Raw genomic sequence first — 140,248 nt, 5'->3', positions numbered from 1 at the left:
CTATCTCTGTTTGCTGAGCCTCTTGCTTCATTCCCAGCTCCCCAGCAAATCTCTAAAGCTCAGAAAACATTGGAGCACAGCACGTTTCACAGCTGAGGAACCAAGATAAACCAGAGACACAGAGGCTTGTTGTTTAAACCCCAGAACAAACAGAGGCAAATTAATGGGTCTATCTATATCCATCCCTTTCACTCTTCTGTTTGTCTTTTCCTTTATTGTTTTCTCTTCTCTTTCCCTTTTCCTTTGTTCTCTTCTTTCTTTGTTTCGTATTATGATAAACATGATTCATGGCACAAGGGCATTCAGCCTTTGAAGCTTTGATTTACATCAGGGGAATGGCTAAAGGCAAGACACCTCAGCTCAGGGGATTTAGCAACTTGTGTTTGACCTGTTTTTCCCAGGGAAAAGAAGGAGAGCTGTGCCAAGATGGGTTAGTTAAATCCCAAAGGGAAGGGCCAGTGAAGAGTAAAGATGCTGGGCTTGTTCCAATCTTACATCTCACAGGTTATTAATATATTATTAACTTAATAACTACCCTCAAGTGAGAAAGTCTGTAGCATTCCTGACTATCTCTGCTTTGGAACAATTGTTCAAAGGTATGGAGGTATCTGTAGAAAGAGAAACGCATCCAGTAAGAAGTTCAAAGCACCCAAGCAGTTTGGGTGTTTGACTGTGAATAGGAATGGTCCCTGAGCTCTTTGGATGCTTTTGGGGTCTTCCTGCCTGAGTGCCTGCATCATCAGGGACCCACAGCCCCCAGTAATTCTGGCATTTATTTCAGTTTTGGCATTGAATGCAGGAGCCTGTTGTGCTGCCTGAGTGCTTGTACCACATATCTGCCTGCTTTGAGCACTACATTATTGCTCCCAAGTTTAAAAAACAGGATGTACATTCCCCCAGGCACCTTTGGGAGGGTAAACAGAGTTCCTGGATGTTATTAACAGTACCCTGGCACTTAAAACTTCCCTCTTAGCAGAGAATGGTCCAGACGTGATCAGCAGATCATGCCATGTCATCATAACGGGTCCCCAGGCAGGTAATAATTAGTATTGACTCTATCATTCACAGAAGGCTGATTCATCTATTTATTACATTATTATTATTAAGAAACCCATTGTTTTTATAGATGGTTATGATACAGTTGGACTTGATTGGTCCTTTAATTAAAACCCATCACCACTGGTCAATTAAGAAACCACCCTTTGGTAAACAAATCTCCATGACACATTCCACATGTTCACAACAACAGGTGCAGCAAGTGGAGATAAGAATTGCTTATCATTCTTTTCTCTGATTTTCTTAAGACTTTTCCCAGAAAGGCCTGGGAAATCGTGTGTTTCTCTCTGTGGCCAGAGAGCTGCTACCACAATGCCATTATTAATAAATCACAGGTGTGAGAAAAAGAAAACAGGAGCAAAGGAGAGGAGTTGGTGTGAAGGAGCATATTGGGTATTTGGCTGATTCCTGACCTCAACTCTGCTTCCCCTGGACAGCTGGGTGCTCCCCAGGGATTTCTGGGGGACTCCCCAGGCCAAAACCTGGCTGAGCTCTGACACAGATTTGATTTCCCTTATGAAATGCATTTTTTTTCAGAATGGAATTAATGGACTAAGGGTTCATTGTATTAGTTTTGAGGCCTTGTGCTCTAGGATAAGCTTTAGGACTTTGTGAGCTGAATGTCACATGTCATTATTGAATTAGAACCTCTCCAATCCAAGCAGAGCAGCTTTGAATGTGCACTGAATGTCTGAGGTGAGCTCTGGGAATACCAGGATGTCACAGGGGGATGGTTTGTCCAGGATGGCTCCACTGGATGAGGATATGTTCTTCAATGGGAAACACAAACTGTGCACACTACACAGCATTCATCACGTGAAGACATAGAAGTAGAATGCTGAGGATGAAATGTAAATTTTAAGGAATTTAGGGATTTTAGAGGAGCTAGGATTTTAGTTAGAGACAAGCCTTACTAGAGTTAATTCAAATAAATGAGTAGTCCTTGATGAAGTTAAGAGTTAGGAGTTAACTAATAATTGATTGCTTGTCAGCATAATGTTTAGTTAGCTGGGTTTATAATGAAGAATATACAAACTGACAAATTGCTTTTAGGAACACAAGACAATTGTGGCCTCCTCTGTTCTGAAACCAATTGAAGACAAGGAATGGGAGTTCTACCAAGAGTTAATTTATCATATTGGCATTGAAAAGGTAGAAAGGTCAGAACAAGGAAGATTTCATTGACTTCCTCATTTTGGGACCCCTCCCCATGAAAGGAACCCCCGACCCATTTCAAGGAACAAACTTAATGCTTAATAGTTTTTGAAATAATTAGCATACAAAGCGAGGAATGGGATGTACCATGAATGTGTGTTTGTATTTTGGGTATTCAATACTTGCATGGATAAAAAGATTCTGTAATCACCTGGAAGTTGCAGTGTGGATTTGGGAGATCCCACACACAATCAACACACACTTTCTAACTTTAAACTGTTAGAGAGTTTGTCCCTCACAGTTGGATATTGGTGCTAGATCAATATCCATATTTTTGAATAAATCAAGGACTGTTTGCAGAACACTCTCAGTGTGAAATTGCTTTGACTAATTCCTGTGTCTCCCCTCAAGCATTTCCTAGACTGGCATGTCTCTGTGCATGCCACTAACTGGCTGATAAAGAGGCACAGATACATCTCTGCCCTGCAGCAGATTATTGGTAGGGTTATTTAATTTTAAGGTTTGGAAGGAGGTGGGAGTCTTCTCTTTGAAATACTGGTGAGAGATTTAAGAAAGACTGTGCAGGAGTGAAAGGAGTACCCAGCATTACGTTGCACAGGCAGGAAACATGAAAGGAAAAGTTGTGTTAGCCCTTCTGGGCTGGACTGTGATGAGCCTTTAATTGCAGGACTGCACAGAACTTCTTGCATCATGTAATACAACAAACAGCATGTCTTCAAATTCCAGCAGTATTCTCATTAGTTACTGCCTTCCTATTTATTTAAAATAGCTGTCTGTGAAGTTTGTTTAAAAGTACATCCAGTAGAAAATGACAGCAAATGTGCTGAAAACAATTGTGCAGATCCCAAAGGTCTAAAATTAGGAAACCCCTTTCCTATGGGAGCAGCATGGAGAGGATTCAGGAGAGGCAGGTTTGCTGCCAGCCCTTCAGCTGTTTCCCTTTCCCTCTCCTCTGCCTTTCTCCTTGCTGTTTAAGGTAAACACACACGGGTTGCTGGAGGCATCCTTGGCCCTCTGAAGTGATTTGATCCCCATTTGGAAGTGCATTGTAGGGGTTTGGCATGGCAATGTCTTTCCTGCTTCCTTGCTGCGTCTTTGTCAGGGGTATAATTTGAGACTAATTAGCTCTCAACTCTCAGGCCTCACATCAGCACCTGGTAGACTCTATTTGCTGAAGCCTTTATGAAATGGGAACATTTTACTCTTTCATCTTATTGTACAAATAATTAGAATAACTTAGCCAAAGTCCCCTGGGATGCAGTTTGTGTTAAAAACACTTCCCTGCAGTGACTGGCAGCCAGTATAGAAGAGTGGAGGAGCTGAGACCTCTTGACTGGACACTTCCAGCCTTTCATCTGTATCCCTGTGGACTCCAATCCTTCCTAATCCAATCCCTCTAATTCTTTCCTGTGTTTCAGAACTGTGTCTCTCCCAGAGATCAGCTGAAAAGAGGATTGACATATAGGCCTGGAAGAGGTGAAATGGATGTCATATTGAGTATATGAATGCAGTAGATCCTCTAATGATTCTTCCAGCTTGCTGGTCTGGTTCATGGTGCATGGGGAACTGGTCTGGGGGACATGTCAGACCTTTCTCTGTGTGCTCCTGGGTCAGCCCAACTGCTCTGCACAACAGAGAAGCTCACACACACGTGCCCAGGGCACTCTCTTGAGCCTTGATGTCTTTAAAATCACTGGAGTCCAACAATAAAGGTAACACCACCTCAGCAAAGTGATTCTGCATATTGCAAGGTTGAATTCCATTTATATCCAGAGAGATCACCACCTTTGAGAGAGCTTCTTTTTTTGTCACAAACAGACATGAAATGTTTCACATCTATGGGATTTCAACCAGTAGCATAATTCCCTCACACATATTCTGTTGCTGTGTTGGGTGTTAATTTCCCTGCCTCTAATGTATATGCATATTAAGGTTGAGTTACAGCTGCTGTGGGAACTCTAACTTCAAGTTTTATCATTCAAAATGAGAAAAAGAGTGTATTTTTATACTTTATTTTGCTTATGGATCAGAATGGTAATATTAATATAATGGGAGAAGAAGCATAACATGAAATACTGCTCTGTTTATTTTCCCTTCTGTAATGTTCCCCTAAAGGGCAAAATCCTCACTATGAAGAAAAATATGTAGCCTATGAAGCAGGCAAAAGAGAAAAAAGAAAGCAACAGATAACTGAGATGTTAAATGAAGCTGTTCAGAGAGAAAATGTTTGTACTTACCAGATCCAGATTGCCACATGCCAGGAACCTTCGTGTAAAACCTGCAATAACTTGAGATACTGACACTGGCAAGTCTAGGACTTCGAGTGAGCAATTCCAGTCACAGTGCTGCTTTTCAGGGGAGTTGTGGTGATACAGAAAACCAAATCAGACACTGAAAAGCACATGGGGGAGACCTAAAATCTGTTTATGGTGTTTATGGTGTCTCTCCCACTGCCTGGGAGAGCTTACAGCTTTGTGAATTTAAAGCAGAAAGGTTCACTCTTCACAGGAACTCAAGAGAATTGGAAAATATTTGTGGGAAACTTGAGCAGAAGACTGCATTTCACTCTCTTTTTCACTGTCTCAGAATGAGGAATCTGGTTTTGGTCTCATACTGGTATTAAGTCAGAAGGAACCTTCTTCAAGTTAATGGTGTTAGGTGGAATAAATCAGGAGTAATGGGGGAGAAGCAGGCTGTGTAGTACACTACACAGGGAAACACTTCCAGCAGTGGCCAACACTGCTTTCTAGCCATGAGTTAATATGATGTAGGATCTAAAGTACAATTTGTGTTTACCCAGTGCATTTCTACCATGGCTACTTCTGATGAAGCCACGAAGTTATCTCTTTTCAATTTATCTCTAATTTAAAAAAATACAAACCCTTTTCCTTCTCACAGCATAGGGCCGCTCTTCATTGGTCACACCACATACTGTGATTTAATTTGTTATTGATTTTTACTGAGGTGGTGCTCATAACAGAAATGAAGCAACCCAAATCACAAATCACTAATGAAAATTGTGACCAGCCTCTTACCAGCCTGCAAAGATGATGATTAAAAATGACTCAAAAGGCAAAATTAATCAGGCCCCTTCAAAAAGTTTTTTGTGAAGGGGCCTGATTGATATACAAAAACAAAAAGCAAAGATTAGTAATATTAAAACTAGATTCTTTCAAAAGCTTCAGATGGTCTTCTGTGTGACAGAAATAGTTTTGTTTCCTGAACACAGAACAGGGATTTATTTCCTCTGCAGTGGTGGCTGAGGAGGAGCCAGTCTAGTGTGTCAGATAAATAATGTGAATTTCTAACATTATTTTGCATTCCAAAGTTCACAAAAATCTTAATGGCCTTCAGAACAATAAATGTAGAGAGCAGGTTATGGATTTAACATTTTAGATCCCAGATGGCTGCTGTGGGAAGGGGTCTGTTGACTGAGCAAGTTGCTGCGGAAGAAGTACAGCAAGATTTCTGCATCTTTTCTTTTAAGGCATGAGTGAGCTTTGGGAAGGACTTTTCTGTTCTTCCCTGTCAAATGTGCTAGTTCTGCATTTCCATTACATCAATTATGTAAACTGCAAATATTTGATTTCAGGGAAATGTGAAAAGAAAGGAAACTACTTCTCCCTGTCTCAGAGTGGACTGGATGTGCATCAGAGTAAAGGAGATGGGCAGAGAGCTGGGAAAGTGTGGGAATGCAGAGCATCCCTCTGGCTGCCCTGGGACCCTGGCAGGGGTCAGGAACCCCCTGGACAGAGCCCCCAGAGACACTGTGTGTGATCTCTGGCCATGGAAAAGAGTTTTCAATCTTACAGGATGAATTACAAGCTCTGAGTGTTTGATATCAGTAATAATTAAGTGTGGCACGGGTGCAAAAGTAAAATTTTAGGATTCTAGATGAGGGGTTCAAAGGGGACAAGCTGGAGGAAATTGGGTGTGCCTTGTCCTTTTTCTCCTTCTTCATGCCCTCCATGTCTCACTGTGGTGTTGGCATTTTTCTGTTGGTTCAGGCTGGGGACACACTGTCCAACGTAGGTGACAGATATTGGCACGTTATTGTAAATGCAGCCCAGGGAGTTTCTGGTATTGAATGTTTGTCACATCCCACTGAGGGCAGAGCCCCACACGCTGCCCTGCAGGACAGAGCTGGGCAGGGCAGCAGAACATGTGAGAGATAAACAGAATAAACAACCTGGAAACCAGCACAGACCAATTATGGCTTCTGCTTTGGCAGCGGGGCTGACAGACAGAGACTTTTACAATCTGGGAATCATCAATACCACAGATTCCAACAGGAAAGCAGCTTTTCTGGCTTGTGGGTGAACTGGCATGAATATGTAGGAGACTGTAATTGGCTCCCACGGAGCAACCAAGCTGCCACAAGACCCAGGTGTCCCAGCTAATTGTTATAGACAATTAATAACTCAGATTCTACTAATTCCATATTGAGCTGGGCAGCTCATTACAGGGCCAGAGAGTGAGATTCTCTGCTAAAGCTGCTGGAAGATGGGGAGCACTGGGGAATCCAGGCTTAGGGGCAGAGAAGGTCCCAGCTGGGCTGGCACTGCTGTTGGCTTGTGAGAACCCCGGGCTTGGTCTGGGGTCTCGTGTGGTGGAAAAGTCTCTCCTCCAACCCGTGCTTCCAAAGAAAGGCTCAGCAGTCTCTGTTGTTTGGTCTCAAGGCAGTTTATTGCAAGTTATCTCAAAGATTTTCTTCTGGGGCTGCTGTGGTTTGCTCACAGCTCAGGCAGAGGCACACACACACCCTGACATCCTCTCTGACTCCCGACTGCTTCTTCTCTCCCCACCCAGGGCTGCTGCTGTCTTTTATATGATATATTATGTATTACATGTTTATAGTTTTCCCCAATACCTACTACCTATGTTACAAGGTGCTTTTCTACTCTAAACCAATCTGTGAGTGCCAACATCACCAAGAACATGGAGGCAAGGAAGAAGAAGGAGGAAGAACAGGATCAGCCCACTTTCCTCCATCTTAGAACTTCTGACCCCCACGTACAAAGTAAAAACCCCCCTGTAGAGGTGCTAAAACCCCCCTGTACAATACTAAAAAAAAAAATCCCCTCTGTTTTGTAACTACTTTTACTATATTATCTAATCTTTTGTGACTGCTTGTTCCACTTTCAAAGCTGGTAACTCATTCCATGGCTCAAACCCAAAATCACAGCTGTTTCCAGCTGTCTGCCAGGGTCTAAAATGCTTCTGACCAAGGCCTGGAACCTCTAAAAATGTCTGAGAGACATTTTGAGTTCCAGCATTGGCTCAAACAGCACAGCAGGACACAGGGACAGTCTGCCAGCCTTTGGCTGAGATCTGGAGTCACATCAGGGAGAGTCTCACCCACTTGCTCCTCCCTGGAAACAGAAGCTGGGTTATGAGTCTGTGGGTTTAGTAAAGCCTAACAAAACCACATCTTTGTCCTGTGACCCAGCTGACAGACAGACTTTTTTTTGTGGTAACATGAATCCCATAAGTCAAAAGCATAATTTGACCCATTGTGTCCCATCCACAAACTGGACAATAGTGGTGGTGAGATGAGACTTCCTGAAGCCCATTTGAGGCTTTCATGATAACCTGCCACTAACCAAAAGTCTCCTCAGAGAGGAAACACTAGTGATTTTAAGGAGGGGATGTGGCAGCTGCCAAGTTCTCTGTGTTGCTGGGCCTTGAATAGATAGGGAGAGACTTTGTGGGAGCTTGTGCTGCCATCAGCCATGCTCTGCATGCTGAGGCAGTGCTGGCATCTGTCTCAAGCCAGCCTGTTTTGTAAATGTTCTGAGAAGAGATGGGCTCTGCTTTTCAGAGCCTAATACAGGTCATTTTGCTGGGTTTAATGCACTTGTCACAGCAGCATTCATCAGAAGTGAACAGCACCTGAGAGAGTACAGCTCCCTGGTACTTGAGCACCCAAAAAATGGATGGTGCTCCAAGCAGAGATTTTGAAGGCAGCACACATCACATTTCATCTAGAAGCAACTGATTTTTTAATGGAGTCCCAACAAGCTCCTCTATCAGCTACCTGTCCCTTCCCCTTCCTGACTTCCTCCAGCATTCAGGTACTTGTGCTTTCAGGGGTTGCAGTTGCACAACTTCAGGACTGTTTCCTGTTATTATTTTAACTTTCTCCTTTTTCTTTATATTAATACTTTTCCTGGTGTTTAACATTAAATATAAGGAAGTTCCTTCTCTGCAACTTTTCTATCCATCTTGCAGAAGTTCTGTAGCAGAGATTATAGGTACCAGTCCTATGCTGTGGAATGGTTTTCTAAAACTTCTGTCAAAAATAGGTTAGAAACAGTTGTAAAATAGTTAATAATGGTTAAGCATGTACTGTTGAAAGGTTTGATTATTATATTGTAAAAGGGGTTAAAAAGGTAGTTATAAGAAATAAAATACTCAACTTACTGTATTACACCTAAGTGAAGTGCATCCCCAAGCAAAACGAGCCAGCCTGGATGGAACTGTAAGATTCAATCAGTACTTTAATCTTCATGCAAATGAAGGATCCCAACAGAAACCAATCCAAAGGAACAAAAAACTGTATAAAAGGGGGCATCCAACTCAGTGAGAGCATGCTGCTCCACCTGGAACATTGGGTGTAGTAAAAAAAAATGCTGTGAACCCTGACTCAGGGAAGCAATGATGATGTCTGGCTCCAGATCAGAAGGCTGAAGGATCTGCTTTATTAAAACTATATTTTATTAGTTTAATATACTATTTAAAGAGATACTATACTATTCTACAAACTTACTTCTTACTTCCCTGACTAATAAACTTATGACTCTGCTGAGAGCCTGAGCTACAGCTGGATCCCTGAACCCAAACAACTTCACCAGAATCCAGCCCAGCCATCACTGCAGGTGAACAATCTCGCACCACATTCCACATGGGGAAAACAAAGGAACAGAGATAAAGATTGTTTTCTCTTCTCTCTGTGCTTCTCCTGAGAGACAGAATTCTGTCTCTGTCCAGAGAATGTGAATGTTACAATGGGGAGCATCCCTGCTCAGAGGGAAGAAGATCCAGCACTGGAGCTGCAGCATCCTCGCTCATCATTGACCAGGAATGCTCCTGCTCAACCCCCAGACCCCCTGTGCCTTGGGCCTTATAAGAAAAACTGAAATCACTTTAGTCCTATTTGATCTGCCATTTGAAAGTGCATTGTAGGGGTTTGGTGTGTGAATGTCTTTCCTGCTTCCTTGCTGTGTCTTTGTCAGGGGTATAATTTGGCACTAATTAGCTCTCAGGCCTCACAAAGGAGCATCAGCACCTGGTGGTGCTGACGAGCACACCTGGGAGTGTGTTCCCATTTATGCCACTTCTGTTGTACTGCTTTTAATTCCCTCACCTGTCTCCTTCACACTTTTTCTCTTCTGAGTATTCTCCTTCCTATACCCACAAATTGCCTTTCTTTCTCACTTTCCCACCTGTTCTTTTAGACAGCCTGATCATGGCAGAAGAGGTTCTGCAATACCAAAGTTCTGTCCCAGTGTCCCAGAGCCTGATGCCTGGGCTTGGATTACAAGATCTGGAAGGGATCTTGAATGCCCTACTTTTAGTCAGGGTCATGTGAGCTACATTGGATTCTTACAGATATCTAAATCATGGCAATTCTAAAATATAAGTGCAGGGAAAAATAGGAAATAATTATAAATAAATGAATGTAGCAGGCTGCTGATGGGCACTTTAATCTCAGGGCCTATTAGAGTAAACAAATCCATGCCACCCACCAGCTCTGGCCATTCTCACTGCTTTGCCATCTGTTTCAGGATGGCTGGATGAACAAAATTTACATAATTTGCACTATGTCCTCATATGAAGCACAGTAGGAAGGCTGCTGGTAGTTTCTCATCTTTCTTTGAGGCTTTGAGGAGACAAAGCTGGACTTGCACTATAGGAAAGAGGCCAGACCACTTCCCATATAACTCTTTTTCTTTGGATTTTCAGATCTTGAAGAAGTTTTCCAGAATTTTGTGAAATGGTCCTCATTCTTTTCCCAGGGAAAATGAATTTCCAAAACATCCCATGGACTGCAACTTCAGCAAAACAATTCTCTGCCAGCACCTGAGGCAGTCAGGGAAGAAAAACAAACAAGTAAAACCCAAGCCACACACTGCTTGAGCTTAATGCAAATAAATCACAGAAGTATTAAGTTCAGCTCTTAATCTCTCTCCATCTTCCTGTCTGTCAGACTGTTTCTTACCTAAGAATATTTTATCAATCTGCCAGTCTAGCTTTATGTACTGTTTAGATTTTCCTGGCTGTGTATTGTCTGTCTGCTTCCCTGCTTATACTTCTCACTTTACCTTTATTCTGATAACACTGTGCTGGTAAATAAGGGCACACCACTAAAATCAACTGCAAAAGATATTTCTCCAGCCTCATCTCTCAGGGGACACTTTTACCCATCCTGGGGCACCTGGGGCTCTTTTACAGATGTTTTTAATTCCCAGCTACAGCCTGCCACTGTAGGATTGGGGGATGCACTTCACTTGGGTGTAATACAGCAAGTTGAGTATCTGTTTGTTATAACTACCCTTTTAACCCCTTTTACAATATAATAAGCAAAGTCTCCACTTCCACACTGGAGGCAGCAGAGCTGGGACTGTCTCCACCCTGCCTGCAGCTTTGCACATGAACACAAAGCCACTGACTGGCATGAAGGGGTCTGGTGAAGCAGTGGAGCCACAGCAGGAAGAGCTGCCTATTGAAAATGCAGGTGAACCCAATGGGGAGAAATGATGATGTCTGACTCGATTCAGAAGGCTGAATTATTCCCTTATTATAATTATGCTAAAATACCTTAATATACTATATAAAAGAAGGATACCAAAACTACATACTACTTTCTCTGACTCTCTCTCCCACAACTCGTGACCCTCTCTGAGAGTCCAGCCCCAGGTGGGTTGGATTGGATTGGATTGGATTGGATTGGATTGGATTGGATTGGATTGGATTGGATTGGATTGGATTGGATTGGGTTGGATTGGCCATCAGGCTCAAACAATCCTCACCAGAATCCAACCAAGCCCTCACCCCAGGGAAACAATTCTCCAAACACATTCCACATGGGAAAACAAGGAGCAGACATAGAAATTCTTTTTATTGTTCCCTCAGAGAGAATCACACCTTTTGATGGCTTCCTCACACACAGGTAAATCAGCCTTTCTCCCACATCAGCAGTTCAAGCAGGCTGATGTTCAGATGAGAAAGGCTGCACAAGGCAAAATACAGAGCCTGGGAATAGATGGAGGGTTTCCATTGTGCTCCATTTGCTCAGGGTGTGAAATATCTTTTATTCCGTTTCACCATCCAAGGCAGAATGCATTTCTGGGCTCAGTGGAAGGAGCTGGAGATTAAAGGAATATTTAGCTGCTTAGCTTCCCAATAGCTGTTTGGAGGTAACTCTGGGTGTGGAGGGACAAAAGACTAATTTGTCAAGTTTGTACCATGTAGGACTCCCTGCCACAGTGTGTTTTAATAGACAGGTAACGAGTCATATGCTCATTGTAGGAACAGGCCAACCCTTCTGAGGTCAAAATGGAACAGGATTGATTTGTAGCAGCTACAAAATTTGCTTTTAATTATGCCATTTGGTTTTTGCCTTATTTTTCCCTTATATTCTCTGTAGTCTCCATGCATTTATTTGTAGTTTAGTAGCCTATTGTATTAGTATCCAGTTTTCCCAATACTTTTCCATGGTCTTTCCCTAGGCAGAAAGACAAAATAAATTCCAGCTCCAAACCCTGAGGTACACAGCCTCTGTGCTTGGTTCTTTCTTGGAACCAAGGCCAAGAACAATTCTTCAAGATGCATTTAATGGACAAAGTACAACTAATGCTGAAGGGGAGACTCCAGAGAAGGGGCTTGACCTGGGGGGAACTGCATCACCACTTGTCCTCCTAATTGGTGCTTTTAATCAATTATGTTAATTTTCTAAAACCTGTAAAAATGTATTTACCCCTGGAGGGGGTGGGCTTTTGTGGACGTCTTTCCATAAAGGCCTTCAAATAAAGATCTGCTCTTGTATTACCTCCTTACTAAAATTATCCTGATTTTCATTTCTAGGTTGGGGAAAAGGCAAAAATAATTTCTCCTCACAGTTAATTTTTTTTTCCCCACAGAAATATCATCAACAAGAAAAATATCTGATATGAATGTGTGGAATTTGAAAGACAACTTCTCTTGCATTCATTATTAGGTTGTAATGTGCTCTTTGTTTGCTATATGCACACTGGAATATTTCCCACAAATTGTTCGGGGCCATCTACACCAGTGGAGGAAGGTGTGATTTTGAGGAATCTTTTTGCATGGAAGCACTTTCTGGCTTAGAACTTCCCTAGGAATTTTGGTTTTTATAGAAATTGTTTACTTTCTGGTAATTTTCTGACTTTGAATCACTTCTGCAAGCTCTCCTGGTTTGGTTCTGCAACAGTTCAAGAGATTGGTACCATTTACAAAGTGGCAGTGGGTATGCACTCACCCTTCAGTGTGTGAATAGTTTACTTTGAGTTCTTGTCCTCCTCCTTATTTTCCTTATTCTGTTCTGCCTTCCTGGAGCAGGCATTTCTCCACCCTGATTTTCAGTAGCACTTTTTTACTGCTGCTACCAATATGCAAAATCTTCTGATTGTCTGCACTGCGTATCTGGTGGAGAAGGAGTCAGAAATGATGCTTTGCTTAAGTACATTTTAATTGCTTCAAAAAGGAATATGTAATCTCTAAATATTTCAGTTTAAATTAATATAATTTTGTTCCACTCAGTGCTTCTTAAAAATTTGTGTTTCCAGCAAAGAGCTGAAATGTTTTGCTGGTAATGTAGAACATTTTCTAAGAAGTTCTTTATGTAAATAAGATTATTTTCATATCTGGAAATAAATGACCAAGTTTTCAAGGCCTTGAGTACACAGAAATTATGTTACATGTAAGGGGAGCTTTTGATGCTTAGAGGTTTAAATATTGATTTTAAAACCTACCTTTTCATTTCTGGATTTGAAGTTTTTGGGTTTTTATTATTGGAATGCCCTGACTTTCTGCCCCGCTGCCAAAGCAGAAGCCATAACTGGTCTGTGCTGGTTTCCAGGTTGTTTATTCTGTTTATCTCTAACATGTTCTGCTGCCCTGCCCAGCTCTGTCCTGCAGGGCAACGTGTGGGGCTCTGCCCTCAGTGGGATGTGACAAACATTAAATACCAGAAACTCCCTGGGCTGCATTTACAAGAACGTGCCAATATCTGTCACCCACGTTGGACAGTGTGTCCCCAGCCTGAACCAACAGAAAAATGCCAACACCACAGTGAAACATGGAGGGCATGAAGAAGGAGAAAAAGGACAAGACACACCCAATTTCCTCCATCTTGTCCCCTTTGGACCCCTCATCTAGAATCCTAAAATTTTACTTTTGCACCCGTGCCACACTTAATTATTACAGATATCAAACACTCAGAGCTTGTAATTCATGCTGTAAGATTGAAAACTCTTTTCCATGGCCAGAGATCACAGGCAGTGTCTCTGGGGGCTCTGTCCAGGGGGTTCCTGACCCTGCCAGGGTGCCAGAGGGAAGCCCTGGATTCCCACAGAGAACCTCACCAGGAGGTACAGAAATGGCCTCGTCTCCTCCTTTCCCCATGTCCTCTGATGACCACAGAGGAAGGGATGTCTTGTTCAAGGGGTCAGTGGCAGAAGCCAGCTGGGCACTGGGGCTTCCCAAGTCCTGCATCCACTGTGCATCACTGGCACAGAAACAGCTCTGAAAATCTCACATTCATTACAACACAATCAAGCTTTGCTGCATGGCTTTGGTTTTTTGGGGTTTTTTTACAACGTCTCTCAAAAACCCAAGACTGATTTGCATTTTAAAAACCACCAGTTACAGCTCACAAAAAAGCTATGCAGTAACTCTGGGAGCTCAGGAGTAAAGATTATCTCTCAGTTTTTCTCTTCCAGGTTTTTTTTTGCCTGAAATCTATTTTTGTCTTAATAGCACAATACTTACTGCTAATGTTTGTGTTGTGAATATTCATTACATCCTGGGGCTTCAAGACCCCAGTGGGAAAGCAAGCACAGGGGGCACCACTGCCCTGGTACTCCTGCACTCCACAGACACAGGGCAGAGGCAGCAGGGTGGGAAGGTTTTTTTGGCTAGGGTTGAGCTGTGGGATATTAATGCAGGCTGGAAGCCTTTGGGGAATGCTGGTGAAACTCCAGTAAATAGCACACTGAAGGCTTTTTCAGCAAATAACATCCATAAAACTATTAGCTTCTCTTAATTGCCAGGAAAAAGCTCCACACACAGCAGGGGTTTAGGACACACTGCCACTCTTTACTTGTATTTCTTTCTCTATGGCAATCTGTAGAAGGACCTTTATCCCAGCGAGCTTCAGGGCTGGGGATACTCTTCCCACCCTCAAAATTACAGTGTTTTACCTGTCAGCAATGGTAATTTCGGTTTCCACATGTGAATTTATGCAAAAAATTCAGCTGCAGCTGCTTGCAAGGCTGGGACATGCTCCCCTTCTCCTGATGAGGCTCCTGAGCTCACTGCTGTTCAGATGGTGCCATCTGGCTCTCATGAAATATATGAGAAATGCTATTCCAATAAAAGAAGGGGCTGGCTGGCTGTGTGCCTTCACCTCTGCTCTTTGGGGAAGGGATTGTTTCTGCATCTGGGAAATGTTTAAGAGAATCTTTGAGTACTAATGTTGCTTGAGTAAGAAATAATAGGCTGGTAGTTAGAATTCAGGGCTGAATCAGTGGTAACTAGAAGATATTTTGCTTGGTCACATCAGGGCTGAAGTTCATAAAAATACACAACACAGAAATATATAGTAACACGGCTTTGTTAGTTTTATGAACATATAGGAAATGTCCCTGTCCTTAATGTTCTGTGTAGCAGGATGTCTGGGTTAGGAAAGACAAGAAGAAAAGGTCTCAGTTCTATAAAAGGAAGACATAGGAAAAAACAGCTGAGGGAAGTTTCTAAAAAGAGCATTTTCCCCACTCATCATTTTTTTCATATGAAAAAATGCTTTATCTGCAGCTCAGCATCCTTCAGGGATTGCCCTGAGGAGCTGATGGGGCTGTTGGATGCACCTGCAGATCCTCCTGGGGCACTTTGCTGGAAGCTGATGAAAATGAACCCCTCTGGCTTAGGGGCCCTTCCTTCCTGGGCTTGTCCATTACTTTATCTCTGCATTGTTAAACTTACTGGTGTGCTCAGTCTTCCTTTGAGACCATTTTCCGTGTACCTACAGTCCCACATGCACGTCACCCTGTCGTGGTTTGGCACTGGTGAAACACCAAGCACCCACAAAAGCCACTCACCCTCTCCTGCCACAGCTGGGCAGAGGAGAGAAAAATTTAACAAAGTGTTTAGGAGTTAAGGACCAGGAGAAAACACATTGATGCTTTAGTAATGAGCACCTGGACAGGAAAGATTGCTGAAGTAATTTTATTCTGCATTGATGAGCAGTCAGAATTTCACAGAGGGGCCATAAATATAAATAAGTGGAGTGGCCAATGGTGCCTGACCTTGGTGTGGAGGGTGGTTGTGCTGAGGCTGTGAGACATGAATAAAGGAGAAGGGTTTTTCATTCAGTTTCCCAACTCCAAAAGACATCCTTTAGCCAGGAATGGCTTTAGGGACAGCAGCAATCTCTTTCCTGCCTGTCTGTGCTTCTGTGGACAAGTGTTTGTGGGCTTGCAGCTGCTACAGTGCTGATGTCCCCTGGTGTCATGTGGGTGTTTCTACCTGTGTGGCTGATGACAGCAGTGTGTGGCACCTGGGCATGTGTTCCATTAATAAGAGCCACAGATAAAGCTAATTCTTTGTAGATGCATTTGCATTGCTAGTGGAGTCTGCAATGAGGCACTGACACCTTTGTGTACAGTTATGTGCAAGAAATGCATGTACAGCTGGATACACTTTTGTTTATGTGTTGCTCACACAGTTTCAACTTGTGTCTGAGTAAAACATACTCATTATTGCTGGTTGAAACAAGCAATGAACTATGTCTTCATCTTAGCAGCACATCCATGTTTGATTGAACACTTCTATGAGGCCTGAGGGAGGAAAGTGATAGCAGTTAGAAGCTGCTGCTCTATGAACACAGAGGGACAGGGAAGGAAATGTTCAACCAGCTATGAAAATTTCTCCTGGGCATTCTATTAGCTCTTTCATCCCCAAATATTTTAAATGCTTTATTTCTTTCCAATGCAGAATGAGATTGAAATCATAGAAGTTGCCATAGTGCAGGATTGTCAGCCCCTTCAATCCGGGTGAGTATTCCATTCTGGGGCTTTTTGAGTGCTGTGCATTGCTGTTCATGTGGTGATGCTTAATGTTGAATGTGGCAGTTGGAGTGGCAGGACGAGAATGAAGAGACTCTGATCAGAAGCTGTTGAGAGTAAACTCTGATTTATTCAAAATACACTGATCTTTTATACAGAGCTCTGTGAGGACCAACTCCACTGGTCCCAAAGTGAAAACAACTCACACCATTGGTGCAAAGTGCTTGACGCACAGTGATAGAACTTCACTATAAACAATGTGAGCAACAAGAGAGATAAAGAATTATTTACATTATTCTCCAGTTCTTTCCCAGCCTTCTGCCTGGCTAGAAACTCTCAGTTTCTTTCTTTGACTGAGTCTGAGACCCACAGGGTTTGTCTTGGCACAGGTGTGCCAGCAGCACTCTGTCATTGTTTGCTGCTGTGTGCCCGTGTCACAATCCGCTAGGACAAGCGGGGTGTCGTGATGCTTCATTTTACCAACCCCAAAAGTGCAAAAGGCAAACAGCAGGGGACCATCAGTTTAATCACAACAAATGCACCTTTATTGAGTGCCAACAGCAAATGCGATAGAGGGGTCAGAAAGGAAATAAAGGTGAAAAAGAGAAAGAAGGAGGGGGCTATAGCTACCAAACAGAGAGGCAAAATCCTCGATGGTCCAGCCACATGGATTTGCCATCATCTGTGGGGGTTCACCAAAGTCTTGGTTAACTTAAGGATCTTTTATAGTTTTTGGAGAGCTATCTCACTTGTGCCAGGTGCTGACAATACATACCCACTTCATAACTACCCCAGGCTGTGGAGTCTATTTGTTTATTCTGTGTATCACTTCACTGGGTGCTTATGCCCAGAGGCAAGCAGGGCCAGCTCACGGGGTGTGTGTCTGTCTGTACCTGGAAGGCTGTCAGTCAGAAGCACTGCTGACGAGGGTCATTTTACTGTCTGAATGCTCAGAAGCAGTGCTGGCTAATAACTCCTGCAGTCTGCTGGGCTCTGCTGGGTGATTGATTGAGCACTGTCCCTCACATCAGCGTCGGCTGCGCTTGCAACACCAGCAAAGTTAGAAAAAGCAATTTTTCCCTTTATTGTACACTTGCAGTTTTCAACAAAATTGCTCACCCCACACTGTCACCTTCTCTACAGACATCTTTATCACTGGCAGAAGTATATAAAGCTGGTGGAATGAATTTTTACTTCAGAAGCCTCATTAAATTTGCATTCCTTGGAGCCCCACAAAGAAGATGATGGTCTGGCTTTGTCTGCTTCACTTCCTGTCCACTTCGGGTGATGCATCAGAGCTTTTGACACAGCCTGCTTGGAGACAGACTCAGGTGATGGGCTTGTTTTTTTGTGCTGCTTTCAATTTCTTATTGACTTAACAAATCTGTCTGAAAATAGATATTTTTCCCTAAGAACCATCAAATTCAAATAAGTGGGAATATAGGGCAAAACAAGCTTAGGGTACATAACCTATGTAATGTAGCCTGATTAAGGGCCATTAATATTGGGTAGTTGTTCAGCAATTTACTAACATAATCCTGCTCTTGCAGGAGTCCACATTACAGTAACAGGTCACTCCAGTAAACAGGCAAAGGATGGGGGGACCATTGTTCTCTCTGCCTCCGAAGCCAGAAGAGCACAAATTAAATAAATGCAAAACCACTGTATCCAGCACAGCAGTTAGAGACTGATCATCAGCACTAAGCAAAGTCCCTGTACTCAGAGATGTCTTTATCACAGATGGGAGTCAATCTCCTGAAAGCCAAGGCAAGGGCAGAGCAAGCTAGATGCCCAGCTGTGCAGAATGCCTTGCTCCATGAGAGGCAAATATGAATGTATGAAAGATTTTCTCTACCACCTTAATTATTAAGTCTTGCTGGCTCACATTTACTGACTTCTATTTAATTCAGAGATTGTTGCTGCATATTTCTGCCACTTAACGCACATAACTATCTCCTGTATAGAGCAGTTATCGAGCAGCGAGGGCACCAGTGAGTACTCATGATGAATTCTTCCCAAAGCCCTGGCTTTAAGGCGGGCGGGACCTGCAGAAAGTTTCTGGTAGTTTCCGTCCCAAGAGGGGCCAGGTCTCGAGGTGGTGGCAGAGCCCACCCGACAGAGGCGGGCTCCCATCCCCAGTCTGCCACCACGCGAGGCATCACCATCCCTCTCCGAGCGCGCCCGTAAACCACGGGCTCCCTCTGCGGGCGGCCAGGGCAGCCCGGAGGGTCGCGCACGCCGGAGGGGACACGGGAGCGCCTCAGCTCCATCCCCTGCGCCCCATCCCCTGCGCCCCATCCCCTGCGCTCCATCCCCTGCGCCCCATCCCCTGCGCCCCATCCCCTGCGCTCCATCCCCTGCGCCCCATCCCCTGCGCCCCATCCCCTGCGCTCCATCCCCTGCGCCCCATCCCCTGCGCCCCATCCCCTGCGCCCCATCCCCTGCGCCCCATCCCCTGCGCTCCATCCCCTGCGCTCCATCCCCTGCGCCCCATCCCCTGCGCCCCATCACCGGCGCCCCATCCCCTGCGCTCCATCCCCTGCGCCCCATCCCCTGCGCCCCATCACCGGCGCCCCATCACCTGCACTCCATCACCGGCGCCCCATCCCCTGCGCCCCATCACCGGCGCCCCATCACCTGCACTCCATCCCCTGCGCCCCATCACCTGCGCCCCATCACCGGCGCCCCATCCCATGCGCCCCATCACCTGCACTCCATCACCTGCGCCCCATCACCTGCGCCCCATCACCGGCGCCCCATCACCGGCCCTCTGCGCTGCGGGGCTCGGCCGACACCGGAGCACGCTCCCGAGCGCCGTGTCCCGGCGGTACCGGGCCCTGCCGTGCGGCCGCCTTCCTCCTTCCCGGGACTGCCTGCCCGGTGCCACCGGGGCGGGGCGGGGGCGGCGCACGGGGCACGGCTCAGATAACGCGGTGTATATATCCGGTTTATATACGCGGTTTGTATACCCGGTGTATATACCCGGTTTATATTCGCGGTGTGTATACCCGGTTTATATACGCGGTGTGTATACCCGGTTTATATACCCGGTGTATATACCCGGTTCATATACGCGGTTTGTATACCCGGTGTATATACCCGGTTCATATACGCGGTTTGTATACCCGGTGTATATACCCGGTTTATATACCCGGTTTATATACGCGGTTTGCAGCGCGGCCACAGCGCCGCCCGCAGCCCGGCGGGGCGGCGGCAGCCCCGGAGCTCCGCACGGCTCGGCTCGGCTCGGCTCCGCTCCGCGGCACGGCACCGGGCGCTGCCCGCCCTTCCCTCCGCCCACGGCGGCCGCGGCGCTCGGCGGAGCGGCACCGAGAGGCGGCGGCGGGGCCGGGCCGGGGCTGCGGGACCGGCACCGCCGCTGCAGCGAGCATCGGGAGAGCGGAGCCGCCGCCGCAGGTGAGCGATGCGTTCCGCGGCCCCGGGGCTCTGGGGCTTTGGCGGTCTGTCAGCCGGCCGTCTGTCGGGATGCTCTCTCCGCCGGCGGCCCTCAGCGTTCGGCTCTGCCCGGGGGTGGCCTGGGGTGTCGGTGCGGCTCCCGGGTCCCGCAATGCTTAGAGACAGCACCGCTTGCAATCGTGCCTTTTTTTTTTCTTATTCTCCCTCCCCCTCCATCCCCTTCCCTTTCCCCTTTTTTCTTCCCCCTGGGAATCCAGCAGCTGAAACCCTCAGTTGTGTTTTTAGCCAACTCTCCCTGGAAGCTCTGGCTAGTTCATGAATATGCATAGGGAGATCGTTTCCCGGGAGGCTGCCTCGATAATGAGCTGATTGAGCAGCGCCTGCAGCAGGGCTGCTCTCCTGGGGGAAAAGTTGGGTGCCAGAACTGAGGAGCTTTGTGTCCCTGGCTTCACAGAGGCTTGGCCGGTCTCTGAGGAGCAGAGTCGGCGGGGTATTGGCCGTGTTCAGGGATGTTAGCAGGTCCAGCCAGGCAAGATCCTCATCTGCTGTGTGCCCAAAAGATATAAAGAGCATCATGTAAGTAGTACTTGTAAGATAACCTTCCTGTTTTATACCAGCTTGTGTAGAAATGGACTTTTCCTGTCTAAAAACACCGCAACACTTAATAAGGACATTTCATTGCTTAGCAACAGTCCCAACTTAGCTTGGTCCTTATGGCTCTTGCCATTCAGGCGGTCTCCAAAGATGTGCCAGTAAAACAGCCACTGTCCTGGAGCAAAGAATCGCTTCTGTTTCTTCCTTGGTGATGTGATGACCGAGCCAAAAGAGCAGGGCTGGTTGCTACTGCCCAAGTATTTACGGGCACTTGAGAGACTGGGAGCTGAGTGTAAGTGAAAAATTCCAGGCCAGGCAGAGCAAGCTGGAAGTGGCCAGTCCCTCGGGCATGTGTGGGACCTTGCAGCTGCCTTGTTGATGCATCCTGTGCCACTTACACCTTTGTTTTGTGCACAGGCATAGCAGCATGCTGGTTAACAGCCTTCACTTATGCAATTATGAGAATAGTATTTTGACACCTGTGCAGTCTGCTAGTGTTTAATACACAAACAAGTAAGTTCTTTTAAAACAAGACTGCTGCATGTCCTCCTCTGCTGCAGCAAGACAGACTAGTTAAGTGAGGTGAGGACTTGTGCTTTGGAAGAGCAATTTAAATGGCAAATAAACACAGACTTTTTGCTCACAAAGCCACATCCTGATACACATAAAATTTGCTACCTTAGAAACTCAGGCTTTTAAGAACACTTTCCCCATGAAAATTTGTGTAAGCTTTTGAAACTAGCTGTCTGCTCTCGTCAGAACAACTTTGCTTGGGGACAATATTTTTTCCTCTTTCTCACCAGTAACCTTGTGAAGTGTTGATAAAGGTAGAATTCACAGCACCAGCTTGCTTTAATTGTTCTTTTAGACTGTGTATCTAGATGGAAACCTAGCAACACAACAACTGTATTGAAGGAAGATGTTTCACTTTTATACCCTGGATGCATCTTTAGAGGTTAGACTCATCAAGCTAGTCCCTTTACCCCTTGGAGCCTTATAGCTTGATTCCCTAAGCCTGGAATAAAACAGAACTGAGCTAGTAAAAAAACCAACAAAGATGGAATGGAAATGCTTAATATGATAAAAGATCCATTCTTCCTTTCTTCCTGCTGCCCCTGTGAATACCTGCAGTATTCCCATGGGGAAGATGCTCCTCTACAGAGAGAGAATGCTTGTCTAATAGGAAAATGATTCAAGGGGAAACTACCCATCAGCGTTTGTGTCCCTTTCACTTAGAGGCACAAGGGGAAGGGGCCAGTGGCCCAGAGCAGTGTGGAGCAGTGTAATATGTGAGAGATGGACTGGCATTTGGGAAGAAGCATCAGCATCATCCAATCTCCAATTGCCCACAATGGTGATGACTCTGATTCAGTTTCTGCAATGCACAGGGCAAATTCATCCTCAGGGGTAGGAAAAAACCCCAAACACAAGCTGAAGTCACTTATACTCTGTCCAGATTTCCCTCACTGGCTATGGTGTAATGTTTTCAGCTATATTGACAAACACCCTTGTTGTGCATGTTGTTCCTTACCATAGAATAGGGCATTTACAGGGAATCAAGATGGTAATATATGACTGGCTCTTTGTAATTTGTGGGCACATAAAAGAGGGATTTCACACAGTTGAAATTGCTGTTAGTTTTTAGATGTTTGTGGGAAATGTGTTTGCTAGTTGCTAAAAATTCTTCCAATATCTAGTGTGTCCTTGGCCGTGCCTCCCAAGATCTTGTATATTTTCAGCATTAATGAATTAAACATCACAAATGCCTTTGTCATGCCAACAGGAGAAGCAGTTAAGTTACAGGAAAACTCTGGCCCCTTCTGTATCTGTCATTTCTGAACTGCAAATGAAGTGTTGTTGACAAGCTGTATTTTGCAGGAGTTTATGGGGTGGCTGTGATGTGTGTGTATGTAATCAAATCACAGGAGAGTGATAGGATGGGTGCATTTCAGTTTGGCACAGGGAGAGGGTATGCACATGGTGCATACATTTTGCATCCAAAAAAGCCACAGCACATCTGTAATCCTCTCGTGGTGCCAATGCTCCAAGATAAGTGCTGCTTATACAAAGACTTGCCTGTTGGTATGAGTACGTAATAAATAAGCTTGAGTGAAACCGGAGCGGGATAGAAGTTCATACCCTGGTGCATATGGAAAATCTGGATAAGCTGTGATTTTTATTTCTGAAGTTTGAACATGTCCTTCTGTGAGTCATGGGGTTTCTGTGGTTTCTGTGCATGCCAACATGCAGGAAATCCTGGCAGAAGCTCTCTTCAGCACAAAATACTTTGCATACAATTGGTTTAATCCTCTAATCTTATCAAGCACTAACATAAATGAGAACTGAACAAATTCGTTCATTCTAAAAAAACCAAACCCCATTATATTTCTCAGTGTAGTGCAAAATATTTCTCCTTTCACTTTCCTCATTGGCTTATTTTTTTAATCCATTGTTTGTTTAGAGGTATCAAACTATAAATTTGGGCTTAGTGGTGAAACTACAGGTAATCGGCTCTCCCGTGGTGCGAGTTTATCTGCGATTTGAGCAGCTGGAGGGGATTTCAGGATCAGAGCAAGCAGTGTGGCCCAAGGGCCCGGGAGCTGCAAGCTTGGCAGAGGAAGGAGTTTCTGCTGAGTGAGAGCTTCTTACCTCTTTGGTGACAGCAGTCCTGTGCCCTTTTTATTGCTTTTGTGCCAGTCAAGAAGAGCAGCAGATGGTCCTTTGCCCCTTGCCACACACCTCGCTGTTGCTGTCGAGGCAGGATGGGAATGAATAGACTTGACTCAGAAGGCTGTGAGAGTAAGACTTTTATTTATTTAAAATACATTGCTCTTTTATACAGAGCTTCGTGAGGACTAACTCCATTGGTTCTGAAGTGAAAACAACCTACTGCATTGGTGTAAAGTGCTTGACACACAGTGATTGAACTTAACTGTAAACCATGTGAACAACAAGAGAGATAAAGAATTTTTTAGATTTTTTTCCAGCCCTTTCCTAGGCTTTTTGCCTGGCTAGAAACTCTCAGTTTCTTTCTTTGACTGAATCTGAGACCCACACCTCGCTGCTTCTCTCTCTTCAGAGAGGTAAGCAATCCTCACGAGGTGGCTGTGAAAACTCTGTGAATGTGTGGCCAGCGGCCTGGGAATGTGTTTTCAGACCTCGTGATGAATTTGAGCAATGAAATATTAGTTTCTAGAACTCAATCTCACCCTATAATGCTGCAGAACAGGCTATCTCTTTAAATGATTGATTTAACACAGATTTACCTGAGTTCATTAATCTTGCTGTACTTTTACCATGGTGAATTTTCTCGCACTCCTGCCTCTCGGGGTCAGCCTGTCAGGACCCCAAGGGTGTAAAAGTCCTTGTTTCCCAGCCCATGCAGCCAAAGAAGTCTAGAATACATAGGGTCGAGTTCTCCAGGTTATTTTTCCTTATCTGTAACATTCTTTCTCTGACCTGCTGAGGTCCATCTAGAAAGGAAGCCATGGCAATCTGCTCTGCCCTCTCGGGCAATGTTTACCTTTTATATCAAAAGTTACATATAGTCTGTTTACAATAATGTGCCTGTGAAAAATGCCAATCACTTGTTTTTTAAAAGTTTAATAATAATAAAATGGTTATAAAACTAATAATACAATTAGAGTAATAAAGTTTAGAGTTAGGACAATTACAAGACAATAAAAAGCAAAGAATTATGGATGACCGGATGCTCTCAGACACTAAGTCACAAAAAGCATAACTTGTGAACAAAGGAATAACCCTTAAAACAATACACTTGTTGCATATTCATACATCCTTCATGGTTATGCATATATTCTATTTAAAACAAGAAACTCTGTCTCTTGTATGTCAACTGTTTCCTTTAATCCCCATGGTATCTTCAAGTCTGAGCAAGGCCTGAAGAAATTAGTTTCTTGTGATAAGAAGCCATAAATTCCTCTCCTTTGGAAGATTTAGGTGTTCCTCGAAGCGAGTATCTCATTCCTAAAAAAACCAAAAAACTTCCCCCACATACATAGTCTCTATTGGAACCTAAAACTGTATTTAACACACGACTTAAGAGAATTAATACAGCATAACTTTCTAACATTACACATATAATATTCATTGTAATATTTGTGAAAAGCCAATCATAAAATATGCATTTTTCACATGCCAATACCTATCATCTGTGTCAGACAGTGTGTCTCTAACCTAAACCAATAGAAAAGTGTCACCACACACTAAGACATGGAGGACATGAGGGAGAAGGCTAGGGCACATCCAAATTCCTCCATCTTGACCCCCTGAACTACATTCTAAAAACCTCAAAATTCTACTTTTCCACCCTATGTTAACTCAAATATCACGCTACTCAAACCCTTATGGCTTGTAATTCCTCATACAAAGCTGTCAGTTTAAAATCAAAGCCACAGGTGTTTCTGACTTCTTGCCAAGGTCTCCGAGCCCCCTGCCAGGGTTGATGTTCTGGACTCCAGCCTGTCCTTACTGATGCTTTGCTAAGGGCTGGGTCCTCCTCTCCTCTTTCAGAGCATCACCTCATTTCCTGAATAGCTCTGCTGCCTTCAGTGAGACTGTTAAAGAGAGGCTGCGGTGCTTGTGACTCAGACTAATGCAAATCAATTTAAAGGACAGATTAAGTGCAGTGTGAGTATGGATTGCAGTGTCTGGCCCGTAATGAATAATTCAGGAGTATGGAGGAGACAGAGAAAGTGCTTAATCCAGCTCTAGTGAAGTCAGCAAAAGACTTTCTATTGACCCCCCATCCAGGATACATTTCAGCAAAGCTTAACTACGTGTGAGTTTGTAAATTGTCCCATAGATAGCAGTGAGCTACAGCACTGTCTGCATTAGCACCCAGCTGAAAGTTATTTATGACTCTCTGGTCTGCTGTGCTGTCATTGACCGTCCTCTGCAGCACCTAAGGGAAGCTCTGTGAGCTCTGAGCACTGCTATTGAGTCATGCTTTTATAGCATTGAAAACCAGAAAAGATTAATAACTGGAGTACTACACCATTAACAGGAGAAAACACAGACACAAAAAGGTTGGAAAAACAAGCTTCACAGGTTTAATTTTGGTTGCTTAGAGGAAGGAATGGTGCTCCCCTTCTGCAAGAAGAAGGCAGTTGTGTGTGACAGGGATCCACTGCAAGTGGATGCTGCCTTTCACAGCTCAGGAGTTCCATGCTCCCAGCACTGTATTTTTCCTTGTTCAGTTCTTTTGTTGTATTTTATTAAGGTTTAATAAACCTTTGAAATGTTAAAAGTGAGTGTTGTTTCTCACAACAGATACCTCACCTTTTTTTTTTTCCTGTTTTTGAGTTCTCTCTGCTTGCTGGGAGAGGAGGTTTAGGAGGACAAGGCTGGGGTGCTTTCCCTGCCATCTGCCTTAAAGGCAGCAGGCTTGCAAGCTGGCACAGATACTTCCTAATCTTTGCCAAGCTCTGTTAATGCAGAACAGCTTCTCCTGAACAGAAGGCAGTTCAAAACTTCATGTTTTCTAAAGAGTGGAGGAAGGGGAGTGGCCAGTGTGTTAAAAGGGGTTGAGAGACACATTGGCAGTCATCTGATTCTTGAACTGATGCTGGCCTCGACTCTCTGCTGCTTTATTGAGGGAGATTTAGGGGTGAGCATCATTTTTTCTGCCTGGATTTGAAGGTGTGAATGCTTGTTGCTTTTGGGGCCTGGTTCTGCAGCTGCATCTCACTTGCAGTCATGTCGGTGAAGTTACTTTGGATTTGTTACTGGGAGTGTTACCTGGGATCTCCCTGCTGAGCTAACCACATGGATCATCTTATTTGGGCTTCAGGGCATCCTGCCTGAGGTGCCACAGACTTTCTTCCTGTCTTACTTTTTCATAGCAGAAATCTCTTTGACTTGAACAAAGAGGAGTGTTCTGGGAGATCTCTAGTTTTACTCTGAGCTCACTGGGCTGATGTTGGGCTAGCAAGTCACAGGGTCTCTGTGTCACTGTTAAATGGAGTTGTAAGTACCACTGCTGCTCCTCATTTGGCAATAAAGTTGAATGAAGTCAGCTGGGACTTGCTTGGTCTGTATTTGGCTTCTGTAAAAGTCAGCAAAAGTAATAGATTAATTCCATCAGAGATGAAGCTTGACTGTGGAACCTTGCTTAATTCATTTGTGAACTTGCATATAATCCCATCTATTTCCCTAGAGGAATAAGGAATTGAATCTGAGAGGTGTTTGTAAAGGGTTTATGCAGTCTCTGATATATGATGCACAAATACTCTTTGCTCCTACAGGGATGTTGACTTGTTTCTTGGCTCTGTGTTGCACCTAGGAGCTGAGAATGAACTACTTTTGAGCTGTATTAAAGTCTTTGGAGGCAATTTGGGAAAAAAAAACAAAACCCCAAAAAAACCACAAAACAACAGCTAACTCTTCTGCTTTGGATACTGCTGCACATGTAGCACACTTAATTCCCTGAATCCAACAAGTTCTCTCTGTTCCTCCTTTTAACAAGGGAAATGAATTACTGAAGAAGAGGGGGCTGCAGACTCAGGTTTGAACTAGAGCCCAACAGGGCATTTTAAACATGTTTGAGAAATGCCCAAAGCAACCCTGATTATAAATCAAACCCAGCCAAATCCTCTGTCTTCTTATTTCCACTGCCACCACTTGCCCTCCACCTCCCCCCTTGCTCACCATTTGCTCTCCAGCTAAAACTCAGGCACTAGGTTTAATCTCCAAACCAGTTTTTATAGCTGGGTTGAAATGGGGGGGTGGACAGGCCCACAAGTGCATAAAAGTGACTCAGTAACACAATGGGCTCCAGTTCACCCGGGACTCTGGACAATACAGACATCAGCTTGTTTTTAAAGCTCCATTTATTTTGCCTGAAAGCTCAGACTAGTTCTTGGGCCATGCTGAAAGCTGCTCCTTCCAGGGCTTCCTGCCAACAGCTGCAGTTTCCAACCTCTGGGCATGGCAGGCTGGGCTTCTTGAGGACCCACAGAGCACCTCTCAGTGCCTTGGACTTGCATCCAGCCTAGACTGGACACCCTGAGTGTCCATCTCTGGATGGTTCTCAGTGGAGTGTCTCACAGTCTGATGTACGAGTTCCCTACGAGGAACGTTTGAGGGAGTTGGGGTTGTTCAGCCTGGAGAAGAGGAGGCTCAGAGGTGACCTCATTGCTCTCTACAGCTCCTGAAGGAGCTTGTAGACAGGTGGGGTCAGTCTCTTCCACCAGGCAGCAACTGGCAGAATAAGAGGACACAGCCTCAGCTACGTCAGGGAAGGTTCAGGTTGGATATTAAGAAAAAAAATTTCACTGAAAGAATAATAAAATACTGGAATTGTCTTCCTAGGGAGGTGGTGGAATCACCATCTCTGGATATGTTTAAAAAAAGACTGGACTTGGCACTTGGTGCTATGGTCTAGTTGTGGTGTTAGGGCATAGGTTGGACTTGATGATCTTAGAGGTCTTTTCCAACCTCATTATTCTGTGATTCTGTGATTCTGTATATGCTGCAAGCTATTTCTTTCCACATCCAAACTGAATTTTATTTCCAAGGTCATCCTTTTTTTTCTCTCCCCATCCTAACCCCTGTATCTCAGCTCTGCCCCTTCACAGGGCTCAGAGATGGGCAGCTGAGCTGTGGTCTGGGGTGGTCTTTGGTCCATTGCTTGTTTATCTCTGGTTTCAATGTGTTTGTACACAGAGCACAGCAGAAGAGCTGCAGCATCATAGGGAGTTATAAAACACCAGTCTACGACAACTGGAAACAAGATATATCAGCAGGTAAATGTTTTGTCCCCTGTGGCAGTGCTTATGCCAAAGAAGCAAAGCTTCATTCCTGTAAATCTGCTGTCTGGAACCAATTCCTTGATGCACGTTTCCTTACAGCAACTGCAGAGTTCCTAGCATGGGTTTGTGTATAAGTGGCACAGGAAAGCATCTGGCCTTGTTTAGGTTCCAATAACAGAGAGCTCTGCTGTAAGTAGCAGACAAATGAGTTTTTTTATATTTCCTTTCCAGACCTCTTGCAGTCCCTTGTATTTCTGATGTGTTGTGAGGGAGATAATTCCTTCTGGAACTAAATCTTGGCTTCTATGCAGCTAAATTAGTTCCTGCATGTACACCAACCTGCCTACATGCTCATTGATTTGGTTATGTTGCAGATCCTGGTAGTTTGCATTTCCATTTCTTTGGCTGATTCGGGAAGTGCCTTCAGATACTTTCCTCTTGTACTCAGCCAACAGCCTGGTTTCCAGAGGACTGCCAAGTGTGTCCCTTTGAAAATCAATTTACAAATGTCTTTTCAAAAGTAGTCTGTGTTTCCTTGTGAAGGGGAATCCCGGGAGTCTTTTGAACAGGGCATGTTGTGAAAGGATAGAAGTCTCAAACTCCAAAATATGAGAGCAATTCAGAGCAGATGATGTGCTTTGCCTCAGGAAAGCTGGAAAAACTAACAGTAGAGCCACAAATATATCTTTCATTTTTGTGTTTTAAGTGCAGGACTTAGCCCTTAGAGATAGTGCAAGTAGCATCTCAGCCTGTGAGCATCTGTCTGAAGGTGTGGGATGCAGTGAGAAACTGGGAACAAGTGGCTGAAATGCTTTGATCCTTCCAGGTGGCACTCCTTGTCCCTTTGTGTCTTGGTTTGAAAAGACAGGAGTCTGTGAAGGAAGGCAAGAGCCTCCTGTGAAATGGAAAAGGTAAACCCCCTCTCTCTGAATTACCACAATTTCAAAATTGAAAGGCTCCCAGGCAAAGATATGGGAATGGGAATAACAGTTCTTTACTAGGAGAAAAACTAAATAAAAAAAATTAATAATAATGTAATTAGTACAAACAAAACTAGTGATAGAGTCAGAAACCTGACACCCTGAGGAGTCAGGGTGTTGGGAATAGTCCAGTTAAATGGTGGCTGCTCCTTCTGGAGTGGCAGATGAAATGCTGCTGGAGCAGGGATCTGGAGAAGGGTGGAGTTTTCTCTGAAGGTCTGGGGATGGAGGAGTTGGGCCTGATCTTCCTCTGGGGATCCAGCAGGGAAGAAGCTGCTCCTCTGGGAATCCAGCAAAGGGCTGCCCTGGTGTCCCAAAAAATGCTGATTTTATGGAGGTAGGAATGCTTGGCTCCTCCCTCTGGGTGGAGCATCTCACCATGGGCTGATGGAACTTTACCAGCCATGCAGTGAGTCGTTAATGCCTATTAACAGAAGAGATCTCTCCCCGAGGGAGACATTGTTCTTGGGAGAGGTAAGAAAATGCCCAACCTCCAACAGATGGCAAATAGAATCCATGCTTATCTTACAAGCCAGGACACACTGGGTTGCCACTCCCGAGCAGCTCCTGTGGCCATGAATCTCTGCATCTCTGGTAGAAGAAGGGGAATAGGGACAGTGGTGATGTTTGTCTCTTCCTGAACTGCTTCAGATCACAGAGTTCCAGGTGTGTGCTGGGAGGGAGGTGAAGAGAGCAGAGAGAAAGGACATTCCTGCTGTCTCAGCTCAGTTCTGGTGGCCTAAATCTGTATCCTAGAGACGTGGCTTCACTGGCAGCTTCTGGGAGCTGTTGCAAGCAACATTTCCCTCCCTTGCACAGTGACTAAAAGGAACTGGCTCGTGGTGTCTCTTGTTTGTATTAGGAAGCATCCTGGACTTTCTCTGAGGTGAATGTGTCATTAAAACCTGTTGCTTATTCTGAATTTCTGCCCCCTCCTCTGCTAATGGTCTGCAGGACTGTGCTTATTGAGCTGTAGTAATATTTAATGTGAGTTTCTGCATGGCTGGTGCAGCTGGCAGTAAGCTTTAACTCATTGTGCTGGCAGGGGATCTGCTGACCTGCTGCTCAGGCACTGAGGCAGCTTGTCTTGTCTCCACATCTTCCCCTTAAGAAGTTTTCCTTCTGTTCTGAAAAACCTTGTGCTTGCCCAGGTCCTGCTCTGGACCAGTGAGCTGTGTGGCACTAGAGGCTCTTCAGCCTCTGGATGTTGCACATCTTCTTCCAGATTTCTCACTGATGGAAGATGAAATAGCAGTGCAAATTCATGGAATTCCACAAGCTCTGGGTTTTAATGGGAGGAGAGCAGGTAGCTGCATCTGTCTGGGAGGGAGAAGTGTGGGAGGTAAGAAATGCATACCTGCTCAGATCCCACTTTTCAGGCTGCTGAAAGCCAGCCAGCTACAAGCTGCTTCGTGAGTCCCTCCTGATCCAGTAGTAAATTTTCCATGGGTCACTGTAACACATGGTTTGCTGCATTTATTCTCACTCAGTTGTAGTGACTGTCAGGATAAATTCCCCCCAGAATCCACCCTCACAGTCTGAGAAATAGGAGGCTGTTTCTGTGCCACAGATGAGATCAGCTCAGTGCTTGGAGCTGGAATGGTGCACAAGTATTTCAGTGCTCCTGCTGCTCCCTCATTTGGGAGCTGTAGATCCCCCACTCCCATCGTGCTGGTGTGTGGAAAGCCCTGCAGGAAAAGTGAATGCAGCTAAAATACCATGAGAGCTGTGTCCTCACTACAGATTGCAGCCTTACAGCCTCCTTCTTCCAAATCTGGCATTTTCTGATGTCAGTAAATTGTAGCAGTGAAAAATAAGCCCTTTAGCTACATTAGATCAAAATGGGTGGCACCTGGAGTGAGACACCGTGACCTGCCTGACACGACACATGCAAGTGGGACTTTGTGCCTGTTCCTCCTCTTCCTGAAAGGTCAGAGCACAATCAGCAGAGCTGGCTAAGTACACCCTTCAGGTGGAGCAGTTGTAACATCTTCTTTTAACCTCGCTGTACTTTTTAAACTGGAGTGGCAAGAACTGGAGCTGAAATAGTTGCCTGTGCTGTGGCTGGCAAGAAGGTCTGGCAGGACAGGTTGGAATTCCTGCCTTGCCTCTTATATTGCTGCCCACAGAACCACAACCAGCAAAGCCTCTTCTGCACAAGCTGCTGCTTGAGCTGCTGAGAGAAGCAGCTCAGATGGAGGGTGAGGAAGTTTTCCTGCTCCTTCTCAGTGATGAACTAGCAGCTTATGTGAACGATGTGGAAAGGAGCCTTTAGGAGAGGGTGTTTTGATCAGTCCCAGAATTAGTGTGAACATGTTGGGGCTTTGGTTTCTTTTTGTTCTTTTTTACTTATATAGGATTTTTTCCCTTAGGTTGCTAGGAAATATTAACAACTGGGTACTGTGAAAAATGCATATTTCATTATTGGCTTTTCGCAAATATTACAATGAATGTTATATGTGTAATGTTAGAAAGTTATGCTGTATTAATTCTCTTGCGTAGTGTGTTAAATACAGTTTTAGGTTCCAACATGATGTTGAAATAGAGACTATGTAATTGGGGGGAGGTTTTTTTTAGGAATGAGATACTCACTTTGAGGAACACCTAAATCTTCCAAAGGAGAGGAATTTATGGCTTCTAATTTCTTCAGGCCTTGCTCAGACTTGAAGATACCATGGGGATTAAAGGAAACAGTTGACATACAAGAGACAGAGTTTCTTGTTTTAAATAGAATATATGCATAACCATGAAGGATGTATGAATATGCAACAAGTGTATTGGTTTAAGGGTGATTCCTTTGTTCACAAGTTATGCTTTTTGTGACTTAGTGTCTGAGAGCATCCGGTCATCCGTAATTCTTTGCTTTTTATTGTCTTGTAATTGTCCTAACTCTAAACTTTATTACTCTAATTGTATTATTATTTTTATAACCATTTTATTATTATTAAACTTTTAAAATTTTAAAAGCCAAGCGATTGGCATTTTTCACAGTACTTAAAACAAAAAGTGGCCAAGCCTCAGGAGAGGAGGGCATCTGACTGCACTCTCTTATCTGGGGCAGCTGCTAGCTGAGTTGGATTTATTTTACATTTTCCATTCCAAGGGAGGCTCCTGCCTTCCCTAGCAGACACCTGTCTTTCAAACCAAGCCAGCACAGCAGCAGGGTGCAGCTGGAGAGCTGCACATGGATGAGGCTGCAGCCCAAGCCTTGTCTGCATCCCTCCTCCCACTGCAAGGGCTGGGTGTGGGGAGAGGGGCCAGAGTCTGCATGGGAATCTGAGCACACAGTGGTACCAGTCCCTGTGGTTAGCATGAACTGGGGAGGCTGAGCACTGGCTAGAATAAAAAATGACAGGCAGTCACTGCCAGCAGGATCTGGCTTTCCTTTTCAGGGTGACAGTGGTGTGTAAAGCTGGAGTGTATCTGTAAAACAGCACCACACGAGTTTTGGGGTTGGCAGTTTATTCCATTGGCTTGGGAACTGATGATTCCCTTCTGTGGTCTGACGTTCCTTCCTGGAGTGATGCTTGGTGGGATAGAAATGCAAGGCTTTGGTTTGTGGCAGCCATCTATATTTAATGATCTCTCAAGGCTTTGCTCTGAGCACAGGTGCCATGGGGTGGGTGCTGGAGTGTGGGAATCCACTTACCTTTGTCAAGCTTGTTCCTTTGGGCCCTGGCAGGTGGGATCCAGGGTGCTTTTGATATCTGCCAAGGCACCCAAAGGCACCTAGCTGAGCCAGAAGTGATCTCTTTACTTAGCAGCAGCAGCTTGTTGGGGTTCAGCCAAAATCAAAGTAATTTTTGTAGTGTTTAGGCGAGTCATATCTGAAGCATATCAGAGCCTCAGCTTACTTGGTACCTGGTTCAGAAACCTGGAAGTGCCACATACCTGAGTGACAGCAGAGTTTATCACCAGCACAAGCAAGTAACTTAAATAGTAAACATGGCACAGGGCTGTGAGGCATGTTGTGTGAGATTATAACCAAGACACTGCTTCTGACACCTACAATCATTAGTTACAATAACCAGAAGCAAATTATTTTATCAGGAAATTAATTTACTTTGGCAGCAACAAGCATGTTAGCTGAAGTGCTCATGCAGGTATACCTCTGCAGCAATCCCAGGATGTCAGGGCACTAAACATGCATGATTTGATGAGCAAATCTTGGTCACCTTTGTCTTTGAAAAGTGCCAGTTCCAGTACTTTAAAGCATATGTTTTGGGGCAATTTATTGGGTTATTTTTGGTTGTGTATGTGGTGTGAACTTGGCTCTTATTGTGGAGGTCAGATATCCCTCACCAGCATAAAGGTTATGTTGCACAGTGATGGTTATCTTTGATGATACAGCTCAAATGATCCTTGCAGAACACAGCAGAGTTTGTGGTTTGTTGCACACAGCTCCTATTTTTGCCCTCAAAAAGATTTGTTATCTTGTGTGTCAAACTAGGCACCCAAAATAAATGTCTGCTTCTTCTTCCTTCGTCTCCTGAGCTCCAGCATCTGTCAGATGCAGACTACACCACCCCCTCCTTCTCTGAGATGCTGAAGAAGATTCAGCTCAGCCCCGTTTCTTCAGCCCTCAGACTCTGTCGTGACAGGCAGTGTTAAAAAGCTCACGAGGAAATTAATAATTCTGCCTGTGAGCCAGGCATGAGCGGCATGCAGGAAATGAGGCATGAGACCACACGCTGAATGATGAGGAGAGAACAGGGCAGTGAAAAACTGCTGGGTTTGGGGAGCATCATCCATCTCATGCACTGGTGGAAGCTGGAATCCTTGCCTCGGACACCGAGCTTGGAAGCAAAACTACACTGCAGAGCATTTACAAAAGAGGGACAAATTAAGGACAAAGTATTGGGCCTGAATTTGGCATTTCCTGACTGGTGAGTGCTTGACTTTGCAGCTAATCTTTGCACACTGTTTTTGGCATGCAATTATGAGTAGATCTAATCAGTGTATGAGTAATCTAATCAGTGCCTGGAATAGCAGGTGGGTGCATGCAGAAGATCCTCGACACAGTAGGCTGAGAGTGCTGTAAGCAGCCTTTGTCCAGTCTGAAAGCTGGTTGAGAGAGGGTAGAATCATTTAGGTTGGAAAAAATCGTTGAACCTCATCACTTTAGATCATTGATCCTTCTGTTTCCAGCTGCTCTTATCTTAGCCAGGGTGTAAAAGTTCCTGTAAGGTGGAAGAGGGGTGGAACTGTCAGCACTGGAAGGAAACACCTCAGTAAGAGATGAGGGGGCATGTGCCTGTGCTTGATTTCATAAAAGCTTGAGATCAGATAATCCTCTTTCCTATATATAGCTCTGCCTGTTGTCTTGCTTTTTGTGGGCAAATGGAATTATAGACTGTAGAGCTTTTATATATATGTGTATATTTAAAATAATTTTGTTGAACTTTCTTCTCGGCAAACACATATTTATATAATTACACTGTAAGTCCAACAGCTCTGTGCTGCTGGAGCATTCTGATATCATTCTGATCTGCAAAGTGCCTGGGGTTTGGCAGTGTTTTTCTGCATCTTACTAAAGGATTTAAAGCAAGTGGAAAGGGAAATACAAGGCACATAGAAAGAAAATAGATTAAAGCCCTGTTGTTGTGCTGTGCTTGCAGCTGGGAAAGTGAACCTGCTTAACTAATAATGGTGGAGGCAGCTCAGGCAGCAGATCAAACCAGTGCTTCTGAGCAGCATGGGCATCTCTGGGCTCAAATCCCACTGAAACAGATTCTCTCTGTGTTGTGTCCTCAGGCACAGCTTCTGCTCTGTGACTGAATTAAGTCAGTGTTTTGAGTATTATAGGAGATTCAGGGTGAGGTGTCCATGGCCTGGTTGACTTTTCCAGGAGTGTAAGACTTACAAAAGTCAGACCTCCAACTGGACAAAAATCATATCTAATTCTCCCTATTTTTTTGTTTAACAATTCATTTTAGCAGCCTCCACTGGGAAAGGGACTCCATGCACTCGGTGATAGCTGTGTTGATAAGGGAGAACAGGGACCTGAGAGAGCCCTTCTTGGCTGCATTTTAAAATCAGACTTCTGGATTAGTCTCAGTGATTGAAGAGTAGAGCAGGACTGTGGTGCTGTGTCCCTGTGGAGTGCTGCTTTAGTGTGGTACATTAATGATGCCCCTCCAGTTGTTCCACATGGCCAGAGCTGTGTGCAGCTCTGTGTCACAGAGATGTGGCTTTCACCAGGACTTGGATGCTCTTAGGACAATTTGGAAGCACAAAGGCTATTTCTCTCCCTCTTACAGCAACTTCATGTAGCTATCAAAGTGGCCTAAATCTGCCTTTGGTAGAAACTCCAGGAGATTTCAGGAGCACAGAACTGCTAGCTCTGCTGTGAAAGCTCTGCACATGGGAGAAACCAGTGTGAAGTTTGATTATTTTGTCAATGAGAATCTCTTATAATTGTCTTTCCCTCCCTTCTAGTCTTGAGCTTACTTTTATCTTTCTAGCTTGGTGTTGCACAAGGCTTCCTTATTCCTGTAGGAAGGAACAACTGGGTAATTTAAATGGAACTCTAGTGAGGATTTTTTAATGTGAAAGTCAGCATTAATTAGTCAGGTCGGGTGTAATTAGCTTCCTCATCTGTCACTGCTTCTCTCCAACTTGCCAATGACTTTCTTCTAGATGTCCCTGGAAAAGAACTGTCTTGTGGGAGCTGCATGGGTGTTTTCCCTGGTTGAGGTGCAAGTGAATGACAATCCCTGTGGGGCTGTTGGGGCTTGAGCTGGATCTCACTTGCAAGAAGCCTGTTTGCTTTGGAAATAGCAGAGGGAAGCCCAAGAAATCTATATGCCTACCCAAACCAGCTGAATCAGTGCCTCTTCTCCAAAGAAACAGACCCAGGGCTCCAAGGAGTACTCTAATCCTCTGCCTCTTTCAACCTGGAGCAGGCTAAGCTTGTGCAGGAGCGAGGCAGAGCTTTAATGAAGGCTGCAGGATTAAGTTCTCTGTGTATATCCTGGAGCTGAAAAAGTAATTGGGCCATGATTCAGTGCTGAGAGTCTCTGGATAGCATGAGAAGTGATGAAGGGAAAACAGGCCAGCCCCCAAATAAAATTCAAGCAGAAAAAAAAATGCATTTCAATCCCCTTCTGGTTGATTTGAGGGTTTATCTCCCCTACCAATTCAATTTGTCATGTTTTGGGTTGGATAGGCTTTCATCCTGACCCAGGCAGGATCTGAGGAAGGTGGCAAAGCCAGATGAGCCCCAAGGGCAATGCTAAGTGTGCCATGTCTGGCTTTGGAGCTGAATCAGCTCTCCTGAAGGGGTTCAGAGCTGTGGGTGCAGGCATACGTGTCCCCTGTGTGCAGAGGGAGGCTGTCCCTGTGTGCTGGGCACAGTGCAGGTGCCACCCACCCTGCCCTTGCCTCTGCCCCTTGATCTTTCCCTGACTCAGTTCTCATGTGAGTGTATGCAGGGGCTTCTCCAGAAATTTCTGTGCTGGAATTCCAACCAGTGCTACAATTTAGTCTGCAGCTACACTGTTGGTCACCAGACATTATAGGTGCCCATGTGTTACAAATTGGGATTTGCAGTCCAGACCATGACAATTGATGGACAAGGCAGAGGGAGATGCCTTAGAACTGATCCCATCCTTGAGTTGAGCATTTAGCTCTTGGTTAAGAAAGAAGATGGTGTGATCCCTTTCCTGCTGCCTTATTATTATGTTGCTCTCTCTCATTTTCCTTTCTTGTCACATGCAGGCTCTTCTGCCTCAGGATAAGAATCTTTTCCCTCCTTCTCCTCAGTAACTCAATAAAATGGGAAATTATCGTGGCTCTTTACCTCTCTTTCTGAAGAGAGAATGCACATACTTTTTCAGATCTCACAGTAACTCTAATCTGTTGAAGGAGAGCCCAGGCCAGTGGGAGAAAAATCAGGGGTGGAGGGGAGGTGACTGCAGGTACACACCAACCTGCCTAAGTGTGATGAGTGAGGTTTACTCCTGAGTTCCTGCAGCATCAATCTACACTAATGTGAGCTGGGGCTGTAGCTTGGCTGTCCCTTAGAGGCCGAAGGGTGACAGTCCCTGGCAGCTGAGTGATGGACAGGGGTCACAACCAGCCAAGGGGGTGCTGAGGATGCCTGGCAAAGGTGAGCACTGTGGAGTGACATGAGCTGGGGCTGACAAGGTGCTGAGTTTGGGGGGGCTGGTATGCCAGCAGGATTTGGACACATATTTTGTCATCTTGGGATGGGATTATAAAAGCCAGGGACCTCATAAAACAGGAGAGCTGGACTGGACAGAACACACATACAACCAATATGATCAATGCAACGTTCTCCGTTTATTCCAGGGAAGATGGCATTTTTTATACACTTCTATATAATTTACACTTTATAAAGGCACTCTCATTAGCAAGCTAACATTGTTTGTCTTAAGGTGGCCTAAACCTCACACTATAAACCTGTACTACTTCACACCCAGCAGCCCAGTGCTCCCCATCATACCTTAATACAATTTCTAACTGTGCCACAAACTCTGAATTTCTAACTGTGCCACAAACTCTGAATTTCTAACTGTGCCACAAACTCTGAATTTCTAACTGTGCCACAAACTCTTAATTTCTAACTGCGTCACAAACTCTTAATTTCTAACTGTCCCATTGTTTTTCCTCTTGGTTCAAGTCCATGCAGCCCCTAGGCCTTCTGAGAACATAGAGTTAAGAGGTACAGGTCAATTTATCTTCTTGATGATATAAGGCCTGATAAAATAGAAGCACTGGTTAGGAGCAAAGCTCGTAAGTTTTTTCTGGCCTGTGTGTAAATTGTTTTCTACTCCCAGGGTCAGATAACAAATGGAACCTCTTGGTTCATTCATTCAGTGACAGGAGCTACTGGCTTTGGTGCCTGGACCAGAAAAGGGAGTGACACTTGCAGGGTCAGGGCTTTGCTCTGAGAGACCACCACTAGTGGATCCCTGGCTTGGGAGGCCACTATGAGACACCAGGGTAAGTCTGGGAACCTGGGAAGCTCCAGCTAAGGAGAACACCTACCAGGGATTATCCTTTTCTTTCCTGGCAAAGCCTGGGCCGATCAGGAAGGGTTTTCTCCTTCATTTCATAAAAGCAGGAACTGCTTCTTCTTCATGATTGTTCTGTAGGAATGGGGAAAATGCACTCCACTAGCAATATTCTGCAGGAGTGGAAGGAAGGCAGGTTGTTCATCCCTTTCCCTTCCCATCCTGTCAGTGGACATCCCATCAGGAGCTAGAGCACGGTCACAGTGAGTTCCCAGAGGGGTTGATGTGTGCAGGGTGTGGGTGTGTGAGCTTCTGGCTCGGTGTGCACACACATGCACACTCCCTGAGAAAGATGAATACTGCTATAAATAGCTGGGGAAATCTATTGTCAGTTCGAAGGAGAGGAAGATAATGCTCCCCTGCATTTTGTATCTGGTAGCATGAGCCATCCCTGGATGTGAGAGCCAGGTTAGCTAATTTAGTGCTCATGCTGCTGCAGTGTGAGCAGCATGCTGTGAATCCCTGCAGCCTCCTTGCCTGGTGCTCCTGGGGCCATGCAGAGCCTTCCTCTGCCACAGCACTGGGCTCTGGGACTGCCACTTGCACTTCTCCCTCTCTGGTTCCTCTGCCAGGCAGTGTGGGTATGACAAGGCTGTTGTTTCAGTGGCTGTAGCAGATCTGTGGGGTTAGGAAGGAGTGATGCTTTCCTCCTGAGGGAACTGCAGTGTGCCTCTGTTGCTGCGAGTCTGTGGATTCACGGCCGTGCCTGTGACACCACTGCTGGGTCTTGCTGACTGCTCTTCTCTATGTGTGTGCAGGTGCTGGACATGGACACAGAGGATGACCCATTGTTACAGGATGCCTGGCTGGAGGAGGAAGATGAAGAAGTAGCCTTCAGCTCCTGGAAGAGGCGAGAGGGTGCTCTGTTGTGTGGGAAAAGCCCGTGCAGAGTCAGGCCCCTGTGTGTCACACTGCCCATGTCTGGTTTCTGGAACATTGTTGGCTGGGTGTTTACCAACCCGTACTGTGCTGGCTTCATACTTTTCCTGGGCTGTGCCATCCCCGCCGTGCTTGCTGTTGTCATGTTCCTCCACTACCCCGCCCTGGATATCGACATCTCCTACAACGCCTTCGAGATCCGCAACCACGAGTCCTCGCAGCGCTTCGACGCCCTCGCCTTGGCCCTCAAATCCCAGTTTGGGTCGTGGGGGAGGAACCGCCGGGACCTGGCTGACTTCACCTCGGAGGCCCTGCAGAGGCTCATCTTCAAGCAGCTGCAGCAGCTTCACCTCAACGCCTCCCACCTGGGGGTCGGTGCACGGGTGAAGCGCAGCCCCGCGGAGGGCAGGGTGAGCTCCCCGCAGCCCCGGGCCCGCCTGGGTGCAGCAAACCAGACATCCCGAGTCGGGAGGGGAGCCCCACGCTGGGACTACTCCAGCGCTTTCGTCAGTGCTAACACGCAGACTCACGCGCACTGGCGCATTGAGCTCGTTTTTCTGGCTCGGGGGGACTCTGAGAACAACATCTTCACCACCGAGCGCCTGGTCACCATCCACGAGGTTGAGCGCAAGATCATGGACCACCCTCGCTTCAGGGAGTTCTGCTGGAAGCCCCATGAGGTCTTGAAGGACCTGCCCCTGGGTTCTTACTCCTACTGCTCCCCTCCCAGCTCCCTCATGACCTACTTCTTCCCCACTGAGAGAGGAGGGAAGATTTACTATGATGGCATGGGACAAGACCTTGCTGACATCCAAGGTGAGCTGAGGGCCGTGGGCAAGGGCTGGCATGCTCAAGGAATGCCTCTCCTCAGGTTCAGGCAGTCAGGGGGGTGCAGCTAAAAGGAGTGACTGCCTTGTATGGAGAGGAAGATGCTGCTGGGCTGTGCCTTGAGGAATTGTCTTTTCTGCCCCAGGGCCCCTTTTCTAACCCTGCAACTCAGGGTCACACAGACCCCCACAGACAAGTGAGAGGGGGTGTCCTGCATGGCACAGATGTTTTCTGCTGACCCTTGTCCCCTGGAGGGTGGTTCACTAGAGCAATGCCAGGGGCTTGAAAAGACAAATAGGGATGAGCTTCCCTGCACTACAGAGCAGATTAAAGAGGTCCGTGGGCTGCTCTGGCAGCGTGTGAGTCACCAGCTGGAAAGATTGCTATAAGGAGAGGAGGAAAAAGGCCCTGCCTCCTCCTCCCAGCTCTGTACCCTGTACTGTGCACCTCTAGTAGAACAGAGGCTCTGGGTGGTGACAAAGAGGTGACTCATGAGGAATGTGTGGGTGTGATGTGGCTGTGGGAGGTACCCCCCATCTGTCTCCCAAGCCAGGCTGCAGAGGGTACCTGTCCGGGAGCCATGCAGGGAATAAACAAAGGATTAAGTCCATCTGCTCCAATAACAGTTCTGCTACCAAAACAGGAAAGAGTATAGTTTCTGGTCTTTCTGGTACGAACTCTAGGGAACTGGATTTTGGAATAGATAGGCAGCGTCTCTTAGTCAGAACTAGCTGAGTGCCTCCATCTCTGCATCCCTCACACAATCAGGTGGCAGAAGTACCAGGTCACAGCAGAGCCAGGATTCCTCTTCCATGGGCATGGTTTAGTTCTTGTGCTTCCAAGTGTAATGGAGAAAATATTGTTCCAGAGTAAGAGAAGGAAGAGCGTCCAGCAGTGGGAGCATTGCTCAGGATGTTGCTGGCTGGGTGTCCTGGTTTGAAAAGCAAAACCAGTGAGAGGCTCTAAGTCAGAAATACAATTTATTAGGAAAAAGGGAACAAAGAACGAAATACATACAAATAGCACAAAAGAAGAACCACTGACAGAGTTAGAGATATAACCTGACACTTGCTAGCTAGGGCGGTGGTGGCAGATATGGGTCTGTCCAAGCAGTGGTCCTGTAGACTGATGTAGTTTCCCTCTGGAGGTCCAGTGTAGAAAAGGTCTCAGCTGTTCCTCTTGGAAACGGGGATTTAATTGCTGTTTGTACAACCCTGCTTATATTCTTGATGGCATCGTTTGGCTCCTCCCTCTGGGCGGAGCATCTCACAACAGAGTGCTGTGATCTTATCAGCCATGTGGCTAATAGAACAGGTCCTTCTGGAGGGACTTATCTCTGAATCATGAGATAAGGAAAGAAAGGGATTGCAGCTCGAGGTGGTAATGGAATACAGCCCAATATTATAACCTAGGACACTGGGGATGCTGTGGTTCAGGTCAGTCAGGTGGAAGATGTGTCCCTGATGAGGAAATGCATGGGGGCAGCAACACAAGCAGTCACAGAAGAGAAGTGGGATGTGAGTCTTTGCAATCCAGGTTTCCCTGGCCCTCCTTGCTCTCTGGAAGGCAGCAGCAGTCAGCATTGCTCTGATGAAGGCCAGGATGATTCCCAGTTTCCCCATGGCTGACTAGATCCTGTGCCCTTGCCAAGACAATCAAGCAGGACCTAACGAGAGTGGCACTGCTTTCTCCTGCAGGGTCCCTGGAGCTGGCCATGACCCACCCCGAGTTCTACTGGTACGTAGATGAGGGTTTGTCTGCTGAGAACATGAAGAGCTCCCTGCTGCGGAGTGAGATCCTCTTCGGGGCACCCCTGCCCAACTACTACTCGGTGGAGGATCGCTGGGAGGAGCAGCGCCACAAGTTCCAGAACTTCGTCATCACCTACGTGGCCATGCTGGCCAAGCAGTCCACAAGGTGAGGGTGTGTGCAGGGAGTGCATAAGAGCAGGGAAGGGTGACAGAGCTCAGCCCTGGTTCGGGGCTCTGTGTGGTGGAAAAGTCTCTCCTCCCACCCGTGCTTCCAAAGAAAGGCTCAGCAGTCTCTGTTGTTTGGTCTCAAGGCAGTTTATTGCAAGTTATCTCAAAGATTTTCTTCTGGGGCTGCTGTGGTTTGCTCACAGCTCAGGCAGAGGCACACACACACCCTGACATCCTCTCTGACCCTGACTGCTTCTTCTCTCCCCGCCAGGGCTGCTGCTGTCTTTTATATGGTACATTACGTGTTACATGGTTACAGTTTTCCCCAATGCCTATTACCTATATTAAATGGTGTCTTTCTACTCTAAACCAATCTGTGAGTGCCAACATCACCAAGAACATGGAGGTAAGGAAGAAGAAAGAGAGAGGACAGGACTGGCCAAAATCCCTCCATCTTAAAACCTCTGACCCCCATTACAAAACTAAAACCCCCTGTACAGGACTTAAAACTCCCCTGTACAGCACTCAAAAATTCTTCCCTTTACTTTGTAACTACTTCTACTATAATATCTAAAGTTTTGTGACTTCTTGTTCTTCCTGCAAGGTTGGTAAATCATTCCATGGCTCAAACCCAAAATCACAGCTGTTTCCAGCTGCCTGCCAGGGTCTCAAATGCTTCTGACCTGGGCCTGGAACCTCCAAAAATGTCTGAGGGACATTTTGAGTTCTGACAGAAGGGCTCAGGGCTTTCAGGGCAAAAGCTCTGCCTTAAAGTTCACACCAGGGCAGAAGTGCCTGTTCTACTCTGACAGCCACGTTCCATTTGGTTTCACTGGGAAGGCAGCAGGCACAGAAGGCTTGACATGCTAGCTTGGGCTGCTGGTCAGGCTTGAGCAGTGGCCAGGGCATAATGTTCCAGATGAAAAAGCATCTTCACTGAAACTGGGCTCAGCTGTGAATGATGGTGGGGAGTATATAGCAGAAAACTACTCACATTCTCCCCTTTACTGCCACTTCCACATGCCAGAGACACCAACAGAGACAATGAAAAGTGGACAAAGTTTGAATCTTCTGCCTGTCTTTCCACTGAGCTCTTGTCTGGCATAGGATCTTTTTGCTTCTGTCTTTCAAATCCAGTTCCACTAGCTCAAACAGAACTGCCTTCCTGCTCTGAATTTGGCCACTACTGGTCTGATGCAGGGGAATGAGTCTTTACTCAAGGCTGCTCAACCTGTGGATCCAATTCTGCTTTTTGTACAGAGAGGTGGGGAAGGGAGTTTCAGGGCAGGATAAGTTTCAGGAAGTGCAGGCTTTTTTCACTAACAGGTCTGTGTGACTTGTTTGAACAGAGCTTTGCTCAGTGCTTGTGTGAGAGAGAGATGATAAAATAGATCTAAGAGAGCATCCCAGTACTCAGGCAGACAGAAGGCTGTGCTTCCCAGTCCCTGTACCTTCTTAGACTCTAGCTTTCTACTGCCCTGAGTCTTAGTACTCCCCAGAAGGAAGGATGCTGACCTTCAAAAGCGGGTTGGAATGCAGGCAGCCACGGAGAATTCTCAGCAATGGGCTGGGAAAGCAGATTGTGATTCTGACAAGCCAAAAGGGAATTGAGGCCAAGGCTCAGTTCCAAAGCTCAGATCCCTGATAGCCTCCTATGGTGCAGCATTTTTGTAGTTCTGGTTAAATTATGTTGGATTATTTTTTGCTCTGAGCCTGCTTCCAGAGGCAGAACCTGGTAAATCATATAGTTTCTGATTAAGCTCTCCCTCTGCCTGCATCCACAGTGCTAATATAATAAGCAATGATTAGTATTCGAGATGGAATTGGCTTTGAAGGCTCCAGGAACTGTCTATTAGTGCCTAAGACCCACCATGCAGTGAAGGAATTTAAAAAATATTAGACATGCTCTTTATTTTTCTCCTTCCCTGTGTGAATCTCACCTCCAGCAACAGCTTTGTTCAACCTGTTCTCACCACTCTGTTTCCTCAGAGAACTGCCAGGTTATTAGAGCATTGACCTCCTTTGGCTGTGGAGGAGATATTGTGCTTTAAACCACCTGGTTCTGCTCCTTTTGTGCTCAACTATTCCTCTTCTTTCATATCTCCCCACCCTAGCAAAGTCCAGGTGCTGTATGGAGGGACAGATTTGTTTGACTATGAAGTGAGGAGGACTTTCAACAATGACATGTTGCTGGCCTTCATCAGCAGTAGCTGCATAGCTGTCTTGGTCTACATCCTCACCTCCTGCTCAGGTATGCTGGAGTCACAGCTACCCTGTTGTGACACAAATCCAGATGTGCCCTGTTCTAACATAAATCCAGATGTGCCCTGTTCTAACAAACACAAATCCAAATGAGCCCTGTCTCTCTGTGTCAAGGCTAAGGAGACACTCTGATGCCCTGGCACCAGTGGGGCTGTGTGGCACAGCAGCATGCAGAAGGGCAAGCCAGTCTGATTCTCCAGAGCAGAGATTTATGGGCAGGGTGAGGGAAAGACTCACAGGAGGTCAGGAATAAGATGCAAATGCCCATCTTGGTAACACTGGCATAAATTTGATGTAATTTTTTTTCATGAGCCTCATGGGAATGAGTCTGCAAGCAGTATTCCTGCAGCCCTGAACTGTTCTCTGTCACCAACACACTCATGGGATCCACTATCCCAACAGAGCAGGTGGGAGGTGTCTGTTCTGCTGGGGGTGGCCAGAAATACTATTTTTACATGTTTCTTTTCTGCTGCAGTGTTTCTGTCATTCTTTGGCATTGCCAGCATTGGACTAAGCTGCCTGGTGGCTCTGTTCCTGTACCATGTCGTGTTTGGGATCCAGTACCTGGGTATACTCAATGGTGTGGCTGCCTTTGTCATCGTGGGGATTGGTAAGCTCATCTTTACTCCAAGCCTGTGCTTTACCTGTGCTGCCTTGCCCTGCCTTCTGTCTGCAGGAGGTGGAAAATGCAGATTGAATTCTCAGGCCCTTTTCCATTACCTAGCAGTTTAATATTTGCAGGTCAAATGTCAAGGGGGCAATCAGATTTTTAGCAGGTGTCACTTCTGTGAGCAGAGTATCAATATCACTTCTTTTCTTTTTATTTATATTTTCTTTTTCTTTTTATTTTCTTTTTATCAATATCTCTGCTTGTCTTTGTCCAGGAGTTGATGATGTCTTTGTTTTCATCAACACCTACCGCCAAGCCACCCACCTCAAGGACCTGCGACTGCGCATGATCCACACGATCCAGACAGCAGGGAAAGCCACCTTCTTCACCTCCCTGACCACAGCTGCAGCCTATGCTGCCAACATCTTCTCTCAGGTACCCTGGACCTTTGCAATTTGGGGTTTCCATTTCTGCCAACGGGCCTAATAGATCAGGAACCTGCCAACACCATCTGTCCTCTCAGTGGGCTGCCAGATCTGCTCCTTACAGGGCTGTCTCTTTCTTCTGTAAGGTGGTGGGTTATCCAAGGGAATACTTCTGTGCTGTCACAGTACAGCTGGGCTGTAGCTGGGCAAGGTAAATCTGGCCATAACAGAAATCCAGTTCTGTTAGCCTGGTTCATTCTAGAAAATAAGTAAAACAAGTCCCTGAGAGAGCAATCATTGGTTAGATTTGAACTCAATCATGTTCCTTCTAGACTGCAGACATACCACTGGTCAAGGAGCTGGGGTGGTGTTAAGACCCAAACCAATCAGTTGTCTAACCCCAGATGTTTTAAACCCCCTATATAAGGAGGCTTCCATTATCAACCATTGCTGTTGTCACATGGATCTCTGAGGGTTTGTGTTGCCTCCGTCTCCAACCAACAACCCCACTGTGCCACTGATCAAACAGACTCTGTTTCAGTGCTTTACCGAAAAGATTTGCTGATTTTTGTGACTGAAGTCAGCATGTACTATTCTCAGGTTCCTCCAGACATCTCTTCCTTGCCTGCTATCTCTTCAGCAATCCTGCCTCAGTCGATTCCTGTTGCTGGTGGTGGAGACAGGAATGTGACATACACACACACCAGAGTTCGTGTGGCGACAGTCAACCTCTGTTGAAGCACATTCTCTTTTATAGGGGCCTTGAATTTCCTGTGCTTTGAGAGAGGGTTGGACAAAGGTCTTAACTCTGCCCAGCTAACTGGCCAATGATACAGGGATTGGATGGGGTCCACTTGTTTGAACTTAAATTTAGCCTGTCAGTATTGTATCCAGAGGCTCGTTTGCTTCAATTCTCTAACAAGCTAAGCTGGTCAAGTAAGTGTCTGTCATGGCCAAATTATTTGTGCAGCTATAGACCAGCTATAGCCTTCACAGATCCCAATCCCATGTTGTCTCTCTTCATGTAGATCCCAGCTGTGCATGACTTTGGACTCTTCATGTCGCTGATTGTGTCCTGCTGCTGGGTAGCTGTGCTCTTCACCATGCCAGCTGCTCTTGGAATATGGACCCTTTATGTGTCCCCATTAGAGAGCTCCTGCCAAGCCAGGTGAGCCCTGCAGCCTGTGGGTGGGAAGTTGTGGAATTTGCAGTCAAGGAGGTTTGCAAATTCCTTCCCTTTTGTCTCAGTTTATCCTCATTCCCCTTAAGGAGTTTGACTTTGGCTCTGAGAGAAGGGAAATTTTAAGTTCTGCCATTCCAGATTCAAGCAAAATGGAAGGGTCAAGTCCCAGTCTCATTCTCTCTCAGTCAATCCTCTTGGTTGAATCCCATGGAGTATTGGACAATTTGTTTCCTCAGAGCACTTAATGCACAGCTAAACCTTCAAGCAGTGGAGATGCAAGCCCTGCAAGGCAGACAGATCCCCACTGCTCCTGCCTGTGAGCACAAGCAGGACGTGGAGATTTGTGTTTGAAAGTCAGCACATTTCCTTTTCCCCTGCTCCTTAGCACTGCAGGTGACCTGGAATGATTTTATTCATTAGCAGGAAGATGAACTGCTGAAACTCCTATCACTCAGCACCCAGTGTCCACAGCTCAGCCCTGCTCTATGTGTTCAGCCCAGCCCTTACCCTCTCAGCACTTAGCAATGGAATTTGCTGCTGGTGATAGTAAATGGTTTTTAAATCATGAGGATTTATGGTTAAAAGGAAAATTAAACATAGTAGGCCCTGAAAAAATAAATACCCTAGGTACATGAAGGCCTTGTACCTTGCTAGAACTGCACCTGTGTAGCTAGTACATGATAAATGATGTAATTGTTAGATGTGATGATTGTTTAGTAATTAAATATAATTACTGTTTAATCGTAAGAATAATCATGAGAAACTGTGGTCAGGGACCTAAGAAAGATCACGAGAAACTCATGGTTGAATAAAGTCAATGTATACAATAGAACAGTATAAATTTAATAATTAATATGTAAGTTATATAAGGATAGAATATAAAATACGTTCAGCTCAAAAGCCATATTGGAGTCAGGTTTGGGTCTGTACCCCTGATTCCCAGAGCTCTCAATAAAAGCACCTGCAGATAATCATATCCTGTTTATGTGTGTTCCTGAACGCTGACACTGGCAGTTCCTGTTGTCTTTCCAAGCAATTGGAGCAGGTTGTTCCTGTGCTCCTTGCCACTGAAGGAGCCCACTGGTGACTCTTCACAGGGTATGTGGCTTAAAACTCTTGCCTTTGTCTCCTTTCCTGCTTCAACCCAGCTGCAGTCAGAAGTGCACCAAAAAGAGTGCCTTGCACCTGGCTGAAGATCTCTTCATTGCCTCAGCAGCCACCTCCAGAGCAGGCAGAGAGACCCTTTCCTACCTTGATGATGACATCCCACTGCTCAGCGTGGAGGAGGAGCCTGGTATGTGTCTGCTGTTTGGTGCCTTTAGGGATATCACACTGCCCACTTCATCCTCCCTACCCCTGACACTGGTCCTTGCCTCTGTTCCCTGAATTGGAAGCTGGAGATGGTGTCATCATGGGAAGTTATAGGAGTCAGGACTCAATATTCTTTGTAAGTTTGCTTTGAGATCTTCAGTGGGTGTGAATGCATGCTTTAACTAGTTTGTTAATTCTCTTGGGTGCACTGTGGTCTGCTTTCTGTCTGGACTCAGTGATTGTGACATGGAAGTAGCCATGAAACATCTAATCCATACCACCAGGACAGCTCACCATGGAGTAAAGTTTTCCCCTCTTCCCTGCCATGTGGAGCACTGTATTTGGGAAGCAGGAGAAAGAACACTGTTGTTCTCCAGCATCAGCCCCCTAGAGCAGTTCCTTCATCATGGTATGAAGAGAGCAGTGACTTGCCTGAGCTCACATAAGCAATCTAGAAAAAAAAAAAAAAAACAGAAATTCCCTATCTGTTGTTAGCAGGAGATAATCCTTCCAGTCCTGATTCCAAGAAAAAGATGCTTACAGGGTCGTGCTCTCTTGTACTTTGCTTTTAAAACTTGCTGGAATCTCTTTTAAACCACCCAACAGCAGTGGTCAGGGCAGTGAGTAACTTTCAGGCCCACAGACAAGCTGGAACTGGAGAAAACTGAATCAATTCCATGGCATGTGCAGAGCCCTTGCTGCAGAGTAGGCTCTGAGATGCCTTTGACAGGCAGGCAGAGAAGCTCTGGCTCTGTGCTGCGAGAATTCTCCTTAGCATGCCAGAGCCACATGCAATGGTGATGTATGGAAATAATCCCTCTCTTCCCTGCAAACAGCAGAATGTTTTCCTCAGGGCCCCTGGGCATGAGGGAGCTGTGAGGAAGCAAAGCAGCTTGTTCCAGTGGCTGCCCAAGCGTGGTTTGTAGGTTGGCTGCACAGTGTGCCAGGCATGCTTCGTCCCTCTGCAGCAAGTGCCCACTTCTCACACATAGAGAAGGGGGCATTTCCCTTGGCATCCCTGATCTGGAGATAAGAGAATCAAGGAGGAGTCAGGAAGAGGTCAGCTGTGTATAATTAGCAGTAAGACATATTTCGTGGGGACAAATTCTGCTTGGCCCAAAAGCATGCAGTGTCCCTGTGACCTTATGGACAGTGTTTGTGGGGTTTGCTAGAGCAAGGAATAGCCTGAAGCATAGATTTGGAGTGAGCTATGGATTTACATGTATAGCTGTTGCATGGCAGTGACTTGACAAAGATGCTTCTTAAAACATGCTGGAGTTAAAACTTAAACTTAAAACTGCCTCTGCTGGGGTCTTACTCCATCTCCTTATCTTGAGTGAGTTGTACAGCACCTTGTAGAACATTTGATAAAGGAGAGCAGAGAGCTCTGAGACACTCATGACACTGAGGCTACTTTTGATTTTTCTCTATTCTAGTCTCCCTGGAAATGGGGGATGTCCCCTTGGTGTCTGTGATGCCAGAAAATCTGCAGCTCTCTGCAGAGAAGAGCAGCCAGGGTCACTTGATAACTCATCTGCAAGAGCTGCTGGAACACTGGGTGCTGTGGTCTGCAGTGAAGAGCAGATGGGTGATTGTGGGTAAGCAAGGAGGAGGGTTACATCTACATGGATTTTAGAGGGTTTGACATTTCAGACAGTCTCCAAGCCTTGATTAGTAGTTACAAGAGCTGGGAAAAGGGACATGGTAAATGTCTTCTAACACAGTGGGAGAATGCTCCCTGAACAGTCAGTCCCTAAGGGACTTTTCCATCCCTTTCTTCTCACTCAGATCTAAAGTGGCAATTCCTGATGGAGTTTTTTTCCAGGCATGGGGCTTATTACAAGAAAGCCCAGCTGCCAGTGTGCTTTAGTGGCTGTTCTTTTTCCAGCTGAAAATACCATCTTTCTACCACATGCCTGCTCTCTGAGCGTGTCTGAAGTGTGAAGTGCACGTAGGGTCCCAGGCTTACCCAGGTTTCTCCTTGCAGGGCTCTTTCTCCTCGTTTTGCTCCTGTCCATATTCTTTGCTAGTCGCCTCCATCCAGCTAGCCGTGCTCCAGTCTTGTTCCGGCCAGACACCAACATCCAGGTGCTGCTGGATCTGAAATACAACCTGAGTGCTGAAGGCATCTCCTGCATCACCTGCTCAGGTGAGAACATTGGTTCCCAAACCATGGTGGGTGCAATCCATCCTGGCCTAAGCCCTGGACTGGAGGAGCTGAAATGTGAGCAGACACCTACAATGTTCAAATATCTTGTTGGGCATTGGATGGACCCTGTGGAAAGGAGGCACACGTTGGGAATAGGATGGTTGAGTTGCCTGTAGGAGTGGAGTATTTAGAAAAGTATTTCCTGCTTTAGCCATGAACTGCCTGAGTATTTCTTCAGGAGCAATCCCTTCACAGACCATGAAAACTGACTATTTTTACTCATAAGTGCTGGTCTCATGTCAGTGCCCAGCAGAGAGACTGTGGCACTGTGTTGCCTGCTCAGGGTTTGGTAATTCAGCAGCAGAGGTGTCTGTGTCTGTCTGTGAGCAGCCTGTACACATGCCTGGTATGTCTTTTCTCATGCTGTTCACTCTTTCCTCCCTGACTAACCTTGTGGGACAGGTTTGTTTCAGGAAAAGCCCCACAGTTTGCAGAACAACATCCGAACTTCCTTGGAAAAAAAGAAGAGGGGCTCAGGTTCACCTTGGGGAAGCAAAGGCAGCGTGAGTGATGCAGGGCAGCAAGGTGAGCGAGGCATGATGACTCTGGCCACATTTGCAGCCAGGGCCCAAGGATCCACTGGGGTGCAAACAAAACCACATGCTCTCTGAATAACTGATGGGGAACAAGTCTCTTCAGAGCTTGCCCCACTGAGCCCTAGGTTGGTGCTGGATATATGGGCATCTTTAGAATGCCCCTTTCCCTGAATACCTACTGCTCTCTAGGACATGGTCCTGTGACCCTGGTGGCAGTATCATCTCGTGTCATATCCCTCTGATCTGAGAATAAGGTTAGGAATTCCAAGCTTTCACATCCCAGTCCTATTCACAGCCTTGTTGGCAGGTCACAAGGAGAGTAAATTCAGTTTGCAGGGGATTTTGAGGATAAAAGAGTCATGAAGACATGAATCAATAGGCCATCAGGAATTACTGCAGCTCAGGGTGTATTTGTGATGGTCTTTGAAAGATGTGCTGTGCTGCCAGAAGGCAGAGGCTGTGCCTGGTGTCTCTGAGCAGGCAGCAGACTACAAGAATCCTCCTTTGCTCTGGCTCTGTCTGTAGGATTTGCTGGTTGAGAAGTACCACCAAACCTCATGCCCTTTGTTTTCTTCAGAGCTCCAGGGGACTGTGTACATCTCCAAGTCCAGGAGCAAGGGAAGACCAGCCATCTACAGATTCTCACTCAATGCCAGTGTCCCTGCGCCCTGGCAGATGGTGTCACCAGGAGATGGGGAGGTGCCTTCATTCCAGGTAAGTCAGTCCAGGATGCTGGACCCCTCTAGCAAGAGGGCAACACTCAGCAGGTGAGCACAAGAGCCTCCTCCTGTCTCTCCATGGGGTCCTGAGTAGCTTTGGGTGACATTTTCAGAGCACTGCAGTAGGGTGGTTAACACAGAAGGCATTGTGCTTGGCAGCATCCAAGATGATACTTTGGAGTGCCACAAGACTTCACCTGTTGCTGTTGTGAGGTGACTGTCAGTGATGGGAGCAAAACTGGGTGTCAATAGAGGAGATGTCCCTCACCCTGGGCAGAGCAGCCACCATTCAGCCTCAGCCACGGGGAATGAGGGTATTAAGGGGCCTGTCACACACTGGTCAGCACTGGGAAGGGGCAGGCTGGGGGCTGACTGTGCCTGGCAGTGCTCATTCTGTGTGAATGTGCTCAGGGAGGAAGGGAGAGTGTGATGCTAACGTGCAACAGGCTGCAACCCTGTGGAGTTAAGTGTCTGTTTTCATTAATCCATTGCTTAGGTGTATAGAGTGCCTTTCGGTAACTTCACCAGGAAGCTGACAGCTTGTGTGTCCACAGTAGGGCTGCTTAAGCAGATGAGCCCCAGGAAGTGGATGATGACCACCTTGTCCTGTGACACCAAGAAGGGCTGGAAGTTCGATTTCAGTTTCTACGTGGCCTCCAAGGAGCAGCAGCGAACACGGTAACCTTCCAAAACCCCCCTTGGGACAAGGCAACAGAAACAGCACAGCTGGGAGGCTGATGTGAGATGCCTAATGGCCAGTGCTAGTCCTGCCCTTAATCTGTGACACCCATGGCTCTAGAATTTGCTTTGCTACATATATGCCCCATCTCTGCAGTCACTTTGCAGGCCCCATAGCATCATCAACAGGCAAAAGGCTTGAGAGACTGTGACTGGGGGGCTTCTTTGAGTGGCAAAAAGATGTTGGTGATTTGGTTCTTGCCCTTACTCACCTGAACTCTTGGGCTGAATAGTCTGCAGATGTTCACCTTTCCCATCACTTCTGTCCATGAGAATGTCTATTTCCATGTAATATTTTGGACGCTTCATCTTCTCTACCTCTGTTCCCCCATAACAAACTTTCTTTGCTGCACAGGAAGCTGTATTTTGCTCAGTCACACAAGCCCCCTTACCATGGCCGAGTGTGCGTGGCACCTCCGGGCTGTCTGCTCAGCTCCAGCCCAGATGGACCCACCAAAGGCATCCTGTACGTTCCCAGCGAGAAAGGTAAGCTGATACCTGCCTGTGGGAATCCAGGGCATCCCTCTGGCTGCCCTGGCAGGTCTGGGATCCTGGCAGGGGTCAGGAACCCCCTGGACAGAGCCCCCAGAGACACTGGCTGTGATCTCTGTCCATGGAAAAGAGTTTTCAGTCTTACAGCATCAATTACAAGCTCTGAGTGTCTGATATCAGTAATAATTAAGTGTGGCATGGATGCAAAAGTAAAATTTTAGGATTCTAGATAAGGGGTTCAAAGGGGACAAGATGGAGGAAATTGGGTGTGTTTTGTCCTTTTTCTCCTTCTTCACGCCCTCCATGTTTCACTGTGGTGTTGGCATTTTTCTGTTGGTTCAGGCTGGGGACACACTGTCCAACGTAGGTGACAGATATTGGCACGTTATTGTAAATCCAGCCCAGGGAGTTTCTGGTATTTAATGTTTGTCACATCCCACTGAGGGCAGAGCCCCACACGCTGCCCTGCAGGACAGAGCTGGGCAGGGCAGCAGAACATGTGAGAGATAAACAGAATAAACAACCTTGAAACGCACAGACCAATTATGGCTTCTGCTTTGGCAGCGGGGCAGAAAGACAGAGACCTTTTACAATCTGGGAATCATCAATAGCTCAGATTTCAACACATGCCAAGATCCAGAGAATCAGACCTTTTTTTGCCATCTAATATAACCGACTTTCATTGTGTATTTGACAGCAGCACCCAAAGCAAAGCTGTCAGCCACGTCTGGATTTAACCCCTGCATGAACACGGGCTGCGGGAAGCCGGCGGTGCGGCCGCTGGTGGACACGGGAGCGATGGTGTTTGTGGTGTTTGGGATCCGAGGCGTGAACCGCACGCGGCGCCGGGACAACCACGTCCTTGGGGACATGGTACACATGGTTTGGCATGCTCGGGGCTGGCAAGAGAGGGGCAGGCTCTCTGCATGGTGTTTAGTTCATACCCACAGCCCAGGGTGGTCCAGCGCTCTGGACAGATGCAAGGGCAGGGGTTGTAGCATTGTGATAAGCCAGTAGAGTTCTGCTTTAGCAAATTGACAAAATAATGGAGATCAGGAAGTCCTTACTGAAAAAACCACTTCAGACTTTTCAGAAAATCCCTCTGAGTGCAATATGTAACCTTCTAATTTTGAGTCTAAACCTGGCTTTCTTGAGGATTTTTGAAACAAACCCATCTTGATCGTGGTATAAAATCTCACTACACCTTAAAGACTGAGGGAGCTGATATTTTTCTATAATATATATATTTTTATGAAGTCTTAACAAAAAATAAAAATCAATTACTCTAGGGAAACTCACTAAATGTGACTTTTCTAGAAGCAGCTTATCTGTGAGATCTCATACCTTGACACATGACAGTCTTTCCCTAGAAAAATTATGCTTAGCTTGGCTGCTGCACTTCAGCTTTCTGCTGTTCTTCCTGCTCTGTGATTTGGGGGTACTGTGCAGGACCAGCCTTTGCCTGTTTCCTCCGAAGGGGCAGTGAGAAATGCAGGCAGTGGAGCGGGCAGGAAGCTGGAGTGCCAGTTGCTGTGTGTATGTCTCACGTGTGGTGCTCTTGTCATTGTGTCTCCTTGTGAAAGGGCAGTGTTATCTACGATGACAGCTTTGACCTCTTCAAAGAGATTGGCAACCTGTGCCGCCTCTGCAAAGCCATTGCCAGCAACTCTGAGCTGGTGAAGCCCGGAGGGGCTCAGTGCCTGCCCTCGGGTAGGTTAGACTAACTCCTCTGCAGCCCTGCCTGTGCTTGCTTGAGCTGGGGTCCTCAACAGCAAACCAGAAAGGGGGACTGCTTCCTGCTGTCTCCTTTTCTTCCCAAGGCAGCTTGACCCTTCTAGAACATGCCATTAGTTGTGCTTTTTGGGACAGAAAGAAAGGAAGATTGTCTCTTTAATGCCAAAGACACTGGGTATATTCTTTGGGATTTAATCCAGAAAGATGAGGACAGAATTGCATTTTTTCTTTTTAGTCATGGGTATTGCTTGAGATATAATCTTTTGATTCAGTAAATATCCTTTTAGTAGCTCCTGCATAACAATGAGCTCACACCTGATCTCATTGCAGAGAGGCTACTCACTGTCTCTGTGGCTTTGCATACCTGACCAGTGACCATCTCTCCCACCTTCAGAGGTCACAAGCTTCTGGTGCTGAGCCTAGGAAGTGTACATTGGCTTCAGGCTAAAAGCCAGTTTCATGTCTGGAGCAAATCCCTTGCCAGGCCAGGCAGACTTGCTCTTTGTGCTGCTTCCTGACAGCTGGGGGCAAACAGCAGTGGCACTGTCCTGTCCCATGCTGATGACAGAGTGTCCTTTGAAGCTACAGCAGCTGAGAGCTGTGATGCCGAGACCTCAAGGGTTTTGGCAGACCAGAGTGGCAAGGGGAAGCAGCTGTGGACAAATGGGTCCTAGGATTCTCTTGGGGCTCTCATTTTGGGTTGTTGGTTGGGTTTTCTTCATCTCTTTGCTCCAATGTGCTTCCTTTCCCTGTTCTGTCCTCCATCTCTTGCTCTTTCTTTCTCCACAGGTTACAGCATCTCCTCCTTTCTGCAGATGTTGCACCCAGAGTGCAAGAACATCCCTGAGCCAAACCTGCTGCCTGGACAGCTCTCTCATGGGGCAGTGGGGGTGAAGGATGGGAAGGTGCAGTGGATCTCCATGGCATTTGAATCGGTGAGCACATGGCATCACCTGGTGACATTCTCATTCTGGTGACAGTTTCATCTTGTGACTTCTGGGGGTTTAGCTCTGCTCTTTCTGCACTGGCCAATTCCATTTGCAGAAATAAATTAGTGTTTATTAGCATTTGTTGCAGACAGATGCCTGCACTCACAAGTTGGTAGGAGGGGCTGCTTACACCACAATTAGCTCAGGCAAAAAGCTGGTGGCAGATTTGCCCAAATGCCACTGCCAGTTCTGCCTGGTGCTGCCACTTGGGCTAGGTTGCTGTGCCCTTTCCCTTGCCATGCATACCCTGCCCAAAGAGCAGGACACGAGTGATGTGTTTATTTTGTTACAGACAACCTACAAGGGGAAATCATCCTTCCAGACATATGCTGACTATCTGAAATGGGAGACATTCCTGCAGCAGCAACTCCAGCTCTTCCCAGAGGGCTCTGCTCTCAGGCATGGTTTCCAGACCTGTGAGCACTGGAAGCAGATTTTCATGGAGATTATAGGCAAGTGACTGCCACGTTTCTCTCCCCGGGGAACCCATGTTCTCTGATACATCTTCACAGCACACTCCATCCCATATGGTGGGCATGGGTTATATCTGCAGTCCTTTGCCATTGCTGTGCAAACTCTTAAAGCTTGTTCCTGCCCTAAACAATGTATGTTGTCAAAATTAGGCAAAGCCCAAGGAAGTAGGTAAGGGAAGGGACTCAGCCCTGCTGATGTGAGATTCAAGAAACCAATCACCTTCTTTCCACTTTCATTCTCCCCCTCCTGTCTTCCCCAGTGTGAGTCCCTGCCTGCCTTGTTGCCAGCAGGAACATGGTGCCTTTCTCATCGCAGCTGTCACCTTCCAGGATTCATATCAGCTGGCTGTTTCCTTCCAGGAGTGCAGAGTGCCCTGTATGGCCTTGTCCTCTCGCTGGTCATCTGTGTGGCTGCTGTGGCAGTGTTCACCACACACATCCTCCTCCTGCTGCCAGTGCTGCTCAGCATCTTAGGTAAAAGCACCCATTCCAACGTGTCAGGCTTTCACTTTTCCTGAAATTGATGGATTGTGGCACTGCTGATTCTCTGGTGATTTGAAGTGAATTGCTTGTATTCTTTGCAAACTCTTCTGGCTTTCCAGGAGCCAATCCTAGAGAACAGGCAGGCTAAGTGAACAGAAGGAACTCTCAAAAAATACACAGAAACCTCACTGGGAAAGTAGATTTGTGTGTCTACTTCCTAGTGTGTTTTATCTACACAATCCCTTCTATTTGTTTAAATAAGGGTTTTAGCTATACAAATGCCATCCCTACCTGTTATGTATAATAATGTGATTAAGTCCTACAAGCTCTGAATAACAATTGCACTGCTTTCCAAGAGCCTGTACCATGGCTGCTGTTTCCAAGCACTGGAAGATGGTAAAAGCTGATATTACATTTTAGCAATGTTTTAGTATTTGAAGCAAAATTGTAAATTGTTTCCTCTCCCGGGCTGGTGATTTGATAATATTGTGGTCTAAATATGTTGCTAAAACTCATAGTTTAAAAATCAAATCTAACATTTTGAAACCACATTGTCTCCCACGTATGACTCACAAAGGAAAAGCACTCTTTGCCTTCAAGTGTGCTCAGCCTCTGTGCAACTGTGGCAAGCAAAACAACAGGCTCACTTCCCTGTGGTCCTTGTGTGCACACATGGACACTTGTCTGGGCTTGGATTAATTTTTCAAGAGTTAGTTTAGACTGGCATCAGTCTATCAGTTTGCCTGATATTTAGCTCGGTGTTCCACTAGGCCCAGCAGGTCTGGTCACCTTACAAAATGGTCCCTGTGCTAAGGGAGGGTGAGGGAAGTGTTTGTGGCAGGGGGACTGTGTACCAGATTCAGACTGGGTGGCACACACACCTATGGGGTATGATCCCAAACTCCCCAGGGACTGACTTGTGTCAGTAGGCTTGTGCAGCATCCCCAGAGTCCTTTACATTTGCCTAACAACACCTTTCTCACACAGGGGTTGTCTGCCTCGTGGTGACCATCATGTACTGGTCTGGCTGGGAGATGGGAGCTGTGGAAGCCATTTCCCTCTCCATCCTTGTTGGCTCCTCTGTTGATTACTGCGTGCACTTGGTGGAGGGTTACCTGCTGGCAGGGGAGAACCTGCCACTCCACCAGGCAGAGGTGAGCTCTGTTCTTCCTACAGCCTTGCATTCCTTCCTCTTGTGCCCTCCGTGCACTCAGCTGTGATGTAGGACACATGATGGGCAAGGGGGACTGTGTTCTGGCAGCCTCAGAGCATCCCTGGGGTGTGGTGTTTGCTGCTTGCAAATCTGACTGCTCCAGACTGTGAGCTGGTGTACCTGAGTACAGTAAACTCAGATGAGGGTTTTCAGCCCACATGGTTGTCCCTTTGTTGCTGGTCACAGCTGTTTCCAAAGCAACCTGTTTTCATATCCAAGTGAAGTCAGTCTGTGCTGAAACAGCTCTACACTAATTCTGTAACCTCTGAAAATTGCTTTGCTGGACTGACCGCCAGCTCACCTCTGGCCTTGTTAACATCTTTTGTCTCACTGGGACGGTGGAGACTAAAAAAACCTGGGATCTCTGATGCCAGCATAGTGTCTGTGTGGTGTAGGCCCAGCAATCAGTCTGATGTGGTGCAAAGGAGGCACAAAATCCATCAGCCTTTGCCTCTGCTGGGTTCTAAGCCTATGGCTCTTTGCACAGCATGCTCATGGGGATATCTGAGCTGCACTCGAGCGCATCAGTGCAGCCCCATGTTCCTGTCACCCTGACGCTGCTGTCCCCTGCAGCAGGACCCCACGGCGTGCCGGCAGTGGAGGACCATGGAAGCCGTGCGGCACGTGGGGGTGGCCATCGTCTCCAGCGCCATCACCACCCTGATCGCCACCGTGCCCCTGTTCTTCTGCATCATCGCTCCCTTCGCCAAGTTTGGGAAGATCGTGGCCCTCAACACGGGGGTGTCCATCCTGTACACCTTAACTGTGAGCACAGCCCTGCTGAGCACCATGGCGCCCGGCACCTTCACCCGCAGCAGGACTTCCTGCCTCAAGGCTGTGCTGGGGGTGCTCCTGGCTGCCCTGCTGGGTCTCTGCATCTGCCTTGTCCTGCTGAAGAGCGGATTTAAGATCCCCCTCCCCAATGGGACAGCCCTGTAGACCCCAGGCCAAGGGCCACGTGGTCTGTCCTCTTGCTGCTTTTCTTTTTTCTTTTCTTTTTAAAGAATATTTTTGGTAAGAAAACAAAGAGGAAAAAAAGTCCCTTTTTTCATGAAGTTTTTCAATTCCAGATGCACTTTATTTTCTAATGAGTTTTGCTCTAAACTTGTATTTATTTTAGGTAGTGATGGATGGATGATGGAAAGTGAGGGCTGCCCAAGTGAGGGAATACCTCAGCCTGTGAATAGGAGAGGAGGAAGTTTCCTTCTCTCAGTTTTCTTTCTTCTTTCTTTTTTTTCTTCTCTTGTTCTTTTAATTTATTTTTAACAAATAACATCTTTCCGGACCCATAAGGCTAACACAGGAGAATTTGGGAAGGTTATCTGATCCTTTCAAAAATCCTTCCCTCTGTCCTATCCCTTCACTTGTCCAGGGTCAGAATTGCAATGATGACTCTTAGGTGATGTCCTACTCCCACAGCAAGCCTGTGCCTCATTCCTTGAGCCTTCAAGAACAGCAGTGAGCTGTTGGACAGGCCTGGGGAGCAGCATTGTCTGGATCCCTTTGCCAAGCCCTGACCCCAAGCCAGAGCAGCAGTGAACTTGCTGCACAGGAGCTCTTATGAGTGTCCCTTTAGGGTCCAAACTAGAGCTGCTGCATGGGATCTCATGTGTCTGTGAAGAGCCATCAGGAACCAGACGGTGCCCTCGGCAGCCTGCCCTCCTCTCCCTCATCTCAGTAGTGAGGTCAAGGCAGTTTCAATGCCCAATCCCCCCATGTCACTTCACCAGTCACTGCCTCTGCTCTTCCTGGTGGAGGGAAAAGAGAGCCCCGAGGTGCCTGCAGAGCTCTTTGGTCATAGCAGTCAGCTTTAGCCTGAGGACAAGGTAACCCCTGGGGCCAGGTAGAGCCCATACCTGGTGGTATGCACAGCATCCTCTGTGGAGCTCAGAGACACCCTCCATCCTGGAGACCTGAGGGCACCAGAGCTGCAGCTATGTCTGCTCTGAGCAGATGGTTTATATTAAAGTAAAATGAAATCCCAAACTGGTGCCATTAACAAGTACATTTGAAGCATCACCAAGTCTGTCGTATATTTAAAATTGAAATAGCTGAGTGTGCATTGATATACAGCACATCTGATCCTTGGCAGAAGGGGAGGGTCAGGCCCACTGGGAGATGCATTAACCAGTATTTACAAGGATGCCAACAAAGTAATGTGGCCAGGAAGCAACCTGACCCAATTTCTTTGCAGATTTCATGTCCTGGTGGCTTTGTGTTCTCTTTCTGGATCAACCCCTCTTTTTAAGATGAAATTTCCAGGAAATCCAACCCCATTGCCAGCCATTTTGTGGGGCCTGCACTGCTGAGAGACTGAGCTGCTTCTACTTGGCTCAGTGTATCCCTGCTTTGATCCCTGCCAGTCTAACACCTTCACATTGTGTCATCCCTGTGAAAATGGATCAAATACTTGTTCCTCAAGGTGTCCCCAAAGTTCCCCAAGCTGAAGAGAGGAGTTCCTATTGTTTCCAGGTGCACTCCAGAGTAATCCTGCTGCAGGCAGTGAGGGCCATGAGAACATGAGTCGAGCAGAACGTGAGTAGCCTGGTTTGTCCTTGCTATCCCATGGTGCTTCTGAGTTACCCCTTTCTGCAAAGTGTTAAATGTTTCCTGGCACCCACCTCTGATCTGCACCAGCTCCTTCATAACGAACCCTGTGCCCGTGAATAAATGGTTCTGGAGAGGGTTTTTGACTATCCTTAAGCTGTGCTGCTTTGATGTGCACAGTTTAGCCCCATCCTTGATCTGTAAGCCGTGCTTTGCCTGTGTCTGTGCTCCAGATTTAACTCTTGGTGGTGTCCTGAGCACTCCTAAGTGCAGTGACTGGAGAGGGCAGGAGTGCTTGTGATATGCATACAGCCCCACGGGACCTGTGTGGCTGTGCAGGTGCTGCAGGGTGTCCCTGGCACTGTGGCCAAGGATTCTCTGGCTGGTGGCTTGACTTGAACTTAGCAAACACTTCCAACCTCTTTTGGGTGATTGATATTTATATAATATATTGATATTAAAGCTGATGGATATTTCCAGGTCAACAGGCAAGAGGGTAAGGTGCTGAGGGCACCCTTAGAGGAAGTTCATCCTTCTATAAGTATGGAGAAACCTTTAAAGGCCTTTAAGAAAAGGCACAGATGTGCTTTGAATTCTGTGAAGCTGAAAGCCTATGTAAGCCCTTGGTATCTATGTTTGTGCTCACTGTAAAGAGGCTACATAATGCCCCACCTCCAGTGTGATTCTGGATATGCCATGCTGGGAACATTCATTCAGCCACTGTGGGGAAGCAAAAATTAATTTTAAAGTAAAGGGAAGCCTTGTATGTTTTTTGAGTCTGATCTGGCAGTGTCTCTGACCTGCAGACAAAAATAACAAGAGCTCTTGGCACCTGACAGGATCCATCCTGATTTCTGAAGCAGGTAGGGAAAAGGACAAGCTCTCATTTTCGCTCCTCCTCCTCTCCTGCCAGCCCAGGCTCCCTCTGTGCAGAAGGGCTGGCAGGCACTAGCAGGAACAGGGCATCACCTTGTTTTTTGTTGCCCAAAGTGCTACTAGGAATGCAATGGCTAGAACAATTCAGAAGGAACAGGGGAGACCAAGATAAGTGCAAACTATTCACAAAGGCATGCTCAGGAGATTGTGCCCCTCCAGAAGGAAAACTGAGGCAAGGAGAGGAGGAGGAACTTACCCCAGATGTAGCAGGATGGCAGAAGAGGCAGTAGAGGATCCTAGGTGGTGTTTTATGTTGTCACCTGAGACCCTGATTAAATACAGTCATGACGCTTAAGATCTAACTAGACATTTGCCCCATCACTGCCTCACCCTGCACAGCTCTGTGGTCAGGGTGGCTGGTGCTTTCTCCACATGCAGTGGAGTGACAGAGACTTAAAATTGGAGCCCAGCCTTCTGCAAAGCATTTAAAACATCCTGATCTCCCCAGGCATCTGTGGAGACAGCAAATGAATAGCAGATGGATACATGTCCACGTAGGCAGTGTCATCCTTGTGATTACAGAATACTCATAAAATTATAGAGGTAAGAAAAGGATGGCTTTATCTGAGCTACTGTGGAGGTGTAGCTGACAGCCCTGCTGGGAATTGGTGCTCCAAGGCAGATGCTCATAGCAATAAAAAGCAAGGCTTCACCTATCTGGTGCTGTTCCAGGAGCAGATGTTCACCTTAAACGATTCCTCCCACATCTTTGCCTATCTTCTTTTCCCTGATGACTCTTCTGTTTCACAGGCCACCTCCTGGGCCCTGTTGCCTTGGTAAACAAGATTCAGCCTTCTTATTCAGCCTTCTTCATGGTAGGTGTTTGTGCCTGAGGTGCTCACAGTCTGGACTGAAAGTGGCTGGAAAAGTCTTGAGAATTTCCTTAGGCAAATGAAGCCAGGGAGTAAAACAGCTTTGCACAAAGCTTTCAGTTTTGATGTTTCTAAACAGAACACATCAGATCAGCCTTACTTGGAAGAAAATGCTCTGATTTGCCATTTCAAAATTATCTTTGTGCAATTAAAAAGCATACAGGAATTTTCAGTCAGCACATGGCAATGGAATGTGCCTGTAAACTGCTCACTCCTTTATTTCTAGTAAATCCTGGTTTGAGGCTTAACCTCTGAAATGTTAAGTTAGTGTTTCAGGAGGGGGGTCATTCTGGAACTATGCAGTCTCCTACAAAGCAGAGTGGTCTTGTCCTGCCCAGAAGTTCTCTCCCTTCCAGTGCAGGGCACAGAAGGACACTGCTCCTTGCTGCTGAAGCTCTGAGATTCATGCACAGAGCTGGTGTGGCTGCTCTCTGCCTTCAGTGGAGCTACTGAGTGAGTCCAGGGCTCCCCATCACTGTGAACACTCAGAGAAAGAGTCCCTGCTCAAAACAGCCCTGTGCACATCAGCTTTGGAGTAGGGAGGAAGAGAGTTGATGTGCTGTGCAGAGATCAGCGTAAGAGGAAGGAAAAGATCAATGATTTGTTGCTCTGTTTGTTTCTTTATGTTGTGGTGCCTCTTGAGGTGCTGGGTTTGGGCAACTGGGGCATCAGATTTGGCTGCTGACCTCAGCAATTGCCAGGGCTGCACATTCTGAAAGGAATCAGTGGCTGAGCTGGACTGTTTTTCTCAATTCCTGCTGGATCTGAAAATATGGTAGCCTGAGAAATATCCCCAAGGAGAAGGATATGTTGACACTTGGAGAGCTGCTGGGACCATTGACACAGTAGTCTGGAGGCAATGGTCTCCAGAGACCCTGGCTTTGCCTCCACTGGAGCAAACTGGGATGTGGCAGTGTCCCAAGTCTTTCAGCTTGTCCTGCACTGAATTTCTGTAGCAGAGCAGCCTGCCCTTCTGGCAGGTTATAAAAGGCTTTTTGTTTAACCCCATGACACCTATTTATCCTCCACACTATCCACCAAGGAAGCTGTGCAGACTGATTTGCAGCCAGGCAGGACAAATTCAATGTCTTGGTTACTTCTTCCAAAATCACTCCTCACCCTAGATAACGTTTAAGCCATAGTTTACATATATTTCAAAGGATTTTGCTAACTACTCTGCCCTGGATTTGTACCCAGGCTCCCAGAGCTAGACATCTTTCAATGCTGTCTCCATCCTGAGGACAGAGGTTTTTGGCTTTTTCCTCTCTTCTCCTCCTTTGGGCAGTTGCTGAAGGGAGGTGGGGGGCAGTGACCATGGCCAGAGGCAGAGCAACAGGCAGATGAGCAGAAAGGTTTGGAGGCAGAAGCAGAACAAATGGGAGGGAGGATGGCTCAAAATGCAAGGGGGAAGAGGCGTGAGCACCCCAAGGGCAGTGAGGGAGGGCACTGCCATTCCACCACGTTGTGTGCAGACCTTAGAGTGTCAGTTCTCAGAGTGATGTAGCACAATTCCTGATGTATGCGTGTCACTTTTGTAAGTTGTCTCCTACCCTCACTATTTTCAGTGTTCCTTGATTTTTGGAGACTGTTGTAAATAAAAAGATTTTGACATTCGCACGTTTGGATCCCTCACTCATCACCACATGGCTGTTCATGCACACATATTGACAGCCAGAGTGGCACTGCCAGGATCTGTGTTGTGTGAGGAATGCAGGGGGGATGAAGCCACAGAGGCAGTTCCTAAGATGCACAGGATTGTCTGCTCCTACTACTGAAGCCGAGCCTCTTGAATCCAACTTACCACATCCAGGAGAGCTGACAATCTGGAAAAGGCAGTGCAGGAACCCACACAGGTCTGCAAGAGGACTGACTAGAACAAGAGCTTTAGCCATGGATTGTGGAAGCTTTTTACTCCTCCATTTTGTGCTGTGCTTCTCCCAGTGTATGAAGATTGCCCTGTGCTGACTCCACGAGGATGGGGCTCGCCTGCCTGCTCCTGCAGCCCTGCAGTTTCCCACATCACACAGTGTCTGGCATGGACTTCTGGTGGAGGTTTTGTCTGTCTGTCCTGTGCTGCAGCACCAAAGGGTTGTTCTGCACCTCCCAGGACCCCACTGAAGAGCCCTCAGTCCCTCATCTGGGGGTGTTCACACTGCACCCAGGTACAACACTGCAGCACTGACAGCACATGGCAGAGAACCTTCTGTGATCTCCAGCCCTCATTTATATGGTGATATCAAAGTTTCTAGTGAAACCTCTTGTTAATAAATACCAGAAGGCTCTGGGTCACAGCTTGACACATACAAAAAATGCTGTGTCCACAGGGAGGAGGAATGTGTTTCCTTTAATGAGGAGTCAGGGATTGCAGGTAGGGGAGGGTTTATGCTTGACCTTGCTGCTGGAAATGGGTTGGTTTTGGTTACAAACTCAGTCCCTTGCCCCAAAAGCAGGCGTGAGGGGCACTCCCTGACACAGGCAGGGAGCTGTGCACCACTGAGGAGACACAGGGTGCCCTTGGTGGACTGTGGGACCACCTGGCAGTGGTGAGTGCCCAGGGCTGCCAAACATGAGGATGAGGGCACAGGAATGGGGTAGGACAGACATGGCCAGAGATGGACAGGGTTTCTCCACAGCTCTTCAGAAAACAGCTGCTGGACTGAGGAAGGGTTTGGGACAGGGGAGGGGGCTTGGAGGAGGGATTACACAGGGTGGTAGCTGCTTGGTATTCATTTCAAGCTCACAGAGGAGGGAAGAAATTGTGTTTCCATCTGGGAGAGCCTGTCCACACAGGCTACTGGCTCAGCCTGAGCTCGTGCTGACAGTCCACACTCAAAAACCTGCTGCTACCATTAGCAGAGCCCCATCTCTCCTCCCAGGTAAGTGAGTCTGGTGTGAAATCTTCATCACACACATGGTTCAAACCCAAAATCACAGCTGTTTCCAGCTGCCTGCCAGGGTCTCAAATGCTTCTGACCTGGGCCTGGAACCTCCAAAAATGTCTGAGGGACATTTTGAGTTCGGACAACAGAGGCACTCTCATTAGCAAGCTAACATTGTTTGCCTTTGTCTTAAACTTCACACTATAAACCTGTACTACTTCACACCCAGCAGCCCAGTGCTCCCCATCACACCTTAATACAGTTTCTAACTGTGCCACAAACTCTTAATTTCTAACTGCGTCACAACCTCTTAATTTCTAACTGTGCCACAAACTCTTAATTTCTAACTGTGTCACAAACTCTTAATTTCTAACTGCGTCACAACCTCTTAATTTCTAACTGTGCCACAAACTCTTAATTTCTAACTGCGTCACAAACTCTTAATTTCTAACTGTGTCACAGGCTGGAAGGCCTCACAAGGCCCAGATCTGAGGTCTGGACTGGAGTAGCTCAAATCTCATCCCAGACATAATTCATGGCCTCTCTCTCTCAGAAATGCTGCAACACCCCGGCCAATCCCATTGAATCAGGAATGCAGACATTTAAAGCTCAGGAAATTTGGAGTCAATATAAAAGAGGGCACTCAGCAATAAATTTTGGCTGTTGCTGCATGAACTTCAGTGTGTTCTGTTGAGTGCCTGTCTCCCACATCAGCAACAGCTGGCGACCTCTGTTATAAATGAATGCTCCGATTTAATAATTAAAGAAATTTATTAAATGATCAAAGTATAAATTTGGAAAAAAAGAAAGCCACAAGCGATTTGACTCTGAGCCAGGAGATCAGTGTCAGGGAGATTTAGGACTTGGTCTCTATTGAACCAAAGTCCCCATGGTCTCCCAGGGTCAGTTCTAAGGGGTCCATTTTTATGCAGGCTCTTGGGATTTGGAAGGGGGTCTTCTTTAGCATGTTATCGTGCTTTTCTCGGAATTGGTGGAAAATTGCTGGAATCCTGTCAGGTGAAAATCTCTGGGATAAGCTTCTGTTGATGCCTATCAAAATGTCTCCAGATGGGGTCTTGTCACAGAAGAAATCCCTTGGAATATACATTTCTGGAGACTGTTTTCTTGGTGTTTGAATCTTTATAACTTTTGTTGCTGCTGCTGATGCCTATCAAAAATGTCTCCAGCTGGGGTCTTGTCAGATGAGAAATCCCTTGGAATACACATCTGTGGTGACAGTGTTTTCCTGGCATTTTGAATTTCTATCACTTAGCTTACTTGTTGCTCAACACTGGTTTTAGTACACAAGATGCTGTGATTTTTAATTTCATTTAGCACGAATTATTTTACAACATATATTACATATTACAGAAATAAACTCATTTTTGGATACCGTTAAGTAGGGGGGAAAATTGAAAGGAAATTGAAAATTGAAAGGAAACTTGGTGCTTATGCCCATTTTACCCCTTGTTTGAGGAGATTGCTGGTTAGTTGGCATGGCTAGTGCTGAGTGGCTGGATATGTGAATGAATTGACTTTCACTGGGGATCTTAAACTGTGCCAAGGGAAATACAGGTTGGATATTAGGAAAGAGTGATAAGTACTGGAATGGTCTGCCTGGGGAGGTGGTGGAGTCACCATCCTTGGATGCGTTTAAACAAAGACTGGATGTGGCACTCGGTTCCATGGTTTAGTTGAGATGTTAGGGCATGGGTTGGATTCAGTGATCTTAAAGGTCTCTTCCAACCTAGTGATTCTGTGATCTTGGCTATATGAAAACTCCACCCAGGCTCAGCTGTTAATACCTGTTTTCCCTGAAGAAGTTTCTCCCATAAGCTAATTTACCAGACTGCTGTTTTTTACTTAGGAAAGTAGCTTGACAGGGGAGCCACCACCCCTAATGTTTTTCCTTCATGTATAAATTATGCAAAGTCTTTTCATTACTATTGCCTTTCTGAAAAGCTTAGCTTCCAGCTTTCCTTGGTCCTCTTTGCCTCATCTGGTTCTTGCTAATGCAACCAAGCTGAATAATTTGGTAGTCAAAACTCACAATACAATTCTTCCCACCACTCTCTGTAGTGGGAATTTAATCAAATGTTTCTGGGGTGGTCACTGCATCATTTCAGGTGATAATGGTACCAATGTGTGCCCTATATCCTTGTGAAGGTGGCAGCAGTTCTCTTCCACGGATAACAACAGCCTCTCATTTTTCCAGCAATCCCCAAAAGCCAGCAGTGTGCCTTATTCGGCCTCCTTCACAGCAATGCAATTACCATTGCACAAAAGCCATGGCTGCCCATGCTTTAACAGCATTGCAAATTACACTCATAAATTTAGAGTGCAGCTAATTGTTGTTTTATGGAGTAGATATTCTTTTGGGGGGAAAAAAAAAAAATCTGTAAGCACTCTGATGCCCTGCTGAGCAGAGGGCTATTTATCTTGGGTGAGGAATAGCCTTCCAGAGCAATGTGAGGTGGATCAGACTTTTCAAGGGCACTTGCATTCCCCTGATGTGATTCTGGGCAAGTGTGATCTGCAAAAGGTTTTTTTTTTTTTTATGTGGGATTTCACCTGCTGATAGAGTAATGTGCCTTGTGATTACAGTGTTATTACCTTTTCTGGAGACTCATCTGGCCTGGCTGAGATCAGGGCTCCCCTGTGCCACCCACTGCCCTTGTAAAGGGGAAGGGTGCAGTTGGTTTGAAGGATTACACTCAAAGTGGATGTGACTGGCAGGGGACAGAGGTACCCAGATCATTCTGCAGGGGAAGCGAGGTGCTGGGCAGAGTCTGCTTTGTTTACCAAGATACTGTTGTGTGGCATTTGTCACCATTAGGAGGTACCATGAGAAGGTTTCTGCTCTCCATCTATCTTGAGCCTGTCCTGAAGATTGATGGAAGAGCCAGAAATGAGCTGCTCTGGAGACTTGGCCCAGAGCCCTGATCTTCAGTGGCCTCATCCTGCACATGGGCAAATCGGTGGTGAAGCAGCCCCCCCATTTGCTTGGGAGTTGTCAAGGTTTCCACTGCTGGAATGACCCTAGTTATGTTTCAGCTCCCTACATTCAGACCCTAACACCTGTAGGTCACCAAAACCTGCCAGTTCTTGTGGTGACAGTCCCACTCTCACACATGGCTCCCCACCCTGCCAGTACTGTGTTCTGCATGCAAATGTAGCCTTTTGAAAAGGCCAATTGCTGAGCCCTTCTCTCTATTCCTAATTGGATCTTCTATACTCAACTATCTTCATCTGTGGAACCGTTATCCGGGTGAGTTTTCAGCCCTTTTTTCTTATGATAGTTTATTGTATTTTAATTTTGGTTTCAGTGTGTACTGACTTGGCAGGGTATATGATTTGCCAGGAGGCAGAGAGTGGGAGGCTTTATAAATAAAAACCCTGCATCTGTTCCATCTCTCTTCACACCCAGGGCTTGATCTTCATTGCACCAGGACAAACCTGGAAAGCTTTTCACTAAAATTTATGGCAGCAACAGCAAGGTGTGGGTGTAGCAGAGATGAGAATCTGTGCATGTAAATTGCCAAGGCTGTAGCTCTTGGGGCTCTAAAGAGCCAATGTATGTGTATTTTAATAACTAACCTTTACAGCAAGCACAGTTTCAGCTGAATGTGCAGAATGTAAACTTGCAATATAATAGGTGGAAAGGTTGTTTGTGATACATCTTGATACACGGTTTGGATTGGGCTTTGTTTTGCTCCAGGAGGCTGTAAGGAGACTTCAGAAGATTATGTGCTAATGCAGAATTCAGCAAATAACAGCTTTTTAAAGGTCCTTATTTGGTAAGGTAAGAGATATATCTAAAAACAACAATTTAACTGGTTAGACCTACTTAAGAGGATGTCCTTACGCTGCACTGGGGCACTGTAATTACAAGTCATAACTGTGCTTTGAGCTTTGAAAATGCTCTTTGTAATCAAAATGCTTTTGTCCCCTCCTTGTAGTGCTGAAGTGAAGCATGTAAGGACAGGGAAGTTTTTCCTCCAGTGCATGGAGACAGCACTGGGAGCTGTGCTGAAGTGCTATCTTTTCCCAAGTCCAGCTCCAGAAAAGGACTTGGATGCTGTGAGGAGCTTTGGTGTAACTGCCAAGGTTGGCATATGTCTAGTGCTACAGAGAGTGTTGCTGTACAGCTGGTCTAAGATCTGATACCATGCCAAGTGGGGATCAGACTTGAAGCACACAATCAGCTTTATCAGCCTCTTATCACCAGAGGATCTCCTATTGTAACGCTACTTGTTTAAAAGGGAGAAGTGAGCACGAGCATTTTAAATGCAAGGCTTGAGCCAGGCTTCCATGTGAACAATGTCCCTTTTCCCTTCAGTGTGTGGAGGCTTGCATGGAGTGCCCACTTGGCTGCCAGCCCTGGCAGAGCTGATGGTGGGGAGGTCTCCCCAGGAGGTGCAGTGCTGTCTCGCTGCTGCTGCTGGGGTCTGATCCAGCTTCAGGAGGAGCAGGAGCAAAGAGGGATGAGAACAACAGTGGAGCACAGCTGTGCTTTCCCAGTGCTCTGCTGCTGGGGGACCTGGGGCCTGATTTCCTCTTGGAGGGGCTGAACTGCAGCACCTCAGTTCTGCTGCTGAATCGAGGGTTGCTCTGGCCCAGACAGAAGGAGGCAAAGGCTTCAACTGTGATTGCCAGGCTAGAGCATGTGTTAGTGTGAAAATTGGAATGCTGGCTCTTGGCAGTCAGTCAGAATGACCCAAAGAAGAGAAAAATCTTCATCCGCTCCAATGCACACCATTATTTAAAGGAGCCAGTGTCTCAGTTTAGAGATAAATTTAGAAGAAAACACTGTAATGAATGTTTTCTCTGAAAAGGAAGGGCTTCAGTAATATCCCCTTTTCTGCCAATGAGAGAAATGACCCACAGGTCCTGGATAGACCACCTTGGTGTGATTTACTAAAATATGAATATCGATCTAATAGCGATACCCGACTGAGACAAACAACAACTCTCTAACAGTTTAAAGTTAGAAAGTGTATGTTTATTGTGGCTGGGCAGTACGTGGGATGACTCCCTAATGTGCACTGTGAAAATCACAGGTGTTACAAAGCCTTTTTATTTACAGAAGTCTTGAATACACAAAATATGAATGCATATTCATATCCCTGTCCCCTCCTCTGCTGCACTCCATATGCTAATTGGCAAAAAAGCCATTAAGCATTCATAGTTCTGTTCCCTAAAATGAGTCAGGGATCCACTCTGGGGAAGAGTCTCCAAAATGAAGAAGTAAAATAAGTCTTCCTCATTCTGACCTTTCTACTTTTTTCATGCATACATGAGAGATGAATCCTTGTGGTTTTCCTGTGTTCAATGGATTCTTCAAGTATGGGAAGTCTGCAACTGTTTTGTGTCCCTGAGATCTGTTTTTCACATTCTGTTTTTCATTATAAGCACAGTTACCCAAACATAAAGTTGACAAGCAATGACTTAATAGATCCTGGATCTCTTATCTAAGATCCAGCTACTGTTAACTATGAACAAAATCTTTCTATCTACTTCCACTAACTCAGCAACATCTAATTTAATTATCATCTTAACTTTCCTAAAATCCTTAATTCTTCAAATTTAATGTCTCAGGTGACCACCCAACTTTGGACTAAAAAACCAAGCCAAACTGTTCAAGAGAAAACAAAACAGAAGCTGCTGAAAGGATTGCTGGTGCAGCCCCCAGACCAGGAGAAGGAAAAAACTGAAACTTCTTGCTTAAATTAGCAAAAAAAAATCTAGCAGAAGCAACAGTGGCATCTGAGGCACCAGAACCATCACGCTCCAGGGAGAATCTTTGAACAGAGCCCAAGCAGGAGCCCCCAAGGCTCCCTGCCCCTCCTGCACATTCACCTTGAAGCAGCCCTTTCTGGGCATCAAGCAGATGATTAGGGACTAGAGTACCATCAAAATCACCCCAAGACAGTCAGATTTTATTCCTGGTCTTAGTGTGAGCTTACTTTGTCACTGTGAGTGTTCTCAGCTAAGTTTGTGTATAGTTCCTCTTGCTGTTGTATTGGGGCCCTTCAGACTTCCCCACTGTACCTCTGCAGCTGAAATCTCAGCTGTATCCTATTTTGATTTCTTGGCAAAAGTTTTCAAGTGGAGCACCATGCTTTGCAGGCAGTGTGTGGGTGAATACAAGCAAAGCCAGCAAGGTGGTCAAATCATCCTTTCCAAAATATTCCCCTCCCAAAACTTCCTTTCCCAAATCTTCCCCTCACAAATCTTCTTTTCCCAAATCCTCCCTTCCCAAAGCATTTCTTCTGAGATCATCCCCTCCCAAATCATTCCTCCCCAGATCTTCCTTTCCCAAACCATCCCCACCCAAACATTCCCTTCCCAAACCTCCCCACCCAAATCATCCCTTTCCAAATATTCCATTCTTGTCTCAAGGAGAGATGTTTTTGTCAGGGTTCTTAATCCCTAAATCTGTGCAGATAAAACTACAGACTTGGAAAAACAAGCAAGAAGGAGGATGTGGATAGTCAGGGAGAGAGTAGGATACTGAAAAAGGAGCAATGGGAGGGAAGTGGGGAGGAAGAGAGAGGTTAGGAGAGGGTAAGTTGTGTCACATTTTTCATTTGGATTACTTGTCCTATTCTTCCAGGATATTGTGAATTGGAACAGAGTCAATAGAAATTTGGTCTCTCAGCAGAAGCATCAGGAGGTGTTGTACAGGAATTTAGCCATATGATGGTTTTTATTATTATTTATTATACTGGGGTTTAGCTTTTCTGAGACATGTACAAGGCAACAGCCGTGGCATTACCCAGAGTGCACAGAAGCTGTGCTGGGATCAGCTGTATGATTTTCAGGCTTTTCAAGTGTATTGCTGGGGTTTTGCTTTGTGAGGAGCTGTACAGTTAAATCCTCTTCAGCTGTTTTATGACTGCTGCTCGTGTAAGTTACTGTCTTTTCTGATGGCTATGGTCCTTGTGTTAGAGGAGAGGAATGCCCACAGGGTGCTGAGAGCTGAGGCTGCTGCCTCTGCTGATTGTTCTGAAGGCATTTGCCTTGCAGGGTGAAATGGGCACACTTACCAGCAGTGGCAGTGGTCTGGATCTGAACTGGGAGAGCTGATCTCCAGTTCCTGGCAGGTCCAGAGGCTGTGTGCTGGGTAGGTATGTGGAAAAATACCTTTTGAGGCTCCTCAACCATGCTCACTCCTTACTGACCCAAGGTGAAGGGTAATTGAGAGCAGCACTTCTCCCCCTGTGACTCTTAGCAGGGTGTGCATGGGACTGTGACTTTCAGTGGGAAAGGTTTGGAGCTTGAGATGTGTAGCAGGAATTAAATGCAATTTATGAGGGCATAGATTTAAATGAATTGGTCAATTTATAAAATCAACTGCTTCAGGCTATTTAGCTTTCTGATGTCTCACCAGTATTTAATTGTCTTAACTTGGTCTTAATAGAATTATTAGGTTTTAGATCTCTGTAGGTCTTGATTTATTTCTCTGCTCTCAGTCTATTGGCCTGTGGCAACACTTCTCCTTAGCTTTTATTTGTATGGGGGGGAAAGTTATTAGGCCAGAAAGTTTGTTCTGCATTAGTAAGGGGAAGTGTTCTTAACCAAATTGTCTATGTTCTGTGATGTAGGTTAAGCAAAACTATGGCAATACTTACCACTCTGGATGCACTGATGTTATCTTGATGAGTCAATTATTCTCCTTTCCCATCTTGGAATGACCTCTGTCCCTCAATATTGCATATCTCAGTCTGAGGAAAAAAGACCTTTTCCAAGCATACCTGCAAAATGAAGTTTTGAGCCTAAGTTGATGACAGGAGGGTGAAGTGAGAGAGAAAGATAAATTTTATATTTCAGAATTTGTGTTTTTTCTGAAAAGTTTAATTATGTTTTAAAACAAAGTCATTACTTTTGTTCTGTTTGATACAAACCAGGATTTTCTGGACTTGAACCAAGAGGGAATTTCACTTTTCACCTCGTTCTTGGTCAATTACTAAGTTAAAGAAAACATAGAAATGAACTCATTGAATCAAGTCCTTCCCTAAGCTGCCAAGGTTTTGGCTGAGAAAGAAGAGATCGGCCCTATATCCTTGGAGATCCCGAATTTTTAGAGAAAAGGGTGGCCAGCAGCAGATTGGGGAAGGCTCAAAATAACAGCTGAGGTCAGTGACAGCTCAAAAGACCAAGATCTGAACTGCAGGTCAAGAAACAGCAGCTGACATTAGCATAGAAGCCCTGATAACATAATCCTCTAATAATACCAATGTAATCCCAGCAGCTGAGGGAAGGGGAGGGAGGGGAAAGCTGGCCCTGCATTTGATGTGGATGGACGTGAGAGAGGACAGGGTGTGCCCAGGTGGCTGGGGCACAGAAATGTGCAGGTGGGTCTCTGAGCTTTGCTAGGAAGGATGCGTACCTCGGTGATTTTTTAATCACTGCTGGGTTTAACTTTCTCCCCAGTAGGATTTGTGCTCTTATTCATGCCCTGAGGAACCACTGCAGATGCCTGCTGGGAGAGGAGGGATCCCCTTTGGAGCTGGGGATCTCCATGCTTGAAGACCTTGGGATGAGAGGGCTGTGGTGAGCCTTTGCAGGGGAGGGCTGTGTCCTCAGGCATTGCAGCTTTTCAGGAGTGGGGACTTTGTGCAGAGCATTGAAAATAATGCAAAAAGTGTAGCTTGGCTCTTACAGGATGTGCTGCTCCTCTGCCCCCACTTAAGAAAATATTGCCCTCCAAATTCAATCCTGCAGCCCATTATTCATGAGGTCATTACTCTTTAATTTAATCACCAAATGTCAGCTGAATCCCATTTATTCTGCCAGCTCACTAGAGATTTACCTATTTATTTTACATTTCAAATGAATTGCTCATTATTTTGTCATTCTGGGATTTTATTCTGTAATTTATTTTGTGAGCCCTGACAAGTTGAAAATGAACCCTGGTTCTCTCCTGTCTCACATGTTAATTGTCAGGTCCATGGCTCAACTGTTTGCTTACAGGACCAAGGGACCTGACCCTGTGTTCAGGGAGAGGGGGGAGCCAGGCTTTTTAATCCCACAGCTGCTGGTGCTGATTCAACTGTGACAAGAAGGAAATATTTTTTCTCTTTTCTCCCTACCACACCTCTCGTGTCAATGTCAAAGGACAAATTATCCTATGCAACTTGCCCCTGAAATACATCACAGCAAATCAGAGGTGTGTGGTGCCCCTTATGGTGTGTGGGTGTGTGGTTGAAGTCCTGAGAGAAAGGCTGTAAAAATAAATATTGGAAACAAAACAAAATTTGGGATTATTATAAATACCAATCCCCTTTTAATGAGGTTAGGTTGAAATGGTCCTCAGTGAGGGATAATCCTTACATCAGCTATTTCTAGCTGCAGTTTTTTCTTCTTTGCTCTTGTTTTTGGCTAGTGTTGGTGCTGGAGAAGACAAACCAGTGCTCTGTTCCAGCCAGCCAGGTCCCAGGGTCCTGTGGTGTCCCTTCACCTGGATGAGGTCTGGCTTTCTCTAGTAGGTGCAGGGATCCTGTATGGCCAAGCTCACAGATCAGCTCCTTGCAGACAAGATGTTCTTGCGTGTTTGATGGCATACCACGATTTCTGTGTGCAATCTGAGCCCCATCCAGCCTCTTTCGTTTTCCTTTTGCAGAATTGTTCTGGTTTGAAGGCAAATCCAGTGGAAAATCCTGAGTCTGGTGTCCCAAACCCCAGATTATATCCAGGTAGGAATGCTTGGCTCCTCCCTCTGGGCAGAGCATCCCACAATGGGATGTTCCAGTTCTTATCAGTCACACTGTGACATTCAATAGCCCGTTATCAGCAGATAATTGGTTGTGAAAGAGATAAGGAAAACTGCCCACTTAAGACAACGGCCATACAGATGGCAAATGGAATACATCTTGCCTTGCGATCTGGACAAGAATGCACAATATTATGGAAAACTGATTTTCTGTCAGGATTAGTTCTTTACCTGCCAGTGGAGTGATCTGTGTTTTTTCTCTGTTGCCCTGTAAGCTGCTGGGACCTATGGGCCCTGCAATTTGCCCTGTTACTATCCAGTTGAAGAGCAGCTCTTCCATGTGCTGGAGGGGAGATTTGTTAAGGAAATTCAAAAAAGGGCAGACACTGGCATGCACTAGAAACAGCAGGAGGAGGAATTTGGAGCAATGAAGGGGTATTACAATCTTCAGGCTGGTTTCTGGGTGGGATATACACTGAGCATTGTCTCAGCTCAATTTGAGCAAATAGCTGAAAAAAAGTAAAAATCCATTGAGTTTGTCTTTGATGCTTTCCCTGTCACTGACACAAATCCCAAGCACCTCATTGATTTTCTGCTTTGCCCAGCCTGAGATCAGCAGTATGACATTGCTGCTGTTTGCTGGGCTGAGTTACTGCCTGCTGCCTTTAGTGAACTTCCCTGGCAGGTTGTGAGAGCTGCATGACATAAACCTGTTTGCCTCTCCTTTTGAGACGTTCTTGGACACAGTATTTTCCCACCCTACTCAGCCTGGGCAATCAAGGGCATGTTTTGGAAGTCATCGTTTACAGGTCTGGAAAAAGCTTTCTTGCATCTGCCTCACTGTCTCTGTGAATAAGCCAGCACTCCTGCAGCTCTGCTAGGAAACCTGAGGGGCTGTTAGTAGCTCAGAGTGGCTGCAGTCGGTCTGTGCTTCCTTGTCTCCACGTCTGCACTGCTCAGTCTGTCTCTCCTGGCGTACTGATACCTCGGGCAGTGGCTACTGGATGTTTTGGGGCAGGTGCCTCTGCAAGCCAGGCTGATCCAGCTGGGCTCTTCCATGGTTCCTTGTGCTCTGTGCAGATCTGTGCTGGCTGTGGGGTGGGTGAGTGATGACAACAAGCTCTCTGCCTGCTGTGTGTGCTCATGGTCTAAGCTGCTTCACACAAGGAGCAGTTTTCAGTCCCACTCTGCAGGAGCAGGGCTGAAACAGAGCCTTTAAGACATGGCTGGGCTATGAGCAATTGCAAAAGCACCTAAAATATGTGTGACTTGCTCGGGTGCTCTTGCCCAGGTTTCCTCCCTCTTCCTGTGGTCTGGTTTGACCTTCTTGTGTCTTCACTGGGGAGGAAACCTCCTGGCTGATGGGCAGGGAATTGCCTGGCTTGCACTTCCTCAGTGCAGGGAATAATGGGGTGGCCAAGTGCTCAGTACTTGCTCTTGTGAACAATGGCTTGGAAAGTGTAAATTGCCTATCCAGATGTCAGGCATGTTTATTTCTGGATACTTAAGTACTCTTGACTTGGCCCTAACTGAATTTGTGTCCCAGCATTTTTCTTAATTGGGCTCTCTGATTCCTCTAAGATTCCTCTATGTTTAATTGGAGTTTAATTGGGAAAAACAGTGATACACATCCTGCTAGCGCGAATGGATCATCTGCCTGTCTCCTCCATGCTCCTGGTAAGCTCAGGGTAGGAGCCTAGTTAAATTTTGGCCTGTCCTTTCCTTTCAAGGTTATGGTCTCCTCTGCTTCCTTCTCTGCTGCCTTGCTGATGCCAGGGATGGTTTCTGAGTCTCTGGACTGGTGCCAGTCCTGGGCAGAGTGGCTGTGCTGAGAAATGTGATGGGCTGAGTAGGCTCTCCCTTAGGCCCCTGCAGCCTGGCTCTTTGGGGTGTCATGGGATTTTAGATCATCAATAATGTTTGGTGGAGGCCCTGCCTGGTTCTTCCTGGCAGAAGAAAGACTCTAGAGTGCTGCTGAGCACTCCTGGCTCTGCCTTCAGTTGAGCAGGAGATGATGAATAGAGGTTATTGCTGCAAATGTTCCTTCCACCCATTAACAAGCACTTAATGGTACAGGGATTCAATAACAATCCCTCAGACCGGCTCCAGGGCTTGTATGGCAGTGTCCCTGCCAAAGAGCATCTCTTTGTTGTTCAGTGTCTGGGGATGAGGAAACCATGGGGAGAAGCTCTGTCAGTGAGGAGAAGCCTGAGCTCCTCACTGTCTGTTCTGGTTTGAAAGCAAAACCAGGGAGAGACTCCAAGTCAGAAATACAATTTATTGGGAAAAGGGAAAAAAAGACAAAAATACATGCAATGATACAAAAGGAAGACCACTGACAAAGTCAGAATACAACCTGACACCCCTCTGGCCAGCGTGCTGGTAGCAGTCCAAATTGGAGTGGCTGCAGTCCTCTTGGGATGGCAGGTGTGGTTGCTGTGTCTTTTTGGAAACCTGTGGAAAGGCTGCTTCTCTGTCTAGAAATTCCTGGTTGTATCCAGGTGGGAATGCCTGGCTCCTCCCCCTGGGTGGAGCATCTCACCATGGGCTGATGTTATTCTGAGTCCTTAATCACCTGTTAAATAGAACTGGCTCCTGGAGAGTTTATCTCTGAGGCATGGGGCAAGACATTGATGGGCCATTAACAGGAGATAAGGAAAACTGCCCAGAGGCAGCTGCTACTCGGATGGTAACAGGAAACATCCTGGTGCTCCAATCCTGGACACTGTCCTCCAAAGGGTGACTGTAACCCTGACTGACACGGGTGTAGGGGCTGCTGTGTCTCTGGCAGCCAGGGAGTGCAGGTCTCAGTCACTGACAGTGCTGCAGACAAGCTTTTCTTTCCTGCCCATTTTCCCCAGAGCTCAGTGCTCCCAGACAGTTCAGGGAAGACAAGGAGCAAGTTTTGCTCAATTTGGAAGGATGTGCAAGTAGGGTTGGGGTGGCTGTCTGATATTGCAGAGCTCCATGTACCGCTTAACTGTAAAACTCTGCTCCTTTTGAAGCTCCATAAGCAGTCCTATAACTGAGTGTACTAAGAAGAAAATAAGAACCCCTCCAATATCTTCCCTGCTGGTAACACATTGTGAAAACCTTCTTTCCTTTAAAAAGCAGCAAAGAGCATTGCTTTACTGTCAATAGAACATGCATTTCTCTGGCAAGTGGCATAAAATAAATCTATTTAAATACAGGTAATTTGGTGCAAAGGAATTGATTTTGCTATCATGGTATGTTGGATAACAGTAATTTATTTTCTTTCTTTTTTTTTTCATTTTTTAAAGAAAAGACTGTGAGGCGGGTGCATAGATTGTTCCTGTGCACAGCCATGTAGCTGTGTCCCTCCATGGTTTTGCAGACTGCCTCAGAAGGTTGTTGCTATGTGTTCCTCCTGAGAGGTTTTGTTTTCCTGTCCCATTTAGCATAGAAATGCCTGGCTAGTTAGTCCAGCCCCATACTCCAGAAATGCTAATTTTGAATGATCCCATTTCTAGAGGAGATGGAGGCTGGCACAGAAATGGCAGCAGTGAGCCTTTAGACACCTCAGCCCTTGTCAGAAGGTGCAGGGGCTTAGAGCATGTGGTAGTTGCCCCACTGGTTACCTGCAGCTGGGCACTAAATACCATGTCTAAGGAAAAGGGATATTTGCCCAGCTTAGGCTGATGAGCTGTAGAATTGGCTCATTCTGTCTCAGCTCTTTCCTCTTTATCAATAGGATGCTGCCATAGTTTAACCCCAGCTGGCACCTAAGCTCCACACACCACTTGCTGTGACATCATCCCCTCAGTGGGATGAGGGAAGAATTGGAAAAGGTAAAACCTGTAGGTTGAGATAAGAACAGTTTAATAATTGAAATAAGGCAAAATACCATAATAATTGAAGTGGAAAGAGAAAAAAAATACTAAGAGAGAGAGAAACAAACCCCAGGAAAACCAATACACAATAGAGTTGCTATATTCCCAGCCCTTTCCAGCTTGGCCAAGAGGCTTTGTGGACACTGTCTGGAGAGAGGTGCAGAGAGCAGAGCCCTGGCAGGTGTTGAGAGGTGGCACAATGGGGATAATGGGTAGGGATGGAGCTGACTTGATGTGTCTCATTTCCTTGGTGCCTGTCAGTCAGCATCCATCAGACTCTTGAGGGTAGAGGTAAGATGTGAAGGGTAGGATTGAATTATGGCAGGAAAACCACCAGATTTCTTGGGTTTTATTTGGAATCTTATGTTCACATTTGCCTTTGTGGCCTGGCTAGTCTAATAATGAATTGATTTCTCTGTGCCTTGGCACGGTTTACAGAAATTCTGTCAATATAATGCACTTGATTTAATCAGTAAAAAATGAGCTGGGGACTTCAGGCTGGAATTTAATCATTGCAACATCACTGGTGACATTTAAAGTGACAGATTCCCCATTAACCTGGGATACCCTGCTCAGCTTGTTCCTGCAGTGCCCTCTGCTCAGCTGATGTTTGGAGAGAAAGCCCTGCACTGACACTGCTGTTTGTGAGGGAGCTGAGCAGGGATGGGGAAATGAGTGAGACTCCACGTTGGGATTCTGCCCCTGCCTCAGCAGACGTGCTGCTGGCTCCATACCTACATCCCACTGTCATGCTGCACGCTGAATAATGTTTGGCAGCAATTAATTAACACGGTAACAGCTGTTTTCTGCCAGGAAATTGCAGAGACTGCAGATCAGAATGCTCTGCCCTGCTGGTGGGAGGCTGGGGCAAAGATGCCCTCAGTGAGTAAGAGCAATGCTGCCATGCACCCCCAATGGTGAGGGAAAAACTCTCCCTGCTTCTGAGGAAAGGTCACCACTTAGAGAGGGTGCAGCCTATAGGCACAATGGGGACTTGTAAGACATGGAAGGATAAGTGAATTTTCTCCCTTGCTCACATTTTCATAAGCATTGTGTGCTGTGAGACACTTGTCTCATCTACAGGTTGGTCAGAATTCAGTGTATTTCCTGTGTGTGGTGGTTCTGACCTGTTCAATTGCATTTCAGTTCTGGTAGAAGTGAAATTTTTGGTAGAACTGAAATTCAGCTGTTCAGGTTGGGGTTGATTTGTACTTGGAGGCAGGACAAAGTTCTGCAGTTAGTAGTTATTCTGTAGTGGTGGGTCTCCTGCCAAGCCAGTGAAGTCTGTGGAAACCGAAGACTACAGCAGGCTCCAGAGTGTGGGGGTGTCCAGGAAACCACACTTCTCCATCTCCCATCAGAGCAAAATGGGTTTGAAGCATTGACATCCTCCCCATAAGGACACGAGTTGCCCTTGTTATATCATCGGGATAGGGAGCTGTGGCTTGTTTCTCCTCATCAGGGATATTTCCCTCTGGCTTGGGGCTCAGTCCTATTTTCCACACTGTCACTGTGCACTGTTCCCTTGGCTGCTGAGGGAAGAAGTCTCCATTGCTCCAGGGGAGATGAAATGTTGTCAGCTTGTCCTGGTCCTGCAGCAGCAGTTGCTGACAGTGGGTTGCTGCCAGCTCTGTCTTTCACAAGAGCCTTTTCTTCTCAGCACGGCAGATGGAAAACCCATGACCCCCCTCTGCTGGCAGTCATCTCCCATTGAAATATAATTTCAAGCCAATACAAAATTAATTCACACCATCAGTGTGAAATGAAGAGGCAAAGAGGTTTCCTTGTTTTTCCCATTGAGAATAAACCTGCCCTCTGAAACAGCCTGCTCACAGCCTTAAATAAACCTCCCTGGAGCTCCATCCTGTCACACTGCTCCTCCTGCTCGTAGGGCTGCTGGTACCCCCTCCCTGGGACTGGCAGTATTTCAGCCCTGCTGCTGCTGCCACTGGGAGTTTGGTTTGGCTGGGGCAGGCAGATGGTGCCAGGACATAACGCTGAGACTTCAGAAAGAATTGTTGTTTTAGTGCAGAAAGTTATTCTGCTAATTTAACTCAGGGGTCTGAGGGCTATGGATGTTGCTATAGGACACGTGAAAGCACGACACGAGCTGCTGCTATTGCAAAGGTGAAAAAGAGAGGGTTTATTTTCTGACTCCAGCATTTATACTTTTCCAAAGGTGACAGTGGATTGGAGGGTGAAGGTGCCACCTCTCCAATGACATTGGACAAACTACCAGTACATCAAGTTTCTCCGCCTCTATGGAGGAATGCAAAACAATAGATTGTTTACAGAAAGTAGTGTGAGAAAGTTCTCTACAAGAATGTAAACTCAGAAGGCTTTAGAAAATCCTAAGAATCAGGGCAACATATGGGTTGGACTAATTAGTGCATTAGCTGATGCAGAGGGAGCTGGAAGTATGAGATCTGACATAGGAGCACCTGCATGGGACAAGCTGCAGGACAGTAAAACACTTCTCATCCATCTCCTCTGCACTGTGACGAGTTTGGGATTGGAATGTAGGGCTCTTTTGAGAGAAACTTCCAAATCTTTGAGTTTATTTAAAATAACTTATTCCTGAGGATTATTTTTAGCATGCTATGGCAATGAGATGAAGGCATCTTCCAAGCCACTGTAAACAAGGAGCTATTTGCTTCACCTGACTGGATGTGTTTTATAATTGAACAAAGAGAGTAATAGGGCCTGAAGTGTGATTATATGGCCCTTAGCATTTGTGTTCCACAGCAAAACCTCTGCTCTGGATTGGGAGTTCCCAGGGGGTCCTTTGAAGGGGAACGATCCTCACACGTGCCCAGTGCTGCAATAAACACACCGACTTTACAACTTTTACAAAGCTGTTTGTAAAAGTTTGATTCCTTTCTCCACAATTCACTATCCAGAGGGGCACTGGGATCGGCTGCCACCGGGGGTTTGTAAGGTGTTGTGTTGTGTTTTTTTATTTCTGTAACAGTTCTGTAAAAGTTTGCCCCTCCACTCCCCATTTTCTCCCAAATTTCCACCCCAAGTTTTCCCGCTGTTTTCTCAGTGCCAATCTCCCTGAAAATGCTTCATCACTCCCCTCTCTCCCTCCCTCTCCATCACTCAGCTCCCCATCCCATCCTTCCAGAATCTTCTACCCTGGACGTCGAGGGATTGGATGAAGGCCAGGGTCCGTCCCTTAAGTTTCCCCCATTGTTTTTTATGTCTGTCTATCCTTTCACCTTCCACACCCCCAGATCCCCCCATTGGCTAACGGGTGTTCCCTTCCCCTTATTTGAGATGTTCCCTTCCCCTTGTATTTAAGATGTTGCTGCTAACCCGTAACTAGGAAGTAGAGGGTTTGTTTAGCAGGGGATTTTTTTGTTGTTGTTCTTGTTGTTAAAGGACGGAATTGGTCCAGTTTGGGCTGTACAAAGCAGCTTTTTAAAGCTGGTCCTTCTGTGTGAGTTGAAAATGTGTTGAAATGAAAAGAAATGTTAATAAGGAAGAGATCTTGAAAACTTTATCCTAATTGTATGGATGCTTTCTGCATTAAAGCATTGCCATAATGAAAATGTGTCAAAGGCTTTGCTGGAAAAGCCATTAAAACAGATTAGTGCATCTATCTGCATCATTAAAAGGTCCTTTTATTAGGCATGCCCATAATTCCAGCTGTCACCAAACGAGAGACTCCTGAAATACCCTGTGAGCAGCTATTAAAACTGGAGAAGACTCAGCCACATGATCTTGCTTTGATTTTGGTGCAAAAAGTACTTTGACCTTTGGGCTGTCCTTGCTGGGGAACATCTGCCTAGAGGAATTAATGAACCATCATTATATCAAGATAATAGTCACCTCATCTCCCAGCCAGCTGCACGGAGGAGGAGGAGGGCAGGACTATGGGATGTGCTGTGTTTCCCTTGCTTCCCTGACCTGTCCCCACCTCCCTGAATACAAATGGGGCTGGTCAGACAAAGGCTGATGTGACCCAGAGCCTGAGAGGGGCAAGCTCCAGCAAAGCTGGGGAAAAGGACCTTGTGGGATCCACATATAGTCAGGGACACTAGCAAAGGTGGGATGAGAAACTTTGGTGTAATAACAATCAGAACACAACAATCTTTTCACTGGAACAACTTTGATGTCTAGCCACATCTCCACCTCTAACGAATTTGTGTTTTGTAAAAATAAAATCCTCACTCCCCTCTGAGACTTTGGCTTAGGTGAAGTTACTTTTTCACAGGAAAAATATGATGAAGACAAATATCTTGCCTCGTTGGCCATGGGTTCTTCCTCAATCCAAATGAAGTAATGGAGATATAAGGACTGCACAGGGCTGAAGGAGCTGGGGAGTATCTGAGGGATTAGAGGCAGGATATATATATTAACATCAATGCATTTGAGTTTCTGTCCTAGTAACAATGCAGACACCACTGTCCAGACCCTTGTTTTGATCCTTTTGAGCTGGGAATGTAAAAGGAGTGCTCTTCCTTACTCAACAGATTTGAAAGCAAAACCAGTGAGAGACTCTAAGTCATAAATACAATTTACTAGGAAAAGGAAGAAAAAACCCAAAATATATGCAATAATAATACAAAAGAAAAAAAACCAAAACACTGACAGTCAGAATACAACCATGCTTATCTTACAAGCCAGGACAGGGCTCAGTCCCAGTGGGCAGCTGCTGGCCTGGCACAGGTGGGAGGCAGCTGCTTAGGTTTGTCCTATTTCTGTACCAAAACATCTTGTGCATATACAGAGATCTGTTGTGGAGTGATTCACAGAATCACAGAATGATGAGGGTGGAAGAGACCTCCGAGATCATCAAGTCCAACCTATGCCCTAACACCACAACTAGACCATAGCACAAAGTGCCAAGTCCAGTCTTTTTTTAAACATATCCAGAGATGGTGATTCCACCACCTCCCTAGGAAGACAATTCCAGTATTTTATTATTATTTCTGTGAAAACTTTCTTCCTAATATCCAACCTAAACCTTCCCTGATGTCCAGAGGGACTATTCCAGGGGTAGAAGGCACTGCCACAGACATATCAAATGTGTTTTATGCCCTTTCCAGCTTCATTTGTGAAAAGTGGAGCTGCACCTTTCTTCCAGGCTGCCTCTATTTGGGGAAAAAGCAGCAGGTACCAACCCTTCAAAGGCACTGTCACAGTGCATCCTGCAAAGGCACAGTGCCAGGCTGAGGGCTCAGAGCACCCATCTCATCCTTGCTAGAACCAACCTTGTAAGGACCTGCACAGCCCAGATCTGAGAGTGTGAATGATTCCCTTGGTACAGCTGCTTTGTAACATAAAATAAAAATAAACCATTTTCTATATGTGAAAGTCTGCAAGGTAATTAATATCCTAGCCATTAAATTCCACTGCAGTATACTCAGTGTTAATAAGCTAGCTAAGAGCTCTGCTTGAAATTAATAAGTTGCAAATGACCTAAGGGCCACTGCTTCATGCTTGCTTTTTTCCCCATGCAACCCCTCAGAATTACAGAATTTAAGCAGAAAGACAATTTTCATTTATGAGCTAGTATAATTATTCATAACTGGAGAGTTTTAAGGAATAAAAAGCCTTTCTGGTTAATTAGAAACTCCAGCATCTCAGGGAAATGAGGAAAGGAATAAAATTTGGGTTTGACTGAGGCACACAAATATAAAGCACAAATCAAATGGAAGGGCAATGTAGTTTCTGCAGAAAATTTTAAATGCATGATCCAAAGGGCCTAGCTGTGTGTGCAGGGAGCATGAAGCACACCAGAGGTACAGCTGCCCCATGTAAGGAGTATTTCCCCAACTCCTGGCTACTCTCAGGTGAGGAAGATAGAGGGGTGTGCTCCAAGGAGGAAAGGGATCAGTCTGATCAGCTTCTGGTCTGAAAGATAAGTCCCTTTGCTCATCCAGCCATGCAAATCTGGAGCTCTCCTGGCACTGACCTTGGTCTGCCTCTAGCTGAGCTGCCTGGGAGATGTGAGAGAGGTGCTTGAAAGAAAAAGAAGAACTGGGCAACTGCCCTTGGACTCACAAAGCTGAGACAACTGCACCAAAATCTCCTCTCCCCTCTGAAAAGGGGTCATGGTGGGAGAAATTTGGAATACTTTTAGGTATAACTGGTTTTTTTTCTTTCTCACAGGGTCAGTCTGCCGTCACCTACCAGCAGCAGAAGCTCTAATAATAACAAATTAGGACAAGAGACCTAGAAATATAGCAAAGTTCTGCTAATTTTGTGGCTTGTTTAGCAGGAGAGCTGGGCCGTGGTTTTGTTCCTGTCCTTTCTAAGAGAAGGTGGCATTGCTCAGAGATGCTGAGGAAATGGAGAGAACAGCCTTGGAAACTGGGATTATTTGTATCCTTGTGTGTGTGTGGATTGCCCCTGTGCCAAGTTATCAGCCTGATTCCCATTTTCCTGTACTTAGGCAGTTCTTTCCACACTCTCTGAAAACTGGGTGCTTCTACTGAGCTGCTGAGTCCTGAAGCATCACTAATGTGTACAGTCTCCCTGTAGCTCCAGATGCTCATCTTTTCTTCCATTCATACCCTATCCCTTAGGGACAATTAGGGAAGAGCTTTTAAATTCATCATTGTGGACCTTCTCAAACCTAGATTAGTTCCTCCAGTCTATCAGATGAATACATATTTATAAGTGTGCTTAAAAATGCACCATCCTTCATTCAACAAGGTGTAATGAATCCATCATGTAAATACATGCTCAGGTGCAGAATGGAAAAATCCTTAGGGTATTTTTTAGGATTAATAGAAGGATGTTCTTTGAGTTGCTTGGCTTCTTTTGAAAGTGATAATAAAAAGTGATTTAACTATATACAATGCACAGTAGTAAGTTAAAAGAGCTTAAGGAACAACTCACCTATGCTGCTGAGATCAGACTCTGAAAAGTGCATCTTCCCATTATAAAACAACAAAAAAAATCAGTTATTGACACAAGAAATGGTGTTTGGTATATGTGAATCTAAAATTTCTTACTATTTAATCCTTTTTCTGCTTTAGTAAGCAGCTTTAACCAGTTTTGCATTTCTAGTTTTCCATGGGACATGTAGTAAAGACTTCCTGAGGATGCTGGGCTGGCAGAAGTTGTCCCAGTGCTCTGAGGAGGGACAGGAATAGCTGAAGCCAGAGTTTTCTTTGTCTGAGGTAGTGATTGAGGCACGGCAGGTAAGGCAGGTGGATGCAGGAGCCTGCTGACCAGCAGAGGCAGTTTGGTGGTGGCAGGGTGAAAGGAGGAATCCGGTGCTTGGTAGCAGCTGTGGCTTGGTGGGGCTGAAGAAGAGACGTGAACCCAGAGAACTTTTACTCCTCTGAGCTCCACAAGTCACATGCAGCGTGGCTGGGGGGAAACTGCAGCTTTTTGTGCCTCAGTTCCTCTGGTAGAAAGCCAGGTCTGTGAGCTACACAGGGAATATTGGCTGTGGAATTGCTGAGCCTTACTGGGTTCTGGTAAGTGCTGTCTTGCCAACATTTTATGTGGGAATGCAGAGCTTCCCTCTGGCTGCCCTGGAAGGCCTGGGACCTGGCAGGGGTCAGGAACCCCCCTGGACAGAGCCCCCAGAGACACTGGCTGTGATCTCTGGCCATGGAAAAGAGTTTTCAGTCTTGCAGGATGAATTACAAGCTCTGAGTGTTTGATATAAGTGATAATTAAGTGTGGCACAGGTGCAAAAGTAAAATTTTAAGATTCTAGATGAGGGGTCCAAAGGGGACAAGATGGAGGAAATTGGGTGTGCCTTGTCCTTTTTCTCCTTCTTCATGCCCTCCATGTGTCACTGTGCTGTTGGCATTTTTCTGTTGGTTCAGGCTGGGGACACACTGTCCAACGTGGGTGACAGATATTGGCACGTTATTGTGAATCCAGCCCAGGGAGTTTCTGGTATTTAATGTTTGTCACATCCCACTGAGGGCAGAGCCCCACACGCTGCCCTGCAGGACAGAGCTGGGCAGGGCAGCAGAACATGTGAGAGATAAACAGAATAAACAACCTGGAAACCAGCACAGACCAATTATGGCTTCTGCTTTGGCAGCGGGGCAGAAAGACAGAGACTTTCTACAATCTCAGAATCATCAACACCTCAGATTCCAACAATTTTAGACCTCCCAGCAGTCTCCTGGTGTCTGATGTGTGCCACTGGCCCAGTGTCTGTTGTTTCTGTCTTTGAGGAAGGAGGTACTTGAGAAGGCTGAGACTCAGGAGAGTTTGTAGTTTTTGCTGTAAAAGGAGGTGCTTGCAGTGAGGGCTGGGTTTTGTTGCTGTTCCCCTGGTCAGTCAGACTTTTCTTTCTTCCTCCATATGAACACCTTGAGCTCTGCTGGGGGAGATGACAGTGGATGTGTCACCTCTCTCCTAAGGCAGAGGTTGGGTCTGGCAGGTGATTGGGAGCAGGCTGAGGAGAAGGCTCTGGGGAGATGTCATTGCAGCCTTCCAGAACTTGAAAAGGGCTTCTAAAAAAGGAGGGAGAGTGGCTTTCTACATGGGCAGATAGTATAGGACAAGGAAGAACATTTTTAAAATAAAATAGGAGAGATATTTAGATTAAATGTTAGGAAGAAGTTCTTTATTCAGAGCATGGTAAAGGCCCTGGCACAGGTTGCCCAGAGAAGCTGTGGCTGCCCCATCCCTGGAAATGTTCATGACCAGGCTGAACGAGGCCCTGAGCAATCTGATCTAGAGGAAGATGTCCCTGGCCATGGCAGGGAGCTTGGAACTAGATGGTGTTTAAGGGCTCTTCCAGCCCAAGCCTTTCTCTCATTTTCGTGGTCCTGGTCCTTCCTTTGGGGGGGCTGTTATGGCACTGGAGAAGAGCCTTTCCCCTTCTACTGAAGAAGAGTGCCTGCTCCTTGTAGCTGTCATGAGGAGCCTCCTGCTTTTCTTTCCAATGTAAAACAGAGCTGGATAATTTCATCACTGCTAATAACATTTCTAGCAAGGCAAGCTACCATAATGATAAGGGTAATTTAATCTCATGCTTCAGGGATAAGCTGAGCTCAGGAGGGGAATCAGGGAGGAATTAATTTCCCCCTTCTCTGTGGAAGCTGTTTTGCACAGTTGAGCATTTGTGTTGCAAGGCTGATGCTCACCATGGCACAGGGGCTGGGCTGGCCCCGACTGCTGGGCTCCAGAACATCCCTAGTGCTGCTCTCTGTCCTGGCTCCCTGCTCTGTGGCAGATGGTGTGCCAAATTTACCTGCAGTTGTTCCAGAAGAAAGGGGAGAGAGGGATGAGGGGAGGGCAGGTGCTGCCTGCCTGAGAGTGCCAGTCCCATGAGCAGGCTACTGTTAAAAACTGAGGCAAAGAAGGTATTTAAGTACCTCAGCCTTTTCTTCATCTTTGGTAACTTGTTATTTGTTGAGAATGAGCCACGGAGTGATGCAGATCAGCCATGTGGAGTTTTCAGACCTTTCTGGCTGGGTGGGAGCTCTCACTCAGGTCAGAAAGACCTGGCAAGCTGAGCTGGAGAGAGCAGGTGAAAGGTGGGACAGAGGTGTCAGCAGGGAGAAGTCACTGCCTGAGTCCTCTCACTGTACTCCATGACTGTGCCTTTAAATAGATTTAATTCCTCCAGTGCTTGATTTGGATAGGATCAGGTGGCAGAGTTGTTTCAAGGTCTGTAAGTGGGCATTCAAGACCTTGAAAATGAAATGACGTGCAAGAGCCATGCAAGGAAACTATACAGAACATCTTTTTTATTATTATTTTTCATAGTTAGTTATTTATTTACTTACTTCCAGGAGAGAAAATCCTATGCTCAGCTGCACTATCCTGGAGGGTGGGGTAGTGGGGGCACAGGGGAGGGTGCAGGAAGTATTTCCATTAATTTTTTACCTCAAAACAAGTGTGAATTATTCATGAAGCTCCACTGACTCAGTGTGGGGGGAAAAGATTTCCTGTTCATTATGTACCAATCTATTCAAGAACATTATATATTTTTTTTGCTTTCCTTTTTTTTTTTTTTAACCTGGAGTTTCTCTAAGAACAGAGGAATTTTGAGACCCTGGACTTTCAAGGAGTCCTTTGTCGTGTACCTTTGTTATTTATTCTTTATAATGAAGCTGCTAGAATTAATTCCTAAGAAAATCGGTGTAAAGAAACATCCCTGTCATTAAACAGTCTTCAGAGCTGTGGTTAAAAGATTTCCAAGTGGCAAATAAATGCCTCAGTGGACTCTAAGTCAATTGACTCATGATGTGATTGATGGTGTCTGCTCTCGTATTGAAGCTGTCCTTGATGTCTACCTGAAAAAGGCTGATCTGAAGGGTTTTACCTCAGAAATTCCAGTACACAGCCCCCTGAGGTGTCATCCAGGAGCTCGTGTTGCCCCTGGGGATCCCCAGACCCAGGTAACTCCCTCCCCCTGATTTATTAAAAAAAATATGGATATTGATCTAGTACCAATATCCAACTGTGAGGGACGAAAACTCTCTAACAGTTTAAAGTTAGAAAGTGTGTGTTTATAGCTCCTAAATCCACACCGCAGCTTCCAGGTGATTACAGAGCCCTTTTATCCATACAAGTATTGAATACCCAAAATACAAATACATATTCATCATTTTGGAACATCCCATTCCCCGCTTTATATGCTAATCACTCCAAAAGCTATTAAGCATGCATAATTTGTTCCTTGAAATGGGTCAGTGTCCCTTTCATGGGGAGGGGTCCCAAAATGAGGAAGTCAATGAAGTCTTCCTCGTTCTGACCTTTCTACCTTTTCAGTGCCAATATGACAAATTAACTCTTGGTAGAACTCCCATTCCTTGTCTTCAATTGGTTTCAGAACAGAGGAGGCCACAATTGTCTTAAGTTCCTAAAAGCAATTTGTCAGTTTGTGTATTCTTCATTATAAACCCAGCTAACTGAACATTGTGTTGACAAGCAATCAATTATTAGTTAACTCCTAACTCCTAACTTCATCATGGCCTACTCATTTATATGAATTAACTCGAGTAAGGCTTATCTCTAACTAAAATCTTAGGTCCTCTAAAATCTCTAATTTCCTTAAAATGGTTTCAGCCCCAGGCAGAGTGTCAGAGCCTCGTGGTAAGAGAGAAGGGTGAGCTGGTGTGTGCTGGTCCAGACCCCTCCCAGACAGGCTGGCATCCTGCAGGCCTGCACAAGGAGTGTTTTCATATTCAGTTATTGATTTTGGATCAGAGAGTCTCTCACACCCCCGAGTGCTGTGGTTCATGATGCCCATGGGGGGTTTGCTCACAGCAGGAGCTGCCTTGGACAGGTCCTTGTCCATCTGCCAAAGGGTTCCAGGGCAGTGTGGTCCCCCGGGCACGGTGTGGGCTGGGGCTGTGCTCTCTGCTCTGCCCAGCCCACTGATCTTGGTGACTGAGTGCTGAGTGCACTGGGGGACACGAACAATTGGCAAAGGCAATTGGGAAATGCTGCCTGATTTCTTAAAAAGTTGCCCAGAAACCAAACTCAATATTGCTGAACTTCAACAGGTCTGCAATGCAGAATTTGCTGCACAGGGAAAAGGATTTTTTTTTGTTGTTATTATTATTTTCTACTTTCTTTTTTCTCTCTTACAAGAAATAACTCACTTTTCAGCTGTTGGAGAAGATAGTAATTGATCTAGAGCTTTGCAGTTTGCCTTCCGGAATGGTTTTATTCTTGATGTAGGAATAAAATTCTGTTAGGTCAAATACACAGCAATAAATACAAGAAGCACATTAACTTTAATATATTGGATTATTCCACTTGGTGGTGACAGGGAAAAAAAACAAGATTTAATTCCCCAGGCAATGCAGGCAAAGAAAATCGCTTTCCCTGCCCTTGTTTTTTTCTGTTAAGTCATCTTTGTTTGTCAATGCTGGTGCTGCAGGCTTTGGTGGGATTTAATTTTACTTTTTTATTTTAACCTGGTATGAAAGTAGGAAGTATTTTCTCCAAGTAAATTGTTCACCAGTTCTCTCAATGCCTTTCATTTCGAGCTCTTGCAGACTCCTTCCCTACTGAGCTGTGTGGAGCTCTCAGTACTGTCAGAAAAAGGGGGATTGTCATGATTTGGCAAGATGAGGGTGTGTTTTAGCTTCATTCTGCCATAGGAGTGGGGCAGTGACTTCAGAACAGCTGTTCTCCTTTTTCCAGGTATGCTGGTGTTAGTTTCTCTTCCTACCTTGAAGCTTCTCAGCTAAAACTAGGATTTGTTTTTCCATGCCAACTCTTTTTGTGAAGTACCACCACCCTTTAGTGCCACAACCTCTGCTGCACCTTTCCTTGTGCCCCACACCCCAGTGATGTCTTAGGGCTCCATACACTGCTGAATGTACCCAGCAGTGCATGAATGACTCCCAAGTGATATTCCTTGCAGTCTTTCATCAGGTCTCATAGCCAGGCCTTGTGCTGAGTCTTCCCTCATTTTTCTGGGAGAGCAGTGACATTAGAAACTTTTCCCACAATCTTTGCCTTTTCAAAGATTTCTGATTTATATTGGAAAAATGACAGGTGAGAAGAGGCAGGAATTACTTCCCTGCTTGTCATCATGGCAGAGCAGTAGAAGATGTCTCTGCTATGGACCAGCAAATAGCAGGAAGACTGCAACAGGGACTTTGTGTGAATGAGAGGGGAAACATCTCAGCATACTGCAGGAATGTAACAAAGAATTTGCAAGGGTAAAGCCTTTCTAGCCAGAAAGCTTTGAAAAAAGACTGGACAAATCTGTGCCAGGAGAGATGTACAGGTGGGAAGGGATCTGAGTCAGACAGGAGAAGGGGACTTGGAGCAGGCAGGCTTGGGTTGTATGGCTGGAAGTTTGTGTGTTGGTTCCAAAGCATCTCTCTCCTATGTGCAAGTTAGCAGGAGAGACTGGGGAAAAGCAAGGCAGGAGTGTCTGGGTGGGTAACTGAGTCTTTGCAGTGTTTTTATCTGTCCAGGCAGAGTTACCAATAAACCAGCCTCCTTCACCAGCACACAGACTCTGATTGTATTTGTCTGAGAGAAGAAAGGCTTCATGATGAGCCTGCTGACAATTAATTGGCTTTTGTTCAGCAAGATTGAACAAGATCTCATCTTAATCTGTTTCATTATTTTGCCTTGTATAGCACAGTCAACACAAGATTAGGTTTAATTTTCAAATAAAATGTGAAGTCATTACTCATATCTGGATCAAGATTTTATCTGCTTCGTTTTGCAGTGCTCCGTGTGTCAATACGAACGAGAGGAGCTGCATTATGTGTGGGGAGGTAGAAATATCACTGCCTGACTTCAGCACCTTCTGCAAGGATTGCAAGTAGCAGAGCTCTGATACCATCCTTTCTCTACTCTCAGCTCTTCAAAAAAGAATCTTCATGCTCGGGGAAACTTGGAGATATCTCTATATCTATCTATATCTATCTATATCTATATCTATATCTATATCTATATCTATATCTATATCTATATCTATATATCTATATATATCTATATCTATATCTATATCTATATCTATATCTATATCTATATCTATATCTATATCATCTATATATAGAGAGAGATATATAGAGATATACAGAGGTATATATAGATATATATAGATAGATATATATAGATATATAGATATAAATGATATTGAGATATAGAGAGATATAGATTATATAGATTTAGATAGATAGATAGATAGATATAGATATTGATATAGATGATATAGATATAGATAGATAGATAGATAGATAGATAGATAGATAGATAGATGATAGATAGATAGAGATCCCACTGCATTTCAGTGCTTCTGAGCATGGTACATCTGCAATGTGCTCTGTGGGAGGCATGTCACTGCCAAAGCTTCCTCCCTGCCCTGGCAGTGCCCAGCCCTGTTCCTGCTGCAGGGAGATGTGTTTCCCCAGGATCCAGCAGTCCAACAATCACTCTCATGGCTTTATTGCAGTGCTGGGAGCACTGACTGCACTGTGCTTAATGGCTCTGCACAGACACAGCTCCACATGAGCTGCTCTGAGTGCCTGCAAGGGAGGTCAGCCAAGGGCATGCGTGATGTACCTGGGACTCCTGCCTGACTGGGGAGGGCTGCAGAGCTCTGCACACAGAGGGGATGTGAGTGCCTGCCATGGTGCACCGGGAGACACAGACAGCCCTGCTGAGTCTTGTGGGCTGCATGAAGGTTAGAAAATACTCTGCAAGGAAAGGTGAGTTAATAATTGGAGTGATACTTAACGCTCTAAGGATAGGGTTGAGCAAATTGTGCTGCTTCCACTTGAATTTGAAAGGCCCTGGTCTATGTTCAGGCAGCTTTCACTGCTCTGTTTACTCACTGCCTGCATCTAATAGAGGTGTGTTGTGTCTGCTGCCCAAGAGACAACAATCCTTCCAAAATGTGTACAGGTGTCCAGGATGGCAGGGATAAGCATTAGGGTCTGTGCAGCAAAGGCTGCACTGCACACCATGCCAGCAGGCACTGCAGGAGGATGAGAAGAAAACATTCACTTGAGCCTAAGCTTCAGCCAAAAAGAGCAAGGTGCAGGGCTCAGGAGCAGACCAAAACGCAGCATCCAGGCGGGTACAGTTACATCTCTTGTGCATTGCCTGGAACAGAGAGAGCCAGCAGTGGCTGCTGCTGCAGCCCGAGTGCCCTCTGCTGTCACCGCTGGACTTGAGGAGGCTGACACAGCCCCAGCTGTGCCTGCCTCCTCTGTACCTGTGACATCTCTTCCTCAAGTGTCACTCGACCATGAGCATGTTGTTCTGATTGTGAATCTCTGCTTTACACACAGGCTGCTGTGTGAGGAGCTCAGCTCTCCGAGCAATCCTTGTGCTTGGTGAGACTTTCCAGCTGAACTCACTGTGGCTGTTCTCTCTGCAATTCCAAAGTGTGTCCCCAGTAGGAAAGCAGCTTGCTGTGACATTCACATTCTCTGGACAGAGAGACATAATTCTGTCTCTTAGGAGAAGCACAGAGAGAAGAAAACAATCTTTATCGCTGCTCTTTTGTTCTCCCCATGTGGAATGTGGTGTGAGATTGTTCACCTGCAGTGATGGCTGGGCTGGATTCTGGTGAAGTTGTTTGGGTTCAGGGATCCAGCTGTGGCTCAGGCTCTCAGCAGAGTCACGAGTTTATTAGTCAGGTAAGTAAGAAGTAAGTTTCTAGAATAGTATAGTATCTCTTTAAATAGTATATTAAAGTAATATAGTATAGTTTTAATAAAGCTATCCTTCAGTCTTCTGATCTGGAGCCAGACATCATCATTGCTTCCCTGAGCTGGGGTTTGCTGCATTTTTATTTTATCTTTAGGTCCTTATTTTCCTGCTAGGTAAGGAGACTGAGGCCAGGGGAGTCACTGCTCTGAGGACATCAGAAGGAACTTACTGGATGGAAGGAGAAGCAGCAATCAGGTAAGCTCAGTGCCAAGGCTGCTGACACATGGACTACTTTGTCCCCTAAGGTACCTGTATGATGTGGGACAGCAGTGAAGGAGGCGTGGACGTGGCTGCAAAGGGAGATGTGTGCCTCAGGAGTGTTTCTTCACCAGTCCAGTGCTTTCCAGTTCTTGGGAGAGTTTCTGCTCTTGACAGGCAGGGACAAGTCCCTGGTTTTCCATCTCACTACCTGTGACCTGGCTGATATCTGACCCTGAGATGATCTCATTTGGTTAGAGAGCAACATGCAACACCAGGGTTGTGGCTTCAAGCCCTGTATGAGCATTTATTTAAGAGTTGGACTTGGTGATCATTTTGGGTCCCTTCCAACACAGAATAATCTGTCAATCTGTTCATCTCTGCTACAGTTTTCAGGTGAATTTTCCTGCTGCAGTAGTTGATGCTCTGCTGTCCTGCCCTTCAGAAGTGTTATTCCCAGCCTCTGTAAGCTGATTTAGAAGGAATCAAGTTCCTAAGCTACCCTCCCTTTTACAATGGCTAGAACAGCTGGCCTGCAAGCAACAGGGTATTGTCAAATAGATTACTTTTCTTTTCTCCCCCAAGTGTCCCATCCCCAGTCCTAAATTGCCTAGTGGGGGGGAAAACTCCTCAATCTGTCCACAACCTCCCAGGTGGGTAATAATGGATGCTTCATATTGAAAAATTCTATTAGACTTTACAGGAGATGTATGATAGCACTTCCTTGCCAGGACCCCATATTGTTCTGTTCTGTTCCTCTGCAAGAGACTTGCTGTAGAAGTTAATATGAAAAAAAATCAACCAGCCAACCAACCAACCAAAAACCAAAACACCAAAAATCCCCCAAAACAAAGACCAAACCAAAAAAACCCAAAAAACCCCAAAAAAAACCCAAACCAACACAAAAAATCCCAACCAAAACCAACAACAACAACAAAAACCACCTAAAAAACCCCAAGGAGGGAAAAAAAACCCAAAACAGAAAACAAACTAACAAACTTCTTTTAACTATAATGACATTTATATCCAAGATTAACTGTGGTGTGCTTTGTAGAAAAGAAAATTACGGTGGTATCTTGTACAACAGCAGACACCAAGTACAATCAGCTACCCAGGACATCAGGTGCCAGCTGGAAAGGGCAGGACAGGGTTATTGTGGTGTATTAGGGATTCTCTTGGTGCCTCTGACTATTAAAGCAGCAGGGGAAAGAGGTGTTCATGTGGTGTCTTGGCAAAGAGTGAAAGGCTCCTTAAACTCTCCAGTCCCATTATCCACCTGTTCCATCCCACTCTGGGTGTTTGGAGAACACCTCTGTGCTCAGTGTAGCTCAGCACTGCTGGGGTGCCTTTGGGCATGATGTGCAAAGAAACAAGAGCCCTTTCTGCAGCTCTTGTTTCCATGATCAAGACTGGGAGGGGATCCTTTTATGTAGTTTTGGCTTCTTTGGTATGTTTTTTTCTTTCTTTATCATGAATGTTTCAGCAAGATTCAATCTTTGTGTTTTAATGCTCAGATTTCTAAATACTCTGTGTCTGGGGGATGCAAATATCTGATATAAATCACTAGGGCAGACCTCTTTCTGTGTGTACAGCACACATCTGCATTGGTCACTAGTGTTCCAGAAGCTACCACACATCTGCTTGCTGGTGTTGGCACAGCAGAAAGTAGAAGAAGTCACAGTGAAGTGGTGGGTGACAGAGCCCTGCAGCAGCTGGGAGATTTAACATATGTAAGGCCTTTGCCACAGTTACACTTAGTGCAATTTCTTAGGATTACAGAAACTATCTCAATTTCCATCAAGTCTGTAAGGTGTGAGAAGCCATTCCCCTCCTGCACTCCGTTTGTCTCTGATGGGTGAATTGACATCACCTTGGAACTGGGTGTAAAGCGTGTTCACACTTCCAGTGTTTGATCAAAATTCAAAAGGCATTTGGAACAAAATTAATAATATAATGTGAGCAATACTTTTTTTTTTTCCTCCATGAACCCAGACACTTTCTTTGTGAATCTAGGCCTGACATGGCTGAATGTGAGGAGAAATTGCTCCCCTGAGGTCAGCAGTGGCTTTTGTGAGCAGCTCTGTGAAGCAGAGGTGGCAATTCTCTGCAGTGGGGCTGCAGGCACTGCAAACACCTCTTGGAGGGAGTGGAAGGTCAGGACAAGCTTTGCAGGCTGCCCCTGCCAGCAAACAGGAACAGGGGGGTGCTAGCACAGGGAGTGCCAGGAGAAAAGCCCTCAGCATTTTAACAGAGCTGCTGGGGAGGCTGTGTGAGCTCAGTGCTTCAGCCTAGATAAACCCAAAGTGGGCACCATGGTCCTGCCTCTTATGTACAAGGGCCACAGTACCTGAAGGCTTAATCCTGAGGTTTATCCTGACTGTAAGACAGTGACTTAGAAGAGGTTCAGTTTAACAATTGCACTGAGGTGTGAAATATTGATCCCCTCACTATAATGATTCCTTAGGGACACACAGAGGGATTGTTTCTTCTGTGGGGCAGGGAGTTGGCAGTGAGCTGAATATTAACTAAAAGCTGCATTAAAGGCTAAGAGTGGGTAAAGCAGCACTACATGAGAGCGTGTGCAGGGGTAAGAGAAGGGAAACAATTACATTCTGAACTGATTCTGGTGCCTCCTGGGTCAGAACTAAGGTTGAACTCATAGTAGAGCTGGTGACAAATGGCCTGGAAGGCGTGCAGCAGGGCTGGGCTCTGCAGAAGCCTTCCTGTACCTTCTCTGTGCCTTGAATGAATTCCCACTATGTTCAAAGTGCACTTCTGCTTGCTGTTACACTGCAGACCCATTGCACATTAAGTGCTTCCCATGGCTCCAGGGTGCTGGGGAACAGCACGTGCCTCTCTCAGGGACACCCGTGGTGTTACCCACAGTACAGGAACTCCTGCCTTTGGAGAGACCTGCCTGACACGCTCCACTTAATCAGAAGATGGATGCTTGAGCACAGGGGACAAACACCCAGTACAAAAGAGGAAATCCACACACAGTTGTGTCACTTTATTAAGTTTGCCTGGACTCTGGCGTGTGTGTGGCACCCGGGTGCAGTTGTGCAGAAAGCCTGAGGAAGCAGCATGCACAGTGTCCAGGTGGGAAGCTCCTTCCTTTAGCTGCAGGCAGTAGCAGTCACTACACATGTAAGGGGGCACTTAAATGGCAGCCCAGGGAGGGAAGACAAACACATGGACACAAAAATATAAATGCTTTCTTTAGGCAACAACAGCTCTGTTAGGGGATGCTCTTCTGGGTGGAATAACTAGCAGGAACAGTCTTGGCTCAGGAAAGTTTAGAAGGTCTGTTCAGGATGGGGCACACAGCCCTGAGTGACATCAAGAAGCTCAGGTGGGACACTGAGGTGCTGCCTTGTCAGCAAGCACACGGCAGAGGCAGATCTGTACTTCTTGCAGACATGGTCAGTAGAGGTGGAGTGAGGTCAACAGCTTTCTGTGTCCTGCTAGCAGAGTCACACTGGATGACCAGGATGCTTGTTGCATGAAGCATGCAGAGGCCAGGAAGGGGTAAATGAGTTTGTTTTCATTTGTTTCTGATCCTAAATTTTTTCTAACCCAGTTCCCCAAGTGGTTATCACCTCTCTCTCTCCACCAGCAATTACTCTCAGCTGCCATCTCTCTGAGGGAGCCAAATGAAGCCCCAGGGCTGGACACCAGACAGGTTTCTCTTCTCAACACTTCCCTTGATAAATGGATGCTGGGAACAATGTAAGAGAAGGATTCAACCTCTCTTACTTTGCATTATGACTAAAAACTAAACGAATTGTATTGACAGCCAAGCTAGAGTCCCTTTGTAAACAATGGGTAAACAAAAGGCAAACAATGTTACCTTTTTATAAATGGAAGAAGCCAAGGTTCTCACTGCAGGTCATGGAAACAGCTGGGGACAGGGCTCTGGGTTTCCCTGGTATGTTTTGAGACACAGGGTCTGTGGTTCTCATTCTTTTCTTCCCACTCTAACTTCCAGAAAATAGACTTAAAGTATCCCTTTAAGTTAAGGAGTGCCCAAGTCAGGGAAGCAGGCAGCAGAGCTGACTCAGGCTGGGTGCTAGGGATTAGAGACTTAAGAGAGAGGAGGTCTGCAGGATTTTTAGGTGATCTCCTGTCTGACAGAAAACATCAGTGCAAGTGGTGAGGCTGAGTCTTGTGGTGCATTCACAAATCCATTCACATTCTTTGCATAGTCCTCTTGAGGAAGGATGGGTGGTGGCTCCTGGCACTTGCACACATGATCCTATGCAGAAAGGCCATATAGCCAGAAGCAGCACCATGCAGAAACCATCCAAAGGCTAAGGGATGCCCTGAGGGAAGTCAAGTCCAGCATGCAGATCCCGTTCAGCACAGCTATGGTTCTACTGTCACACTGCTGTTGGTGACACGGACACCGTACCACCCCTTCCAGAACAGCGTGTCCTGGCCACCGTGCTCAAAGCGGACAAAACGCACTCCAGGCCCGTAGCTGGAAAAGGTGTGGGAGATCTTTGGGACAAGAGACAAAAAAGTTGTTAGTAAGTGTCAAACCACCACAAACCTACTGCTGTTCAGTGCACAGAGCCTTCAGCCCCACTGGCCACAGTCACCCACCAGGCTGGATAACAGTGGGGACATTTACACTGGGAGAAGCTTTGATCCCCTTGTTCTGATGCTGTTTCATCACTCCCAGTTTGACATCTCCTGCACCTTACACCTGCTACTGGGGACTCAGCAAGTTTCCTGTAAAGCAGCCTCCCTTTTCCTTTTTCAATCATAGGGTCATGGCTCCAGAGAACACGTGACAGAGGCTTTGCCTCCCCTTGGAGAATTCTTCTGCTTAAAAATATTCCTGATTCACATAGGTTGGGTGTCACCTGCTGAGCCCATACCTGTAACTCACCTCAGTCCAGTTGGCATCATTTTCTTGTGGGATGGTGATAGTCTCACTTTTGTACTCAGCCAGCACATCCTCATTCTCAGAGAGCAGCTTCACACACAGCTCATAGAGGCAGCCAGCATCACTACGTCCTGCATACCTACAAGGAGATCCAAGCTGTTGGCATTGTAAGAGCTCTGCAAAGGTTCCACCAAGTTACTGCAGCCTTGCTTTGACATGGAAATCTGCAATGGTTCCTAGCCCAGCCCACCACCTCCCCTCACCAACCACAGGAACCTGGGTTCATGGCTTCAACAGTTTAAAGCCTGTGGGAGCTGCCTATGAGCCCTGTCCCACATCCAGAATCCCAGCAGCTGAGGATTTTAAGGCCCAATATATATATAAGGTCTATGCCCTCCCTGCTCTTCCTTATCTTTCTTAACCCTCTGCCTGTCCTCAGAGCCTTCCTTAATACTTACCAGTCTCTTACCATGATTTTAGGTTGGGTTGTATCCATCAGCTCTTCCCAGTAGCCCTCAGCCCTAAGGTCAATGACCTGAGCCTTTCGACACCACCTGAAACACGAGATGCTAATTGGTATCACAGTCTCTCCTGGACTGGGAGAGCCAGAAATGCCCCCTTTCCTGAGTAAGAGAAGAAAGCAGCCTTACTCATAAGATGTAACAAAGTATTTATGGACTTCTTCACTAGGAAATTCTTTTCCAAAGTCCCCAGGGAGGTCTTCAATTTTCCAGCCATCACCTCCATTCTCTACCTCTCCCCAGTGCTCCAAGTCTTCTGCAAATGGCAGAAAAGAGACTTGGATGAGTCCTGTGCATGTGGGGAACTTGACCATCTCCCACTGGAACCTTCCTCTGGCTTGTGAAAGTTTGATAGGAGACACAGCACTGATTTCATATGTAGACTATGGATATGTTTGTTAAGGAGAGGTCAGGCTAAACCTTTAGTCTGACTGAGCCTAACTTTAACATTAACATTTAACACCAAACTTTAACATTCCCCAGCAAAGTGGCTGTGTACGTGTGGGTTTAAGAAAGTACTCCAGGGAAAGAATTTAGGTATTCTGAACAGTGTCACCATTTTCAGTGTCACAGCACACAAAGACTCTGGGGACAGAAGCTGATTATTTCTAAGTTTTCTAAAGTACTAAGTGGTATTTTTCTGAAGCAGTAAGACCTTAAACATCAGGGGTTTTGAGAGGGAAACCTGGATGCTGGAAATGCTTGCATAAGGTTACTTTTAAACAAAATGGGAAAGCTGTGTTGATACTGTTTTGGTCTGTGATGTGTGAAATTGTTGCTGCTTGGATTGTGATGCTTGGTTACTGCTACTTATTGCTGTGCAGCTTGTAGCTCTGGCAAGCAAAGGTCACAGATTCAGAATAATGGCACATGAGGTGTGTGCCCAGTCTCTAACATGGGCTGTGGTGAGGAGGGTAAAAAATGATTGACCTGAGCTGCTCCACGGAAAGAAGCCTGAAGGGCTTGGTGAGCTGGGAAAGGCTTCATCTCTCCTGTCATGGCTTAGCAAGAAGCAATACAGAAACAAATGCCACAGCCATTACTGTGTTGGATGCTTTCTACAAAGGACATCTTTGTGTCTCAAACATGATTTAGACCCTTGCAGAGGTTAGATAAAAATAATGTTATGTAAAGCCCTTTGCAAAGGCTGATTATCAAATGCCTTTGTGCTCATTAAATGATTTGGCTACACGGATTGAGTGACTTGAATCTTGGGAGAAAATTCTGCAACCTGCAGAAAAAATTCTGCAACCTGCAATTTTCTCCCAAGAGTCAAGTCACTCAACCATGGATTAAGTGACTTGACTCTTGGGAGAAAATTCTGCAATCTGACAGCAACTAAGATCTATTTTCAAAGACTAGACATACACAATTCTCAGTGACTGGTCATTTCTCTGACACCTTGAAGCTTGTTGTGGTGTCTCTCACCTTCACCACATGGGTTCTTGATGAGATTCTTCCTTTTCTTACTCAGGAAGTAGAAGCTTTGCCAGTTCTCTGTATCTGACTCTGCTCTGGTGAGGCCTTCCTGCTGACACTTCAGGATCCAGAGTGCAGCTCCATCAACCAGGTTCTTCCACTGGCAGCAGACCAGGCGGCACACCAGCACCAGATCCACCGCGGGGAGGGAAGCCAGGATTCGGATCAGGACTGCTTCAGGGAGGGACTCCATCCTGAGGCTGGCTGGGCAGAGCTGTCTGAGAGGGTGGAAAGGAATGGTGAGGGTTTCCCACCCTCAGCAATGTAAGACATTGATACAGTAGAAAAAATGGGAAAATAAATATGTTCTCTGAAGGCATGATTTTGATTGCTAGCCTCAGGGTCTCCTGTTCCTTATTACATTAATATCCGGAAGCAGATGACTATTTTTATATTCTGAGTAAAAGCCCTGAATTAAATCTGCCCACAAAATGTATGTATTTGACAACTGAGTTTGTTCATTTTCCAGACTGGAATCAGTCCTTCCAGAATCTCTGCTGCTGCAAAAATCAGCTTCCTAATAATGATTTCCCCTGCAGAGGAGGGCACATGGGTATTTGTTCTGCCTTTAAGGACATCCCTGATAGCAAATGCTGCAAAGCAGTGCTCAAATATCCATTTTAAGTTTCTTGCCAGCCACCTTTGCAGTGGTTCATTCTATATCTGACAGTCTTTCCCTCAGAGTGCTGGCACTTAATTGACTTAGTCAAGAGCCTGTATAAAGTAATGGTCTGAGCATAACTGAAAATAACTCAGCTGATATTCTCTAATATTCTATTGCCTGTGGCCTCATAACTGGAGGAATTAAGTCAGAAGTGTTTGCTCTAACTTCATGTGCTAATTCTGAACTCCAAACAGCTCTCTGCTGCCCTGAGGTTCAGGTCCAGGTGCTGCAGGACTGTGGAAAGATGAGTGTGCAGATTCAGAGCCCACATCATCCGTGAGGGATGCACCGTGACACTGCTTTTATGTCAGCTGGGTCCTGGTGCTGGGGAGCTGCTGAGATTGCAGCAAACCAAATGGATGCAGCCAAACTCCTCAGGAATGACTCATTAAGCTTGGGACAGGTAAGAACAGAGGTGAAATACCCTGACATGCAACTAAACAAAATACAGAGGTGAAAATAGAGGTGAAATACCCTGGCATGCAACTAAACAAAATACAGAGGTGAAATACCCTGGCATGCAACTAAACAAAATACAGCGGTGACAAACCTGGCAAGGAAGGGAAGAAACTGGGAATCACTGCTGTAGCAGCATCCTAAATCTAGACGTTCAGCTGTATCCTCTAACTGCACTGCACTCAGCAGGGGCAAACTGTAATTTAAAACTCCCTGGCTTTTATGGAGACAGCATTAGTGATTTCTCATTCTCCCCACAATTCCAACCCTCAAACATAGTCCCGAAGGACAAAATGTAATCTTTTAGAAGTAGGAGGGAGGGGCCATGCTGGTTTCATCTCGTACAGGAATTTCAGAAGCCTCTCCTGCTCCCTGCCTGCTGCTAGAGCGCTGTTAGCCAGGCTCCCTCCGCACTTTCCCACCCCAGTGAAGCATCCAAACCGTGAAGGGCTTTGCATCACGGGCACGCTCCCATCCCTTGACGTGCTCGGGGCACACGCGTGTCCCTCCTCTGTCCCTGGAGACACGCCGGGAATCCCGCAGGGATCCAGGGGAGGCATTAATCGCTCTTACCTGAGCCGCTGCTGCGCGGGCGGGCCGGAGCCGCTCCGAGGGGAGGGAAGGGGATGGGAGGGGAGGGGAGGGGAGGGGAGGGGAGGGGAGGGGAGGGGAGGGGAGGGGAGGGGAGGAACCGAGCCGAGCCCCGTCCCGCCCCGCAACCCCGCCCCGCGGCCCCGCACATCCGCGTCCGGCGGCGGGTTGGGCGGAGCCAGGTGGGGCCGGGGCCGGGGCCGGGGGTTACGGCGGGGAGCGGGCCCGGAGCCGGGCGGGCTGTCCCGGGTCTGTTAGTCACGAGAGCAAACCGCCTTTGGTCGCGGCAGCTCGGGCCGTGGTGCCGGGGATCTCCCGTGGCGCTCCTGCGGCCCGCGGACTGCCATGACGAGCATCGCCGACCTCCCCGAGGACGTGCTGGTGGAGCTGCTGTCGCTGCTGCCCGCCCGGGACCTGCTCCGCACCTGCCGGCTGGTGTGCACGCAGTGGCGGTACGTGGTGGACCTGACCACCCTGTGGAAGCGCAAGTGCCAGCGCGATGGGTTTTATCGTCAGAGCTTGGACAGAAGCGTCTCTGACTGGAAGATCTTCTATATGCTCTGCCACTTGAAGAGAAACTTAATCAAAAACCCTTGTGCTGAAGGTTTGTTTCGTTTCTTATAATAAAGGACTAAGAGTTTCCGAGCAGTCCGAATGAGTCAGTGTCCTGCATGCGTCAACTACTGCCAGTGCTGTGGGACTGCCGAGCTATTGGCTGTAGCTCTGCTAGGTTAGATTCGTTGCTCAGCTCCTACAATAGAACTGCTATAGGTAGATAGGTATGTATTTACCAATACTTTGTGGTTTTAGACAGAAAAATCTGGAGTCAAAAGGCCCCAGTACAGCAGGCAGTGAGAATTAATTTGCACTGCAAGTAAAATGTGGCAGTGAAACGATCAGGTATTGGGATTAAACATTTGGGCAGCTGGAGGACTTTTGTTAGCAAAGACTTGACTACTAGAACTACAGTAATCGTACTTTATTGCTGCTGCTGAATTTCTGATGAGGTCAGAAATCTGCGGCCTGCTGTCCTAGATGCTGGCAGCCACATAAAGGTAATGGCAGCATAATGACAAGAGTCACAGCTGTAAGAAAAATAAAGTGGATCTGAAAACATCAGGTAGTTTCCTAGAATTCTCCTGTTGATGATTCTAACAAAAGCTGAGATCCTGGTGGTAGCTGAAGTGAGGTCCTAACCCTCACCTGTACACCTGTGTTTTTAGAGAACTTCCAGCACTGGACACTTGACAAGAATGACGGAAATAGGTGGAAAATTGAGGATCTGCCTGGAGCTCATGGAAATGATATGCCAGACACCGCAGTACGCAAATACTTTGTCACTTCATATAGGTAAGAACTGGATTCCAGTAATCTGGAACTGGGAAACCTGCTTCCTCACATCTGTCTGAAAAGGCACCATGGTTAGAAGGCTGGTGGCAGATTACTGAACCTTAGATCACCTGTGGGAAAAGGAAGGAGCTTCATTAACCCTTTATGCCAGTTAATCTAAAGAGATGGGTACTGAGAGAATTGATCACAGCAGGTACTAAATTTCTCTGCCTACCAGGAACTTCCTGTAATTTTTATAGTTAGAATAGTCCACATGGGATCCCTGCTTCTCCTCTCCCCAAAGGTGGTAAAAAGGTTAATGGTCTGGCAAACTCAATCAAACTGTACTTACATGACACGATCAAAGCTTTGTAACCTTCAGGAGTGGTAGGTGTGTCACACTAACAACTTGTAATGAAAGCTGTCACCAGAGGAGGATCAACAGCTTTTACAAGCACTAGGCACTGGTTTCCTGTTACCAATACATAATAGAGACCCTTCTTAATCCAGCTTGTAGGTGACTATTCTTTTTATCTTGGTATGAAGCTAATTCAGATCCTTTTCTTGTCAGGTTCTGGCTATGGATAAGGCAGGGTTTAGCCAGGTCAGCTTTGTGGGCCTTCAGGATCTGGGTGGGTATTAAAGGTGTCAGGGAAAGGACAGCAAGGAAGAAATGTGTTCTGCAGTACTGTGAATATTTCTATGTCTGTTTCAGGCCATGCTTCAAGTCTCAACTCATTACCCTGGAGAAGGAAGGCTATTGGAATCAGCTGATGGATGAGAAACGGCCTGAAATTACAGTCAAGGACTGGTGAGTGCACACTGAAAATTAGAATTTCTGGCATCGGTCTAGAGGTAAGCTAGGCTTCTGGAACTTTTCATGTAATAAAATCAGCTCTTTATTCTTTGGGAGTTGTAGTTCTTGAATGAAGAATAAGCTAAATCTAAACTCCCTCAATGGACTACACAGTGGCAATCCTGTGAAGGGTGGGATAGCTGTAAGTTCTAAAACTTCTCTATAGCTATGGGGATGACACTCCACTCCTTTTCCTCTGCAGACAGGGATGACCTTGGAGACTGCTTTTGAAAAATAAAGCAAACTGAATGCTCCTTGATTCCTCCTGCCTCTCCAGGTACGCTGCCAGGTTTGATTGCGGGTGCCGCTACGAGCTCATCGTGAGGCTGCTCTCCGAAGATTACATCGTCCTGGTGGAATTCCATCCTGAGCCTGTGGTCATTGAGCAGTGGAGTGATGCCAGGTGGAGAGAGGTGAGCAGCAGCCAGGGAGGCAGGAGCTTTACAGCAGTGTTGTGACACTTGTGTGTTCCAAGTCTTACCTGGCCAAAAGTGCCAGGGGATTTTCTCTGCTCTTCAGCTTCCTCTGCTCTATAGAGGTGAGTCAGTCCTTGCTATTGATGATGCTGAAGAAGCAGTAGTGTCCTGAATGAGACGGGTACTATTTTTAGGTGCCCAGCATTTTCTATAGGGTATCATGTGGGCTTCTGTGTTGTTTTAGTGCAGTCTTTTTAATAGTTTCTTGGTTTTATGTAAGATTCTGTCTAAATAATTAAATAACAAGAAGATTTCAGGGTTTTTTTGATCAAAAAACTGTTTTAAAACTACTGCATGGATAGCCAAGTATTGCGGACTTAACTTTTCTTAAACTGTTACAGATGTTTAACTGGTTTGATTTGCTGTACATTCTGCATTAGATGTTACTTATACATGCACTTAAATGTTAGCTTAACTCAGGATTTTGGGGCAAAGGCTGAATGAGAAAGGCTTCTTTCCTCCCCCTGCCACCTGCTCCTCCCTTTCAGTGAAAGCTATCTAGGCTCAGGAAGAGCTCATTCTAAGACTCACATACTGTAGTTTTCTGAGCTTCTAGAGATGCACTGGTTTATTTAGGCAAATTAAGAGGAATTCTCTTTTCTGTCCAGATTTCTCACACCTTCCGGAATTACCCAGCAGGAGTTCGTTACATCTTGTTTCAGCACGGAGGCCAGGACACGCAGTTCTGGGCAGGATGGTACGGGGTCCGTGTGACAAACAGCAGCATCACCATTGGGCCCCTGACATCGTTGTGAAGCACTATGGAAAAGCACTGTGCTTGCTTTTACCTCAGGACTGGAACCAAGTGGCTGCAGGTGCACTGTTTGTCTGTACTGTCTGGGTGTGTCCTAGCTTTGTCTTGCAGCTCTTGTTCACAGCAGAACTTCAGCAGAACCAGCCCTTTGGAAGGGCGTTCTGTCTTCATCTTCCATTCTCTTCTACCATGGATGCTATTCCAATTATTGGTGCCCTTTCAGAGAAAAACTGGGACAATTAAATATGAGGTCTATCTTTTCTAGTTAATACATTCTTATGCTAACATACATGGTCTTAAAGGCAATTTCTTTTTTATGAAACATAGGAAAGATAAGGCTAAAATACTTAATTTCAGATTACCAATGGTATCTACAAGGACTCTGCCACAGATTGTTTTGTACAGTAGTTTCTTTCCTGTTTCAGTTTTAAGATTCAGTTAAGATTTATGATCTGCATCAGACCCTTTATAGCATCAGGAAACTGTCACCCCTTGTTCCTAAGTGCTGTGTCACTGGTAGTGAATTCCTTACCCTTTCTCTAAGTGTGTATCATCAAAATGGTACCTGCCTTCCTATCCAAAACAGTCCCTTGGTGATTGAATAAACAGGTAGAGAAAGAGGAGGTAAGAAGTCCCTTCAGGCAGCTGCCTAATAACACAAGTGCCTTTTGATTGTGCTGGGCTTTTCCCACATCACTTTGGTTTATACTGAGCAGTGTAACCCAATATAAAATGTTAAAGCAGTGCCCAGACTTGATCTATAATGTTCCTACACTTGCTACTTGGAGGAAGCAGGATGTGCTGGACAGGCTAGTGTACCAAATTCTCTGACAAACAAGCTCAGCTTGTTTGAACTGTGTCTCCCACCCTTATATACCCAGAGCTAATGTTAAGGTCATGTTCCATCTCCTCTGACAGGTGTAGGATAAACTGTGCTTTCCTTGCCTATTCTCAGTTAGGAGTAGGATACTTGGCAGGTGTCCTTGCTGGACAGACAAATTCCACATGGCTAATGCTACCTCTGAGTGAAAGGGGAGAGACCAAGGTTGTAGAGCCTTTCATGGGAATTGACACAGTGGTGGAAAAGCAGTGGAAAAGTGCTGGAAGCTCCACAGAAAAGTGCTGGAAGCACCACAGATAAAAATACTTCCTCACTGAAGAAGGGAGCCTGGTTTTGACAGAACTCAGCCCAGTTCAACTGGGGTAAAACTTGGTATTTATTGAAGACTAGTTGGGATGGTCACAGTGGACAGACAGTACATAAGGCCTCGCTCCCCCTTAGCACAAATGTTGCTCTCATGGATTGTGTGACAGCTCCTAGCTGTCACTGCCTGTGTGCAATGGAGCTGTCCTTTCAGGTGAGAACTGGACTGGCAATAAAGCACTGACTCCCCAGGGATGCACTGTATCAACACCTGTGCTCTCACACAAGTCAAGATGGGAACAGGCTCTGGCTCCCCATTCCAAGTCAGTTCTTTATACAGTGGTAAGAGCACTTGAAATAAAGAGGCAGCAGCTGCTCTACATTCACCCAGAAGACCAGCTGAAGAGATGGTTATCAAGATCAAGTGTGTGACAGATCTTACTCCACTGGAAGATGAGATGAAGCTTGAAGGCAAGGAAGATATGAAATCAGGTGCCTTTGTGAGCTCGCTCCTCTACATAGAGCTGCATCTGGAGAAAGAAACAAGCAACAGTCCTGTTGGTATACAGGTAGGTGAATGGAAAAAAAAGCCTGCAACAGGCTGAATAGGAAGTGCTTATATCTTCCCCCATAACTAGGTTTCCTATTTTACTATGAGGGATCTTGCCCTGCTTTGATTACTGGCAGAGACATCTGCAAGACTTAAGCTACTGCTCAGCAGTATTTTTTAAAGTCTCTTCAGAATACTGCAGAGCTGATGTCAGCGCATTCATAGTTCACAACCACAACAGGTTCAGCACCTCTTGGTCAGAATGCTCTGCTCACCTTTAAGATGTCAGATGTCATGGTTTTCAGGGGAATGAGCCGGGGGTCATGCATATGCACATCTTGCTCGTCAGCGAGGATCCAAGGGAAATCCTGGGGGCAGGAACACAAGGTGTTACTGGCAGAACCCAGCAGTGCTGTAAGGTGAGCTCCTCCTAAGCACTTGTTTTGTGTTAAGTTGAAAAAGACACAGAGTGGCTGAGGAAAGGAACTGGCAATTCAAACTTTCCACAACAACAGAATTTAACACTTACATGCTTGTCCCTGATGCTCAGCATAATTGTCTTCAGTTACAGTGGCAAACTGTGAGGTCAACCCACTTCACTTACTGCAAAGGTGACATCTCACTTCTTTAAAAGATACACTCTCAGCTGTCCTGAGCTACCATACCCAGTTCTTAACTGCAACTCCAGCATGCTTTGGGCATGGGTTTCCACCCTGCCTTGGAAATCTAAAGGTGGGTCTACTACACCACAAGTTTCCATTACTAGCCAGTGCAGAACAGACTTTCTTTTGAAACAAGTTTATACTTTGCTAGTTTTATTTGTTGTGCCTTTGGACACCTAAAATGACTCAGGAAAAAAAGTTTCCCTGTATCTAAGTGAGGATTATTTTAAAATAATATTCCTTTAGAAAGTGTTCTGCACAGTTTCCTGTAAGATACAATGTATTTGTGACCCCAAACCTACTCATTGCTTTAATCTTAGTCTTTCTTGATCTTTATACAAAGTCAGCCACCACACAGTGGATGGTGGGCAAGGGCTGCTTTTTTGCTTAATTAACTTCAAGTACCTATTCTACACGCCTGAGTATTTCCAAGTGTCTGAGCAAGCACTGGACAGTGAGTATTGTAAAAATCTATTGTGTGTTGCAAATGTGCTGTCAGCTCACCAGCATAAACCATTTCACCACATTTCAAATACAGTTACAATGTGCCTCATATGACACCAACCTGCATGTTCAAGGTATCTCTCAGCCTTAACCTTAAAGATGCCAAAACTCTGCACTGCCCAGTCTTTGCTATGCAGCTTCTCACACACAATCAGGTGCCCAAGGATATCACTCACCTTTATCACCTGGATCTTTTCCATGTTGCGTGTGGCAGCCTCCCGTGTGTGAACCAGAACTGTGAAGGTGCAACCTAAGAGAAGTGTCAGGTTCCAGCTCAGGGCACAGCTCCCAGAGCATCAGCCAAGCCAACCAATGCCAGGCATTAGGCTGTTTGGATCCAAGTGACATTTACCTGGGGGGTTGTTGTCCAGCACAGCATCACACACGCTGATTTTTAGGATGAAGGCACGCAGTAGCTGCTCCACGTGGGACAGCAGGGACTCAGAGCTGTGGAGGAGACAGCAGTTGTTACTGTTGTTACTGGCATGCAGCAAAGGCCTGAAGTTGCTCCCAGAACTGGGTGTTGGATGCCATGGGCAAACAGGAGTGGAAACCTCACCTAATGGAAAGAAGAGGTGGCTGGGTGATCTCAAAGACAAATCTCTCCACGGGGTGGTGCTCTTTATCCAGAATTACAACCACAACTTTCTCCACATCGTTCTGCAGGAACCAAGACAGAAAAATCCCTTCCTTAATGTGAGCTGTCTGCTGCCCACAGTGTACTCCACATTCTTTGATGCAGTGGAGTACACCCACTTGTTGGGGCTCACAGGACAAGCCATTACACAAAACCTGACTTCAGATTATTCTTAGCAATCAGAAAAAAATGCTTTTGCAAAGCCATTTCTTGTTGGGCATTAAGCTGCGGCCAAGGCTGAGGGAGATGAAGTGTGCTAAATTGTACGTTCCTCTAGATCCTGTTTTGGAACAAAGGAGGAAGTGCACACCCATCTCACTGCATCATTCTGGGATGGACGCTGATGAAGTTAAGACACATTCAGACTATTGCCCAAACAGAGCAGCTTTGTACAAATGCAATTTAAAACAGACCTAATTGCATTTTCTACATGTGCATTAAAATTATCTGTAAAGAGCAAGGCATACAAAACCTGCCAGCAGCCTCCTGGAATGTTTCATTGGTCACACCCTTCTCTTGCAATACCTGGAGTCCAGGCCTACCTTTGCTTCCAGGTTCACAGCAAAGCATTCAAGCTGTTCTGGCACAGCAGGTGCTTAAACTCGGATTGTAAAGCAGAATGGTAGGATGATGTAACTGGAAATATACAGACATGTGTCCTTGTGTGGTATATGAGACAAGGAAGGTGGGGTCTTAACTGCCAGGAAAGGTTATGATGCTTTTAGTTCTGTCAGGAACTTTTATCAGCTAGTATATTGTGTATGGTAAATTTGTAAACATGTTGCAGTTCAGATAATATTTATGTTCTCTTACTTTCTGTTAAATCCATTTGCAGTACCTTTGCCCAGGTCCCTGGTCTGAGCTCACCTTCTCCAGCAGCGGCTTTACACAGTGCAGCGTGTCCTGGATGTACTGGTTCAGCTCTGGGTGGCAGGACATCTGTAGCAAACACAGGGAAGAGTCAGAGCTGTGTTTGACATGAGCCAGGACAATGCTAAAAGGGAAGATTTAAACAGAAGCACCAAGGGTTTCAAGTCATGCTTCAAATAGTGCTGAAAAAGGCTGAGTTGCCCATTCAAATCAGCAATTCTTTCAGCGAAGGGTTAATCAGCTGAGGCAGATCATTGCACTAATACAGTTGTTGTATATCTGGAATGTATGCCAGAAAAGCATATTTGGAATAGCATATTCCAACCACCTCTACTTCCCAGTAAACATGCTTTCCTGTTGCCTCACTGCACAGAGCTGGGGCAGCCTTCTACTGCTGTTATCCATGACCTGCTTGTCCCTTGAGCACTTGCTGTATCCTCAGCTACGGGGCTGCTCCTCTTATCACAGGAACTAAGCTCTCCTCAAAAAAGTCTCTACATTAAACAGTCACTTCCAGTGTGTAAATTTGTTCTGTGAGTGTTGATTGATCCTTGCTAGGATTCTTCCAGGAAAAGCTCCTACCTGGACAGGTACATTGTATTTTTTCCTCTTCTGAAAGATCCCAATCGGGTAAACTTCTCTGACATACAAGATGAGGTGAACAGCCACTTCCAGGAATTCTGAAAGAACATCTGCAACAACTGAAAAACAGAAGTAAAGGATGCTGGAATAGGGTGTGGAAAGTAGAGCAATACCATAGACTCAGGGGACCTTTTGTTACAGGATATTTTTTTCTGCATAAGTTTCACCTGCCTCCTCTTAGCTGCAGAAAGTTTAGGGACAGAGCAACCCTACAACACTCCCCCAAGCTCAGTACCCAAGAGGAGCCTCACAAGGACACCAGTTGCAGCTTAGTACAACACATTACCTTGCCCAAAGTTAAGGTCCTGCCGTGTGAGAGTGGTCATCTTCCCCAGACCCTGGAAGTAAACACAAAAGGAATGGTTATCCTCTGGCTCCTGTACTATTCATCTAGTCAGTTCATGGAGCTGTACACCAGAAGACCTTGCAAGCCCACAGTGAAAGGTGTGAGCACCCCCCATAAGCACAGCACGTCCTCAGGGATTACCAGCAGTGCACAAACCAGTGCTCGCACCTCAGGATGAGAGATTATTAATAATTTAATTCCTGGGGTTTCCAGTCTCTCTTACTTTTTGGAATACAGGAAAGTTCAGACAAATACTTTTTAGTAACACAAGAAACACTGTTGTTTTAAAGCTTCATAGTACTTGCCTTTTCTAAGCCCTATCTCTTACTATAACACAAGAACTTCTCGGGGTTTTGGGTTTATTCTGATACCACCATGAACCACTGCTTGTCCAAGCTTGGAGCTGCATCTTCCACTGACACACCATCACAGAGGTTCTCATCTGCTGCCACTGCCAACAACTTCTGAGTTTCCTTCTGCAAGGAACCCAAACCCTGCAGAGCTGCATAATTAAGTCAACTTTGTGACACAGGATTGTGGAATTCCTCAGGTTGGAAGGCACTTATAAGGATCATGGAGTTCAACTCCCCGCTCCTCACGCGACCACCTAAAAAGTGTGTGACTTAGAGCATCATTCAGCTGCTCCTTGAACTCTGGCAGGCTTGGGCTGTGACTACGTTCCTGGGGAGTCTGAAGTTTGTGAGCAACAAAGGGCAGCACGTTATTGTGACAAATTGAACAGCAGATGCTGGAGTTCAGCTTCCCAACAGCTTTCCCTGCAGTAGCAGACTCCATGCCTTACACAATTTAAGCCACAGTGTACATACTTACCTATTAGAAACTTTTTGTTTAATTATTTTATCCACACTCTCTGCAAGCCAACAAATTCTAACCACCAACAGCAGCACCATTTGTGAACTGTAGAGGTCTTCATATGCCTCTGGAGCACCCTGGCTCCACCAGTAACTCAGGTGTTCTACAAAGACTTTTGACAAACCACAGATGTTCCAATAAGCTCTTTAGACACTGATTTTCAAGCTGTTTTTCAGACCTACGAAGAATTGGTTCAACCTGCAGAAAACAGGGAGCTACTTTCATCCCCACTTTTAAAAACAGAGTTATATAAATATAACTGTGTACAAGGATTTCCTGGAATATTAGTGAACTGCTACACTAAATAAAATTAAGATAGTTAAGCATCTCTCTAGCACCCCAGCCACAATGGCTCTCAAATTAATACAAAAAGTCTACAGAGTATAATAAATCGTTTTTAGAGGTTTAGGTTCACATTCTCACTTAAACTTCATTCCTTCTTAAAGAGAGGCCCAAGAAACCCAAGGGATCCACTCTTCCACACAGTCACAAAGAAGGAACCAGGCACTACACACTCAAGGAGTGTGCAGGCTGGGAGGTCATGGAATCACAGAACAGTTTGGGATGGAAGGGACCTTAAAGCTCTTTTTATTACAACACCCTGCCAGAGGCAGGGCCACCCTCCACTATCGCAGGCTGATACAAACCCATCCAACCCGGCCCTGGACATTTCTGGGGATGGGGCATTTGTTGTAATAAGTGGAGCCCACCGCCCTCCCTGTGGCTACACCAGAGCTCCTGCCCAAGCCCAGAGCAGCCCGGACGTGCCCTGCAGGCTCCCAGTCACTGCCCTGTCGGTGTCTCCGAGCAGCAGGGAGGGAGGATGGGGGTGTTATGTGTAGGAAACATAATTCACACCATTCCTTGTATGAAATATCTAATATTGGATACTTGATAGATTATGCTCGCTTGTATTAGAAGCCCCCCTCACCCTCGCAGGTGAAACCTGGTGTATGTTAAAACCCGATTTACAAGTAAAAGGATGTGGCTCGGCCAGGAGATGGGACATGTCTGAGGGGATACAGCCCAGGCGCTGATCATCGCGTGAAGGACCCGAGATGGATATCATGGAAATCCTCGGGCACATACATGTGAATGCAGCGTCCCGTAAATTTCATCAAGGGATTCAACAACTCCGGACACTGAATTGTTCTTCCTCATCACCAAAAAAGAAAATCTTATTAACCTATGGACTCTGAATGGAAGAAAAGACTGATTGCTGAAATCTTGGCCTCGGGCGGAATTTTCCCCATAAAAACCGCTTGTGCCAGGATGGAGGTGTGTGGGCACAGGGGAAAACCTCTGCTGAGGCTGACTCCTTGTCATACACCCAATGTTGATCCCGGGCTCGGCACTGTGGTTTTTGTTTTTTTTTTTTTCCGTGGCTAGCCAGATAGAATTTTCCCGCTAATAAAACTTATTTTTATTTTTAATTTGACTGAATAAATTTTCATTTATAACAGGGGGGGGAAGACACATCCTTTGAGCGCCCCGCTCCCTCCCAACGCACGGCACTGCCTTCCCTCAGCACTCCCAGCCCGGGACCCGCCCGTTCTCCACCGCTCATCCCGCAACGAGGGCCCAGGACACCCAGGACACCCAGGACACCTGTCCCCGCGTCCCCCCGGCCCGGTGTCCGCCCGGTGTCCCGTCCGTGCCCGCCCGCTGTCCCGCTCCCTACCGGCCCCGCCGCCCCTCACGGCGCCCGGCGCGGGAAGCGGAGCCAGCGCCCGCCGGTGACGTCACGGCGGCGGCGGCGAGCGCCCCCCGGCGGCCGGGAGGACCCGCGGGGTCCCGGCGCGGCCGCCGCTCCCCCGGCGCGACAAACGGCAATCAGCTGGTTTTTAAAGTTTTAAAAGTTTAATAATAATAAAATGGTTATAATAATAACGGTGCAATTAGAGTGATAAAGTTTAGAGTTAGGACAGTTACAAGACAATAAAAAGCAAAGAATTACGGACGTCCGGATGCTGTCGGACACTAAGTCGCGAAAAGCATGTCTTGTGAACAAAGGAATCGCCCTTAAAACAATACACTGTTGCATATTCATAATCCTTCATGGTTATGCATACATTCTATTTAGAACAAGAAACTGTCTCTTGTATGTCAACTGTTTCCTTTAATCCCCATGGCATATTCGAGTCTGAGCAAGGCCTGAAGAAATTAGTTTCTTGTGATAAGAAGCCATAAATTCCTCTCCTTTGGAAGATTTAGGTGTTCCTCGAAGCGAGTATTTCATTCCTAAAAAAAAAAAACTTCCCCCACATACATAGTCTCTATTTTAACATCATGTTGGAACGTAAAACTGTATTTAACACACTACTTAAGGGAATTAATACAACATAACTTTCTAACATTACGCATATAACGTTCATTGTAATATTTGCGAAAAGCCATCCATAAAATATGCATTTTTCACACCCGGCACGGCGGGGCCGGGGCTCCCTGCAGGGAGCGGGGCACGCTGAGCCACCGGCGTGACCGTAACGCGGGGGAGCCCCGCGGGACAGCGGATCCCGCCCCACCGGGCTGCCACCGGCTCACCGGGGCTCACCGGGGCTCACCCGCTCCCCGCCCCTCCGGGCTGCCACGCCTTTGTCTCCGGTCTTTGTCTGTCCCGTGTGTGTGCGGGGCAGGCACCGCTGCTGCGCTCTCGCACCCACCTCCTCCTGAGCGCCGGGCAGCCCCGCTCCCCGCCATGCCCCCGCACTCCCCCTGCGACCCCCGCACGCCCAGAGCCCCTCCGCCCCTCCCAGCCCCACCTCCTCCGGCACCATGCACCCAGTCCCCCGGGATTCCCCCTGTCCCCGATTCCTCTCCACATTCCCCCACTGCCTTCCCCTGTCTCCTCCTCCTCTTCCTCCTCCTCCTCCTCCTCTCCTCCTCTCCTTTCGGGTTTGAACACCCCTTGCCCCCCGCAGACCTGCCTCCCCTCCGCCGCTCGCACAGCTCTGTCCTGCCCTGCCCCGCCTGCCGGGCTCCGCCGGACCGGCACCTCCGCACAGGTAAGGCAGGCAGCGCTGCCCGGTGCCCGCGCCGCGCCCGCCCCGCCCGGGGATGCTCCGCCGAGCCGGTTCCCCTCTGCTGCCGCGGGGACCGGGCAGGAGTGGGCAACCCCTTCCCACTTTCCGTGCGTCCCGGAGGAGACAAAGACATGGACTGAGGGGGATCCCCGCTCCTGCCGCCGCCGGGATGCGCGCGGAGCTCCGCTTACGGCGGTGCGAGCGGGCAGAGAGCTCGGACAGAGCCGGTGCCGGGGCTCGGGGCTTTCGGCCAGACCCATTGTCACCCGTGCTGGGGACCGGGACTGTACCGCTCCCGCCGCGGGGCTGCCGCGCAGCTCCTCCGTGCCCCGCGCCGTGTGCCCCGCAGGGATGTGCGGGACGGGCTCCGGGACTCACCGCCCGCCGTGGGTCACTCCTGCGAGATTCCTCCCCAGAAGCAAAGTCGCCTCGGACAGAGGCACCGTCCCTTTCTCAGGGCCTGAGTCCCCCGCGAACCCCGGGGGGACGTCCCGGCTCCGAGCCAGAGGTGACGGAAGCTTTTCCCACCGAGTCATTGTGCTGCCGTGCAGAGCCCCTGGCTACCCGCGGCTTGTTGTGTGTTCTTCCTCTGTTGATAAAAGTGTGGTCTCATTTCTGAATTAAATCAGCTTGGCATCAGTTAATGGCTTATTGCAGCTAGTAATTAATCACATAGAATTTAAGTGACACTTATCTAATTCGCACCTGAAGTTTTCTGTCAGCTGGGAGGTTTAATGGAAGTGGTTTTGTATTCCCAAGTCCTCTCCCTTGAAGAAGGAGGCATTAATTCTATACAAATGGTTCAAAGTGAGAATGTAATGCAAGGAAGAATGTTGAAAGCACAGCCTAACCGTTTTGCCAGTGGAGACACATCCATGTGTCCCTCCCAGAGAAGATCAGGGCAAATCTGCCCCATTCTTCCCTGTAACACTGGCGAGTACTTTCCAGCTGGGTGAGCAATGACCTTTCCTATTGATTGTGTCCCATTTGTCACCTGGCATTGCACATGAAACTGAAGTCTTCTCTGCCATGCTGACAGCAAGCAGCTATATCCTGGATGTGAATCTCAGGCTCATTGCAGTTTTAGTCTCTTTATTGGGTAGCAGAGTGATGGCTGTGTCAGCCACACCGTGGAGTCCAGAGGGAAGCAGAGCAGAGGTCCTGCAAATTCATCCACGGGCTCCTCTCACCCTTCAGTGCAGTGACTTGCTGGGCTGACCCGTCCCTGGCAGATGTGCTGGGCAGCTCTCAGGGCAGGGCTAGGCTCAGGAGAAAGAGTGGCACAGCTGTGGCTAGGGGCATGTATTGACTTGAAGGTGTCCAGTGTCGACCAAAATGGGGATGCTGGAGCTCAGCAGGGACTCGGGCAGCTCACAAGCCCAGGCTGCAGGAGAGGGAGTTCCCTGGGTTGTGCTGTGTGAGCAGATGATTTCTGTCCTGATCAGGAGAGTAGTGTGGCAAGCACATTTCTCTCCCTCTCAGGATTTTTTATAGAGGTGCACAGAGAGAAATAGAAAAGAAAACAATTTCTATTTCTGCTCCTTGTTTTTCCTATGTGGAATGTGTGTGGAGAATTGTTTACCTGGAGTGATTGCTTGATTGGATTCTGGTGAGGATTGTTTGAGCCTGATGGCCAATCCAAGAGTCCACCTGGGGCTGGAATCTCAAGAGAGGGTCACGAGTTGGGAGAGAGTTAGAGATAGGGTCAGAGAAAGTAGTATGCAGTTTTAGTATCCTCCTTTTATATAGTATATTAATGTATTTAACAGTTATAATAAAGAAATAATTCAGCCTTCTGAACTGAGTCATTTCTTCCCGTTGGGTTTGCCTGCATTTACAATAGAGTAGACCACAGGCTGTCAGCCAGAGCTGATGGGTGAGGGTAGTCCCAGCTCCAGCCATACAACTAATGCTGAATGAATCAAGTTTCAAGTGGTCACTGGATACAAATTGCCCCAGGGAGAGGCTTTGTGAAGGCACAGGGGTAACTTCAACTACTACTTAATACCTTGCAAGCCTGGATCCTTATGTCTTATCTCTCCTGCCATTAATGCAATTGGTATATTACTGGCCCTTTCTATTCTGGAGTGCTGTCTGGGAATAGCATAAGTGAGAGAAAACAGCACAGATAAAGGAACCAGATGTTTCAAAGGGCAAAGCTGGGGGGGTTGTTCAGGTAGCCTGAATATCTGGAGAGAGGAAATGTCTTGCATCACAGTCAGGAGGGACAAAGAAACTTTGGAGTCCTTTAAGTATGAAAGGAAAGATAGGGAGGAATGGTGATGGTGGAAGCAGGAAACCTAAAAACAGGGCAGCTCTGAAAAAGAACACAAAAGGACTGAAGATCTGTGAGCAGGGAACTGTTCTGTCATCCCAAGGATGTCTAGGACAACTGCAAAAACAATTGAAATTCTTTACAAATCTAATATACAGGAAATGCTTAAAAGAATAAAAATGTTAATACTTTTGCCCTGGAGAGGAAAAGAAAAGGGCAAATATTACCTGCCTGCTTTGGGAGACCCTAGAAAGCTGGGATTGAGCTTTTAGAAATGGGAAAATCTCTTGGCAGATTGTTTATGAACCTTCCTAGCATTTGCCTCCAGAAACAGAAAAACAGATGGAAAGAGACCCAGCAGGGAAGTCAAATCTCATTTATCTGCACAATGCCATCCTCATGGCTCCAGCCAGCTCTCTGCATGTCAGCCACCACAGAGCCTACCCCATCCATTCTGCTCCAGGCCTTCTCAAGCCCATCCATCACCCCATGGCTTCTTATTAACAGGGAGCCTGGCACACAGAGCTGGGTTTATTGTCCGTCATCCCTGCCACACAGGCACATACACACAACACCCGTGCAGATGCCCATACATTTTGTGTATTGCTGCAGATTGGGCTTGTCTGGAGTCCAGGAAATCTTTACACACGTCTGCCAAAGTCTGAGCTTATCAGAGCCAAAAAGAAATCTAGCCCAGCACACGTTCTTGGGTCCAGCTTGGTTCAGCCCTTGAGCATACTAAATGCATCAAAGATCTTGACAGTCTCTCAGTTCAAGGGTTTTGTTCTTCTTGGCTGTGACATGAAGAAATGTGAAAAGTAAAAGCTAGGACTGTCAGATATCATGTTTTAAGTGAGATATGTGAATGAATGTAGATGATCTAATGTTCCTATTTTGTGAAATACAAACTAAATACACCAGGGACAGTTTCAGAGTCTATTTTGGAGCCAAGGTGACATAGTTGTAATTATAGCAAAAAAACATGGGTGAATTTCCATGTACCTGCTCAGTGCATGGCTGCCTTGCAGGATTATGAGCAGAGAACAGAGAAATAGCAATTATATTAGTGAGTCCAGAGAAGACTTCCCACAGGGAAAGTTATCCAAGATGCAACCCCCACCCCTCAATTTCACTTACGGGATCGTAACCATCCACACTAACCCAAAATGGATCAGTAATTGTGGCTGGAAAGCAGCACTGCTTTCACTTCCCAGCCCAGACTCTATACTCTGAGCAGCACTTTGCTGTACATATGTTCATGTGAGAGGCAGATTTGCTGCCTCAGGTGGCTTGTAATCCTGAGGGTCCATAAGGCAGTGAAGGAAGAGGGGTGGAGCAATAAGAATTACAGGGGCAGCTTAACATGGCAAATACTCCCTCTATTTCCCTTATTAATATATGAACCCTAAGAAGACTATGAATCCTGGGCTTTGTTGTAACATGTGTGTTTGTTTATAGCAATTTAGGAAAGGCAACTCTTTACAAGGCCAGACTTCTTTCTGTCTGGTGTGAGTCTCAGAATTTCATCCTTTGCAGGCAGCATCAGCAGGGTGAGAATCTCGCTGTCACATCAATGAGCTTTTGTGGACTCTGGTCCTGCTAGAAAAGAGGGTGAAGTTTATTTTGGGGCTCAGCCATTGAAGAACCTGAGCACTGAGAGCTAGGGATGCCATTGTGTTATCTAGTTGTCTTTTGTAGAGTGTGAATTCTATAGGTAAGAAAAATTAAGGAGGTACCAAGAGGTTTCTGGAATTAAAGATAGATCAGGACATGGAAACCAGTGGTTAGGAGAAGGCTGGGACTGCTTTGCCTCTAGCACAGCAGTGTTGCATTAACCCAAAACTTGTCCATGCACTGGTTTGGTTTAACAAACAGCTCAGATCTTCCCTGACAACAGTGTAGCACAGGTTGTCAGGTAATGCAGGTAATTTACATTATTAATGCAAGACTCCCAGCGACAGTAACACAGCACGTTAACCTGCCCGCTCTGCCAGTGCAGAGATGAGGCAATCTGTGCTTCTACCTGCATTTTCATCCTCGTTCATGCCAACAGGACAGCTGGGCAGCTTAAATAAACACCCCCTATGCTTTGAAGCAGACCTTCTGTTTAACTGCCCTGCAGCACTTAGCTGCCTCCCAGCTCCCCCTGAAAATCAGAATGTGTCTGTCAGATTCACCATCAAAGGGCCGTGTCTGTGAGAGTGAGATTGGAAACACCCTTGCATTCTCTTTGCACTTGTTCTCTCCTCTTGGTATTTTGCCTACAGATAAAGAGTAAGATGCTCTTTATAGCTCTTTGAGTTGTTCTGAGTGATGTCTTAATCCAGCTGGTTCGCTCTAGTTCTTAAAGAGAAAATCCTAGGAAAAAAGCAAAGACCCCATGGTCTTGGGAAAAAGCAAATGATCCCATGCAGAGCTGTGTGTTGCTATTTGTTCTAGTAGTTTTGAAGAAGATCTTCAAATGTTTTTGTTTTCTTTTCTTTTTTTTTTTTTTTAATAGATTTAGCTGTCAGTCTGGTTTTCCTTTGTTCCAGGTAGCTGCCAATAAAATAGTATTTCTAGTGTTATTGCCTTCGCAAGTGAGCTTCGCAGTGCTTCCTAAATCAGTCCTCAAGGAACAGTTTATTGTCTTTTATGGCCAGTAAAAAGACCTGCTTTTTGAAAACTGCATGAAAAGAAGGCCCCTGTGCTGCCTTCCTCTTTCCAGGGAATGGCTGAACTGAAAACATGTTCCCAGGCTATGAACAGCAACAGAGAGGGATCTTGGAAAGGCAGGATTGGCTGGTGAGTGCATGAGCAGGGTTTTCTCAATTAACAGGATGAAGGCATCTCTCTCTTAACTCCAGAATGCTAGGCTGCTGTGACAGCAAAGTTTTCACTGACTCAAAATTCCCTGTATCTGTCTCTCACGCTGAAAGAAAAGGGGAAAGGAAGAGCCCAAGCTACTTCTAATGTACCTACTGTCACCTCCACAAAAATTGGAGTCAGAATTGGCCTGAAAGGCTGTTACCTGCTGCCCTTCACAGGTTACAATGGCTGGTGTTGTGGTTTGATACTGGCAAAATGCCAGGCACACATGAAAGTTGTTTCCTCACCCTCTTGTGCTATGGTTGGGCAGAGGAGAGGGGGAAAAAATTAACAAATTTAATTAAGATTGAGATAAGGAATGGAAAGAAAACACTCTAAGGACAAAACAGGTTCAAATTTAAAGGTATAAGGTAAATTTATTATTAACAGAGTCGGAAGAGGATAATGAGAAGTAAAATAAGCCTTTAAAACACCTTTTCCCCTCCCCAGCCCTTCCCTCTTTCCCACCAACAGCACAGGGAGACAGGGCATGGGGGTTTTGGTCAGTTTGTCACTCAAGGTCTTGTTCTGTTTGCTCAGAGTCTCCTCTGCTATGCTGTGGGTTCCCTCCCACAGGAAACAGTCGTCCCAAAACTGTTGTGGTGTGGGTCACTCGTCCACAGGTGCAGTTCTCGAATGTTTGGCTGCTCTAGTTTGGGAGCAGGGCCCTCTCTCTCTATCTCCGGGAGCAGGTCCCTCTCTCTCTCTATTCAGGTCTCCTGCTGGATCACAGCATATCCACCCACTCTACCTGAGCACTTTCCCCACGGGCTGTGAGTGGATCTCTGCATGCCCCATGAACTTCATGCATTACAAGGGGACAGTTTGTTTTCCCATGGTCCTCACCACAGCTTGCAGAGGAATCTCAGCTCCAAGGCCTGGAGCACCTCCTTCCCTTCCTTTTCCCCACTGCCCTTGGTGTCTCCATGTTGTTTTCCCTCACGTGTCATCTCCTCCTCTTCTCTGACTAAGGAAAACTGCTGCTCATTGCCAACAAGTTGCACCAACTCAAAACTTCTTGCAGGATCTCACAGCGCCGAGCAGTCAATCTCATTTGGGTTCCACACTGGGAGTCTCTGGCAGTGTTTCCCTGCCGGCCGGGCGGCCCCACTGCCATGGCATGGGCGGTGGCACCGCCGTGGCACCCGCACTGTGAATTCCACTCTTTGTGCCGGGGCTGGGAAGGAGAAGAAGCCGCTGCCATAGTGTGGGTGATGGCACTGCCGTGGTGCTGGCACTGTGAATGCCTCTCCTTGTGCCAGGGCTGGGAAGGAGAAGCTGCTGCCATGGCGCGGGCAGTGTGGCACTGCCATGGTGCTGCTGCTGTTAACACCACTCTTTGTGGTGGGGCTGGGAAGGAGAAGAAGCTACTGCCATGGTGCAGGTGGTGGCACCGCCATGGCATCGGTGCTGTGAATGCCTCTCCTTGTGCCAGGGCTGGGAAGGAGAAGCCACTGCCGCCAGCCCTGCCCTTCTGCCAGTGCACGGCTGGCGCTGTTGAGGCAGGATGGGCGAGAGTAAAACTCTGATTTATTTCAAAATGCATCGCTCTACACAGAGTTTCATCCAGGCCAATTCCATTGGTCCTGAAGTGAAAACAAGCCACACCATTGGTGCACAGTGCATGATGCACAGCGGTAGAACTTAACTATAAACAATGTGAACAACAAGAGAGATAAAGAACCTTATTTACATTATTTTCCAACACATTCCTAGGCATCTGCCTGGTTAGAAACTCTCAGTTTCTCTCTTTGACTGAATTTGAGACCGACACATGGCTGCCAGGGGTGACCAGGCAGGCCAGGCTCGCCACGGGCCACGCCGAGATGGCACCAGCTGCAGCGCCTCATCACCCCAGAAAAACTGTGCCTGTGCTGATCTGATTTTCTTCTTAAATGTGTCATCACAGAGGTGTTCCCAGCCTCTCTAATTGGGCCAGCAGCATGTCCATCTTCAGAGCCACCAGAGATTGGCCCTGTTGGACATGGTGGAAGTTTCTAGCAGCTTCTTACCAAAGCTACCCCAGTGGCCCTTCCCTGGTACCAAAAACCAGGCTGTGCCAAATCAACACACTGGTCAAGCAGAAAATCACCTGGAGGAGTGAGTATGAGCCCGCCCTTGTGACTAAGCAGCAAAGTGGTTTTCCTTTGCTGGTTAATCAGGTACATCCAAGGGCTGAGGTGCAAAAAGACTGAGATGAGGTTGAGTGAAAAGCTATAGCTGTAACTCTGTGACAGTATTTCTCGAATGTAAGCCCAGGCCTGGTTTTCTGGCAGTCAGTATCCCAGGGAACTCTGTTTTTAAGCATGTCTTCATGCTTTCCAGAGAGAGATGGGCAGTCTGGAAAAGCTGCACTAGAAATAATGCAAATTCCTTCCCCCATTTTGTGGGAAAGGATAGGGGAGAACAACTGAATAACTTAGTTTGAGAATGGTCTGACTTGTGCAGAGCAAAAAACCACAACATCCCAAAGCAATGTCTTGTAACACAAACAAAAAGATGAAAGAAGACCCTCAAAAATATGACAGTGGAGCAGAATGAATGATAACAGTCTGCTGCCACTGTGCTGGTGGACTCAATGAAACTTCGTCTCAATGTTCTTGGGACTTAAATTACCCTCCCAGTGACAGCCTTGCCTGGTGACCTGTGCACGATCAAGGAGGGAAAGTGGGAAAAGCTAAGGAAACCTCAGTCTGCCTCTCTGCCCCTTGGTCATTTAGACCAGCATTCCTTGCTCTGCTGACAGCCTTTTTATTTCCCTGCTATGCCATGGGGTATCAGCACAAAATCTGCAGTGTTTTTTCTTTCTTTGACCAATTTCCGCCACTCTGAAGCAGTATGCAAGCACATGTGGAAGTCTCTGTCTTGAGCTGCTCAGGGCTGTTACTGGTCCTGTGTGGCCACCATCTGCCTCCAGTTCTGCTCATTTTGACATCTTCATTGCAAGAAAACCAGCTGTGAGGAGGGGCCAGTGCCCCTAGCCCAGGATGCCAATCTGGCAGCTGGTATTGTGCCAGGCTTAAGAGCTGTGGGCAGGAGCCAGACCCCCCCTCCCCAGCCCCTCAGATGGTGGGCTGTGAATAGGAGGGTAGGGGGGCTAGTGAGGAATCAAAGGGAAGTGTCCTACTGATTGATGGCCTCATTTGCACATGAAACTGGGACCTCTCAGCCCTGCAGGCCCTGCACATGTGTCTCAGCTGCTGTAACCAGGGCTGGGAGAAGAGGAAATAAGCAAAGAGGGAATAACTTGATTCCACCTCAGGACACCATAATGGTTTTTATCTAAGTGTCCTAGGACTGAATCTTGATGGTCTTTACAGTTCCTAAGTGTTGGTTGCTTTATTTTCCCCTTTTTTAATTGCAGGTGAGACAGAGCACCCATGATTATGGAAACTTCTTCCACCTTCTCTTCTTTCCTTTTCCTGTGCGTGCTGGTTCTTTCTGACATCAGTCTTGCAATCTCCCTGAACCCTGGCACGAAGCTCAAAAATGCCCCAGAGAAAAACAACCACCTTCAAAACCAAGAGCTGTGGCTGCAGCAGCCCAGAACTGGGCGCCACCACAGGCAACGCTTGGCCAAGAAGGAGAGGGTCCATACCATGCCTTCAAGAGGGCAGCTGGCAGGGGAAGAGACCCTCAAGATGGGCAGCGGAGCTTCAGCTGTGGAAGAGCTGGTGGCAGAGGGACAGCCAGCAGCCCTGAAACAAAATAAGGATGTGTTCCTGGGGTTTGAATTGTCGTATCCTGAGAGGGAAAACCAGTCTCCAGGCTCTGAGAAAGGAAAGAAGCAGAACCGAGAACATCGCCGGCATAGCCGCAGGGACAGGCTCAAACATCACCAAGGTATTTGAGCTCCAGGGGAAGCTGGGGCTGTTGTGGCACTGGAAATGAGCATCTCTTGTGTGAGGGACAGAGAAGCAGCTGTGGTGGAGCCACATGGGTGTGTGGAGTGTGTGCCTGCTCTGGGGAGAAATCTGCCAAACAAAAGAGGCACAAGAAAAAAGGGGAGCTGCAGAACCAGAATTTTAGTGCTGGCTGCAATTTTGTGAAAATGACCTCGTTTGTCTTACAGGGGGAACTCTGACAGACCCAAAGACTTGATGGGCTGTTTTAGGGTGGTCTGCTTTTTTATTTTCCTTTCTAGCAAATGACCCAATTTAGGAACAAGTATGTCCATGCCATGTTCAATTTCTCCACTGACTTCAAAAAATGATGAGAATTGGGAAAAACACAACCCCCTTATTTTGCTTAGAAGACCAGTTTCTTCTCACCAGAGCTTGTGCTCTTCTAAGTTTATGCTGAACAACAGCAACAAAAAAAAAAAAACAACAGATTTTGCATACATGAAATTGCACTGATAACTTTAAAATGTTGCTTGATTTCGACTGGGACTGCTTTCCTTTGCAGGTCAAGTTGTGGGTGTGTGTTTCTGTGGTATGAGCTCAGTGTGGTAAACCTTGAGTTCTGTTGAAGCGAGGCAATTTGTGTCAATCTACACGATGTGACAAGCTGGGTGTCATGTCCTTGAGTTCCATCCTACACTCCTCCCTGCCTCAGTAAGAAGAGCTCTTATTGTTTTTTCAGAGGACTGACTAAACAGCTTGTGTTAGCAAAGTAAGAGTATGCAAGAAATCTGTTTTGAAGCAATATTTGCAGACTACAAATAGGGCTTATTTCTTGACGTTAACTTAAGGTCTATATTTAAATTAATACTTATGAAGAAGAGGGACATATCTGTGAAGATAATTTCAAGTTAGGTAAGTCCTGACTTGAGCTAAACTGAAATAACTCACTACTAAAATCAAATAAGAATGTATTCACAGATATTTGCAATAGCTTAATCTGTTGGTTTAAAAATGGTTAAACAGGAACATTTTGTACTTTTGAGACCAGAAAAAAACATGTTTTGCTTCTTAAACAAGAGATAGACATATCTTCAGGGAGGTGTGATTTTGTATGTCTTAAGCAAGCAAAAAGCAAGCTGCATATACTCTGGACCTGATTTCTCACTATAATAGCTCATAGAGAGTGGTCTAAAGCAGCAGCTCAGGATCATGGAACAGTGGTTGGTGACTGGATGACACATTAATTCCTTTGACTCAAATCTATCACACAGAGAAAAGGGATGAGAAAGGTAATGCCACTGTACCCGTTGCAGGGAAGACTCCTGATGTTGGGCCAAGCTCCCTGTACAAGAAACCCAAAAGCTCTGAAGAACAGTTTCAAAATCTTCAGGCAGAGGAAGCTACAAGTCTGACTCCCACCATGCTCCTCATTGCTGCACTGGACACAGCTGTTTCCACAGAAGAGCCTCCTGTTCTTCCAGCCACTTCACCACGGTCACAGGTAAAGAGTCAGCTGGGAACGGTTCTGGACCTCCAAGCCTTGCCTCTCCCTCAGCTATCCAACTGAATTTCAAGGACCAGAGGGGCAGTAGGAGCACTTGACTGAAGAGCCAGTCCTAACGCTCATTGCTCACTTTTTGTTCTCACACAGAAGCAGTGGAAACTTCCCTCTTGGCTTCAGCCTCAACAAGGGAAAGTTCTTCACTTTTGAAAATGAGATGCCAGGAATCCCCAGTGGATAAGACAGGAATGGAGGAGGGGAGGGGGAATCATAAAGCCTTTTTAATGTAAAAGCACCATGAAAATTTGTAAAGACTTCAGTGTCTCTATAGAAGTGTAATCTGTTTTCTGTCTGGTTTATTTGTGGTTTGCAGGCCCGCCTCAGGCAAGATGGGGATGTGATGCCCACCTTGGATATGGCACTCTTTGACTGGACTGATTATGAGGATCTCAAACCAGAAACATGGCCATCTGCTAAAAAGAAAGGTGCTAAACCTCCCTGTCCTCTTTCCCAAAAGTCATCCTGTAAGGTTTGTCTATGGTTAGTATTCAGAGATGTGCTGAAGGACATGAGATCATAGTGGTGGGGGAAGAGAGAAGCAGCATAATGCTTATTGGGTTTTGTGCTCAGTTTCAGAATGTTTCTCATTTTGGATGCATATTTGGAGGGCAGAGTAAAAATGATAAATGGACAGTGGAGAAATAGGGAGGAGATTAGACTATTAAGGTTTAGAGTTCAAACTCTTGAAATTCGAGGCTGTTTTTACCCTGGAAAAATATATTCTCCAACATGAAAACACTAGTCTGAAATTTTCTATCAGCATCTTTTTTTTTTTTTTTTTTCCATAGAAAAACGCCGCAGTAAGAGCCCCAACAGTGGAAATGAAACCACGACAGCTGAAGGAGAGCCGTGTGATCACCACCTTGACTGCCTCCCAGGTCAGGATCAGCTTGGCAGAGTCATTTCTCCAAACATGGGATGTTTGAAACCTAGCCCAGGTTTTAAGACATGCATTGTGATTTCTACTAGTGATAGGAAGTGGTATGCAAGGGAAGGGCAGAGGCTCTCTAGGTGTGTTGTGGGACCAGATGATGTCTGTACGACAGAGCAGCCCTACAGGTAAGGGGATACCTGAGCTGTGCTGACCCCTGGTCCTGTGTTTCAGGCTCTTGCTGTGACTTACGTGAGCACCTCTGCAAACCACACAATCGAGGCCTTAACAACAAGTGTTATGATGACTGTATGTGCACTGAAGGTGAGTCCAGCTCTTTGCTCCCTGTCTTGGTTTAAGAGACAGGCGTCTGCTAAGGAAGGCAGGAACCTCCCTTGGAATGGAAAATATTCCCTTAATTCCAGATTATTATATCTTTGAAATGATGGGACTATCAGGCAAAGATATGAGGAAAGGAATGAGTTCTTTACCAGTATATATGTGTATAGCAGGACAAACAAAGCACAGCGGTGGCAGCGACACCAAACAAAACCAGCAGCGAGGGAGAGAGAAAAGGGAGAGAGAAAAGGGAAAGAGAAAAGGGAGAGAGAAAAGGGAGAAAGAAAAGAGAGAGAGAGAAAAGGGAAAGAGAAAAGGGGCTCCGCTGCAAACTCACAGTGGGCAGCTGGCCCCAGACCCCTCTGGGTGGCAAAAGGGACTGCAGCAGAGACCTCAGAGCAGGCTGGGACAGCAGAGGTGAGCAGATCCCATGTGTGAGTGGCAAATTGAATTGCAGCACTAAGCCCCAAGCAGTGGCAGAAGCAGATGAAGTTGGGGGGTCTTGGTGGACGCTGGGTACTGGGCTGAAGTGTAGCAAAATGCCCAAAGCAGTAGCAAGAAACTGCTGGGGTTATGTGAAGGAAAGCTGCTTGGCAGAGGTCACTGGTGAGGAGAGCCTGGCTGGGATCTTGGCACAGCACACACCAGCTCTGGGCTCCCAAGTGGCAGAAGAGCAAGCTGGCAAGCCCTAGTCACAGTGCCAAAGGAAAAAAAAAAACAAACAAACAAACAAACAAACAAACAAAAAAAAAAAACACCAAAGAGGGAAAAAAGAAAAAGGGAAAAACCACAGGGCAACAGAATCTCAGGTCAGGTGCACCGCACTGCGTGGCTGCCAAGCCAGTCACCCCCACTGGAAGGAGATGCAGCCCCTGGTCCTCAACCCTCACAGCATCCCGGGCTGCCCCTCACCCATCATGGTATTCCTGGAGCTGGGGGGGCAGTGAGCATGCTGGACACAAAACAAAAAAAAAAAAGCAAACTGTTGTGGTGTGTTTAGGGGTGTCCCCGGGGTGCCTCCCAAGCTGTGGATTGGCTGGAGACTCCACATGGCTTCTGAGGGTGCTAATTAGAGGAGGGTTTATTGGGGGTCCTACCCCTGGGAAGGGAGGAGGGAAAGGGGAGGGAAGGGGGAGAGAGTGGCTGAGAGAGCACCGGCCAAGAGAGAGAGTCTCATTCCACCAGCACACTTAACAGGGAGATTCAAAGTGGGCACGGAATAAAATTTGGGCCAATGGGATTACAGACACATGATACTTCAGGGGAGGATTACAGGCTTGGAATAAACCATACAGTTTCGAGGTGTGAGACAGCATAACATTTAACTAAAATGTGATACCACAATTCACCCTTTTTTGGTTAGAAAAAAAGATGGAGAGAATTATGACAATTAACCATTTAAAAGTGAAGCAGTAATTACAGTTTCACAGCATAAAATAAGTATAATTGCAGTGATGATTATGTTTTAAATTGAAATTGTAATAAACAGCTTATGTGGGTCCATAGCAAACATGGTTATGGGAAATAAACCATTCCCAAGACATTCCCTGACTTTGTTGACTTGGAACAGTGGTTTGTATGTGAAAGCAGGAGCCAAGCTTTCCTGCTCTTATCCTCTTTCTGCCACTGACTCACAGTGTGACTGTTGAGTCCTCTAGGATATCTTGTTTTCTCTCTTGAAAACAAAGGTCCTGATGTCCACCAACTTAACAGACGAAGCCACAATATATTAACATTTCAGTGGTACCTCCAAGTATCACAGACTATGAAAACACTGTTTTGTATGACCTTGTGCCTAACATGACTTTCCCAAGTTAATTTCAACTGAGCTTGTAGCAATTTAGTAGATGTGGGAAGGATTCAGGCTTTTGTTTTTTAAAACTGTTTCTGAAGAATCCACAGCAGCCTTTCCTAGGCAGGTGCATTATGAAAGTGTTAAAAGGCACTTTTCTAGTCCAAACATGTTCAGGATCAGCTCCAAGCACTGAGTCTTGCCTGCCATAACAAAACTCTGTTAGCCAAGTTTTGTGACCTGCATTAGGTACCCAGTGATTTGTCCAGGCTGTTTGCCTACTTTTTACCCAGTTAAATGGGCAGCTTTCCTGGAGTTGCAGTGTTAAATGATAGTCTTCACCTTGGGCGTGTTGTGTAACACCGCGAGGTCCTAATCAGAGATGACCTTCTGATAGATTAGCCTAGAAACATGTTTCTGCAATCCTTAATGAGGCTGCCCCAGGCCCTGTTTTATCCTTAAGCTAGTTATAAATTGATAGCAAATGTGCATCCTGTGTAGCATAAAAAAGATCCCCAGAGAGGGAAGATCCAGGTAAGATAAACAAGAGGCTTAAACAAGAGTAGTGCTCTGATCTTGCATGCTCCCCTTTTAGGAGGCCAGTTTGCCCTGGGGTGATTGGTAATGAGGGGCACAAACCCAGCTTTTTAAGGAAGCTGGTCTTAATGCAGCCCAGGGACATAATTCCAAAGGACTGCTATGTGACATCATCTGGATCTCCAGTGTACAACCAAGGAAAGTTTTGAGCTGTCTTATTACAAAAGCTATAAATCCTCTGCTTCCTTCTCTAGAAGTTAAAAGAGCTGCAGTTTCTAGAATTATCAAATCAGCTCCTGCCAACCCCAGTGACAAGATCCTGCACTACTGAAAAGCAGGGTTTTCATGAGAATTGTTTACCCACAAGCTATATATACCCTGTCTGGCCCAACTAGCTACACGTTCTGGTGTAATGAAGTCAGACAAGAAACACCATAAAATCAACCTCTTGGAGCCAGAAACCAAGTAGTTACCATGACAAGAGTCTTCCATTACCTTTCACTGCCCTGGGAGAATATGTACTCAAGGTTTTTACAAATAAAATGCCTTTTTCCCCCTTCATACGCACCCATGCTATATTAGCTAGCTTCCTTCAGACCCTGCACATTGAGCATCTAAAACAGTGAAATTAAAGGAGATGAGCAGTGGGTTTGGATCAGACGTCCCAGTAATAACACTTCAATGTCTCTTCCTTTCCCTCTTGAAGATTCAGGGAAATAAATAACAAGGGGAGGTCCCTAGTCATTGCTGCTGCACATTAAGTCTATAGTAATTTCCCAATGGAGAGATTACTTAGACAGTAATGGGAAGTAATAGTGGGAAACCAAGCAGGGCTTCCATAAAATCACTGGAAACAATTGGAATAATTCATTGGTATTTCAAGAATCCAGTGAAACCTGACTGAACAATGAATCCCAAACCAGAGCCAAACAGAACAGCAGTGCCCAGAGAGCAATATGCCTTGTCTGTGTGAGGCATTTCTCTCCCACCCCATTTATCTGACACAGCACTGGGGCTGACCCCAGTGCAGAAGTATGCGAGGCAGAGAAATAATTGGTGTTACAGCTGTAGGGAGCCCTGGTCCCTCCTCACTTCTGCACCTCTGTCTTTTCCATAGGGCTGCGCTGTTATGCCAAATTCCACCGGAACCGAAGAGTGACCCGGAGGAAGGGGCGCTGCGTGGAGCCTGACTCAGCCAACGGAGAGCAGGGATCTTTCATTAATGTTTAGGAGGGTGGGACTCCTGCCTCTATGGTCAGGAGCTGGGGTCAGACTGTTTATACCTAGCAGTGGGAATTAGAGGAAAAAGCTGAGCAAATGATGGAAGCTGCAGGCTCTGAACGTGCCAGGTCTCAGCTAGACCGAAACTCATGTTCATTATAAATACAGTGGCATCAGCCTTTTCCATAGCAGGACTGCACTCCCTACCCCTTCTTTCAGCACATTCCTGCCTCTGAATTGAGTCCCCCTCTCCTAGTTAGTAAGCAATGATCATGACTCCCATTCTCTGGAAAAGGCTCTGCAGTTTCATCTTCTCTCAAGAGAGGCAAGATGTGGAAGATTCTTCAGGGCCAAGAGGATATGAGCTTAAATTTTATCCCTTAATTATTGCTTGAGAATAAGGGTAGACAGATCCTCTTTAAGGACTGGAAGTTCCTAGAGGAGAGGAAATTTGTAGAATCCAAGTGGAATCAAAGATGGGAAATGGATCAGCTCCTGCCTAGGTGAGAGAGGACCCTCTGGCAGACCTCTTGCTCTCTCTCTCTTTTTCACTGCTCCAGGCATTGCTTAGCTGTTACACACTTCCACTTCATCTCGGGACCTGCTATCTTTGGGACCATCCAATCCCACTCCATCCTTCCTTCCTTTCTTGCTTTCAGAGAACCACCTGGTTTCTGCAAGGATGTGGCAAGACATCCCAGCCTGTAGCTCTCACTCATTTTGTCTATCCTGCCAGGTCTGTTATTTTAAATGATTATTTTTAGGAGCTTTCTGGGGAAGTGATAGTTTTCCTAGTGAGCCAAAAATAAAGTTTTTGGTAACAAGAGATAGGGACAGGCTGTTCCATTGTAGTAAAACCTGTGACATGTTGCATGTGTGTTTCTGTGATATGTAAATAAAGATATGATGGATATCCTTTGTGCAACTCTTCTGCTTTTTGACTGTATCCAAGTATGTGGAAGAGCCAGAAAAGCCTATAAGGAAGTTGGTCAGCAGGTAACACTGATGATTTGAGGTAATCACACAGAACAATTGTGCCACTGGTAGAAAAAATTCTCTGCCCAAGGTTGCCTGTATTTTCACTCAAATTGGAGATAACTGTTTCTACCTAGTGTAGCCATACAGATGTTTTAAACTTCTTTATATGAATACTTAATTACTGGCCTCAGTGATATATTAGAGAAACAAAGGCTACCTGTGTTAACTTGGAGTAGTGGTAACTGGTGAAGATCTTTGCTACTGCTAACACCCCAATACCCTGACTTCTGCGGGGTGGCAGCTACAAAGCTTTTTATATCCAAGAGCCTGAAGATGTCTAGCACTTTCTTTAGGAACAGAAATATTAAATATTGATGGTGCTGTGGGCAGAATCCTCTTTACACAGCTTCCCTAAACCCCCTATGTTCCATTTAGTTAGTCAAAACTCCAATTTGCAATCCTGTTTGTTCTGTGATGCTACTTTGCATTGTGTATTCACTCAAAGACTGTGAGTTATGCTTTACATCTCTGATGAGTGCCCACTCATGGCCACATTGAATACAGTGTCACTTCTGACCTGTGCACACCTGCTAAATGAGGAATTTGTATGGGACCACTTAGGCAAAACCTACCACAGAGTTGGATGTAGCTGTTTAGATTTCTGTTTACAGCATGACAGTCTTAGCACAAAAGACGGAAGTAAAGAAAGGTGCTTTGCCTCCAGCTCGATGCCACAGCAGCAAGGATTCAATTTATTAACCCAGGGAGAGCAATGCAGCCCCTCCTTCAGCCCAGATCCGAATAGTGGGTGGTGCTGCCAGTGCCATTGTCAGTGGGAGCATAAAGGGAAAAAAAGGCTCCTAATTGATCACATTCAATTGCAGAGCTCCCAGCCTCTGGTCTGTGTGACACTGATGAGAACCACATGCACAGGCACTACCAAAACCACGTTTGATATCACACTGCTTTTTAGTGCCACAGCCAAGATCTGGGGGGAACAGTGCAACTGAAAGCGAGAAGGAAATTTTGCAGGGGTCTTTATCCTTGGTGTGCAGGTATTCCTTGCCTCTTTTGCTACAAATGGGATCCTTGTAGGATCATGGACAGTGTTTTAAGCAAGACTGTGTTGCATATCATGTGAAATACAAGCAAGTCTGAATTTTTTTAGAGCTTTTAGACTCTAAAAGCAGACTTATTCCTTCAGTTCTTGCTTTTTCAGCCTTCAGTCTGCTATTGATTCTGAATAGAAAGAAAGCATTATTCTTAATTTTGGTGGGATTAGTTAAGGTCAGTGAAAATCCAGTTAACTGTTATCAGTCAACTTTACTGATGCAATTTACAGATTACTGGATTGCTTGCTCACACTGGAGTTTCAGAAAGAGAGCCTGTGACCAAGTGTCATTCCTGCTGAGTCAAGCTGTGGTGTCGCAGAGGTGGAGCAGGAAGGTGAGCAGTGGCACAGGCACATGCTGCATGGCCACAGCAGCGTGGAAGGAATCAGCCTGAATTACAGGTCAGCCAGATCGACTACTGACTTCACAACTGCAAAGTGCAAAGGAAAGCTGTTGAGTAAATAACATGCAAAAGTGTAGAATGCAAGAGCAGCCTGTGATATAAAACCCCAGGGCAATATTTGTACAAGTCCAACCCACCTGTGAGCACAGCAAAGCTTCTTAGTGCCACTCTGTGCTGTCTCAAAGGCATGACAGCAGCTGCAGAGCATCACCATCACGGGTTACTTTTAGCAGCTTTCCCCTTTCTTCCCAGTATCTTGTAGTCACAGTGCTCTCAGTAAGTTTTGCCTTTGAGGGCATTAAGTCTGAACAAGAGAGAGATACAAATGTCAAGCAAGACTTGATTTATATGTTCTTCTCAACTGATTGTTTAAGAAACTCAAATTAAGAATTCACACAAGCTCAGCTTCTCTGCTGCCCCCAGAGAATTTAAGTCAGAGCTCTTGCAAGACTGACTATTGTCTTGAAAGGACTTTGGAGTAGGCCCAAACCAGCCATAGCAGGACTTTGTGCAATAATTTCTAAAGTTAATCACAGAGCATGCATGCAATAAAGGTGAGTGACAAAGTCCCACCCAAAGTCCTATTCTATAGCTAATGCTGTTAGTTGTCCCTGAGAGTCCAAAGGTTATGCATCACCTTAAACTGCTTCTCCAAGGGTGAGAATCATTAAACATTGAAAAGAGAGAAGAGCATGCTGATTTGACATAATCACTTCAGCAGCTGCCTGCTCTGCAAATGCTGTTGGATCTCAGGCATGTTGCTGGTAGTTGCCAAAATGATGACTGCAAGAGAGGCAAGGAGTGGAAGCACAAATTAAAACACTTGGGAATTATTCTGTCTCAGGTCTGTAATAGTCTGCATTCATTTTCGCTTGGAGGTGTTTTATTGAAACTCTCTCCCTTCCTTCCCTCCCCCAGTAATTACCCCATTGTAAATCCACAGTGTGTGAAAGTGCTTCAATTTGAAACCCATGCTATATCAAATTGTTCTCATCCATGCCAGTCATTCTCTGCTACATGAAGCCTGGAAAATACATTACTTTCATATTTTTTATCAGAAAAAAACCCGAGGGCTGTTGTTTTCTTGGAACATTCTGAGTGAGCATATGTGCTCCATAAAACCACTTCTGGTGCTTCAGTTCATTTTCTGGAGTGCCAGTGAACCTTGAAGAGTGGTCTCTTAATGATATCTCAAAGCTTTAGTTAGATCTTAGAAAATCAGAGGAGCAGCTCATTGCTGCTGAGATTGGGAAGGACTTCCAAGTGCATTTGTCAAGACACCACATTAATGTGACCCTCTCCACTCCCCAAATCACCTTGCCATAGTCTGTTTTGCATTGCAATTGCAGGAGGAGGCTTTCCACCAGCATCCAAAATACCTTCACTTTCCCCTCCAATACAGATAATGATTCTGTTTGCTGATTTCCCACTGGGATTTAAAAGGGAGTTTGTAGAGCCGGGCAACTTCTATATGTCCTTCCTCACTACTTATTCAGAAAGGCTCTGTGGCTAATATATATATGTATTTGTGCTGAGCTGGTGCCTTCACTGCTCTCAACTCCATAGCCAGGGGCAAAACTTAGAGATGCTGGTGTCAGCTGCAGTCTTTAGTTGTCTTCAGACTAAACCCCTAGAGAGGGGGAGAAGGGCAGAACTATGAGAGGGGAGCTTGTCTCCACCTCCAAGGGCCAGATAAGGACAGCAGAAGCAATTTTATTAACTCTATGGAATTAACCTATGGAATTGCTATCATCTTACACACCAAGGGTACAGTGTCCTGAAAATGCAAAGGAAAGCATTTCTGCTTTATTAGCTCACTTTTATTGCTATCAGTGTGGAGATCCAGCTGTGTATTAGGCTTTTACTCAGTCTGCACAAGGCAAACCAAAATATTTTAAAAAACAACAGCTTTTGCATAAAGCAGATAATTGCTGGGCATTGGTTGCAGTGAGCTGAAATCACCTGGAGCAGTCTTCTAGTCACAAAAATCTGTTTATCCAGTCTCCTGGGTAACCTGCTTCTCCCTGCAGCCCTTCTTTAACTTACTGCTTATCTTCCTCACCATGTTGTGTTTCTTCATTAAACCTGGGGAAGGGAAGAGAGACAGTGGTTACACAGAGAGGCAAATTACAAGGTACACCAGCACAATGTAGAAATAAAAAACAAGCAACCCCCAGATCACACAGGTGTGACAGACATACAAATGCATAATGTCAGTCACAGCTCTCATTGCTTTCATATCCATGAGATAATTCCTAAATCCCTTGAGTCCCTGACATGCAAGCCCAGGATATAATAAGCAGGGATGAATTAACTGCATGATACACTGATGAACAAAATGAAATCAAGTGCTTTTATTGTACAAGGGGAAATGCTTTGCATTGAACAGTGGACACATCAATTCAAATTATGGCTCACGCTGCATAAATGATAATGAGACTCTGTCTCAGGCTGAGTGAGAAAGCTGAAGGGAGCAAAGACGCCCACATGATGCTACATCCTATCAGTGCTTATCATTCAACTGGGACAGCAGAATTTATGTTCCTAACAAACAGCTCTCCTTTGAAAGATACCTGTCTGGGCAGAAGGGCATCCTAGTGCACTTCGCACACAGCACTGAGCCAGCAGTGTGCCTATTCAGGCTCTTTAGCTTTTCCCCCATCCCAAGTGTCACATATTTTTGTCATTTATGTTGAAATCCAGTCATTCCTTGGCATTACTGGAACCACTAGCATTGATGTTATTTGATACCACCACTTCTGTAGATAAAGACAGGACTTCCCTGCAAGACCCAGTAATGTGTCCATGCAAGACATAATAATGGAAGTGAAGGCACAGCTCATGTGTCATGAGGAAATAGGAGTTATATTTCAATCTTTCATTTGAAAGTGACATATTCAGAGATTCCTGAGGGGACTTTCACAGCCTTTTTGGGTTTTTTACTTTTGTTCTTAGCTATGCAGCCAGTTAGTTTTATCCTCTATGCTTCCTAGCATTTTCTAGGTAATTTCATTTTGGCATTTAATGCTTTGCCTTGGGAAATCTTGAAGTGTGCTGCTTGAAGCAGTCAATAGCACTCAGGACACGGTCAAGGACAGGCTGGATAGCACTACATTTGTGGCTTGTTTGAGAATGTCTGATGGTAGGTTCAGCACTGCACAATTCTCACTGCTTGAACTGGAAATGAGACTGAAGGATGACACATGCATTTCCACATCCAACTTCTGCAATGAACCTCTGACCCAGCTAATTTCTCAGAGGCCCCATCTTTTCTTTAAGAAGGAATAATGACAAGAAAGGAACTAACCTAATAAGACATCACAGCCTTACACTGCAGACAGCACACATTAGGCAAGGATAGGAGGGTTTGAGAAATGTCATCCTGACCTCTGGGTTCTGTTACTTCATTTGCTAGACTTGGGGAGAAGGCTGCTGGTATGAACTACACAGGAAATGGTAAATTACAGCTGAACTGTGTGGGGTTGAATTGGTCACTTAGCAACTTCTCTAGCTCTAAAATGAAACCAGATTTCTTTAGGAATAAGAAATGAAGAACTTGTTATTTGCACCAGGATTTTAGGCAAAGGATACAGTCATTGAGTTCTAGGGGAAAAATCCAGGGCCAAGGGAATCAACTGTGTACCTGCCAGCCATCCTAGCTACTGCCTCAACACCTAAGACTGACCTTAACTTGACTTAGCTGTTGGGTGACGTAGCTGAGCACAGTTAGCACCTCAAAATAACCTTTTTGTTGGTGTCTATCAACAGTTTCTTTGCAACTCCTTAAATTTTGGTCAGACCACTGATATATGCACAAGAACTCTTCCTGCAGAAAGCTGCTAAGTCCTTTGCACACAGCTTTCCCAGACACTGATTACAACCAAAGTATAATGTCCAACCTTGTCTCACTACATTGCATGTGCAAATAGAAGGAAGAGTTTGGCTGCCTTTTTGCAGCCAACAAACTGATCTGTGCACACTTTAGCTGGGTGTTTGCAACCAAGAAACTTATATATGCATATTTTTAACTTGATGGTGGCTTTTGAAACAAATTCACAGAATTGTTAGGGTTGTCAAGTATCCAATATTAGATATTTCATACAAGGAATGGCGCAAATTATGTTTACTACACATAAAAGAGGCATTATCAAGATAATTCTGTTATGCATTATTATAATTTGCGCTAATGAAATATTGTTGTATTGAATCAAGGGAAATATGATTTGGCACGTGTAATATTTAGTTATTACAAACTACACACACCAGCACTGTGAGCTGCCCCCCCACACATATTCGGTTACACCAGAGCCGGGTTTTGTTGGACAATGCCTCATTTACAATCTTATACATGTGGCCGGTCTGGAGATGGGCTGGAACACCTGGGAGCTGATCAATACCAAAGGACCTGGGAGCTGATCAGTCCCAAAGGACCTGGGAGCTGAATAATACCAAAGGACCTGGGAGCTGAATAATACCAAAGGACCTGGGAGCTGATCAGTCCCAAAGGACCTGGGAGCTGATCAATCCCAAAGGACCTGGGAGCTGATCATCCTGGTAACAATCCAAGATTGGGATCACTGGAGTCCTCCGGGCTGATACATCTGAACGCCAGGAAAATCAGGAAAAATCGTCCACACCTGGACCTGGATTGTTCAACCCCGGCTCGGAGAAAAGAACTTTATGAATATGTGGGACTCTGAATAGAAAGAAAAGGCTGAAATCCTGGCCTCGGGCGGAAAATTTCCTGTAAGAACTGCAGGGCCCAGGAGTGTGGTCTGTGTGTGTCCAGGGGAACCTCTGCCAGAGGCTCCTTCCTGTCATGCACCCAGCGCCGAACCCGGGCTCGGCACTGTCCTTTTCCTTGTGGCTGGCTCAGAGAGAATTCAATCCTGAATAAATATTTTATTATTTCACTTTTAATTTGGCTGGACTAATTTGCATTTATAACAGTTCATATCAAGCAAGCAGAGCACCCGGGCTGCCTGTCCTGACGGGACACGCCTAAGCAGCCGCCCCTCAGCGAGCTCCGACAAGGGCCTGTTCTGGGCCCGGGAAGAATTCGATCCTAAATAAACATTTTATTATTTCACTTTTAATTTGGCTGGACTAATTTGCGTTTATAACAGTTCATATCAAGCAGGCAGAGCACCTGTGCTGTCTGCCCTGACGGGACACGCCTAAGCAGCCGCCCCTCAGCGAGCTCCGACAAGGGCCTGTTCTGGGCCCGGGAAGAATTCGATCCTAAATAAACATTTTATTATTTCACTTTTAATTTGGCTGGACTAATTTGCGTTTATAACAGTTCACACCAGGCAGGCAGAGCACCCTGGACACGCCTAGCTCAGCGAGCTCTGCAAGGGCCCAGCACCGCCGGCAGCGCCCGACGCGGCCGGGCCGGGCGGGGCCGGGGGCGGTGTCCCGGCTCCCCCCGCCCCTGAGCCCGGCCCTGCCGCACCGAGCGGCCCCGGGGCCGCTGCCATGGAGCTGCCGGCCGTCAGCCTCAAGGTAGGGCTTGCCCTGCCCCGGGGCCGGGGAGCGGGGCCGGGGGGCTCCTGGGGCGGGTGGAGCCGCGGGCACTCCGGGCAGCCCTCCCCGTATCCTTTCCTCTCGCACGTTCTCCAGCCGAATGTCTGCTCCACGTCCTGGCTGAGGCCCTGCTCGGAGCTGCGGGGCTCTCCGAGGAGGAAAACCTGAAGTTTTCCTCCTTTTTCCTAAGGAGAAGAAACTGAAGTTTTCCTCCTTTTTCCTAAGAAGGAAAAACTGAAGTTTCTACTTTTTTTTTTTTATCACATGCGCAAAGGGTGCAGAAGTTCTGAACGCCAGGAATCCGAGTCGCGGGGAGGGTTAGGTTGGCTATCAGGAAAACCTTTTCCCCAGAGGGTGATAAGGCACTGAACAGGCTCCGCAGGGTCACAGCATCAAGCCTGCCCGAGCTCAAGGAGCATTTGGACAATGAGCTCAAGCACAGGCTGGAGTTCTTGGGGTGTCTTGTGCAGTGCAAAGAGTTGGTGATCCTGATGGGTCCCTTCCAACTCAGTGTATTTTATGATTCTTAGTTAAACCCACCAGGTGATGACTCCAAAGTTTGACCCTACTTCAGAGATATTGCTGAAGTGGCTAAGGACTGTGCAGAGACAACAGCTGGCTATTAACTAGTGTCCATGGAGGTTTCCAGCTCAGCTGACCAGAACTAAGGCAAGATAAACACTGCACTCCTCAATCCTGAGGAGACAAAGTTTTGCTTGTCAGACAAAGTATCTTAGAAAAATAAGTTCACTTACTTGGGGCTTATCATCTGAGACATAACTGCAGTTGCTTCTCTGCTGGGGAGGGCAGGCTCCACTTGTGGGCACTTCGGAAATTTCAATGAATATCTGATAACCAGGGAAAGGAGATATAAGAGACTTAACCAGTAACATAACATTTTTCACTTTTGGAAGAAGCACTTGGTGACAAGCCAGTGGATGTTAAAATCACACTTTGCTTTTGATGTCGATATTTGATTCTGATGTCTTCTGTGCTACCAGATACGTTATATTTTTCTCTTTTTTCTTTCACATTTTCAGAACTCTGAGATTTCTAGATGTTTCTGTCCTTTCCCAGCTTTGCTACTTTGTGATTTCATTTAATGCAGAATGGTTCAGGTGCTTTCTTTGGTTAAAGCTTTGCCCAGAGACTGAAAGCATCACAGATCACATCAGGGCTTTTTTTGCTGGTGATTCGTTAAGCTGTGAGCAGTGGCCTCGGACCAGGTTGCCTATGGGTTGGAAGAGAGAATAGAATTATCTCAGCTACCATTATTAATTCAGCTTTGTACAGGACAGCTTTCATGTGGCTGTATTAAAGAAAAGATTGCTGTTCATATAATGATGAATACCCCTCTTACTAGTTCACCAAGAAAAGCAACTTCCCTTGTTAGAGGCAAGTAAGCAAATGGATTTTTCAAGGCCCAGCTTGTGGATTATATTACATTCTGGAAACTAGCTGATACTTTGCTCTGACAAGTTTGGACTACTGTGTAGTTCCCAGGGCACTAGGAAGATTAAAAGATCTTGCCTTCTGCTTTGTTTTTTAACTTGGTTTGATTATTTTTTTTTTCCACGCTAAAACAACAGTGAAAACTAAGGACATTTTAATTAAAAATTTTGCCAACACGAAATACATGTTCTCCATGAGAAATGAAGATAGGGGAGCTGAAAAACACTGACTTTTCAATGAATGAGCCACAAAGACAACAAAACTAAAATGTTGCTTTTCTTCTCTTGTTCAGACAACTGTTTTCCCAGTCTCTTGCTAGATAAGTGTGAGTTTGTCCTGGGCAAACTGTTTTCAGCATTAAGAAATTCTTGGTTGTGAAGTCTGCCACTTCTGCTCTGAGCTGCAAAGACAGGAATTGGGAGTTAATAGTTGTGCCTGCACTTCATTCTGTACCTGAGTTAGGGCCTGATTCCCTGTAAAATACCACAAAGGTGGGGAAGATTCTTACTCAGAAGAGTAAGTAACACACACTGCTGCTATTCATTGGCATGATCTGCTTACAGGTTCTGTGAGATTATGAAGATGAGTCTTGTGATAGAGATAGTTCAAAGAAAGCTGCATGACTGAGCTGTGCCTGTGCCAGAATGTAGCAGTATCTTAGCCTTGGGGTCTCTCTTTAAGCTCCTTGCAGAGCTGTAAAATTAAGGTAGGCTTTGCCCTGGAGTGGGTGGGGAACATGCTCATTGAACAGG

At 46.1% G+C, this 140,248-nt stretch overlaps 6 protein-coding genes and 2 long non-coding RNA genes across 13 annotated transcripts in view; 6 read left to right on the top strand and 2 right to left on the bottom strand.

The window, feature by feature from the left end:
* Positions 1 to 19,856: 19,856 nt before the first annotated feature.
* DISP3 (dispatched RND transporter family member 3) lies at positions 19,857 to 63,314 on the top strand. Of its 6 annotated transcripts, none has more exons than XM_077788168.1 (21): positions 19,857 to 19,955; positions 39,098 to 40,034; positions 41,744 to 41,963; positions 44,080 to 44,216; positions 44,703 to 44,837; positions 45,112 to 45,272; positions 46,291 to 46,430; positions 47,594 to 47,739; positions 49,193 to 49,354; positions 49,744 to 49,905; positions 50,368 to 50,490; positions 51,079 to 51,215; positions 51,717 to 51,898; positions 52,314 to 52,444; positions 53,148 to 53,323; positions 54,034 to 54,160; positions 54,974 to 55,119; positions 55,466 to 55,625; positions 56,007 to 56,120; positions 57,117 to 57,283; positions 57,916 to 63,314. In XM_077788168.1, exons 2-21 carry the CDS (start codon positions 39,107 to 39,109, stop codon positions 58,279 to 58,281), a joined length of 4,020 nt encoding a protein of 1,339 aa, XP_077644294.1. In that variant the 5' UTR covers positions 19,857 to 19,955; positions 39,098 to 39,106; the 3' UTR covers positions 58,282 to 63,314. The 6 variants fall into 6 exon arrangements, with proteins under 6 accessions (XP_077644294.1, XP_077644295.1, XP_077644297.1 ...); XM_077788169.1 differs by lacking the exon at positions 19,857 to 19,955 and adding an exon at positions 26,163 to 26,178; XM_077788171.1 differs by lacking the exon at positions 19,857 to 19,955 and adding an exon at positions 32,155 to 34,187 and having other exon boundaries at positions 53,151 to 53,323; positions 57,919 to 63,314.
* Positions 63,315 to 67,804: 4,490 nt separating this feature from the next.
* Positions 67,805 to 100,437, top strand: LOC144247436 (uncharacterized). Its single transcript, XR_013341151.1, has 4 exons — positions 67,805 to 67,844; positions 68,295 to 68,373; positions 92,848 to 93,466; positions 100,356 to 100,437. It is a non-coding gene; the product is annotated as an uncharacterized LOC144247436 (long non-coding RNA).
* Positions 96,459 to 102,103, bottom strand: LOC110479715 (F-box only protein 2). Its single transcript, XM_031506671.2, has 6 exons — positions 102,054 to 102,103; positions 100,310 to 100,578; positions 99,011 to 99,137; positions 98,819 to 98,914; positions 98,364 to 98,499; positions 96,459 to 97,969 (listed from the first exon to the last, which is right to left on the bottom strand). The coding sequence occupies exons 2-6, from the start codon at positions 100,551 to 100,553 to the stop codon at positions 97,835 to 97,837; spliced, it is 738 nt and encodes a 245-aa protein (XP_031362531.2). The 5' UTR covers positions 100,554 to 100,578; positions 102,054 to 102,103; the 3' UTR covers positions 96,459 to 97,834.
* Positions 102,104 to 102,262: 159 nt separating this feature from the next.
* LOC110479726 (F-box only protein 6) lies at positions 102,263 to 105,608 on the top strand. The gene is made up of 5 exons (XM_021547213.3): positions 102,263 to 102,675; positions 103,295 to 103,421; positions 104,116 to 104,211; positions 104,534 to 104,669; positions 105,341 to 105,608. The coding sequence occupies exons 1-5, from the start codon at positions 102,417 to 102,419 to the stop codon at positions 105,485 to 105,487; spliced, it is 765 nt and encodes a 254-aa protein (XP_021402888.1). The 5' UTR covers positions 102,263 to 102,416; the 3' UTR covers positions 105,488 to 105,608.
* Positions 105,609 to 106,685: 1,077 nt separating this feature from the next.
* Positions 106,686 to 113,461, bottom strand: MAD2L2 (mitotic arrest deficient 2 like 2). The gene is made up of 9 exons (XM_021547214.2): positions 113,396 to 113,461; positions 110,782 to 110,833; positions 110,436 to 110,554; positions 109,851 to 109,922; positions 108,906 to 109,006; positions 108,699 to 108,793; positions 108,523 to 108,596; positions 107,456 to 107,548; positions 106,686 to 107,160 (listed from the first exon to the last, which is right to left on the bottom strand). The coding sequence occupies exons 2-9, from the start codon at positions 110,819 to 110,821 to the stop codon at positions 107,119 to 107,121; spliced, it is 636 nt and encodes a 211-aa protein (XP_021402889.1). The 5' UTR covers positions 110,822 to 110,833; positions 113,396 to 113,461; the 3' UTR covers positions 106,686 to 107,118.
* On the top strand, positions 107,086 to 112,056 carry LOC144247435 (uncharacterized). Its single transcript, XR_013341150.1, has 2 exons — positions 107,086 to 107,199; positions 109,819 to 112,056. It is a non-coding gene; the product is annotated as an uncharacterized LOC144247435 (long non-coding RNA).
* A 1,004-nt stretch (positions 113,462 to 114,465) lies between the features above and the next one.
* Positions 114,466 to 130,941, top strand: DRAXIN (dorsal inhibitory axon guidance protein). The gene is made up of 7 exons (XM_021547204.2): positions 114,466 to 114,719; positions 123,224 to 123,702; positions 125,018 to 125,205; positions 125,579 to 125,690; positions 126,054 to 126,143; positions 126,371 to 126,460; positions 129,922 to 130,941. The coding sequence occupies exons 2-7, from the start codon at positions 123,240 to 123,242 to the stop codon at positions 130,032 to 130,034; spliced, it is 1,056 nt and encodes a 351-aa protein (XP_021402879.2). The 5' UTR covers positions 114,466 to 114,719; positions 123,224 to 123,239; the 3' UTR covers positions 130,035 to 130,941.
* A 7,008-nt stretch (positions 130,942 to 137,949) lies between these two features.
* Positions 137,950 to 140,248, top strand: part of AGTRAP (angiotensin II receptor associated protein) — an 8,965-nt gene continuing 6,666 nt past the window's right edge. The window contains exon 1 of the mRNA XM_021547203.3: positions 137,950 to 138,023. Within this exon, the coding sequence (XP_021402878.1) occupies positions 137,997 to 138,023 (27 nt within the window). The 5' untranslated portion in view covers positions 137,950 to 137,996. The remainder of the gene's footprint in view (positions 138,024 to 140,248) is intronic.

The sequence above is a fragment of the Lonchura striata genome, chromosome 24 (assembly GCF_046129695.1).
Source record: "Lonchura striata isolate bLonStr1 chromosome 24, bLonStr1.mat, whole genome shotgun sequence".
In the NCBI taxonomy this organism is placed as follows: Eukaryota; Metazoa; Chordata; class Aves; order Passeriformes; family Estrildidae; genus Lonchura; species Lonchura striata.
The sequence above is the reverse complement of the archived record's forward strand: the minus strand, read 5'-3'. Positions and strand labels throughout refer to the sequence as shown.

Excerpts from the sequence above, each read along its gene's own strand:
- DISP3 (XM_077788166.1), top strand. The coding sequence starts at position 39,086 with ATGTGTGTGCAGGTGCTGGACATGGACACAGAGGATGACCCATTGTTA. Across the intron at positions 49,355-49,743 it reads GAGCAGATGGGTGATTGTGG|GGCTCTTTCTCCTCGTTTTG; the intron begins GTAAGCAAGGAG and ends TTCTCCTTGCAG. Across the intron at positions 51,899-52,313 it reads AAGGAGCAGCAGCGAACACG|GAAGCTGTATTTTGCTCAGT; the intron begins GTAACCTTCCAA and ends TTTGCTGCACAG.
- LOC110479715 (XM_031506671.2), bottom strand. The coding sequence starts at position 100,553 with ATGGAGTCCCTCCCTGAAGCAGTCCTGATCCGAATCCTGGCTTCCCTC. Across the intron at positions 99,138-100,309 it reads CAAGAACCCATGTGGTGAAG|AAGACTTGGAGCACTGGGGA; the intron begins GTGAGAGACACC and ends TGCCATTTGCAG. Across the intron at positions 98,915-99,010 it reads TACTTTGTTACATCTTATGA|GTGGTGTCGAAAGGCTCAGG; the intron begins GTAAGGCTGCTT and ends CTCGTGTTTCAG.
- LOC110479726 (XM_021547213.3), top strand. The coding sequence starts at position 102,417 with ATGACGAGCATCGCCGACCTCCCCGAGGACGTGCTGGTGGAGCTGCTG. Across the intron at positions 103,422-104,115 it reads TACTTTGTCACTTCATATAG|GCCATGCTTCAAGTCTCAAC; the intron begins GTAAGAACTGGA and ends TGTCTGTTTCAG. Across the intron at positions 104,670-105,340 it reads GTGATGCCAGGTGGAGAGAG|ATTTCTCACACCTTCCGGAA; the intron begins GTGAGCAGCAGC and ends TTTTCTGTCCAG.
- MAD2L2 (XM_021547214.2), bottom strand. The coding sequence starts at position 110,821 with ATGACCACTCTCACACGGCAGGACCTTAACTTTGGGCAAG. Across the intron at positions 108,597-108,698 it reads GCTGGACAACAACCCCCCAG|GTTGCACCTTCACAGTTCTG; the intron begins GTAAATGTCACT and ends CACTTCTCTTAG. Across the intron at positions 107,549-108,522 it reads AAAAGATCCAGGTGATAAAG|GATTTCCCTTGGATCCTCGC; the intron begins GTGAGTGATATC and ends TCCTGCCCCCAG.
- DRAXIN (XM_021547204.2), top strand. The coding sequence starts at position 123,240 with ATGATTATGGAAACTTCTTCCACCTTCTCTTCTTTCCTTTTCCTGTGC. Across the intron at positions 125,206-125,578 it reads CCACTTCACCACGGTCACAG|GCCCGCCTCAGGCAAGATGG; the intron begins GTAAAGAGTCAG and ends TGTGGTTTGCAG. Across the intron at positions 125,691-126,053 it reads GCCATCTGCTAAAAAGAAAG|AAAAACGCCGCAGTAAGAGC; the intron begins GTGCTAAACCTC and ends TTTTTTCCATAG.